The 137,812-nt window shown below is 36.3% G+C and overlaps 21 protein-coding genes and 6 pseudogenes across 31 annotated transcripts; 13 read left to right on the top strand and 14 right to left on the bottom strand.

The window, feature by feature from the left end:
* The first annotated feature begins 1,230 nt into the window (after window positions 1-1,230).
* Window positions 1,231-2,177, top strand: LOC147935160 (uncharacterized). Its single transcript, XM_087472886.1, has 3 exons — window positions 1,231-1,708; window positions 1,774-1,928; window positions 2,061-2,177. Exons 1-3 carry the CDS (start codon window positions 1,231-1,233, stop codon window positions 2,175-2,177), a joined length of 750 nt encoding a protein of 249 aa, XP_087329012.1.
* A 2,702-nt stretch (window positions 2,178-4,879) lies between these two features.
* Window positions 4,880-5,003, top strand: LOC147935159 (U1 spliceosomal RNA; annotated as a pseudogene).
* A 199-nt stretch (window positions 5,004-5,202) lies between these two features.
* On the top strand, window positions 5,203-5,344 carry LOC147935158 (U4 spliceosomal RNA; annotated as a pseudogene).
* Window positions 5,345-6,166: 822 nt separating this feature from the next.
* Window positions 6,167-11,165, top strand: LOC104725396 (protein GAMETE EXPRESSED 2-like; annotated as a pseudogene). Its single transcript, XR_015572406.1, has 16 exons — window positions 6,167-6,315; window positions 6,406-6,744; window positions 6,827-7,281; window positions 7,353-7,564; window positions 7,657-7,712; window positions 7,793-7,934; window positions 8,037-8,345; window positions 8,414-8,538; window positions 8,651-8,868; window positions 8,962-9,189; window positions 9,283-9,512; window positions 9,600-9,838; window positions 9,917-10,073; window positions 10,406-10,551; window positions 10,638-10,732; window positions 10,816-11,165. The product of XR_015572406.1 is annotated as a protein GAMETE EXPRESSED 2-like (transcript).
* Window positions 11,166-11,226: 61 nt separating this feature from the next.
* On the bottom strand, window positions 11,227-12,189 carry LOC104728721 (agamous-like MADS-box protein AGL97). Its single transcript, XM_010447666.2, has one exon. It carries the CDS (start codon window positions 12,091-12,093, stop codon window positions 11,248-11,250), a length of 846 nt encoding a protein of 281 aa, XP_010445968.1. The 5' UTR covers window positions 12,094-12,189; the 3' UTR covers window positions 11,227-11,247.
* A 329-nt stretch (window positions 12,190-12,518) lies between these two features.
* LOC104725395 (DNA replication complex GINS protein SLD5-like) lies at window positions 12,519-13,856 on the top strand (the record flags this gene model as incomplete). Its single annotated transcript, XM_087472885.1, has 5 exons — window positions 12,519-12,673; window positions 12,718-12,730; window positions 12,766-12,852; window positions 13,170-13,326; window positions 13,474-13,856. Coding segments are annotated over 5 exons (480 nt in total), but the record flags the coding sequence as incomplete, so codon positions are not given.
* Window positions 13,857-24,326: 10,470 nt separating this feature from the next.
* LOC147935157 (uncharacterized) lies at window positions 24,327-25,214 on the top strand. Its single transcript, XM_087472884.1, has one exon. The coding sequence runs from the start codon at window positions 24,327-24,329 to the stop codon at window positions 25,212-25,214; it is 888 nt and encodes a 295-aa protein (XP_087329010.1).
* An 875-nt stretch (window positions 25,215-26,089) lies between these two features.
* Window positions 26,090-27,624, top strand: LOC147935156 (uncharacterized). The gene is made up of 3 exons (XM_087472883.1): window positions 26,090-26,427; window positions 26,902-27,083; window positions 27,236-27,624. The coding sequence occupies exons 1-3, from the start codon at window positions 26,090-26,092 to the stop codon at window positions 27,622-27,624; spliced, it is 909 nt and encodes a 302-aa protein (XP_087329009.1).
* A 4,337-nt stretch (window positions 27,625-31,961) lies between these two features.
* Window positions 31,962-33,418, top strand: LOC104725394 (dirigent protein 3-like; annotated as a pseudogene).
* A 263-nt stretch (window positions 33,419-33,681) lies between these two features.
* On the top strand, window positions 33,682-41,789 carry LOC104725392 (isoleucine--tRNA ligase, chloroplastic/mitochondrial). The gene is made up of 22 exons (XM_087476675.1): window positions 33,682-34,242; window positions 34,745-34,943; window positions 35,029-35,183; window positions 35,261-35,362; window positions 35,479-35,548; window positions 35,669-35,781; window positions 35,920-35,988; window positions 36,106-36,213; window positions 36,540-36,684; window positions 36,882-37,113; window positions 37,211-37,497; window positions 37,588-37,724; window positions 37,954-38,101; window positions 38,193-38,324; window positions 38,419-38,547; window positions 38,668-38,795; window positions 38,892-39,056; window positions 39,190-39,315; window positions 39,725-39,798; window positions 39,909-40,158; window positions 40,529-40,708; window positions 41,329-41,789. The coding sequence occupies exons 1-22, from the start codon at window positions 34,162-34,164 to the stop codon at window positions 41,569-41,571; spliced, it is 3,273 nt and encodes a 1,090-aa protein (XP_087332801.1). The 5' UTR covers window positions 33,682-34,161; the 3' UTR covers window positions 41,572-41,789.
* Window positions 41,790-41,812: 23 nt separating this feature from the next.
* On the bottom strand, window positions 41,813-45,753 carry LOC104725393 (putative histone-arginine methyltransferase 1.4). Its single transcript, XM_010444060.3, has 15 exons — window positions 45,141-45,753; window positions 44,932-44,997; window positions 44,678-44,780; window positions 44,376-44,519; window positions 44,160-44,263; window positions 43,950-44,048; window positions 43,797-43,866; window positions 43,527-43,623; window positions 43,396-43,450; window positions 43,192-43,275; window positions 43,039-43,116; window positions 42,774-42,877; window positions 42,482-42,654; window positions 42,259-42,395; window positions 41,813-42,125 (listed from the first exon to the last, which is right to left on the bottom strand). Exons 1-15 carry the CDS (start codon window positions 45,336-45,338, stop codon window positions 42,051-42,053), a joined length of 1,587 nt encoding a protein of 528 aa, XP_010442362.1. The 5' UTR covers window positions 45,339-45,753; the 3' UTR covers window positions 41,813-42,050.
* A 157-nt stretch (window positions 45,754-45,910) lies between these two features.
* LOC104725389 (uncharacterized) lies at window positions 45,911-47,410 on the bottom strand. 3 transcript variants are annotated; one of them, XM_087475997.1, is made up of 3 exons: window positions 47,276-47,410; window positions 46,493-46,817; window positions 45,911-46,210 (listed from the first exon to the last, which is right to left on the bottom strand). In XM_087475997.1, the coding sequence occupies exons 2-3, from the start codon at window positions 46,722-46,724 to the stop codon at window positions 46,185-46,187; spliced, it is 258 nt and encodes an 85-aa protein (XP_087332123.1). In that variant the 5' UTR covers window positions 46,725-46,817; window positions 47,276-47,410; the 3' UTR covers window positions 45,911-46,184. The 3 variants fall into 3 exon arrangements, with proteins under 3 accessions (XP_087332123.1, XP_010442354.2, XP_019087187.2); XM_010444052.3 differs by having other exon boundaries at window positions 47,225-47,349; XM_019231642.2 differs by lacking the exon at window positions 47,276-47,410 and adding an exon at window positions 47,057-47,195.
* Window positions 47,411-47,626: 216 nt separating this feature from the next.
* On the bottom strand, window positions 47,627-49,392 carry LOC104725388 (DNA replication complex GINS protein SLD5). Of its 2 annotated transcripts, none has more exons than XM_010444051.3 (6): window positions 49,072-49,392; window positions 48,834-48,956; window positions 48,648-48,730; window positions 48,184-48,293; window positions 47,990-48,062; window positions 47,627-47,904 (listed from the first exon to the last, which is right to left on the bottom strand). In XM_010444051.3, exons 1-6 carry the CDS (start codon window positions 49,240-49,242, stop codon window positions 47,799-47,801), a joined length of 666 nt encoding a protein of 221 aa, XP_010442353.2. In that variant the 5' UTR covers window positions 49,243-49,392; the 3' UTR covers window positions 47,627-47,798. The 2 variants fall into 2 exon arrangements, with proteins under 2 accessions (XP_010442353.2, XP_087332122.1); XM_087475996.1 differs by having other exon boundaries at window positions 48,593-48,730; window positions 49,072-49,263.
* Window positions 49,393-50,609: 1,217 nt separating this feature from the next.
* LOC104728719 (F-box/kelch-repeat protein At5g49000-like) lies at window positions 50,610-53,983 on the bottom strand. 2 transcript variants are annotated; one of them, XM_087476164.1, is made up of 2 exons: window positions 53,946-53,983; window positions 50,610-51,716 (listed from the first exon to the last, which is right to left on the bottom strand). In XM_087476164.1, exons 1-2 carry the CDS (start codon window positions 53,981-53,983, stop codon window positions 50,615-50,617), a joined length of 1,140 nt encoding a protein of 379 aa, XP_087332290.1. In that variant the 3' UTR covers window positions 50,610-50,614. The 2 variants fall into 2 exon arrangements, with proteins under 2 accessions (XP_087332290.1, XP_087332291.1); XM_087476165.1 differs by lacking the exon at window positions 53,946-53,983 and having other exon boundaries at window positions 50,610-51,729.
* Window positions 53,984-54,625: 642 nt separating this feature from the next.
* LOC104725386 (F-box/kelch-repeat protein At5g49000-like) lies at window positions 54,626-56,555 on the bottom strand. 2 transcript variants are annotated; one of them, XM_010444049.3, is made up of 2 exons: window positions 55,311-56,555; window positions 54,626-55,138 (listed from the first exon to the last, which is right to left on the bottom strand). In XM_010444049.3, exon 1 carries the CDS (start codon window positions 56,451-56,453, stop codon window positions 55,338-55,340), a length of 1,116 nt encoding a protein of 371 aa, XP_010442351.2. In that variant the 5' UTR covers window positions 56,454-56,555; the 3' UTR covers window positions 54,626-55,138; window positions 55,311-55,337. The 2 variants fall into 2 exon arrangements, with proteins under 2 accessions (XP_010442351.2, XP_010442352.2); XM_010444050.3 differs by having other exon boundaries at window positions 54,626-55,057; window positions 55,311-56,545.
* A 1,956-nt stretch (window positions 56,556-58,511) lies between these two features.
* LOC109127412 (F-box/kelch-repeat protein At5g49000 pseudogene) lies at window positions 58,512-59,650 on the bottom strand (annotated as a pseudogene).
* A 19,200-nt stretch (window positions 59,651-78,850) lies between these two features.
* On the top strand, window positions 78,851-81,971 carry LOC104725384 (mitochondrial thiamine diphosphate carrier 2). 2 transcript variants are annotated; one of them, XM_087474560.1, is made up of 8 exons: window positions 78,851-79,239; window positions 79,388-79,558; window positions 79,765-79,881; window positions 80,030-80,141; window positions 80,391-80,518; window positions 80,646-80,798; window positions 80,905-81,054; window positions 81,576-81,971. In XM_087474560.1, the coding sequence occupies exons 2-8, from the start codon at window positions 79,421-79,423 to the stop codon at window positions 81,792-81,794; spliced, it is 1,017 nt and encodes a 338-aa protein (XP_087330686.1). In that variant the 5' UTR covers window positions 78,851-79,239; window positions 79,388-79,420; the 3' UTR covers window positions 81,795-81,971. The 2 variants fall into 2 exon arrangements, with proteins under 2 accessions (XP_087330686.1, XP_087330687.1); XM_087474561.1 differs by having other exon boundaries at window positions 78,899-79,239; window positions 79,395-79,558.
* Window positions 81,972-82,000: 29 nt separating this feature from the next.
* Window positions 82,001-85,073, bottom strand: LOC104751389 (uncharacterized). 2 transcript variants are annotated; one of them, XM_087474558.1, is made up of 3 exons: window positions 84,881-85,073; window positions 84,298-84,654; window positions 82,001-84,213 (listed from the first exon to the last, which is right to left on the bottom strand). In XM_087474558.1, the coding sequence occupies exons 2-3, from the start codon at window positions 84,642-84,644 to the stop codon at window positions 82,287-82,289; spliced, it is 2,274 nt and encodes a 757-aa protein (XP_087330684.1). In that variant the 5' UTR covers window positions 84,645-84,654; window positions 84,881-85,073; the 3' UTR covers window positions 82,001-82,286. The 2 variants fall into 2 exon arrangements, with proteins under 2 accessions (XP_087330684.1, XP_087330685.1); XM_087474559.1 differs by having other exon boundaries at window positions 84,298-84,679; window positions 84,881-85,021.
* A 414-nt stretch (window positions 85,074-85,487) lies between these two features.
* LOC104728717 (mitogen-activated protein kinase kinase kinase 20-like) lies at window positions 85,488-86,551 on the bottom strand. The gene has a single exon (XM_010447662.2). It carries the CDS (start codon window positions 86,519-86,521, stop codon window positions 85,595-85,597), a length of 927 nt encoding a protein of 308 aa, XP_010445964.1. The 5' UTR covers window positions 86,522-86,551; the 3' UTR covers window positions 85,488-85,594.
* Window positions 86,552-90,418: 3,867 nt separating this feature from the next.
* On the top strand, window positions 90,419-91,877 carry LOC104725383 (uncharacterized). Its single transcript, XM_010444046.3, has 3 exons — window positions 90,419-90,790; window positions 90,885-91,317; window positions 91,392-91,877. Exons 1-3 carry the CDS (start codon window positions 90,699-90,701, stop codon window positions 91,668-91,670), a joined length of 804 nt encoding a protein of 267 aa, XP_010442348.1. The 5' UTR covers window positions 90,419-90,698; the 3' UTR covers window positions 91,671-91,877.
* Window positions 91,878-92,354: 477 nt separating this feature from the next.
* LOC104725382 (putative WRKY transcription factor 45) lies at window positions 92,355-93,235 on the top strand. Its single transcript, XM_010444045.2, has 2 exons — window positions 92,355-92,721; window positions 92,815-93,235. The coding sequence occupies exons 1-2, from the start codon at window positions 92,489-92,491 to the stop codon at window positions 92,990-92,992; spliced, it is 411 nt and encodes a 136-aa protein (XP_010442347.2). The 5' UTR covers window positions 92,355-92,488; the 3' UTR covers window positions 92,993-93,235.
* A 4,848-nt stretch (window positions 93,236-98,083) lies between these two features.
* Window positions 98,084-102,264, bottom strand: LOC104725381 (uncharacterized). 2 transcript variants are annotated; one of them, XM_010444044.3, is made up of 17 exons: window positions 101,688-102,264; window positions 101,390-101,484; window positions 101,143-101,262; window positions 100,964-101,053; window positions 100,758-100,873; window positions 100,527-100,626; window positions 100,275-100,346; window positions 100,148-100,195; window positions 99,989-100,066; window positions 99,794-99,913; window positions 99,578-99,683; window positions 99,314-99,477; window positions 99,063-99,197; window positions 98,797-98,927; window positions 98,640-98,702; window positions 98,463-98,541; window positions 98,084-98,368 (listed from the first exon to the last, which is right to left on the bottom strand). In XM_010444044.3, the coding sequence occupies exons 1-17, from the start codon at window positions 102,061-102,063 to the stop codon at window positions 98,321-98,323; spliced, it is 1,941 nt and encodes a 646-aa protein (XP_010442346.2). In that variant the 5' UTR covers window positions 102,064-102,264; the 3' UTR covers window positions 98,084-98,320. The 2 variants fall into 2 exon arrangements, with proteins under 2 accessions (XP_010442346.2, XP_087329563.1); XM_087473437.1 differs by lacking the exons at window positions 100,758-100,873; window positions 100,964-101,053; window positions 101,143-101,262; window positions 101,390-101,484; window positions 101,688-102,264 and having other exon boundaries at window positions 100,275-100,382; window positions 100,527-100,628.
* Window positions 102,265-109,221: 6,957 nt separating this feature from the next.
* On the bottom strand, window positions 109,222-110,260 carry LOC147935155 (uncharacterized). The gene is made up of 4 exons (XM_087472882.1): window positions 109,940-110,260; window positions 109,670-109,819; window positions 109,415-109,476; window positions 109,222-109,357 (listed from the first exon to the last, which is right to left on the bottom strand). The coding sequence occupies exons 1-4, from the start codon at window positions 110,258-110,260 to the stop codon at window positions 109,222-109,224; spliced, it is 669 nt and encodes a 222-aa protein (XP_087329008.1).
* Window positions 110,261-117,403: 7,143 nt separating this feature from the next.
* LOC147935154 (uncharacterized) lies at window positions 117,404-117,971 on the bottom strand. The gene is made up of 3 exons (XM_087472881.1): window positions 117,951-117,971; window positions 117,817-117,897; window positions 117,404-117,733 (listed from the first exon to the last, which is right to left on the bottom strand). Exons 1-3 carry the CDS (start codon window positions 117,969-117,971, stop codon window positions 117,404-117,406), a joined length of 432 nt encoding a protein of 143 aa, XP_087329007.1.
* A 5,670-nt stretch (window positions 117,972-123,641) lies between these two features.
* LOC109127612 (defensin-like protein 76) lies at window positions 123,642-125,676 on the top strand. Its single transcript, XM_087470836.1, has 2 exons — window positions 123,642-123,769; window positions 125,408-125,676. The coding sequence occupies exons 1-2, from the start codon at window positions 123,703-123,705 to the stop codon at window positions 125,596-125,598; spliced, it is 258 nt and encodes an 85-aa protein (XP_087326962.1). The 5' UTR covers window positions 123,642-123,702; the 3' UTR covers window positions 125,599-125,676.
* Window positions 125,677-126,763: 1,087 nt separating this feature from the next.
* LOC104725380 (metacaspase-1 pseudogene) lies at window positions 126,764-127,394 on the bottom strand (annotated as a pseudogene). Its single transcript, XR_002034162.2, has 2 exons — window positions 127,054-127,394; window positions 126,764-126,965 (listed from the first exon to the last, which is right to left on the bottom strand). The product of XR_002034162.2 is annotated as a metacaspase-1 pseudogene (transcript).
* Window positions 127,395-136,382: 8,988 nt separating this feature from the next.
* LOC104725379 (1,4-dihydroxy-2-naphthoyl-CoA thioesterase 2) lies at window positions 136,383-137,669 on the bottom strand. The gene is made up of 2 exons (XM_010444042.2): window positions 137,286-137,669; window positions 136,383-136,691 (listed from the first exon to the last, which is right to left on the bottom strand). Exons 1-2 carry the CDS (start codon window positions 137,598-137,600, stop codon window positions 136,533-136,535), a joined length of 474 nt encoding a protein of 157 aa, XP_010442344.1. The 5' UTR covers window positions 137,601-137,669; the 3' UTR covers window positions 136,383-136,532.
* Between the last annotated feature and the right edge of the window lie 143 nt (window positions 137,670-137,812).

Genomic DNA, 137,812 nt, shown 5'->3' with positions numbered 1-137,812 from the left:
ACATGGACAAGCCATTTCTGCTAGGACATTGCTGGAGGGAATTGAAGCATGATCAGAAATGGATCACGGAGGAGTGTAGCCATAGGCGGACTAAACTCACTTCAGAAGGAGCATACTCACCCGGAGAGTGCAATGATGGAGCTAAGATGAGGCCTCCGCGGGTTAAAGCTTCTAAGAGAAAAGGGAAGAAACCGAAAGTGATTGTTGATGTGAAGGATGGTTTTGTGGCTAAGTTAGATAGGATCATAGCAATAAAGGAGCAAGAACAAGCCGCTAAGGAGATACATGCCAAAATGAGATTGCTAGACAGCCTTATTAACAAGGGTGAACTAACACCCGCTAAAGTTACACTTAGGGACAAACTCATAGACCAGATGGTGACAAACATCTAGGTGTTGTTCTTTTGTTTATTCTGTTAGATTGTATGTCTCTTGTTGTGTTGTCTTTTGTTGGAGCCTAGACTAATTATACCGTGGTGTTTTATTCGTTTGTTTCAGGTTTTTGAGGACAAATATTAAGCTGTCTCGTTGTCACGGGGAAGGAAACAAGTAGCGAGTGCAATCACGAAGGGGACAGTGTTCAACCCGTGTGTTGTTCTCTTGTTTTTTATGGTCACATGTTGCTTATCTTTTGGTATGTAGTGTCCACTGTAGTGTTGATTATCTTTTGTAAGGTTTGTATGACTTTTTTATGAGAACACTTTTGGTTTTTGTCCAACCCGTGAATAGGTTTTGCTATCATGTACTTCAAGCCGTGAATGGGTTTTGTTTTCTTGAGCCGTGTATGTTGTCTTTGGTCTATATAACACATCAGTTTAAAACTACTTCACTTCTATACTCATCCTCATTCGATTCTTCTTCTACATTTCTCTTCTCTTCATTTCTTGTTGTTTAATATTCAACAACAAACCCAAAGTGTCATAAGCCAAAACACATTTACATAAACCCTTACATCAAAAACCAAAATCCATTTCAAAATAAACCAAACTTCTCATAAAAAATGTTTAATTGGAGTTCTGATCATGAAATTGAAGAAATGGTAGAGGAGGAGGTTGATAGTTTAGTGGATGAGATTCAATACCACTACACTCACCCGACAGTACCACCAGCTCCAATAATCCGAAGAATGCACATTAATAGAGACCACGAAGAAGGCCACACTCGGTTATAGAATGATTATTTTAGTGATAATCCAACTTATACTCAAGCTATGTTCCGCCGTCGCTTTAGAATGAATAAACCATTGTTCATTCGTATTGTTAATCCTATTGAGAATGGAGTCTCATACTTTAGACAAACGCGAGATGCTTCTGGAAGGCTCGGTCTTTCTGCACTTCAAAAATGTACGTCAGCTATCTGTATGATGGCATACGGATGTGCGGCAGATGCGGTGGATGAATATTTACGACTCGCTGAAACAACCGCCCACAAATGCCTTCTACATTTTGTTGAGGGAGTTATAAATCTGTTTGGAGACGAGTATCTCAGAAGACCTACAACGGAAGACCTCCAACGATTGATGAATATTGGAGAACATTGCGGTTTCCCCGGAATGGTAGGGAGCACAGATTGTATGCAGTGGGAGTGGAAGAATTGTCTCACTGCGTGGAAAGGACAATATTCACGTGGATCTGGAAAACCGACAATCGTACTAGAGGCTGTGGCATCACAAGATTTATGGATTTGGCACGCATTTTTTGGACCACCAGGTACGTTAAATGATATCAATGTTTTGGACCGCTCACCGGTGTTTGATCATATCCTAGGGGCCGAGGTCTGAGAGTTACATACGTTGTCAATGGACGACAATACAATAAGGCGTACTACCTCACTGACGGTATCTATCCGAAATGGCAACTTTCATCCAATCCATTACACTTCCACGTGGCCGAAAAGCAAAACTCTTTGCTCAAAATCAAGAAGCATGTCGTAAAGATGTAGAGCGTGCATTTGGAGTCTTGCAAGCACGATTTGCAATCGTGAAAAATCCCGCACTTTTTTGGGATAAAGGAAAAATAGGAAAAATAATGATAGCATGTATCATCCTGCATAACATGATAGTGGAAGACGAACGACATGAATACAAATTCTACTATCCCTCGGAGTTCTATCACGGAGAAGGAAGCGGAACTTCTCATGTCGATTTATCGTATTCTACAGATATGCCAACAACTATAAATAATATGATGGGCATTCGAAATGACGTTCATAATACACAAATGACAAAAATTTGAGCATATCTGGCAAAAATTTGGGACAACCGCACAATAAATCTTATTTTGAATTTTATTTAATATGTTTAATATTTCAAATTTTGTAAAATATGTGAACTATTTTGAATTTTGTAAAATATGTTCAATATTTCAAAGTTTGTTAAATATGTTTAAGATTCCAAAGTTTTACGTAATATAAAATGTTTAATAATTGTTTTGTTATTTTATATTATTAAAATTGATAATTACTAAAAAATTAAAAATTATTATTTAAACAATTGAGCAATCCTGTTTGGGTTCTCTAATAAATGAATGATTTTGAAAAAATACTCTTAGAGTTGCTTTACTTAAATTAGTATTAATAATATTTCGAAGTACAAAATTACTTCGGGTCAATTAAAAAAACAAACCCGAAATCAAGGTAATCGGATTGGGGTGAGCAATATCCGAAAATTATAAATGGGTTATTGGGTCTTATTAAATCGTACATAATAAATATTAAATGAAACTTAAATAGATTTCCAAAACAAAACAATTGTAGTTGCGAGAATATTTTTGGTGCCTGTAAATTAGGAAACTAACGAAATTAGTGTTATATTAATCAGTTAGTAAATATGAAAATACCAAAATAAATTATTTCGGGAATTTTAATTATAGAAATATCATTTATGGGCAGAAACTGTAATTTAAGTAGTTGCCATAAATAATAAACGTTTCAACCAAAAGTTCCTAATCAATATCATATCTTCATAAAGGAAATTAATAAAAAAAAATATATTGAAGCAATATACGCTCATAGATACTGTTGTATTTTCAAATTTAATTTGGAAAAAAATCAAATTTAATCCAACGTAATGAATTTCGGAAATTTCAAACCATAGATATCAAAGTATTACGTAATCATAGGGATCTTGAATATTTAATATTTTATGAATTAATCAATAGTAAACAAAATTTATGGGAATGTTAGTTATCTATATATTATTCTATTTAAATTTGGAATGTTGTAGTTCAAATCATTTTAATTTGGGTAATACCTATGTACACAAAATAGATACTAACTGAATGTGATCTTAACAAACCTGTGTAATCTTCAAAGAATATTTTCAAAACCCTAAACCTATAGTCAGTTCTCTAAACTATAAATATTAGCATGACGTTGTGCTATTCTCATATCATTCTCATTTTCCCCACTAAACTCTATTTGCAAAATTGTGACAAAAATATGGCTGGTAATGATGGTTTCACAAGCCTCAATGCTATCAAACCTTTCAAACAAACCTAGAAAATTCAGGTAAAAGTGCTTCATTGTAAGAAGAATACTCAACTTACAAAAGAGAGACAAATTACAAAGTTGATGATGATTTTGACCGAATCATATGTAAGCTCTAATTCTCACTTTCTAATATGTTAGTAATATAGAAATGACTTTTTCTCATTCATTTTGTTTAATCTAATATTAGTCCTTTTCTTTGAAATTGTAGGTTTAATTGGAAAATATAATATTTTGAAGGTAAAAACAAAACCTAACCCGTTAAGTCATTTTTATATGCTTAAATGACTTTCATTTATACATGACTTAACCAAATTCTAGAAAATCAAAAGCATTGGTAAGTCTACTACATTTTCTCATTTGTATTTGTATTTTCTTGGACATTATTTAGTTTGTACCTTTTGTTCCCATATTATTGCAGATGTGAATTGGTTGCAAAATGGATTGTGGAAGCTCACGAAAATGTAACTGAATCGGTTGGTTAGAATTTTTGAATATAATATTATCCATTATGTTTAGTCCTTTCTAATATATTCGATTATTGTATTATATGTATGCATCATTTGATGAATGATTAGACTTTTATTTTTTTTGTAGATGACTTAACCAAATTTTGTAGCTGGTACACATGAATTTTTATTCACAAAATATACTATCCAAATATTTACGAAAACAAATTTTATTGAAAAACTATATGACGTATTTTGCTATTTAAATTATGGACTAACTTTTTAATTAATGTGTAATTAATAAAAAAATTAAGCACAATGTTAAAGTTATTGTACCAATACTATACATGCAAAAAAGTAGTATTCATCTGCGACGGATCGTATTTTTCTTTATTTGTCTTTATTATATTTTCATACTTAACTAATAGAAACAATATTAAAATATATGGTACACACTATATGTCAATAAATAGTATCACTGATTTTTTCAAGAGTTATGTGGTTTGTAAATTTCATAATCATATGTTAGAGAAAGTTAGATTTGATATTTGTTATGTTTATATTAAATTATATTTATAAATATTTTTTCGTGCTGTAGCGCGGATTTGATCCTAATGATTAATAAATTTGAGAGTATGCTAGGAGAGGTATTAACTAATGATGCTCTAAGTGACCGTGCCATGTGTTAATTAGTAATGTATGACACTTTATTATTATCGATCCACAGATTCATGATATTTTGATATTTTCAATTAGTAAAGAACGTTTGATAAGTATTCCCATCCACTAGAATGGGCTTAGAGAACGTATGGCCCATCCATGTGTATAACATTAAACTCATGTCGTTTTTTTAAGAGAATGAACATATCAATCCCACATCGCTTAGAACTGAAAGTATAATTGAAGAAGCAGAGTATAAAACAAGATGTAGGCCGGCAGAGAAAAGTACTTACCTGGACGGGTCAACTCGTGACCAAGAAGACGAGTGGCCTAAGCTAGTGACCTCCATTGCACATAAAGGAGGGGTGCTTAGCTTAAGGTCTCCCCAAGTGGAAGAGCCTGCGTTCACGCGATCTTTACCATTTTTAGTCTTAATCATATTTAGCTATTCTTACTTTATTTAACAAAGTACATTTTCCATTTATTAGGAATGTTAACTTTTGAAAACGTATATATCTCTTACTTTGGATGGAGTCTTGGAAAAATACATCAACTTGGTCGGTTTTGTTTTGGTATTTAAAGAAAGAGGCATTTGTCGAATGAAACTTATCTTTGCGCTTGGGGCAATGACGCAGCTAGTGAGGTTCTAACCGAGACGCGTCTAGTGCTGGTTGAAAACTATTCCCAAACCCCCTCATAGGTGTAAAAGCCTTTAAGAATTTCTGGAAGGGCTCCTTTCGGGGTAAAACCCTACAATCCTCGGTTTAAATTTTGTTTTCTCAACTCATGGCATTGTTTGTTTGTCTGAAAGCTAAAGGGTCAACTAAAAATTTATGGAAGAGCTCTCCTTGTTTCAATGGTCGTAGCTATAGCACCTCTAAGTCAGCAACGAACCTTGTTATGCAAACAGACTAACAAAAGTGGTAGAGGCTGAAGTCATTACTTGGCTCTTCAAACCAATACGATAGGTTTCTGGATTGGTTTGGGTTTTACTGTTTTAGTTTCTTGGCCTGGATCTGTTTTGAAACCGAACGTAAATGCTAATAGGAAAACAAAAGTCTTGTGTGGTGGTTAACATTGATTCGATTAGATCAGATCAGATTATGTATGTATATGATGATTACATCATATTCTCAAAACAAATGTTCATCATACAAGATATATGTATATGAAAACCAAACTTTAATTTGCATATTAAACACTGTAAACTGAGTCTAAAGTTGCAGTGTAGTTAACTGAATCTTGTTAACGTTTTTGTCACTTTAACGATGAAGATAAGTTAAGACGTCTACATGCAGCATCTATATAATTAATGTCATACTTGACAACCATCGTATAAACAACATTCATGAACATAATAAAGACGCTCGATCTAAACATTATAGACTTCCGAATGTTGTGATCAGAACAAACTGATAAATCAATAAACCCTTTTTTCAAAAGAAAGAAAAAACTGATAAATCAAACGGTTAATAATTGCACTAATGACACGTGTTGCTTTTCCATCCATCGATCAAAACCCAAAATTATTTCATAAAAAGAAAAAAGAAAAAAATGTCCCAATTCAAAAAACCCAAAAAAAAAAAAAAATCAGAGCAGTTGATCCCCAAAGAAAACATCAAATCGATGATACAGTTTCTCCTTCTTTTAATCAATGGCTATCAAACTGTTAACTCTCTTCTTCTTCTTCTACAATGCGATCTCAATTTCCCAATCCACAGGTTCGTTTGTGTTTTTCTCTTCACTAGCATTATTAATTGTACTCGACGGGGTTTTTGATTTTTTTTTGGAGTGTTTTCTCTTTACCGTAGATGAAGAATCTGGGCTCCCGAAATTTACATTCAGTTGGTCGGATGATAAGAGAAAGTTCAAATCTGGCGAAATCGCTGCGATTTCGATCAAAGTTGTCGGGAATTTCGAAAACCATGGCAACGCTTCGTTAGGTCAGAGAGCGTTTAAGCCCACAGTTACTGTAAACGGCAAAATCGGCAACAGTTGGTACATTTCTGGGGTTTGGCTACATCTCGGCGAAGATATTGGAAATTGGAAGATTTATTTTACTCCAATCATGGTTGGGATCTTCAACATCGTTATAGACGAAGACAATTTCAAAGTGTTGGATTCGTCGCTACACTTCGAAGTCGAAACAGGTTTCTTTGAGTTTTTTGATGTTCCTCGAAATTTTTGGATTAAAAGTAATCAGAGAGATTATACTAATAAATTTTTGTGAAGGGATGATGTACCCATCGGTATGTGTTGTGTCTTGGATGGGACTAAGGAATGTGTTTGAAGCCGGGAAGGTGATTGAGTTTCAGGGGTTTTCTTTGTCTCTTCTTTATGAGCCATGTTTGAGCAGGACCTTTGGATGTTTCCAATTGTGTGAGCATATGGAAGTCAGAGCTAAACACATGGCAGATGTTTTCTAAAATGGACATCTTCTTACACCAGAGAGATCGATTTGGAAACCTCGTTTCTGGTTTTTACGAATTCGATGCTGATGTGGTGGAAAAAGAGACTGGTTTGTCCATACCGGTATCAGATTTCCAGTTTGAGTATGTAGAGCCGGGGATTCAGTTTATGTCTTTTAGCCTCTTTTGAACCAGGAAATTTCTTGCTTACTCTTTCTGATATCAAGCAGCACAATGTGAGCATCTCTGGTATGCCACATGCGTATACAGTATATATAGGTCAGTGTTTGCCTAAACTGCTTTATGGTATGATGTTTTTCTTTTAGTCCTCTTATTTGTTTTCTTGACAGGTTATTGTGATGGATCAACAAGTATAGTAAATGGTTCAGGGATCAATGCTTCTATTGCTGGGGAGTCTCTTGGCTTCTCTATTTACTTGAATCGACTGATGCTTATGGTTACCCCTCGTCAGTCCAAGCGGATAGACTTCAGGTCAGAATCCTACTAGACGCTGATTCCTCATTTATTCTGCCAACCATACAGCCAAGAGACACCCTCAATGGTACAATTTCCTACTTTCCTTCTTCTGCCAACCATACAACCACAAGCCACAATTTCTTCACTTGTGGCTTATTTTGGCAAATGATTTAACAGGGAGTGGATCAAGTTACCTAACTGCTACCCCCTTGTATGAGCAACATGGCAGAAGAGTAAGAAGACTCTCTCTCTGCATTTGTGCGTATGCATACCTGATTAGGCCTAGAGACTTAAGGGGAGTTCTTTCTTGCAGGCTTCAGGTAACCTAGCGACTCAAGCGAGTATTTTCGACGTAACTTATACTGCAAAAAGGAGTGGAATCTATAAAATTCTTATATCATCTGGAAACATAGTCCTCAATGGAGGCCAGCCTTTCATCACGGAAGTATATGCAGGTATCCTGCTCCTTACCCGAATCTAGACAACTAGATATTTCCAATGTTTAGAGAGTGTCTAGTAAATTGGAAAAGGCCCATTCTCACTCTTGCTTTTCTCAGGTGAAGTTAATGTGGCGGCGTGTAGTGTGACCCAATTCAGTGGAAAAGTGCCAAAGCAAATCAAGAATGAAATTGTGGTGTTGCTCTTGGACGGCTTCTACAATCCTGTACCGTCACAACCGTCCCGTTTGAAGTTGGAGATCACCTCAGCTAATACTTCAAGTTTCACTACATGGGAATTTGTAGATAATAATGATGGGACCTATACTGGTAGTTATCTGGCCATGGAGGTGGGTACTTACCACATTTGCGTTTCCGTTGACAATAAACATATCCAACCTTGCCCCTTTGAAGTAAATGTGTACAGCTGTAAGTCCATTACTTTTCTTCTTTCACACCATGATTTGCATGTTTTTGAGATTCTGCCATGATTTCAGATGGATACTTTCCAAGAGCCTATAATGATCCAGTCAGTGTATGGGAAGATGAGTCAATATCTTTTAAACCACTGGAAAACGACTATTTTGCTGGCGGCAATGCGAGCATGCTCGGTTTCTCACAAGTGAGGATCGAAAGTTGCATTTCTTCTATGTTTTTGCAGATAGTTAAATCATCTGACGGCAGCAAAATCTTTGTCTGTAAACTGTTGTTTTCTATTTGTTTTTGGATGTTAGCCAGGTCATGGTTCTCTTCTGAGAGATGGAAACGTGCTTAGATACACGCCAATCAAGGACTTTTCAGGAAACGACTCCTTTCCTTATATAATAGCTGATATAAATGGAAACTTAGCCGCAGCTACAGTCTACATCTCTGTTCTTACTGCTCCTCCTCAGTTTGTCTCATTTTCCGGCGGATTACAAGCAACTGAAGATCTTATTAGTCCGAGATATGGGCAAGCATTCTTCGTCTTTTCTTGTTTACGTTAGTTTATCTTACTAATACTCCACTGCAGCTATAGTAATCCTGTTCTTGAATGTTATTACAGTGGCTTCTCTGGGTTGCAGATAAGCTACTCAGACCTGTCAGAGAACATTTCAGTTACAGTACAAGCACTTTCGGGATCGGTCATTTTATCTCCAATGCTGATGTAGTTTAGACTGCCTTCAAGTGGAAGACTCTCAGTTAGCAATGGAGGTGAAAATGGAAGGCTCTTAATCTTAGAAGGACAAGTAGGAGTTATCAATCCTGCACTTCAGTCCATTCAATATCTCGGGTATACATATATGGAATCACAGATAGTTATTATAGTATTACAAGAGTTTCAGATGCCACTCTCATTTTTATTCTTTGGTCTTGTCTGCCTCAGAAATGAGAATTTTGCTGGTGTTGATTCTCTTCGGCTGTCCACAAAGAACAAGAACGGGATCAATCATCTGGATGTTCCGGTTTTTGTTGAACCTGTAAATGATCCGCCGTACATTAACGTTCCTCAATATATAATGCTGGAGAGTAACGGGAGTGAATCACTCATCTTTCACCCGGAAAGAGACAAGTTCAACTTTTCAGCTGGAGATCCAGATCTTGTTCATTTCCCCGGTAATGCTAACAATTTACAATTCACTCTTGATCACTTTCAAGCTAGCAACACATTTCTCTTTTTGAGTGATGAAAGCAAAATTTCAGGTGGTGATTCTCAATTTTTAGTAACGTTTTCTGTGGAAGTCACTGACGGGTTTCTGCTGACAAACTTACCGTCGGAGCTTATAAACTCAACAGAGCTGAAGTTCAAAAACATGTTCCAATGGCAGCCAATTCAGACATACGCCGCCATCTCTAAACATGTGAATGTCAAAGCCAGTGGGATCAGGTTTCGCGGAACTATAAAGCAATGCAACGAACTCATGCAACAGCTGCTCCATCATGTAAAATCAAATCCTCAATCTTTCAATTAGATGTGTTTGGTTTCTCATGTGTACATGACCACCATGAATCTTGTGTAGGGAGGGGAGAATGGTGCGGTTTTGACCCTAAAACTGAGTGACATGGGGAACTACGGGTGCTACCTTGACTGTACCGAGAGAATTTCACTGCCTTTACACGCAGAGGCTCACGTAAACCTCATCAGAAAGAGACCATTGAGTTCCCTTACAGCTCACGGTACGTGAATGATATACTTTGTGTGGTTTCAATTCGGTTTGGTTGACTCGGTTATTGTGAAATTATAACCAACAGAACTTTGGTTAGTTCCACTTCGATTTGGTCTTGTTTTGGTTTGGTTTGGATTTGGTTTTTTGTTACTCGATCTCAAATGATTCGGCTCTGACTTGGTTGGTGTTGTTTAGTCTAAAAAAATCGGTTTAGTTTTATTCATTGTAGTAAAATGATGAGTAGTAAAAATGATTTTTTTTCACAGTTTGGTTTAGTTTTCGTTGCCCACCTCTAATAATTCCTTGGGTTCAACTTTTAATATCTATGTCACTTGGTAGCAGTTCTAGGATCTATGATTGTGATGGAGTCGCTCGTGGTATTCACTCTCGCTACTGTGCTTCTGTTCTTCACCTGCAAATGCGCGTTTCTTCTGGTACACGAGAGAAGAAGTGAACATTGTGCCCACAAGAGTTTACAGCAACCAACAGTAAACAAAAACAACTCAATCTCTCTTGTGTTTTCTTACAACCATTTGTGTCCATATTTAAACCGTGATCTATCTTCTCTGAACAGGACAAAGCCGAATTTCTAAACGACAATGTTGTTTCAACAACAACATTCGCTGGTTGTCTCCCGGAAAGTACGTGGAAACGCCATCATCCTCAGAGGTATAAATAATTGGGTAAATCGTATACTTTTAATTGATTTCCCTTCCTTTTTACATAGTAGTGTTTTGTTTGTTGGTATATAGAGACGTCGCTGAAACTTCCGGCAAGCAGAATAAGCAGTTGTCACCAGATATTAACAGTTTTATGCCGTTTGAGGTAGAGAATGCTAGAAGTTGATGAAACTGAGCTATCACAATTACAAACAATCAAGAAATCTCATGGAATGGGCAAAAGAAATGCATTAACAAGAAAACCACAGACGAAGACAGTCATGCTTCTGGTTGTAAATGCTCTCATGAATTGATTCTATAGAATTACCTTTGTGGTTAGCTACCAATGCAAATTCAATAATATCAGATAATATATACAAATTGATATGTAATTCCTATTTTGATCTGAGAAGATTAATGAAAAGAATTGATTTTGAAATAAACCAACAAATACAACACAAAACATAGAAACAAAAACACAAACGTTATACAGTATTACTTAAACCTGAACTGAAGCTGATCAATTTAGCTGATATATGGAAAACACTGATCGAGGTTCTCCTGATGAGTGTACCAATTATCAAGGGAGTTTTCAAAATCAGTATGGAAATCAATTAGTTGATCAATATCCAGCTCTTGATCGAAATCTAAGTTTACTTCAGTAAAAGAGTTGTTGTTGTTGTTGTCCGTGACGCAGAAGCTTTCACAAAGCGGGAGGATCTGATCATCAGTGAAGACCGTGTCCGGTATGAGAGAATAATCATCTGGACAAGTGGACTGATCATCGAGAGGAGGAGGGATGCAACGAATTATTGGAGAAGTAGACTGAAGATGATGATTTAGGGTTTGATCCGGCTCTTGAGTTGCGCCGTCGCTCTTCTCGTTGTTCTTCAGGTCGTCGTGATCATTAACGAAAGAAGCTTCATCCGCACGCAATTCCTTGAGATTACCCAACAACGTCCACATGGAATCAATTGCGTCACTAATCTCTCGCGGATCCTCCGATCTGATAAGCCTCTCGTTGTTCCACCAAAACCCTAACCCTAGGTTCTGACGAGTCAAGCAGATACCAACGTCCTCCCTCATGGCTTTGTCATCGTCGGGATCAGGAACGGGAACAGGACGTCGTCCCGAGAGAAAAGCAGAGACAACGCCATCGAGGGAGGAGTGGCCGAAGGAGTAGAAGGAGACGTTGGATTCGGAAGAAGAAGGAGTCGCTAAGACGGCGACTTGTGCACCGGAGAGGAGACAAAGCTGAGCGGCTTTGCTAAAGAGACCTTCACGGCGTTTGTTGCAAGTAGGCGCGAGGGAAGTCTTCTTCTTGATCGGCTTTATCTCGATCTTCCTCTTCATTCCCCCTTTCTTCACCATTCTCTTTTTTTTTCTGTTTCTTACGATCAGAGAGAGAGATGAGAGTGTTTTTTAGCGAGAGAGAGAGAGAGTTTTCTTTTGTTTGTAATAATGATTTCCTAAACTGCTACAAAAAGAGAGATTAGATTAGAGAGTGTTATGAAAGAAAATATCACGGGCCTCTATCTAATATATATAGGAGATTCGTCTACGAGTAAAGGAATTGGTGATGCCAGAGAGAAAAAGGAAACAATTTAGACATGCTGATTCAAATCAAATTGACTGGGCCCAAAATAATAATCACGGGCCTCTATATATGAAACCATTGCCAAATCAAATTGACTGGGCCCAAAAGCCCACACATATGAACCCTAAAACCCTTCGTCGTCGATATTGATTTTGCGCCAAAATCCACAGTCTTGTCTTGTGGCATCTATTTGGTCTGAGAGAGGACATCGGACGTTGAATTCGGAAGCGGGGGGATCATTGGCGGAGTACGAAGCAATTCGGAAGCGGCGTGGCGTAACGAGAAGGCGGCGCCGGAGATTCTTCAGTACGAAGGAGCTCTTGTTGAAAGAGCCAAAGAACAGATCGAATTTTAGTGGTAAATATCTCTAAATCCCTAACTGTTTTGTTTGTTTTGAGTTTTGAAATGTTTGTAATATTTATCAAACTACAGGAAGAAACAATTGAGGATTGATGTGGAAAATGGTAAAGACCCTTTGGACAGAACCCAGTTTCTACTCAGATCTTATCTCAGGGTTAGGCTTCTCCCAAGGTGTGTGTGTTGTGTTGCCACCCTATCTTCTCAGATTTAAGTGTCAATTGTAGTACAGGAATGTTGCGTTATAGACTTTTGATTTTGACTGTAAGAGATCTATATTTGCAACGGATTTATTGCTTTTGATCATTTCCTCCTAGGAAGAGGTTGGTTACTGATATTTGGAATGGAATGTATTTGCTTGACAGTTAGTTAATACACTTGTCTTTTGCTTGATAGTACCAGGTGTTGTTAGCTGTTGTACAAATATGTTTGCTGTAAAGACAATTTTCTTGCCTTATATGTATCTCCAATGGTTTTCATTTGACTGTTGCAGATAGACAAGTTTTTGTTCCACAACCTCATGTCAGAATACATCGACAGGTGTGCTGATGATTTAGCAAAGCTTTTGGAAGAGACTGTACTGCTTAAGTTGCCTGACAATTATCACTCGGTTCTCAACCAATCCCTTATAAGTGAAGTGGACGATATGGGTACCTTACCTTCCTTAGCCAGTTAACCTTATCACTTTCAACCATATTCTGAGTTGGTTTGTCATTATTTAGCTGGGCATTCCTTTCACACAGTAGCTAGAGTTCTCTGTCTGTTACTGAACACTACTATTATTTGTGAACTTACAGTGCCCCTGCCGCATTTGGACACCTTTGTTGTTTGTCGAAGCAACAACTTTGTCTCCCTCAGTCTATGAAGAGTGAGAGAATTCTCTTTCCATACACATTTATACACACAACCTTTCTGTAATCTATGTGTGGGTTTTTGCCTTTACTTACTTTGTGATACGTGATCATGGTTAGGTAGATTAGAGTATGGTTAGGACATTTTGGTTTTCATATTTTCCTATATTTTAAAGTGATTTCTTTTATGCATTAGGGTTATGATTAAGTTGTATGAAAACCTATATAAGGTCTATTATGATTAATAAGATTGGAAGCCCCAAGAATTAACCTTAATCTCAAGAGAGAATTAGGGTTAAGAGGGAGCTAAGCTTTCAATCGTTTCTTAATTCTCAAGCAAATAGTTGGTTCATAACACTTTGGGAGAGGAGAGTGCCCCGAGACTGTGGAGATGGAGTGCGGTGATCTCTACTTCATACGTTACAAGATTGTAAAAGGAGCAATCGAATATGGCCAAATTGACTTTATCTGAACTCAAAACATAGCATAAGTTTTGGGTGGTGCTAGTACCTTCTGTAGTTCTTCTGTTCAATGTTTATGATTTTGAGTTATATAGTGAAATTTTATATTGTATGAGTTTCCTTATGTCCTGATAGAAACTTGTCATTCTGTGGCTCGTCCGTAGTTATCGTCATTGATCTTCTTAGAATGTCTTAATAAGTGTCCCAATACAATCTTCTTAAATTAACGAACCATCTTTTGCGTCATCCGTCTTCTCTACATTCTACCAACCATTCTGCGAGTGCGACCTTACAAATATCCGATTCTACGCCAACTTTTCCTTCACTAAAATAATAAAAATGAGAACAAAAGGATAAATGATGGTGATTGTAAAGATTGAAATCCCTACATAAAGTAGTACTAAAACTTAACCATATGTTAACCATGGCCGTAAATTTTTTTAAAATAAGATTAAGATGTGGCCTAGGGGATATTGCTCATTTTCTAAACAAGTAAAGCGCAACACTGCCTAATCAACAATACTACACCGACGATCTATATTATATTTATCATTCACAATGTATACACTTTCTAAAATACAGTAATCTCAGAGTTAAAATGCAACAAGTTTCTAAAATGTAAATTGATTAAATGCATGATTCACTCATTGAACCACCATTAGAAAATTGCATTGTGATAACATGTCAGTTTTAGAAACAAAACAAATATTGTTACAAAATGTCTTATAATTTTTCTAAACATTAGATTGGTAACAACTTTATAAAGCTTTACAAATATATAGCTTAAAATCTTACCAATCACAAAAATGTTACAAAAAAACTTTAGTCATGTTTTTTTTATAGTTTTTATGTACCGCTATTTTATACAGTTTTGCACTATTATATAGTAGCTTACCGTTCCGGCTTACAGATTCTCTTTACAACTTACCAATTGAACTCTAAGCCTTATGACTAATTAAAAAGTGTTCTACCCCATTTGAGTTTTTTTTCTCTATGAAAATATCCATTAGATAGTTACATTTTTATTTGGAAAGAAAAATAAGTTTTTAAAAGCAGAAAGTCATATAGTTTAAAAGGTTTCTAAACTGTAAACCTTATGATTAATTAAATGACGGTGTTCTATCCATTTGAGTTTTTTTGTTCCATGTATATATTTTATGATTAACTGATAAATTACCCATTAGATTGGAACAAAATTATATTATTATTAATCGTTAACCTTGTAGTTTTCGTACACTAACTTTATGGTTAGTAAAATAATGGTATTTTACCAATTTAAGATTATACTATTTATATATATATATATATATATAATTAATTGAAAAAATTAACCTTAAGATAAATTTATCGTGAGAAAATATTAGTTTTGAAAAAAAAACATGGAATTTGTTATACAACAAAGCATAAAAGTATTTTTATGTGATATAGGAAAGTGTATTTTTAAAAAGTGACATAGGAAAAATGATATTTTTGAAAATTTCCCAATAATATTATTGGAGGATATTCCGATATTGTCTCATAATTAAACTCTCAATATTTTTCTTCACTTAACATTAAATTTTTCTTTTTTTTTTGACATCCCTTCACTTATCATCTGAAATCTTCATTTTTAGGAGAAAAAAAATCTCTACTTTGTAGTCAAATAAAAAATCTTAACCAAAATATCAAATTCCTATCATCTCAATTTCAATACTTTGACTTTGTCTGACGGAAAAATAGAAATGCCGTCTAATTTCATATTGAGATAGAAACAAATCTGTAAAATAAGAATTTAATATGGAATATTCGCCAAAAGCTAATCAATCATTTTTATATGAACCCTAAAATGTGAATAATATATATTCAGGCGCCTTTTTCTGATTTTGTTTCATTTAAAAATAATTAGTTTTAGCTTCGATAAATTTTAAATTTTTAAATTTTTATGCAATAGCTTCGATACAGAAGAAAGCAAGGAAAATAGGACAAAGAAAAACCAATTAATATACATATAGTCATGGATACAATTAATTGATATACATTTAAGAGTTTAAGAGTTGGGGAATGAAGAGTATACAAAGTTTTGATGGATATATATACATATAGGGTCTTACTTACTTAAGAAAACAGAATGGTAGTACATATTTCACAAAAGAATGACGTTTTATTCCTCTCATTAGTGTTGTTCAGTAGAAGTAGGTTTAGCCTTAGGCTTCTTGACGATCATCACGGAGCAATGTGCGTGATGAGCTAAATAGTCACTTACGCTCCCCAAAAACACCCTCTTGACAGCTCCATAACCATGGCTACCAAGGACAAGAACACATGCATGATGTCTCTCCACGGCTTCCAACATTATATTCCTCGGATCTCCTTCAATCACCTCCGAAGACGCGATCTCAACGGATTTAGCCGAGCATACTTCGGCGCACTTCTTCTTAACCAGTTCAGCAGTCTTGTTCAAATCTTGTTCCACCATTGGTATTATATCTACCGTTTCGGGACCAGCAACCTCGAGGAAGGAGGTCGCTGTTGGTCGGGCGTGAACAACGACAAGTTTAAATTGTGGGTTGGCCTTGAAAGGTATGAAGAAGAGATCGAGAGCCGTCTCGAGTGCATGGTAGCTATGTGCTGAATCATCTACTCCTACGACCACCATACGCTGATCACTTCCACTAGCCATTTTGATCTCTTTAGCCTTCTTGATTTGCTTAGTGATTGTAGAGTTGAGGAAACATACGTACTGATATCTATTTAATGAGAAGTGAGCGGGTATGAGTTGAGTGGTCGAGCGCTGTTGCTGGGACCGATACCCACGGGAAGCCTCTTGTTCCAACTAAAAACGCGTCTGTTTAAATTCTTAACTTCAAGTTAGATTTCGTTGCTTTCCCTACTAATTATATCGGTCTTTCAAGTTGATAACGAGTTTGACCAAATGACCAAGGTGTTTTTGTTTTTGTTTGGGGTTTCGTTTGTTTTTTTATATTAATAAAAGCTTAACACAACATGAATAAATTAATCAATATTTCATCCGTTCCATTTAAAATCTTAATTTTAACATAATATAATAGAAAAAAAGTTTCTGAAATATTGAGTAAAACAGAATTTTAAGAAAGAAGAGAAATCACTTCGACAAGCCGTTTTCCATGTCGCCGTCTCCTTTCTCTACTGATCCAATATCTTGCAAATAAGTATTATATACTTTTGTACTAATTAGACGGCATCGGTGGTTATAGAATTCGTTGGTTTGATTGTTTAGTAGTTCCTTGTTTTTATATTACGTGGTTAGCTTGGTATTGGATCATATTTTAAAATATTAATATATTCATGCAAACGTTTGTTTTGGTTTGATAAGTTACTAGATTCTTTGTGGCCCAATGAAAAGTTAGTAGATTCTTTTTATTTTTTTAACTGCCACATACTTTTGCAATAATGTGAGAGGAATCATTCATGAATATGAAAGTTCGCTTAATTTCATTATAACAATTCCCTAAAACCTCTTAAGCTTTTCATCACTCATGCATCTTTATTGTCGTGAGTCAATCTTGCAAACATCACATGCATTTTTTTTTTTCGTGAGTAAATCTTCGATTTCTTATATATGTATATATATCACTGGGTTAGTTCTTTCGAAAGTTTTATTCATCTTGTACCTATGTTGTTCATTTTTCATATAATGGTCCAAGAATTATAATATATAGCGAAAGACGACATTCATATATATATATATATACTAGAATTGGACCGTACTAGACCACGAGTTAACATTTATTTTATTTATTTTGTAATTTTTATTTAAAGTGTTATATATATGATTGTTTTATGTGTTTTTTTTTCTCAAACACTATGCCATGGAATCATATATTGAATATAACTTATGAAAATAACATCTATTTTGTAAGATCTATTCTAGTATATCTAGATTTTGACATGCGATACACTCCAGTTTAAGTTATTTGATTTGATTAGTTTTTAAAATTATATATTGTATTTTGATTATTAATTATATGACTTAACCTACACTATATCGCATATTAATTATTTTGTTACAGTATTAATTAATCGATTTAATTAGATACGTCTATTAATCTAATATTCATATTGTTAACAAAATAATAAGATGATATTTTATCCATGTAGTACTGAATTAATGACATTATAAGTTTCTATTAATATCTACTCAAACATGTCTAGCCATATAATCCGTCGTGTGATATTTTAATTCGTTGTACACCGCAAAAAAAACTTCATAAAAATCTAAATATATTTTTAAAATTTAAAATGTTTTAATAAAGTTTCTTTTTTTATAGAAATTGAACTACTTATAATATTTGAACTTCTTTTAAAGTTTAAATATTATTAATATCTTAAACAGTTATAAAAATTAAATGTTTTAATAATTAAAATATTAATAATCTTTAAAGTTTCTAAAAAGTTCACAAAATAATGAGATGATATTTTACCTGTGTAGCACCGAATTAATGACATTTTAATTTTCTATTAATATCAACTCAAACATGTCCTGCCGTATAACCCGTCATGTGATATTTTAATTCGTATATATTATTAAAATTTAAAATGTTTGAATAAATTTTATTATTTTAGAAATTGAAATACTTATAATATTTGAACTTCTTATAAAATTTAAATATTATTCATATCTTAAACATTTTATAAAAAGATAATGTTTTAATAATTGAAATATTAATAATCTTTAAAATTTTTAAAAAGGTATACATTTGAATTTTTAAAGTTATTAAAAGTTGAAATTCTTTAAAATAAAGAACTATAATAAAATGCATAAATTTTTTAATCAATGCCTGATAAATCAAGATTTCTGCTCATTCGTATTCAAAATCATTTTGGTCTCTTTTTAATTAATATGACTTTGAATCTTTGCCTAGTTTTCTTAGGTGATGTAGGGCATTTTGTAAATTTTTTTATTCATCAGTTGAGCAATATATGTCTGTTTAAAAAAAAATAAATTACATCATATGCAGAAAAAATCATAAATTTTATTAACTAAATATATTAGATAAAAAATTAAAATAATTAAAATATAAAATAAAATAAATGTGAAAGAAGAGTCACATATTTTTGTTTTAATTAAGTTGAGAGATTTCCTTATCTTTTAAATGTTACCTATAATTGATTTATATATTAACATAATTAACTAAATCCATACTATCCTTACTTATCAAAAATTAGACTAACACGTATATTATGATACACCTTTGTCACAAGTTTATAACCAAAAAATCATAAATATATTTATTATATTTTCTACCAAAAATGTCGTGCACTTCCGTTTTATTATATAGGAGATATGGAAAAGTCTTATCTCTCTCTTAAAATAACGATAAAGTAAACGCAAGTTTTATCTCCGTCGGCGTTTCTCACAACGTCGGTCTTCTCTTCCGACCACATTCCCAAACCTTCCTTGTTACGCCTCCGAACCGTCCTTACCGGTCGGACAAACCGCGGATCGGCCCGGAGGTCGCGACAGAGGACAACTGCCTGCGGTCCGACCGAGGTTCCACCAACAAATTAGGTTCCCCAGCCAGTCCACTGGCAGCCGCCTGCCCGCTGCGTACAACCCTTAGGCTTTTCAACCCTCGGAACGCACGCGGCGTTGTGCTCGTCCGGACTAGACCGTACCATTTCCTTTTGTCCGATTATATATAAAAAAATATCTCGATTTATTGCTTAAGTAAAATGTTTACAAAACAACAATACTCAAGCAAAACAGTTGGATCCATTCGAATAAAACAGCATGTAAGAGAAACATCGGATTTGCAACACATCACGAAAACATCCTATCTGGTTTCTTAAGTTCAACTCTACCCACTTAATTCCCCTGCAAGAAAAACAATTGTTGGGAAGGGTGAGATTACTCAGTGAGTTGGGCAATCCCTCTAACATGCTATCTCCCCTCTAACATGCTACCTTATCCCATCTAACTACCCCAAACAACCAATCAATCAAAGCACGCAATGCGGAAGCATAAACAAGCAGGCAATCAAACAAACAATCACAATCAAGTCTAGGAACAAACAAGACACGACTCGTCTAGACCTTGACACTAACTTGACATCCACGCCACCTGACCCTCAACATATCCAGGGTAGTTAATGCTAGTGGTGCATCAAGTTAAACTTGACCACCCTAGACTTCTCACAGTCAGGCATCCACGCCATGACTTATTCAACCAAACCACGTCCTAGGGATGTACCATCAACCCAGGGAACTACCAAGACAACCTTGGGAAACAACACTCATAGGAAATCTCCACAACTCACCTAGGGAAAAAAACTTCCTAGGGAAGCACCGCAACAACCTAGGGCCCTTCGATCCTTTGTTCCGTTCCAATCACCCACTCCACATTGATACCACAAAGGCAATCAACCGGACTCACCCAATTCCTCTGTGTTGTTACCCCATGTAAACTACCGGGTATTAAAGCCGCATCGTCATGAAGCGGTTCAGGCTAGTAGCTAGCTAGACACCAAATTTTCCTACCATGAGATCCCTCTGGATTAGCTCACCGAACTTCCACACACTTGTTGGGGACAGAGATCGACATCTAGCTAAGAACCGAGATGTTTAACTCGCGGACTAGCTAGGAGCCTAGGACAAGTACTTAACTCTAAGGCTAACACACAAAGAATTAAGCACAAAACTCAACACACAATCAAGCAAGAAAACAAGCAATGCAAACAAGAAATCAAGAAAGAATGTCACAACACCACACACAACAACTTAAGCAGCAAGAAACATCATGCAACTTAAGAAAATATAAACATGCATGCAACCCTAATCATGCACCCATCCCCAAATACTTATCTCCCATGGATACAATATAGTATTCTTACCAAATAATTTTTGGTTTAAAAACCTTAACATAATTTATGCATGCAATTATTTTCTCCACATTTATACCCATGCATGCGGCTCTTTTTTCTTTGAGATTCTCGCATGTCTTATAAAAATATTTCTCCAATGAACCGATCTCCCATCAAGTTCATGAGAATAAGTTTTCTCAATTTTTGGGCACACACGCGGCTCTTTCCACCCTTGGGGATTCTCGCATGGTTTCACCAAAAATAACCCAACATGTAGACTAATTTTTATATCAAGTGCATGAGGTAATTCTCAATATTTTGGGACACACATGTGGCTCTTTCCACCCTTGAAGATTCTCGCATGGCCTCTCCAAAAATCATCCCTCTCATGAACTGATCTTTCCATCAAATCTACATGGTTCTAACCTCTCCAAAAATTCATGCAAAATTAAATAAATAATTTTTCTAATATGCATGACTCCCCATGACCCAAAACTAAGTAAGAACAATTATTACTAATTTTTTCATCGATCCCCATGATCGAGAAAACTCCAAATCGAACATGCAAGGCATTTCACACTTGTAGTTGATTTTTTTTAAAAAAAAATTTCCAACCATCAAATAATCCCAAAACCCCCAAAATCAAGCATGCAAGGCATTTCACACTTGCAGCTAATTTAAAAAAAATGCACATCTTCCCCAAGAAAGCATTAAACCCCTTTAATCCCCTCTTAAATACATGCAATCCTCTAGATCTACATGCAACAAGGAACAAATGCAGCACACAAGGACCGATGCAAGAGCTACAGAGCTAATGCACATCCCATAAGGAAGATCCACAACTCACCATAGCTTTGAAGATCTTGGCCGATTGGGCTTCACCACACCACGCCGATCTGACAGCACTTCCCCTTGATCTAGCTTCTACCTCCGGCGAGAACTCCTCTGCTCCCTCTTCCTTGCTCGAAATCTCTTGATCTTCTTCTTCAAGAGTTTGAGAGAAAAATTTGGCAGAGCTTTGGTGTTTGAGAGAGGTTTGGTCGAAAATCAAGAGCCAAGGGTTATATTTATAGCCCTCTCAATCGACACTTGGCTTAGGCATGTGGCGAAAATGGCTTGACAAATGTCTTATTTCTTGCATGCAGGCGACACGTGTAGGCGAAGGAAGAGCTCCCAAGCGCGTTTGCATCTCAATTCGCTGGCGAGACTCCACCAGATTGCGACACATGGCCTCCTGAGTGAAGATAGACTCTTCCCCTTCCTCCTTGTCCCGACCATGTCCTTCTTGCGTCCCAAGTACCCCGCACATGTCCGCAGCACATGGTTCCTTGTCTCTATCCGGCCCACTCGTACCTCACGTACGGTGCCCTTGTTCTTGTCCGGTCCACTTCTCTCTTTTCAACTTGTACGTCCCACACGTACTTGACATGTACTGTGTCCGTCCCATCCACGGTCCCGCGGTACATTAGCCGACTAGATGGTACATAGCCATTATATTTTTATGGACCACATTACGTCTTTTTCACCATTTTCTCCACGACCATTACTTTCTTTACCCTTCCTTTGATCTTTTCACCAACGTTCTCGATCATCCCTCGTCCAGTTTTTCGGATGTCCTGACGGTTCTTGTCTGTATTCGGTCTTGGCCGTTCCGCGACTTGGTAACTTCTTTCACAAGTTTCTTGAGTCATTCCTTGAGATTTGCTTTCCTCCATCTTTTTGAGGTATCTCCACGTCCTTTGGACACGTTTCCATCGTCTGGTCCGTACTTCTAGTTACGGGTCACTACACTCCTCTCCTCATGGGAAAGAAAAAGAAACGTAAAAAAGTTTCGACACCTAAGTGTTATTCAGCCTCTCCGCTGCAACAGAAGTCAAATCCCAAATCTTCAGTCTCTGCGAGTTTGCTGGAGGTCCCATTTCCTACTTAGACTGTAGCCTCTCTCGTTGAAGTTCAAGAATATTTCCAATTGACTGTCGCAATGACAGAATTGGCCATGGCACCTTCGATTGCCTGAGATCTGGTCTCGCAAGCCACTCTGGAGCCTACAAATGGATCTGCGACTATGCCTGATTTATCCTCTTCAGACCAAAGTCAATAGGCGCTGGACTGGAATCTCCAGTATCAACCCTTCATGTAGGAGCATCAGTGGAAAATCCTCCAATTGATGGTAACAGGAAACCCTAAATCAATCAGCCACTACTAGCGAAGATTCATGGGTTAAGCATGTCAAAGGCACTCACAAAGAGCTCAAAAAGAAAGGACCTCCTTTCATTCTCCCTTTCGGGGGAACTCTGTGTCAAGATCCCCAATTCTATTATCGAGAATAACCGTAAGTCATGGGATTTAGTTGTGATGGGTCAATTCTATTTAGATCCCCCTTCACAGGGCACCCTCCACAACATTGTCAATGGAATTTGGAGCAAGTACTACCAGGATCTCAGTCTCAAAGTTGGACAGTAATGCTTTCCTTTTTCGCATTCCAAATGCTTCTACACGGCTTCATGTTGTGAACCAACGTCTTTGGTAAATAGAAGGACAAACTATGTTCATCTCAAAGTGGGAACACGGTGTAATTCCACAAAAACCCGAGCTAACCTCCGCCCCGATTTGGTTGGAGCTTAGGAATGTCCCCCTTCAATTCTTTCACGAGGAAGGATTGGAACGAGAGGCGAGCTTAGTGGGTACCCCAAAATTTCTCCACCCATTGACAACAAACAAAACAAATCTGTAGGTTGCAAAGGTCTTCACCATCATTGATCCGAGGAAACCTTTGCGAGAGGCTGTAAATGTTCAGTTTGATTCAGGGGAGATTGTTAGGATCTTGGTCTCTAGCCCATGGATTCCTCCTATATATTCTCACTGCAATGGTATAGGCCACACCTTGAAGCATTGTTCAAAAGCACCAGTGACTTGTTCAACCTGCAGATCAACTGTTCACCCTACAGATGCTTGTCCAAGGCTTAAATCCGCGGCTCCAAAGCATCATTAACAAAAGAAACGCCCGCCAAGTCACGTAGTACCCCCAGTGAAAGAACCAGTGAAACAACCAAAGATGGTTTATGTTCGAGTTCCTCATAAACCATCGGTGGCTACCGCAAAGGAATACCAAACTCAGGTTAGAGCCCCACCTCCGCCTACTCCCCATCTTTATAAGGGTGAATCTATCGGCCTGTCTATCCAGAGTAAGAATACACTGTCTCAGAGCAGTGGTAGTAAGGATTCTGCCTGTTCTTCGAAAGTGGTGGCTGATTCATCGGCTACATTTTCCTCTCACCCTGATGGTGATGACAGTGGGGAAGAGTTTTTGGAGAAATTTCAAGAAGTGTTGTCTAAGATACAGCAAAAGGTTTAGAGAGGCAAGAGCCTCAAATCCACACAATAAGTATGTATACGAACCTCTTTTGTTGGAACGCCCGCGACTTTAATATTTATAGCCATAGAAGCGGTTTTAGAATGGATAAAAGGTAAACAATCCTTTTTTGGTGAGCTCATCGAGACTCACATCAACCAGGTTAAAATGAAGAAGTTTATAGATAACCTTCTACCTGGTTGGCATTTTGAAGAAAATTACAACTTTTCAGATTTTCGAAAAATCTGGGTTCTTTGGCATCCTTCTGTAAGGGTGGTGGTCCTTTGTAATTCGCTGCAGATAATTGTCTGCGAAGTGTTGTTACCGGACGCAAAAGAATGGGTAGTGGTATCCATCGTGTATGCTTCAAATGAGGTAAACCAACGATTGAAGTTGTGGGCAGAGTTGGTGGAAGTCTCTACTTTCCAAGTAGTGGCAAATAGAGCCTGGCTGGTCATGGGAGATTTTAATAAAGTTCTGGATCCTAGTGAGCATTATCGGCCAGCCACCCTAAATGTTGATCGAAGAATTAGAGACTTCAGGGATTGTCTAATCAGTGCGGACCTGGTTGACCTTACCTTTCGAGGTAACTCTTTCACCTGGTGGAACAAGTCAAATCTCAGACCTGTCACAAAAAAGATGGATAGGATTATGGTAAACTCACATTGGAATTCTCTTTATCCGAGTTCCTTTGCAATTTTTGGAGAACCGAACTTTTCCGATCACGCATCATGCGGTGTTTCTTTGAGTTCTGATCATGTTAAAGAAAAACGTCCATTCAAGTTCTACAACATGTTGCTACAAAATAATGAATTTTTCCCAGTTGTAGCAGATCAATGGTTCTCCTTCAATGTGACTGGATCAGTTATGCTAAGAGTATCCTTAAAGTTGAAGTTCCTTAAAAACTGCATTTGTGGTTTCAGTAGGAACAACTACTTAGGCATTGAGAAGCGTGTTGCAGAAGCTCATGAGGTCCTTATAGCTATGCAGAATATAACTTTAGCAGATCCTTCAAATGCAAATGCAACTCAAGAGCTCGAAGCCGAGAGAAAGTAGCAGGTGTTGCAGAAAGCGGAGGAAGCTTTCTTCAGGCATAGATCCAATATATCTTGGCTTGCAGATGGGGACAGTAATACTGCCTATTTCCACAGAATGGTAGCCTCAAGATTCGCTCAAAACCATATCCACTATCTGTTGGACCAGGACAATCAGAAAATCGAAAACCAAAAGGAGATCAGGGATCACTATGTTTACTACTTCTCTGAGTTGTTAGGGGGGTGAAGCCTAAATAACGGGGCTGATTCAGAGTGATATGGACCTTCTCCTCCCTTTTAGGGGCTCTATCGAACAACAACATAGCCTGGTAAGCAATTTCTTAATTAAGGAGATTAAAGAAGTCATTTTCTCGCTCCCCAGGAATAAAACCAGTGGTCCGGATGGTTATTCCGCAGAATTCTTCCAGGGTTGCTGGAGTGTCATAGGCCCATAGTATCTGAGTTCTTTAGATCAGGCAAGTTGCTTAAGCAGTGAAATGCTACAACCTTAGTCCTGATCCCAAAATCCACAAATGCTGAGAGAGCTTCAGATTTTAGGCCTACCTCGTGTTTCAACACTATGTATAAGGTTATAGCAAGGCTTCTACCTTTAAGGCTGAAAGCATTTCTCACGAATGTTATATCCTCTTCTCAGTCAGCTTTTATGCCTGGACGTCTTTTGGGTGAAAATGTGTTACTAGCTACTGAAGTTGTCCAAGGATATAACAGGAAAAACATATCACCAAAGAGTGATGATGAAGATGGATATTAAGAAAGCGTTTGATTCTATAAATTGGTCATTTATCCTTAACGCGCTGAGAGCCATTGGTGCTCCGGAGAAGTTTGTCACATGGATTTCTGAGTGTATCACAACCCCAACTTTCTCTGTTTACCTTAATGGCCATTCGCGTGGTTATTTTAAAAGCTCAAAAGGGCTGCGTCAGGGTGACGCGATGTCCCCATATCTCTTTGTACTGGCTATGGAGGTTTTCTCAAATCTACCTACAGTCAAGATTCGCCAATAGCTACATAAGATTTCACCCAAACACATCAGGTATTGCTCTGACTCACTTGATGTTTGTGGATGATGTCATGATTTTCTTTGATGGTTTAGAAGCCTCCTTACAAGGCATAAATGAAACCCTAGAAGACTTTGCCTCTTGGTCAGGGCTTCACATCAATAAAGAGAATACTCAGCTGCATAGCCGTGCCAAGAGATATAGAGGCCAGAGACGGTAATAAAAATATGTCTTAAAAAACTAATTACATTATCTTACAAATAAATACAAAAATATTACAAAATTATAATTTTAAACGGATTCTAATCAATAATAACTATCGGTGCATCATTTGTAAATTTTAAATTATGTTTTGTTTATTATGAAAGAATAATAATACTAGATGAAACCATTTATAGTGAATTGTATACTTACCAATTGATTATTCATTTGTTTTTATTAGTTTTTATATAATAATAATAGAAGGAAGCAAAATGTAAAACTTAAATTACGTATATTCCAACTAAGAAGAGATGAAGAGATTAGTGTGTAGTCATCCTAACTTATTTTCCATATTTCTAGTTTAACTACCATTTTGCAAATCCTCATTAACTCTCTACTCTTATAAAATAAAAATATGCATTTGACTGCCTTTAGGTTTCTTACAAAAATATCAGGCCGTAGGCGAATGTTTCATTTTAATACACATAGGCACGGCTCTGCTCAGCTGTTCTATGCGGGTCTAAACCCAATGCAAGAAGTAGCTTTGGCGAGGCATGGTTTTTCGGTTGCTTCTCTACCAATACGCTATCTTGGACTCCCTCTAATGCACATGAAATTGAGATTATCTGAGTATAAGCCTTTGCTAGACCAGCTGGCTTGCAAATTTAGAAGTTGGGCGGTCAAAACACTATCTTTTGCTGGAAGGACTCAGCTCATTGCATCAGTAATCTATGGGACAATAAACTTTTGGATTTCAACATTCATGAACCAAAAGGGTGTATCAAAAGAATTGAATCTCTCTGTTCCAGGTTCCTTTGTTCAGGCAACATCGAAGGCTCAACGGGAGCAAAAGTGGCATGGGCCTCAGTCTGTCTACCAAAGGCTGAAGGTGGTGTAGGTCTCTGCAGTCTCACTTTCTGGAACCAGACACTTTGTCTGAGATTTGTTTGGCTCCTCTTCTCAGGAGGCGACTCGCTCTGGGTTCAATGGCATAAGTTCCACAACATTCAGAATCAGAGCTTCTGGGAGCTCAAGGAAACGCCTAAAAGCTCGTGGATCTGGATATCATTACTTTGGTTGAGACCGGTGGCCGAACAGTTTGTAAAAGCGACTGTTGGTTCAGGGAATACAATCAACTTCTGCTACGATTCATGGATACCTACGGGTCCCCTGCTCAAGAGTATAGGTCCAACTGGTCCTAGAAAGCTTTGAATATCCCTTCAAGTTAAGATCAAAGACGTGTTTCGGGACAACATATGGAATCTCCCTCACCCTAGCTCTGATGTTGAGTTGATCTCCATGCTTATCTGACATCGACTCAAGCTACGCCCAATCCTGCTCATCCTGACGAGTTTAATTGGGTTGTGGATTCAGTCAAGTGTAATGGCTTCTCCACTTCGAGAACTTGGTCTCGTCTTAGACCAAGGAGTGAGGAAACTACCTGGAGTTCTGCAGTCTGGTTCAAAGGGGCCATCCCTAAGCATGCATTTAACATGTGGGTGACTCAACATAATCGGATTCCAACTAAGCAAAGGCTGTTCTCATAGGGGCTCATCCCATCTCCAGCATGTAGTCTCTGTTCTTTAGACTTGGGGTCTCGAGATCACCTCTTCTTTACCTGCTTCTTCGCTTCCGAGATATGGCGACTGGTACTCTCAAGAATCGATCCAAATTCGCCGTCTCTCTTGCGTAAACTCGTCTCACAAGCAACGATATACCACATCTAGAAGCAGCGCAACAACCTGATCCACAACCAAGTCTCAATACCTCCGACCACAACTTTCAAGATTATTCATAAGGAGGTAAGAAACATCATCACCGCACAACAACACCGAAAGCGTTTCCGCAATTTGATGCAGCGATGGATTTAAAGAACTCACTTAGAGTTTTCCCAATCTTGTAATCTTGTTTTTATTCTTTTTGCCAAAGTTCAAGGTCTAAGGACTTTCCTCTGTAAAAGCCAAACTTTTTCATTTCTCAATGATATTAACATTCATAGTAAAATATATATATATATATATATGACATGATTTGCAGTTTGGAAACAAAATACATGTAAAAAATTGATGAACGCTTTAACTCCAATATATGTCAAATGTCGCAACCTCGTATATATTGCTTTACCATAGATATAAACCCAGAAATCTTGATTCCTAAGAGACATTCAAACTTTTAACAAATTAAAACTAACCTCAAACCTAATTTAAGTATTAAAGACATTTTGTCACTTCATACCAAATGACTGTTAATCTGTTGATATATATTGCCAACCTTGAACAGACTATGCTACTCTTCGGCTAAATTTTTTTGACCTTATAAGTGCTTTTGGCTTCTTCAATAAGAAGATGTTATTATTATTTTTACAAATTATAATATACAAAATGTTAAACTGGAAAAATGTTTAGTTGGTTCTAAGAATTATATCACATTCGAATTTACCATATTTTGATCAGAGTAATTAATGCTTTTTGTGGTGGAGTGTTTAGACAATTCAGTTTTATCGTTTTTAATTCAATCATAAACAATAATAATAATAATAATAATAATAAAGAATAATAATAATAATAATAATAAAATAATAAAGAATACTTAATATTATGTGTATAAGAAAAATTTTAGAAATGAAATAAGCAGCTCTATTACTTCATTTATGAGATTAATATTAATGTAATATTTTAAATAATAAATATGTATCAATTATATAAAAATGAAGTAATTGTTTTTTAAAATATTGTCTTTTTGTATGAACTAGGTTAAATATCGCTAATTAGCTTAGAAGAATTATTGCAATGTCTATAGTTAGTTTAGACGAGCTTTGTCTCATGGATTGGTTCTAGAGAAGATCCTCCAGGCTATAATAGCCAAAGTAATTCGACGATGATTGGATCCATATATAACAGTTCGAAGACAACTATAAAACAATTTCTTCCGACCTTTTTCTTCCATCGTGCCATGCTAGTTGTTGGTAAAGTGAGCCCAAATTGTATGATCTGATATACAAACTTAACTGATAAGAGTAAAGGTAAATTCCCTTGATAATAAAACGGAAGTAGACAATAGATTATACTAGATAAAGGCATGCACAATGTGGGTGTTTTAAAATTGTTGAAAAAAATAAATCTTAAACGATAAACAATTTTTTAAAATATAAAATTATTTTTTATTTCATGAAGTAAATATTTTAATAATTTTAGTTAGAGAAAAAAATCATATTTGTATTTACCTTCATACACTTATTTATATTTTTATATTTTAGATATATTATAACAATTATTACAATAATCTAAAGCTAAATTATACCACACCAAAACTTTTGCCAAATACTCATCATTACAAATATTATTATTTTCAAATTTCAAAAATATTTCACAACTTATTACAAAATATTTTACATGCAAAGAATTCATCAAAATAACATATAAATAATAACTAAGTACAATTTTACTGTATGTTTTACCATTAAAAAATATGCTCTTACACTCAAAATTATTTTATTGTTAAAGTATGCTCTTTATCACCACCTAAAATGTTTTTTAAACAAATTAAACAAATTTTATGTTGCTTTACTTTGGCATAATTAAAGTTCTTATAATTACTAAAATTGTTTTGTGACATAATTTTTTTACTCATGAATTTTTTTACTCCAAAGATATTTTGGATGAACAACGTGTGAAAATTATCTACTCGAGTACAATGATTTTATGACCAACCCAATAAAAGTTTTTTATTGAGAAATTGAAAGAAATTTAATATAACATAATAGAAATAAAAATTTAAAAATTATAATCATGATGGTAGATATAAGTCTTAGATAATTCAAATATACAAAATAAAAACTTTATAAACAGTCCAAAACATGACATATGTCAAAATCACGTTAAAAGATCAATGACCTATTTACTCCTCAGAAGTATCGCATTGTACCAAAATTACTTAGAACTATGACCTCATCTCAAATATTCTCGAATCGTAAGTTCTCAACTTATTTCTACCTGAATCAAAAGGTCTCATATATTTCTCTATATATCTGGGTTTAAACGGTTTACGAACCAAATCCGATAAAAAAAACACATAAATCCGGTTTGAAACCAATTTTAAAACGGTTTACCGTTCTAACTTCCCAAATTTCAAAATCGCTTCTCAATTACTCGATCATGTAGCTTCCATTGAAGAACCTGCACGAATCAAAGACCCACAATAAATAAGCAAAATTATATCAGAAAAACTCAAATATCAAAAGCTTTCGATATAAACATGTAAATTTATGTAGATATAATGTTATTTTTTTAATTAGCTGTCCTATTACGTTTCAAAAATAATAATTCTTTTGACATAAATTATGTTATTTTTTTTAGATTTGTTATTCTCTATTTATTGATTAATAATAATATACATGTTTAATGAATTATTTTTTTGTTTATACATGTCAAAATCTAATTGAGAAAACACGTATAATAAAATTAGCGTACAATGAAAAATTTGTTAGCTTGTTAATTTTCCTTTTTGATTTAAGAATTCAATTTCTTTTTAGATATAAATTTGTAAATTTTATGTAAATTTAATGCTATTATCTTAATTAGCAGTTTTTAAAAATAATAATTTTTGACACATGTCAACATATCATCAGTATACTTGACACGTGTCATGATTGTGTGTTAATGGCTAACTTTGAAAACCCAACTTTATATAATAAGATATATGTTGTAATTATTAGTTAAATCTAGATTTCAGATCCTCTTACAAAGGATATTCAAAAAAAAAAAAAAATCTCCACAGAATATTTAACTAACCATATATAGACAACACAATCTCAAAAATTAATCACTCTTCCGCAGATTATGAGTGATTTTTGATTATAGTAACAAACTATATATCAAAATAACATAAATAATGTTTATTATGATTGATTTGATAAATTTCAAAAAATTTAAGCTAATCCGCAGAACAATCATAAGAAATCTTAAAAAATTTCAAGTCCTCATATTTAGCATATGATTTTACTGTATAATGTTTTATTCACAACAATTTACAAAAACAAGCACATAAATTATATTTTATATAAAAATTACAATATAAATAAAAGGAATTTCAACCCGTGCTGTAGCACGGGTCTTAATCTAGTATTAATAATAAAAGTTGTAAAATTAAAATTCTATCACACAATTTTTTTTTCCAACAAAGTATATGAAATTCATTTTAGGTATTGTTATTTTTTTTTTGAAATCAATAAAAAAAAACTCCATGGCAAAGCCGTAAAGGAATTAAAAAAACTCTCATTTGTATTCATCTAAATATTCTGCCAATTACAATTTTAGAAACTGATATTGATTGAAAATATTGTAACTTCCGCCATAAAATACAATATATCAAACTTCATTCACCCAACAACATCAAATAATTACAAACTTACTTTAGTTTCTGGAAGATTTCTCAAATAACACGCCTTTTTCTATATATATATACACACTCGTTATCTTATCTTTTATAGTATATAGCATACAGGTTGCAGATATATACATCCACATTTTACCCAAACTATATCAACTACAAATAAAACAAAGTACCACCAAAAAAGTAACATGGCAAAGCTCATTCTCATCCTCGCGGCACAAATCCTCCTCCTCGCCATCACCGTTGCCTCCGCTGGAAAAAACGGTGAAGACTTCGCAAGAAGAGTTAGTCGAAAACACCTCCATCATGGCCTCGGTAAAAAAGAAAAATCACACATCTCCGTGCTATTGGCACGAAATTTTAAGTGGTCGAAACCCAAGCTCCATCATGATCCATCGACCGGTTCCGAACTACTCAACTTCCTCATTCAGTCATTCTTTGGATCAATGACCATGATCGACAATGCTTTAACATCAGATGTGCCTATTAACTCGATTGTGGTGGGCCAAGCGCAAGGGATGTACGCCGGAGCAGACCAAAAGGAGCTAGGGTTCTTGATGGCTATGAACTTTGCTTTTAAGACAGGGAAACATGCACAATGAGAGAAGCATAACTATTCTTGGGCGGAACGTAGTGATGTCAAGGGTTTGTGATATGATAACGGGAAGCAAAGGATGATCTTGTTACTGAGGATGCTATGCTTATATCCATTGGACCAATGACAAGGGCAACGACCAAACAACTTGTTAGAGATGTTCAGTTGATATTTGAAGATATTTGGAGCAAAGAGAACATGTCCAGCCCACTTTGAGCCTAATACAAACCCAAGAAAGCCCAAAATAATAACTTTTTGTGGTCAAAGAGGAGTGACGAAAATTAAATTCAAGTCACCTTGGGAAAAGAACATGCACCAAGAGTTGGGTCTTCATTCAACTTACTATCTTTATTGTCTTTTTAGTTTCAAGAAATACTTTGCTTTGTTACCAAGTTTCTTATCCCTATATAAACACATGTCATCTCATTTGAGAAACATCAATCAATCAAGATATCTTTTATCTTTTATTTGAGAGTGGTAAACTACTTTGTTCCTTTAGAACTTGTTCTTTCTCATTGGTGGGTTACATCAAAGAGTTTTCGGTATACCAAGTGATTCCACCGCACTTGACGTTGTTATTCATTAGCTGAGAGTTGAAGAGTAGTTATAAGAGAGTCTATGGCACAAGGATTTTCGGGATTCGTCTCACGCCTTATCATCTGTCCCTGCGAAGCTTCTATCTAAAGTTCCACCGCCTTGCTTTGTTTGGTTTGTTTTAAGAGAGTTTAGGGCATAAGGAATTTTGGGTTCATCTCACGCCTTATCATTCAGCTTCGCGAGCCTTCGAAGTTCTACGATTATCAGTCTACGTATTTTAGAGCGTCGATTCATTGGAAGAATCATATCAATTACGGAGATGCCAGTGGTTGGAGGCAGTGGAATGTTCCGGTTCGCTAGAGGATATGTCAAGGCTCGGACCAAGTGGCTCGATCACAAGACTGGTGATGCTACTGTTGAGTATAATTGTTACGTCTTGCGTTAATGATGATCCCTAACAATATATACCGGCTTGATTTGATGCACTTCTTTTCTTTTTGATTTCTTCATCCATTTTTTTATTTATTTAAACTTTTAACTTATATATCCGAAATAACCTGTGTTACGTCTTGCACCGGGATGAAAATTTTCGGAGAAAGTTTAATATATAGTAAATACAAATGTTTATGGTTCACTTTTGCAACTTGCAAAGGCAAATGCAATGCATTCGCTTTTGTATACATAACTCTTCCTATGGATGCCCATTAACTCATAGTATAACTATACCTTATCTTTTTACCTCCACAATCCACGTACTAATATACACTATAGTTTTTTCATTGTAAAATCACAATTCAGTTGAAGTATCGAACGAATCAAAGCATACAAAGAGCTTCTCTTACTCTCTTTATCAATTTTATTTTTTTCTCTTCTCATGTTTTCTTCTGTTTTTAGCAAATAATTATATATTTTCACATTTTTTTTTTTTTTTCTGTTTTGTAAATTCTCTTTTAAATAATATTATTAGAGTGAAGAAAAGGGGTTTAATATTTAAAAACAAGAGATTTAGGGATTTTTAACGGATAAACCCCAAAAAAACAAAAGGAGTTCTGAGGTTTTGGTTTTTTTAGTTTCAAAGTTTCAGTTTATCCACACAGATAATACACATAAGCTTCCTGCGTTTGGCGACATTAGTCTTCTTCCTTCCTTCTCCCACTCTTGTTTGGCCGATATCGTCAAAATGAGCTCTGAGAGATAGAACCAACAGAGAGTGAAAGGTATAGAAGATGTCGTCTTTCTTCAAATCCTTTGCGGGAAATCCCAGGGAAGCTGCTGCCATGGCGATGGTTCAGTCTTCATCTTACAGAGTATGTGAAATGTATAAAATGTTTACTACCATATATGTGTTTTTTGAGTACTGAGAAAGTGATGGCCTTTCTTTCAAGTTCGATTTTTTAGGATACATTTATCTTCGAATTGGTCCTTCTTATCGTGGCAATTGCAATTTCGGGTTTGTGGGATTCGTTAATGTAGTTCTCTTTTTTTTAATTTTTGTTGTGGGAAGGATAAATACTTTTGTCTAGATTGGGGTTCTTAACGTTTACTATTGCACACCAGTTGTTCGATAAAATTTCAGAGGCTTCTGGGTTGACTTTTTTATCCATTACAAGTAACTGTGCATCTCATGAAGTGCTCACATGTGTCCTCCGTAATGCTTAGAGCCCTTTTATTAACCAAAGCTCTCTTCTTTCTTTAGCAAAAAATGTGTTTTCTTTCTTGGAAAAAAACTACTTCACCTATATCATATTCGTCTTGTTGACAATTTTGCGTTGAAATAGTTTTTTGAGATGTGGTTTTGTCCCCGTTCAGGTATTGTCAGGTAGAAGTTCTTCTAATTTAAGGAGAAACACGCCCTTGGATTCTTTTCTTGCCAAGGGAAGTTCTTCCGTCAAGGCTTTTTCGTTCCTATATGTTTCACGGTATTCAACTGAACCAAACAATGAGTTTGGTCATTCATCAAAGCGAAGGTCTCGTGGGCCTGTTATGGCAGCAAAGAAAGCATCTGAAGGTTTTGCATCTCACAACTTGTACTTTTCCTAATACTGCTATTCTCGTATGCAATGTGACACTCATTTACCACTGTGTTTGGTTAGGGGAAAAGCAAGAAGATGGAAAGTACAAGCACACAGTTGATTTGCCGAAGACAGGTTTTGGTATGAGAGCGAATTCTTTGACAAGGGAACCTGAACTCCAGAAGTTGTGGGAAGAGCACCAGGTCTTCAAGAGAGTTTCTGATAATAACAATGGAGTAAGATTCTCAAGATTTTTTCCTACATCAACTTTGCTTTGAGAAATTGGTGTCTGATAATTTAGTTGCAATTTCAGGGGAGTTTCATTCTTCATGATGGTCCTCCTTATGCCAATGGTGACCTGCATATGGGTCATGCTCTTAACAAGATACTGAAAGATATCATTAATCGTTATAAGGTATTCTCCTTTCCTGACTTGGACATCGATTTACTCTCCGTATGGCTTCTCTATCTTTGCTTACGTCCAATAGAGGAGTTCTTCTCAATTCTCATCACATTATCTGCTTCATGCAGCTGCTCCAAAACTATAAAGTTCAGTACGTTCCTGGCTGGGATTGCCATGGCCTCCCAATTGAGTTGAAAGGCAAGTACATAATAGTTTATGGACCTTTGCGTTATTAGAAACAGAAAGGAACTCTGCTTTTGTTATGTTCCAGTTAGTTATTTGCCTGAATAATTTGGCTGTAACCATCAAATATTTCAGTTCTGCAGTCCCTAGATCAGGAAGTGAGAAAGGAACTTACACCGTTAAAATTAAGGGCAAAGGCAGCGAAATTTGCAAAAGCAACAGTCAAAACACAAATGGAATCATTTAAGGTGGCTATCAAGCTTCATATCTGAGTTCTTGGTTTGAATGCACTTTTAGATCTCTGAGGACATTATAACTACGAAAGATATTTTGTTCGGTATTCCATTAACATTTAGCTTATCTGACATAATGCTTGATGTTTACAGCGGTTTGGAGTATGGGCAGACTGGAACCATCCTTATCTAACTCTTGATCCGGAATATGAAGCTGCCCAGGTAATGGTCTCACCTCCAACATTATGTACTGGATTAATTATCCATGTAGAAGATGATTATTAGTAGAGTTCTTCAAAGCCTGATAAATTCAACATATCTTTTTATCGTATATTGTAGGTTGAAGTATTTGGCCAGATGGCCTTGAAAGGGTACATCTATAGAGGTAGGAAGCCAGTTCACTGGAGCCCTTCATCTCGGACTGCTCTTGCAGAAGCTGAACTAGAGGTTAACTTGACTCCCCTTTTCTTCTCAACTAATCTAAGAATAATAATAATAATAATAATATGGCCAGCTCAGAGAAACATTTAAAGTCTCCTAAACCCATACCAGTCTTCCCATTCTTTTTCTTACTGCTGTTGACATTTTATCATAATGTGATCTATTGTCCATTAGACCGAGAGTAGTTCTTTTTATCCTTAATAAACGCTGGTTTTGTAGTCATCTGTTCCTGTTCTTAACGCATGCTGCTTTCATGAAATAATGTTTTGACGATTCCACACTTTACCTTGTTATCTGATATCAGTCCCACCTGTATCTGCTGATATGTGTAGTATCCGGAGGGTCATATTTCCAAAAGCATATATGCTATTTTCAAATTGGTTGGCGGAGCAAAAACAAGCCTTTTAGATGAGTTTATCCCTAATATTTGCTTGGCAGTATGGACAACTACACCTTGGACTATGCCAGCCAATGCTGGTGAGGCGATATATTAGTATATGTTTACTTTGTATCCGTTCTTTCTCACATTTGTTCTCCAAATTAGTATATGTTTCTCTCAACTTTCAAATTGATAACTACTTTTTTTTTTGTTTGGTTTTCTATATTTGAATGCTATATAAGCAATTAAGCACATTTAGCGACTCTTCTTCCTTTAATTCTTGTCTAACTTTCAGCTGTCGCGGTGAATGCGAAGCTTCAGTACTCTGTTGTGGAAGTGCAGTCATTCTCAGAAGAGGAATCTGTTGTGACAGGCAACAAAAAGAAAATGTCTGGGAAGGTTCTAAAGAATAAACAAAAGCTTTTCGTGATTGTAGCAACCGACCTTGTGCCAGCATTAGAAGCGAAATGGGGTGTGAAGCTTATCATAAATAAAACATTCCTTGGTTCAGATCTTGAAAACTGCAGGTAAAATTCTAAGTTAGAGAATAAATAGGAATTTCAGTTTTGTATGTGATGCTATAAATTGAATCCCTTAGTTTATGCTCTGTCATCATGGTTGTAGGTACACACATCCAATTGATAACAGGGACTGTCCAGTCGTTATAGGGGGTGATTACATAACTACGGAATCAGGAACAGGGTTGGTCCACACTGCCCCTGGTCATGGTCAGGAGGATTATGCAACCGGCCTGAAGTATGGGCTGCCTCTTGTCTCTCCAGTAGATGATGAAGGAAAGTTCACTGAGGAAGCTGGACAGTTTAGAGGGCTCTCTGTCCTTGGAGAAGGGAATAGTGCTGTTGTCAGTTACCTGGATGAGAATATGTCTTTGGTCATGGAAGAATCGTATGGTGAGTTTGATTCAGATGCTTTCTGAGGAACCATTTGAGGAAACATTTGCTTCAGAGTCTCATGATTTAATTTCCTTCTTTGCCATGCAGCTCATAAATACCCATATGATTGGCGAACTAAGAAACCTACGATATTTAGAGCGACTGAGCAGTGGTTTGCATCGGTCGAGGGTTTTCGCACGGCCACTATGGATGCAATCAACAATGTAAAATGGATACCACATCAGGTACCAATTTGAACACATATAGAGTTTATGAGTTTACATTTCTTGAGTATCATGTGTGGATGTTAACTGTGAAAGGAGACTCACAGAACATGAACCACATGATCTGATACACCTTGCTCTTCTATTTTCTCAATGTTGACATGATATCATACTGCTTGACTAAGCATCTTCCTTGTGTTGTTTGGAGTTTAATTTGGCACCTGTTATATTTTGGCAATTTGTCATTCAGGCAGTAAACAGAATATCTGCCATGACTTCCAGTCGATCTGATTGGTGCATCTCGAGACAAAGGACATGGGGTGTCCCTATCCCTGCCTTTTATCATGTTAAGACGAAAGAACCCCTCATGAATGAAGAGACAATTAACCATGTTAAATGTAAGGGCCTATAAGAGGGTATGGTCTCTTTATTGGTTATTATTTAGTGGCTGTGTTTTCTGTAACCTTATTTGAATACTTTGTCTGGCAGCCATAATTTCCCAAAAGGGTAGTGACGCGTGGTGGTATATGTCAGTGGAAGACCTACTTCCTGAGAGTTATCGTGATAAAGCAGCTGATTATGAAAAGGGGACTGATACAATGGACGTCTGGTTTGACTCAGGTACAATGATAAAAGAAACATAATTAAAATCAGATAGTCGTACAAAGCACTCAACAACTACTTTACATCACTTTCTTTTTCATCTGTATGTCAGGATCTTCTTGGGCTGGTGTATTGGGGAAACGTGAGGGTCTTACTTTCCCTGCAGATGTGTATCTAGAAGGAACAGATCAGCATCGTGGGTGGTTCCAGAGTTCTTTGTTAACAAGCATTGCAACACAAGGTGATAATTGCACACCATGATGATTGCCTTCTTAATTGAGATTATTCGACATGTTTTAGCTTTCTTGGTGTAAAGTGGCTTTTCATTTTATTTTCTTTCACATTTTGCATGATTGTATAGGAAAAGCCCCTTATTCAGCTGTTATAACACATGGATTTGTATTGGATGAGAAGGGTATGAAAATGAGCAAGTCTCTAGGTAACGTAGTGGACCCACGTTTGGTCATTGAAGGAGGGAAAAATTCAAAGGTTCGTCGCTGGTATAGAAACCAATACTATTGTTTAAAAACATCTTCATTATCTAACAAATCTGTTTCCTGACAAGGGTTTGTCTTATTATGCCAGGATGCACCTGCTTATGGAGCTGATGTTATGCGTCTTTGGGTTTCTAGTGTAGATTACACAGGGGATGTACTGATAGGTCCACAGATTCTTCGTCAAATGTCTGATATATATAGGAAGTTGAGGGGAACATTACGATATCTCTTGGGCAATCTTCATGATTGGAGAGTAGGTTTTGAACTCTTAGCTTTACATAGAGTAGTGTTTCCTTTTCTTTCCCTACTTTTCAAGATTTCTTGATTGTGTTTTATATCCTGACGTCGGTGAGAATCCTTTAATATTAAGTTGTGGCGGTTTGTAGGTTGATAATGCTGTTCCCTACCAGGATTTACCTATCATTGATCAGCATGCTCTCTTTCAGCTTGAGAATGTAGTAAAGAACATACAAGAATGTTACGAGAACTACCAGTTCTTTAAAATATTCCAGGTACCAGACCTCTCCATCTTATTTTGGTAAAGTTGAACTGGTCAGTACCTGCAAAGTAGTCTCTTTAGACGTGTCACGTTTCCTGACTGTGCCAATTTATTTTATTTTCTTAATTTTGATATGGAGAATGGCCACATTAGCTTAAAAACAGGGAGCCACTAAATGATCTACATTATTTTTGTATGTATTTCTTTGCCTGTGACGGAAAACAGACATAGATTACCGTTACAAGAGTTAGTTTATTAATTAGAAGTTTGAACATATCTAAGGAACTTAAGTTCACCAATTACTTACTGTACATTGAGGTGAGAGTGGGGTTGATGTATTTGCAATGGATGGCTGAACCTCAGGAGGCTGAATTTCATGTTTTAGATCATCTGTGTTACTCAATGAGCTTTCTTTATTTCAGTTCATACAACGATTCACAATTGTTGATCTGTCAAATTTCTACTTCGATATTGCTAAAGATAGACTGTATACTGGGTAAGTTTTCCATCTTCTTTTAGGTTGATATTTGCTGCAACCTTTGTAGAACTTTTCTTAATATGTCTGTGGTACACAAGGTAATCTGGACCAAAAATACTTTTTCTCAGGGGAACTTCAAGTTTTACCAGAAGAAGCTGTCAAACAGTTCTTTCAACACATTTGTTATCCATATTGAGAGTGATTGCTCCGATAGTACCTCACCTAGCGGAAGATGTCTGGCAGAATCTTCCATTTGAGTACAGAAATGAAGATGGCTCTGCATCAGAATTTGTCTTCGAACTTAAATGGCCTACACTGAATGAACAATGGCTTTCATTTCCTGCTGAAGATGTTCTCTTCTGGCAAAGGCTTCTCGAGGTACCAAAGCTCCCCTAAATCATAGCTGTTACGCACAGAAATTTTCGCATCTTTATACTCTCTTCTCTACTTATAATTAAAGTAATAGAGTTCCTTAGCAACTGAGTGGTGATGAAGTCAGTGAAATGTTACGCAATATCAGAAATTTTACTCGATGTTATGTCAAATTGATCGTGTAGTCAGTTCTTATGATTGCATTATCGAAAGTTCTCTGGAAGATTTTTTTTTTTTTTTTTTTTTTTTTTGAACGAAGTTCTCTGGAAGAACCTTTTAGTTTTTTTTTACTGGCCGATTCTTCCTCAGACGACATGTACTTGATGCATGTTATGTAGCGAGGATCTTAAAAATGCTTATGGTGTTTGTGTGACAGTTAAGGACCGAGGTGAACAAAGTGCTGGAGCTCGCACGTAATGAGAAAATGATTGGTTCCAGTTTAGAAGCAAAGGTGTATCTGCATACTGCAGATGCAGGCATGGCTACAAAATTACTAGAGATGAGTGAAGCAAAGAACGAAGCTGACACTCTGCAACGCATATTCATAACATCACAAGTAAGCACTAGACCTACTTATGTGCAAAATCCATCTTCCAGTTATAATTCAAGATAAATTAAAACCCTTTACTGCCATCAACAGATACCCCTGGGGTTTTCTATGTAAGGTTCAGGTCGCCAAACTACAATTAGGCTCACTTGATCATTATAGTTACTCAATAGGATTCATTAGATACAAGCAAAGTAAAATGTTTTAGAGTAAACAGGATTAGGCACAAAGCGAAATTTTATTTTGATCCAGCCTGGTTCATTCTACTCAGATTTTGATGTGTAGGGTAGGGTCCTTTTTGCACAAGTATCGTAGATATAGGATTGCGACCAAAAGAGAAATGCTGAATGTTTATAAGATATAAGGAAGAGTACTTTTATAGCAGTAGATACATGTAGGGATTAGATCTATGGAAGATATTCTCGAAAGCCCCAATATGCATAAGGGATAGGTATGAATGAGGAAACATATGGATCAAAAGATTACAGCATTTTGTTATACAGGTTATAATGATTCATCTGGCATTCCTCATTATTATATACACAATTTTTTTATATAAGTTGAGATTCGATCATAGTGAGTGCATTTCTATGAGACTAGCTATGAAACCGTTGTGGATGTGTATACAGGTTGAGGTATTGTCGTCAATGAATGAGATAGTAAGCAGTGTACAACACACAGGAGAGTATGTGGAGGGAGAAAACAAAGTCTGGATTGGTGTGTCACGAGCTGAGGGGTCCAAGTGCGAGAGGTGCTGGAACTACTCGGGCCAGGTCGGGTCGTTCTCCGACCATCCTACTCTCTGTGGACGCTGCTTCAATGTCATTGTTGCTAATCCACCTGAGCCTGCAGTTGCAGCCGTAATCAGCTGAGCTTGAAATTTGCTCTATACTGTACAAGTTTCTTTTGCCCATTGCACTATTTGCACATACTCCAATTCATTTTTGTTGCAGAAGTCAATAGATTCTAGTTGATCTCTATTAAACCAGAAACATTGCGGATTTGTAAAACAACTCCAAATTACTCATTTATTTTAATAATTGCAATGTAAGAACATGCACATAAATTCTAAAATGAAACCTTTTGGGAATCTGTTGGCATGACACACGAAGATAGTTGTAAATAACCAGGAAACTCTATTTAACCTGGTTATACAACCAAAAGAACAGAATCATTTGCGTGTGCTTCTTAAGAGAGGATCGAAGCTACATAGTTCAAATAGAGTCGAACCAGACATGGACTACCCAAGATTTAATGTCTGAAAATTATGGGTCGGAGCTAACGTAGGAACCAAACACACAGAGTATAAAAACATGGATGGAACTACAAGGATTTTGTTCTAGTTCTATTTCTAGAGCTGAGCGTTTGCGTTATGTTGTAGTAACTCTACTTCGTCCAAGTCATCGCTCTGTATATGAAAGTCGTCCTACACCAAGAAAATGTAAACACATGTTGTAAATTTGTAAAGCTGAGATGCAAAATTCAAAGAATCTATTTGAAGTTGTGCTATACAGTGATCATATCTTAATTGTTTAGTCAAGACAATAACAAATACTTACTTGCTGCTGAGCTGGTGGTTCCTGTGTAGGGTATACTTGTGGCTGAGACATTCTATAATAGGGTTCCTTCAGATCGAGTTTACACGATGATGTCTGGAGTATTCCACCTTGATTGGCACGGGGTCCCCACATTTTAGCTGTTTAAAAAGCCAATCAGAATCAGAAACAAAATCGAAAGTAGATGATATGAATCAAAGGAGAGATGTAAGAAAGCAAGATTAACCTGAGAGTGTTAGATTAATAGTGTAACTCTGAGCACTGTGGGCAACCAAATGAAGTCTACCAGTGATCTCTTGCCCTGCCATGACATGAATAGGCTGCGAGAGAACACATCTTATTTGATACCAATGGGTTGTTGGTGCTCCAGGAGCCGTTGTGAACCATCTTTGTACTGTGCTGTTATACAGACAGAGCAAATTAGGTTTGTATTGTATGCCTTTGATGATTGAAAAAAAAGGAATATTAATCTGAAGTAAAGGATGAAAACATATATGTAAACTGTTATGGCTTCATACCTTCCGTCAAAGAGGACGTCAAACCAGCACGCAAGTCCATGCACTCTAGTACACACTGACGCTGTGAACTTTAATGGGATATCAATCTCGTAAAATTGTTCTTCCTGTCAAAAAGAATTGAAAGCTAAATAAGTTTGGATTATGTCATTCACCAAATTAACAAGGAAGGCTGCACATAGATATTCCATAGATGTGAAAAGAATGACAGAAAAATGTCCAATGTAAAGGAAACACTGTGGAACTGACACACAAAAAATAGTTATACCGTCATCTTAGTGAAATCTATCACATGTGACATTGAGGGAGCCACCAATAATCTTGGATCAAATGCATCAACAACAGGCTACAAAATCAGTGAATATGAAGGGTGAGAGGAGAAAAAGTTAATCAGCAATTCACCGGTGTAAGCAGGATATACCTGGGAAAAATAACCCTGGTGGGCTGACACGTATAGAGGTGTCAAATCAACTCCATAATAGTTCTGTTGCTGCCAAAACAAAGCCTGCATAGAGGTAGAAAGCCTAATTACTGAAAGCTTTAACCATCACATACTGAATTCAAATCCTTTCTATGTTGTAAGCAATTTTAGATATATTTTCCTGATAAGATGTGCATTATGTACCTTATTTGCCATTTCAACAAATAAGAATTCATCGGCGAAAGGTGCCATATGGATCCTACAGCGAAAAAGTTATATGAGAAAGAAGAGGATTATGAGATCGAAAAGTAAAACTATCCAACGATCAACTTTACCTTCCAACTGTTGGAAACATTTTTCCATTTGGAGACAGAAATCGGTCCCTAGCAATAACATATGTCTCCAGCATCCTCTCATTGACCAATAGGGTGCCTACAGGCACACATATTTTATATATAAGGCAGGTGCTTTCAAACAAATCACTAAAACTTTGAATCAGTATTGATGTTTCTCCACTTATTTTCTCACAGACCAAAATTTGCCTTCTGAAAGATTCTGATTTTCATGAAGAGCACGTTAAAAGAATCCGTATCTGAAACACATACCCATTGGTTCAGAGATCAAAACATCAGCCTTCTCAGGCAACTCAATATCCTCAATCTTTCCCTTGATGACCTACACTTATCCAACTCAAAGAACATCAGAAAATGGATGTATATGGAAAAATGTACTAGCGAAACTAGACTACGGGTCTTAACTGTGATCCGTTCAGCAAGCAATGGGTTTCCAGCAATCAGCTTACGGGCATATTCAGCCATTTCTGATGCTTCCACAGCATACACATGCTTGGCACCAGCCTAAATTAAGGGGAAGATAATGGACGTCTATAAGAAAAACAAAAAGCAAAAGGCAGATCTATAGTAGTTCTAAAAACTTTTCGGCCCAAAGTTTATAAAAATTTTGCATACCAGTGCAGCAAACAATGACAAAATGCCACTTCCGGCACCCACATCTACAACAACACGACCAGCAAAATCCGAACGGTTCTCCATGACTGCGGCATGATATGTACCTGAAGAAAGCAATATGACATACAAAGATATATTCATCTTCTGATGGATATTCTCCCAAACCAACAAAAAAAATCCAGAAACAAATCTCTGATGTAAAGCCAAAGATCTTACCTGTCCTCACATAATCCTGTAGCATATTTTGCTGATGTAAAAGTTGTCCATAATAATGGAAATACATTTTGGCTGAAGCAGCCTCTATCTTATCGTCAAACTTGCTTTTATTAGCCGAAACTGTTCCATTCGGTAAGGTTGATTCTAGAAGCAAAAGAAGGAGGAGGACATCAAAGAATGAGCACAAACAACAGTCATGAATGTAGTGTATATACCCATCACTACGGTCAAGTGCATCTGAAAATCTGTGTGATTCATTCAAGAAACAACAAGAAAACATAAACAATTTAAGAGAGAGGCACCTTGCTTAACAGCATCCTTTGTCCATTTCTCAAATGAATCACAAAATTCCTTGCTTTCCTTGTCGTCTCTAAATTTTATTACAACTCCTCGAGAGAATGGTCTCTGGTTTAAAAATCAGCAAAAAAAAAAGAAAGTTATATATCAGATACACACTCGATATAGAGACCGAGGATGCACAGTCAATCAAATCATCTCCTGAAAACAATCTCTATAACACTCAGAAGAAACTGAACAAAAGAAATGTATCACACACCTCTTTTGCAGAAGAAGTCGAACTATCAGAAACACAGATGAACTGAAGCGGCCCCAACTTGAACAGCTGAGCAACAACACAATATGAATACAATACAAAATGAGTACACTGGCTCCAATTACGCAAAAACCTACCAACACACTTAATCAACCTTAGAAACGTTTCAAAACGAGATTAAAAAAAAATAGAATCTTGAGAACCACCACCACCTGAGTCGAACTAAGATGAAAAGTGAAACCGTCGGACGATTCAGATTCCTGAAATCGGAGTTCCTTGACTTCATTAACACAAGAAAACGTAGCTACAACAGAAGAGGACGAAAGAGATGATGAGTCAGGGGAAGTGAGATCAGTGACGGAAGCCAAAGTGAACTCCTGCTGCTTATAATTCAGAGAAGGGACCTCCATTGTTTTGTTGTGAATACAACGAATGTATATAATAGATACAGTATTTGTATGTCTGGATGAATCGAAAGGGAACTTTTAGGGTTTTTGATTTCTGAGGAGAGCTTCTTCGCGAGCTCCGACGAGAAGTGGAAGAGAGCAAAAAAAAAAAAAAAAGGAGCGGCCAAAGGAAGTGTGAGGGGTAGGTGTGTCAAACGGGCCAGCCCGCGCCTCTATCTTAGTCCCATCTGCGGACATTTAATTCGATTTATTACAATTACAAGCTGAAACATACATGAACTATTTCAATTTTATAAGCTGAAACCATACATGAACTATTTCAATTTTATAAGCTGAAACATATATGAACGTTGACTTTGAAGCCTTTTAACAATCGTAGACATATTTTTTATACATGAATTTTAATGTCTCAAACCTTGTTGAAACACATATTGAAACATCTTACTATATAGTTTTGTCGTAGTGTTAAAACTAAAATATTGTGTGACACACAAACTAGTCTTACTAGTTGTGTTTACATAACACGTCACGCAAGCAGAAAACTCAAACACCAAAATCAAATCGACCACATGAACTGTATAATGTAGTTTAATAATTATACCAGAAAAACAATAGAATTCAGAAAGTTGTGTAGAATTTTAACATCATGCCCGTCTACTTGAGAAAGCCAATACAATATAGACATATAGTGTATTCTAAATCCAACACTATATATGAATTTGATTGCCAAAAGGTAAAAACTAGAATTCAGGAAAGTTAACACAAACTATATTTTCTAAATTGAGACACTGGTGTTTTCTAAGGCTAATAATATCTTTTCACATCCTCCTCCTCCACCAGGATCTTGCATCAAATCTCTTCATCATCAATGCAAGCTGAGAAAAGAAAAATCAAAGGAATCCGAATCAGAGAAATCGAAAAGGAAGAATCAATTATCCAAATTCAACCATGATTTTTTTTTTTTTTTTTTTTTTTTTTTTTTTATAAGCAGAAATGCTAAACTGATGCCATTTGAGTGATACGAAGCTAAAATCTTTTTTCTAAAACTTAATCAACAATCCAAATTCTATGCCTGAGAGCTGATCAGGTTTCACACAACCTAGTTTCGTCCAGAGATCACTAGTTAAAAGGGAAAAAGTGTAGACAAGGTTTATCACCTCCACAGCAGAAACAGCAGTAGCAGCAAGAAAGAACCATGGCAACATCTCTGCAAACAAGAGCAAACCCACCACCAGATGAAATCTCCGGGTTGCCTGATTCTTTGTTGTCGCCGTCAAGGAGTTTCTGCTGATTGCTTTGGCTTTGGTTGCCACTGTTCATCCTTTGAAATCTCTTCTGGCTAGTGCTCTTGAAGGAGTTTCGAAGTTTCAATGATGGCCACAGATGCATCTCTTCCAAAAAAGTTGATAACACTAAAGCAGTTCTTGGCCGGAAAAGCTCACACACAGAACGATCTTCTAACGTCAACAGCACCTTGGATCTCTGGTTAAAGATTGGCAAAGAAATCAACTTAAGAGAAAGAACAAAGAAACAATTTTGACACTACAAGACAAGGAGAAATACAAAAGCAGGCAAATCTCAAATCCTCACAAGAACTATATGTGCAAGAAAAATTAATTCAACCAAGAAAACTCAGTAAAGAGTTATAGAGATAGTCACTAATTTGCTAACTTCAAAACCAAACTCAAAGGACAATGATTTGCAATTCTATATGCAATTACCAGTAAATATATTCACTGTTTATGCTGGAAATTGTTAAATCCCAATTACCAAATTTGACAAAGATTTCAATTCCTGTATTATTTTTTTTTATAGATAATTTAGATTTTAGACCACACAGAGTGGTCAGAGAAGATATTTAGGGAAAACCCAAAACCAAAAAATCCAACCTTGATCGACTCGAATTTCAAGAAAGCCAACTCAAGATTTGGGGATCTAACCTCTATGCTCTCTACCCAAGACTCAGCAGAAGAATTTTTATTTGGTTTATGGACGGCACACGTAACGTAAGAGATATTTTAATAGCCTTTTTTTGTTTCTGTTAACTAAAAAGATCTGTTTTTTTTTTTTTTTTTTTTTTTTTTGACAACAACTAAAAAGATCTGTTATTCTTACGGTTTTTGGGGTTACTCGATGTATCACTGAATGGAACAATTACAAACATATCTAAGAAACTAAAAAAACAATTATAATCTGATGTGAGGGTTGAACCATTGTAGACCAAATATAGTCTAGTTATGGTTAAAGCCTTAATTTTGGGAAGAAAATGAATAGCTTTGCTAGACTGCAGGGATACTAAGGTTTTTTTTTATCAAGACATTAGGAAACTCAGAACAATATAGAAAAATCCACTATACAAACACAAGTAAATCAGGTTCATAACATAATGAATGAACAATGGTAGCACTATCTTTCGCTTAATGGCTATGGAAAGAGATTTGAGTGAAAAATCCATGATTGAGCTCAGATCAAGTCAATTTGGCCAGATTCGATTGCTCCTTTTACAATCTTGTAGCGTATGAAGTAGAGATCACCACGCTCCATTTCCACAGTCTCAGGGCTCTCTCCTCTGGCAAATAATAGTAAACCCACACTTATATTAAATAAGGTTGTGTATGGGTATGGACAAAAAGGAGGGAAGATAATTCTCTCACTCTTCATATAGATTGAGGGAGACAAAGTTGTTGCTTCTACAAACAACAAAGGTATCCAAATGGGGCTGCGGCACTGTAAAATGTAAATTCACAATTATAGTCATCACACAACTCTAGCTACTGTGAAGGGAGTGTTCAACTATAGTGACAACCTTAACTAACTGATATCACAGTGATTAGGTTCAGGGAGTTACCCATATCATCCACTTCACTTATTTGGGATTGCTTGAGGACCGACTGATAATTCTCGGGTAACTTAAGCAGGACAGTCTCTTCGAAATGCTTTGCCAAATCATCAGCACACCTGCGAATGTGATCATTCAAATATATGATGTCTCACAACAACAGCCATTAACGTAAATTGTAAAAACTAAAGTTTGAAGTCCGAAAAGACCACTGCAAACGGATACTCTTGAAAAGAAGTACCTAGGCTACCTGAGGTTTTCAATTTCCGGGAGAGTTCATGTATGGGTTCATTCTAATCCCGATTCTAACTTGTAAAGTACCAGACATATCTCTAACAGTATCTATACCACACAGATTCTACACCAAAACCTATAACATTTACTACCACACAGAACAAAGGCGGCAAAAAGAGCTTACAAGGACAAAGACAAGCCAATGAACTTAAAGATATCAGACAAATAGGAAAACAAACTTTGTAGCAAAGACTCTCTCCTGCTCAGAAAGCCGCCTTTCAGCTTCTTCTGACTTGAGGTTATGGAACATAAACTTCTCAATCTGTAACAAAAAACACTATCCATTAGAGATGATAACGAAAACTCACAAAGCTAATCTGAAACTCCCTTTAGACAATGGGAGGGATATATAGCACAGCACACACCTTGAGAAGCCTAACCCTGAGATAGGATCTGAGTAGAAACTGGGTTCTGTCCAAATCCATCTGATAAAGTGACACCAATAAAGGGTCTTTACCATTTTCCACATAATCCTCAATTGTTTCTTCCTGTAGTTTGATATTTAGAAGGGTTAATTAAGATCATCCGGGACCATAATATTTCTGATTTATAGGAAAAAACCCAACACAAAATAAAGCAATTAGGGATTTAGAGATATTGTACCACTAATTCGATCTGTTCTTTGGCTCTTTCAACAAGAGCTCCTTCGTACTGAAGAATCTCCGGCGCCGCCTTCTCGTTACGCCACGCCCTCTTCAATAGCTCAACGTCCGATGTCGACATCATTGTTTTGTAGTCCGCCGATGATCCCCCCACTTCCGAACTCGACGCCATTAGATCAGAAATCTCTCTCTCTCTCTCTCTGCTTGAAGATTCCGATAAGATCAATTTGCTCGGGCGGGAACACGACTGCGGATTTGGCGCCAAAATGAAGGTCGAGGAAGAAGGGATTTAGAAAGCCTTTTTAGCAAAATGTGTGGGCTTAGTGATGGTTGCTAAAGCGGTTTAGTTATTACGTAAACCAAATAACTAAACCGTAGAGAAATTAAAATAATTGTTGGTTTGGTTTTGAATATCGGGTTCGAATCGGGTCGGTACAAATTAGGTTTTTTGGTTTGGTTTTGAACTCACGAAACATCTGTCTTTATGTGTCCAGTTTTTATATGTCTCGTCTCTTTTGAGTCTTAAACTTGTTAAGTTAGTTGTGATGTTTGTTGTATCATCCCAAACAAGGAGCGACCATGACGAAGAATACGTGCTCTATTGTTTGCAAACTAGTTTTGAAGTTGTGATGCTCTTTAGTGGTAATCGCACTAGTATGATTGTCTATGGTAGAATTCACTTCCTTATTATTTCTATAAGTTCGTTCTCGAGTCAAAGGCAACGAGTCTGTTGCAAATGGGTTATTTAAGTCGGTTACTTTGTTACATGTTTATAAAGTAGAGTATAAAAGACGAGCTTTTCTTGTAAACAAAAATATAACCCTCTAAAAATTCTAACCAAATCCAACAGGAATGAAGAAAATTTAAGGCTATAGTGATTTCACAATTAAGATGGAGAGAAGACACAATATACTGTAATTAGATTCGAACATTTAACTTGTTAGCCTAAAGATGTACAATAAACAAACAAGCAACACAAACAAAAGTATTTTTTTCATAAGCAACGCATGGTTTCAACGGCGGACTTGAGCACATTAATATGAAACATTCTAATGGGACCCCCACTTTCAAGGAGCCCCACGAAAAATATTTAGTTTATATATATAGAAGTGTACTCTATTTTAAAAGGAAGAATTTTGTTTAAACTGGTTTTGTTTTTATTCTATAGTTTTACACTACTATGAAAATTAAGATGCATTTTCTCACAGTTCGTATTGGGCCCCGGATTCCGGCTTACAAGTTGTGCATTATGTTTAGAAGTGAAAGCGACGTCAGCTATATACATTTTGCAACACCTTTATATTCAGCACAGAAACGACATTACCCGCTAGTCTAATGAGACATTCATCACGCAGTTGAAAAAAAAACAAGAGATTGGGATCAGAGGGTTTTATCAAAGTAACAGTGTCACGAAAATTATAAGCTTAATCATATACAAGCAAGCGAGTGCAAATGCGTTGTAGGCAAAGACATGATAATTGCATTATGCTAAAAACTCCTTCATAAGTGACATAACATAACCAAATTCATTACGTTCTAACCTGTCAAACAGTAGCGGAAATAGCAGACACGAAGTTATAAGACTTAGGGACTGTAAGAACAGCATCGGACCACTCGATTGTCCCCCAAATCTCTTTACTGTTGCGTTTTTCAAGTGAAATCTCTGCACACCAAGTCATCTTGTCCTTGTACCCACTTGCACGCACATACTTGTCCCACAAAACAACAAGCTTACCACCACAATCCGCTAATTTAACAGTACGATAACTAGCAAAATTAGGCAAACCTTCAAGACCCCTCAAATTAATCCAGCATCTTAGCTTAGAGTCATACCATAGGACTCTACCTGGACGATAACAATACAGTACGTTATCAATCACGAAATAAGAATGCTGAAACCATCCTATTTGAAAATTCAGATGCTCTTCTGTAATCGCTATCCATTTATCTTCTTTTGGGTTGTAAGCCACAACATTATCCCCAAACAGGTAGATATCTCCTCCAATCACTAAGCTCTTGTACATACCACTACATCTCTTATCTATAGGTCTCGATATAGGCTCCCAAGTTTGAGTAATTGGATCGAAAACCTCCATCCAATTTGAAGAATTGAAGTCTTTCAAGCCTCCAGCTACATAAATTTTGCCATCAACGACATTAACAGCTGGGTAATTCCGGTCCATCAGCATGCTTGGAGCCTTGTGCCATGTATGAGACTGGCAATCCAGGATTGAGACGCTAGACGAGGGTGCATTCTCAATGGTTCCGCCAATGGCATATATATTAGAACCAACAGCCACCACATCCTTATAGTCCATAGTAGGTGGATTGGGAACTGGGGCCGGAACCAAAACATGTGTAGTTGACTTCTTATTCTTCTTCTTGGGGATATTGGTTAGGGTTCGATTAGGTTTTTGGCAGAGAGTGAACAAACGTGGGTTAGGGTCAAAAGGGAACTTTAAGCACACGTAGAGACAACTCTCCTTGTGGTTTAACAAAGAACGAGTCTTGTAAAGCTCCGGTGAAGCAACGAGGGATCGACAACACTTGGAGACTACTGAGAGAGTCGGGTAGTACAATCTCGATACGCGTGCGAAACAGCTCAATAGCAAATCATCTGGAAGTGATGGATTTGGAGTCGATTCAAGAGACGACATCGCCGTTGTTGAACGAAGCTTCCGATTTCTTCTACTTACTCGATTTCCTCTGTTAGAGAGAGTTCTCTAGGGCGTGCCCGCGTAGAGATGAAACATGAGTGTTTCAAACTAATTCATATTTTCTATACATACATGTTTTGTCATATTGTTCTATTCTCTAATACACCTACTTATTTGATGTCATAGTGATGAGAGAATGTCATCTATCTTGTGGGGTTCCTTCGCCGACCAGGTTTTAAAGCCTGTCAAGAATCTGATGGAAGCATCATGGCATGTGTTCTCAGATTTGTGACGATAAAAGCCTACAAGGATAAAAATCTTTATATCACAACTCATTTATGATTAATTAAGATGAATGATTCCAATGCTTACAAAGATCTTTCACGTAACGAGGTGTTAAGATTTTTATCTAATTCTTTTGATGTTACTCAAGTCTATGTCAACCATTGTTCCCTCAAGTTGATGTTCTCAAACAAGCGTACCATTCTCTATAATTACCACCTCACTGGATTAAGTTAACATGATTCTTTTTTTTTTTTTCTTTTTTTTTCTTTTTTTGAGTACATTGTTCACGTTTTACGAGTTTCTGAGGAAAACAATTAAAGAGCTGAAGAATTCTGTTGAGGTATATATGTATTTTAATAAATATTACTGTATATATATATATATACATATATTTAGATAATTTGTATTATTAATAGGACCATATATTTATAAAGGATTTTCAAAATAATATTATCTTATTATATTATCAAATAGTGTCTAAAATTACACTAGTCCCAACTTGGGACCAGAGAAAATTATTAATTTATAGAGATTATTGATTTACCGAGTATTAGTTTATAGAGGTTTTACTGTATACCCAATTCTGATTTTGTCAATTCCTATATATATTTTAGAACTTAAAATTATTTTTCAGTTATTACTAAATTGAAAGATTAAAGATAAAAAAAAAACAATTAATAATGATAAATAAGCACTTCAAAAATATTTTTACTAAATGACCTAGCAAAACGTAAAACAACCAAAATGTTGTTTGAAACGTATTGTAGAAGAATAAGCCAACCTTTTGAATTTGCAACACGAAACATTCATATAATGTATATCTCGATAAATAAGTAATCAAACTGACAAAATTCCCTATTTTATTTTCTCCTATTCATTTTATCTTATTTAGACCAACCAGAACATTCAAAAGTAATTTACAAAGTAGTATTTTAGCATTTACTTCCACACGCTGACACGCAAAAAGGTAATAAAAAGATTAAAAGAAAAAGAAAAAAAAACACACAAGTGAAGTCTTGCAAATAGTTTGTCAAATTCTTATCACCGGGATCTGATCCAGCCATTTTGGCTTATTTTAGATGTTTAGATGCAAAACAATGTTTGTTTAAAACAAACAAGAACAAAAACTACTTTACCCTGTTGTCTCAAGAGGCATACATACATCAAACAGTAGCAGAATGAGTTCGGGAACAATAAGTTTAACAAAGAGACAAGCTACAAAGTAAGCAAGTGACTGCAAAGATATAAAGCTCATAAGCCAGCAATTTGAGGAGATCAAATTTGAGTTTGTCAATCGTGAAGGAAACCAAGAGGCGGATGGAATTGCAAAGGAATCTTTTTGTTTTTTGAATTATGATCCTAAATTGTTTTCTATTGTGCAAAATTGGATGAAAAACCTAATGGATTTAGAATTGTAATAGAAATTTTGGTTAATGAAAAGTGGAAGTTGAGAAGAATAAAACAGATAACTGGATTCGAACGTTTTACTAGTTAGCTCAAGGATGTACAATAGACAAAAAAGAAAAACAATCAAATGTAGTTTTCATAGAGATTTTGCAACACCTATATATTCAGCCCAAAAAAAGACATTACCGAACTAGTCTAATAAAACATTCATTAAGCAGTAGGAAAAAAAGTTAGGGATCAGAGGGTTTATATATGTCAAAGTAACAGTCAGAAAATAAGCTTATATATCAGTAACAGTCGATTAGGTTTTTGGCAGAGAGTGAACAAACGTGGGTTAGGGTCAGAAGGGAACTTTAAGCACACGTAGAGACAACTCTCCCTCTGGTTTAACAATGAACGAGTCTTGTAAAGCTCCGGTGAAGCAAGGAGGGTTCGACAGCTCTTGGAGACTATGGGGAGAGTCGGGTAGTACAATATAGAGACGCGTGCGAAGCAAGTCAAGAGCAAATCATATGGAAGTGATTCCGGAGACTGTTTCTTCGTCTTCTTCTTTACGGACGTCATCGAGATAAAATCGTTGTTGATCTAACCTTTCGTTTTTTCGATGTCGTCGTCTCCGACTTGTAGGGAATATATATAGGAAGGAATTTAACTCGATTTTTTTTTTTTTTTTTTTTTTTTTTTTTTTTTTGTTATTAGAGTTCGTAAAGAAGTAGTGGAACAGAATCCTTTTGTTGAATCGTAATGGGCCTCAAAATAATACTAAATAATTTTGAGACATGGTTTTTGAAAAAATTGAAAAATTGGACAAATAAGAACAAATTTGGTGGTTAGTTTATTTGTTAATGAAGGCTAATTTGTAAGTCTATTTCTTTTTGCTAGTTTGTGTTTAGCTTGTAGCTTTACCACTGACTGATTCAGTTTTGATTTGTGGAAAAGGTCTGATGATACATAACACGCCAAATATTATATGTTTCGGTGAGGAAAGAGATTGGCGCCCGGTAGAAGTCCTGTGAGAACGAGTGGTATAACTCTGGAATTGTTGCTGGTTGAAACGTGAGGAATAGGAGAAAAAGAATATGAGAGATGAAGGATAAACGGTAAGAAGAATAAACGATCTAAACCGGTGGAGAATGATGAACACGAGAATTTTAAAAGAATGAATGTGAAGAGTAAAGTATGAGAGTTGCGAGTTTGGAGAGAGTATGCGAGAAAGAGATGATCATTTCTTACTTGATTTGTAACCTAGATACAAACTATATAAAGACATACAACAGGAATATGCTATACAAGATCATATGCACATTTGACCATGTTGAAAGTGACATGTCATAACTCATAAGAGGGTTTAAACCCTTAAGGCCACATGCGCGATCTTTCTTTGTCTTGAGCTCTCCCACTTGCATTTGTGCCCAATTGTCTCGGGCTTAGAAATAAGGATGTTCTTTAGTCCCACTCACTTTGATGTCCCGCCAAGTTGTTGTTTCAACCGGTCAAGGTGCATTATATAATGCCATCTACACCTTCCATCTTCCTCTCTCTATATATAGCTTTCCAGGGCATTTTGTTTTGTGACTTAATCTAGTTGTTCGGATATCAAGAAAAAAAGCAGTATAGAGCGTCTCAACCTCTCTCTACCTATTCATGTGTGTGCATTGGTGCTTGTTAGTTTTGATAAAATCTTTAACTGCAAAATCATTCATCATCACGCCTTTGAACCTATTCAACCAAAACAATGTTTCACAGACCTTAAAGCAGCACGAAATAAACTAACCATCAAAAATTTAAAAGCAAAATGATGTCGATATCATTCAGCTAAAGAAACGCAAGACACAATCATCCAACAAAATCATATACTATAATACCCACAAATCACTAAAGATTCACCCACTTTTATATCTTTCTTGTATGGCATTCATCAGAGAGTAGCAGCAAGAACACCCACGAAATTGTAAGAGCCAGGGACTGTAAGCATATCATCAAACCACTCGACCTTTCCACGAATATCCTGATTCCTGCATCTTCCAAGGGAAACCACCGCACAAGAAATCGTATGACTCTTATAGCCAGCAGAAGGTAAATACTTGTCCCACAAAATCGCCATCTTTCCACCATAATCCACCAACTTAACACAACAACTAGCATCCGTAGACAATCCTTTCAAACCCTTCAAACGCCGCCACGATCTTTTCTCTGAGTCATACCACTTGATTCCACCAGGACGATAACAATAAAGTATGTTATCTATCACGCAATAACAACGATAAAACACTCCTAAATCCATATTCTGATGCTCTCCTATATCTCCCCATTTATCTCCTTCAGGCTTGTAAGCCACAACCTTATCCCCAATCAAGTAGATTTCTCCTTCAATCACTGCACTCGTGTATATACTACTACATCTCTTATCAAGAGGGCTCAACACAGGCTCCCAAGATTGAGTCTTTATATCGAAAACCTCCATCCAATTGGAGGAATTGGAGTCTTCCAAGCTTCCTGATACATAAATCTTCCCATCAACAACATTAGCAGTTGGGTTATACCGCTCCATACGCATGCTTGGAGCCTCGTGCCAAGTATGAGACATGCAGTCTAACATTGAGACGCTAGAGGAAGGTGCATTTTCAACCGATCCGCCAATGGCATAGATATTAGAACCAACCGTCACGAGAACCTTGTAGTCCACAGGAGGTGAATTGGTAATAGGGATTGGAACCAAAACATATCCACTTGAGTACTCTGTCTTCTGGGTTTGATTAGGTCTTCGGTAGAGAGTGAACCAACGTGGGTTAGGGTCAGGAGGGAAATCTAAGCACACGTAGAGACAACTCTCCGTGCGGTTTAGGAAAGTTCGAGTCTTGTAAAGCTCCGCCGACGCAACGAGGGATCGACAGTTCTTGGAGACTACAGAGAGAGTCGGGTAGTATAATCTCGAGACGCGTGCGAAGCAGCTCAATAGTAGATCATAGGGAAGTGATGGATATGGAGCCGATTCCGACGGCGGCGACTTCTTCTTCTCCTTCCACGATGACATTTTGGGGAAGAAATCGCCGGATTCTTCTACCTCTCCGCCGGCTTTGAGTGAATACAGATTTAGGGTTTTTTTTAATAATTCCCGACCGCACTTTCTTGGATTGAGCGCAAATGAATGATTAGTTTGACAATGGGCTTGGTATAGAAATGTTGATGGGCCTCAAATTGGTAATTAATTTTGGTAATTCTGCTGTGTCTAACTGTTACTTTTATGTCCATAACAAAAAGGTAATAAATGAAGTGATATAGATTTCCTCCTAGATCGGATCACATGAGAAAGGCGGATCTTTGATTAATGTTTCTCTTGGTTTACAATGTTTAGTATACAGTAAAACCTCTATAAATTAATAAGGTCGGGACCATGAAATTTTATTAATTTATAGAAGTTTTAATTTATCGATAAATGAATAATTATTAATTTATAAATAAATTAATAAAATATTAATTTATGAAGAGATTTTTAATTTTTATAATTTTGAAAACTTTATATTACAAAATAAGATATTTTGTTATCATTCATATTTTTAAAGATTTTCTTAATTTATAATCTTGGTTATCGTAATTGCTAAGTTTAGAGTTTAGGTAAAAATGATAAATGTTAGAAATTTAGAGTTTAGAAGAAATTGCTACTAATATCATTCATGGTAATAATGAAGTCGAAGAAGATATTGCGGTAATTTTATAAGCAATTACATGTAAAAAAAAATTGTCGCATTTAGAACTCTCCACAATTTTTGGATGCGGTTTGAGAATAAAACAATGAAAAAAAATAGAGATGAGCTCCAATAAGAATGCAAGCAACAATATAGTCATATTTTACTAGATTTTATTAGATATATATATATATATTGATATTATTTGATTATTAATTTATAATATTGATGAGACCATATTTTTACATAGGATTTCCAAAAAAATTATTATCTTATTAATTTATTGAAATATGTCATTTTTTACACCAACCCAATTCAGGACCGAAATAATTTATTAATTTATAGCGAGTATTAATTTAAAGAGTATTAATTTATAGAGGTTCTACCGTATTTCCGAAAGTATGAATAAAGTTATGAACATTTTTGCTTTGATGTTTCTTGAGAATTAGATATTTTGACTGAGCCTAGTTTTGCTAATTACATAAGCTCAATCAATCATCTCAATGTAATTCAAAAAGTGTTTATTTCCGTTCATACAACGTTTTTAATTATGTACTCCATGGTAATCAAGCAATCAAACTTACAAAGTGTCCTAAGCATGCATATTTATTATTGTATATCTGTTATTGAGCTGGGATCAGATGCAAATCCTTCTAGGAGAACAGAAGATGGAAAATGTAATCTGTTGATGCATTTTGTAACGGAATCCAGAATGCCATTGTTGCTGCTATGTTCCAAATCACCTGTGGAGCACAAACTACTCAATTGCAAAAGTCAATAGATAGCAAACTTTGGTTCTTATTGCTCCAAAACAGAGTGTTTTACTGTTTTAGCATCAAAAGGGTTTACAATTATCAAGAGAATATAATCGAAACAGGGATTAATGAAATCTGGGGAGATTTTAGATACTTGTTGCCATTTCTGCATGCTCTTTAGGCCTCCATATAAACTTAACTTATCCTCTAGACTTCCATCATCTTTGGTTATAGAGACTACGTTCATATATACATGAGAAATCCTTGAGAAATAGTGCATGCTCTTTCGAAACACCTTGAACAAGTTCAAAACTTTCTATACAACAAAAAGACTCACTGAAAATAAGAAAAAAAAAAAAAAGCCAATTTTGACGACAAAGAAAAAGCCAATTTTTTCTTTACAAAGACTTCAAAGCCTATAACTTTTTTTTCCCTATATATGAAAGTTGTGAACAATTTCTATTCGACCAAAACAGGGTCTCATATATATAGGCCTTAAAGCAACACAAATAAGCTAACCATTAAAAGATATAACAAGCGAAATGTCGATAGCATTCAGTTAAAACGCAACACACAATCATCCAATAGTTAAAATGATATAGCCACAAATCACTAGAGATTTAATACCACATTTAAGTCTCTCTTATGGCATCAAAGAGTAACAGCAAGAGCACCCACATATTCATAAGACATAGGAACTGTAAGCATAGCATCAAACCACTCGACCTTTCCCCAAATCTCCTGAGTGTTGTGCCTTTCAAGGGAAATCACTGTACACCAAAACGTCGTATTGTTACACCCACTAGAAGCCGTATACTTGTCCCAAAAAACCGCCATCTTTCCACCATAATCCACCAACTTAATATAACTATAACTAGAAAACTTAGGCAATCCTTCCAAGCCCTTCAAGTTCATCCACCTATCTACCTCAGAGTTGTACCATTTTATTCCACCTTCATAATAACTATAGAGTACGTCATCTATCACACAATAAGATAGCCAAAACCTTTTAGTTGACTCCAAATTCCACTTTCTTACATCTTCCCATCTATCTTGTTTTGGATTGTAAGACACACCTGTATGCAACATGTAGATTTATCCTTCAATCACTGCGCACTTGTATATACGTCCATATATTCTCTTTGATGAAGGGCTCTTGACAGGCTCCCAAGATTGAGTTTTTGGATCGAAAACCTCCATCAACTTTGAATCGAATTCTTCATCAAAGCCTCCTGCTACATATATTTTTCCATCAACAACATTAATAGCTGGATAATTCCGCTTCATCAGCATGCTTGGGCCTCATGCCACGTATGAAACTGGCAATCCAGGATCGAGACGCTAGACGATGACGCATTGAAAATGTAGATATTAGAACCAAGCGCTACAAGACCGTTGCAGAGAAGTTGGTTCGATGGAGGTGAATTATGAATTGAGATTGGGACTAAAACATATCCACTTGACTTGGTCGTCTTCCTCTTGGTTAGGGTTTTATTAGGTTCCCGGGAGAGAGTGAACCAACGTGGGTTGTAGTCAGGAGGGAACTTTAAGCACAAGTAGAGACAACTCTCTCTGTGGTTTAACAAAGACCGAGTCTTGTATAGCTCCGGTGAAGCGACGAGGGTTTGAAAGCTTTTGGAGATTAAAGAGAGAGTCGGGTGGTACAATCTTGATAGGCGTGCGAAGCAAGTCAATAGCAAATCATTGGGAAGTGATGGATTTGGGGTCTTCCTTTTCTTATGTTTTGACGACGTTAGAGAGATCATCAAGAAATCGATATCGTTGTTCATCATCTACTTCTTCTCCTTCTTGCAACGAACAAATTTAGGGTTTTGATTTGACTTAACTAAACAACTCATTTGATTTCCATTGAGTTTTAAAATGGGCCTCAAATAGTCTTTTTTTTTTGTCGCCTAATTCTTTTTAAAAAGAAGTTAAACAAAAAAAATTAAACTGAGCTTGACACACCAGCATATGATTATTTTAAGAAATTAAACCATACATTAATTTCCTATTATTTATACGAAATTGATATATGACTTGTTAATTGCATATTTAAATTAACAAATTAATTTAACTACATTAAATTCTATAAAGTATGCATAAAGATTAATATCAATAAAATTTTAATATAATTTAATTTATATAAGTATAGCCATAAATAATATGTTATTATTTTATCGTTTTGTATACAATATCTTATTATATATAAAGTTTGGTTTTCAAAGTTAGGATCTCACAAGATTGTAACATGTGTCAATTTTAACGATTAGAGATTTTGTTATGTAGAAAACAAAAACTTAGATAATTACGAGAACATAATTATTTTCTACAAGTTTTAAAAAAATAACTCTAATACGTATAAAAACAACAAAATTCATTTTAATAAAATTTTAAAAGTAAAAGGGTTGTTACAAAAAAGTCATAAAATTAAAAACTCTTAAAACATTAAAATTTAAATCTAATATGTATATAAGAAAATTAATGTTTTATATTTTAAAAATATAATTATAAAAATTATAAAAATTTAAATATTTTTAAAATATAAAAACATAATTCTAATATGTATATAAGAAGTTTGTTTTTGAATAATGTAATTTTAACATGTAAAAATTTGATTTTGATTCTTTTCCTATATTACTTTTCAAACATACCCTTTCATGTTGTTCATTTACAAAAATACTCTTTTCTATGTATAAAATGATTAAATTCTAAGCCCTAACATCAAACACTAAACCCTACTCACTCAAAACTATACCCTAAATGTAAAAGAGAGAATCCAAAACTAAAAAAAATTCTAAAAATTAATTTAACATATTGTAATTGTGTAAAAGTGAGCAAAAATAATAATGTTCAAGAAAATGGTATTTTTGAAAAGAGGTATCTCAAAAGGGGCATTTCTAACAAATTCTCATTTTAATACGTATAAACAAAAATTATGTGTTTAAAAAAATTAAAATTGTAACTTTTTAAAACAAATATATACTTTCAAAAAAAATTATAAAATTAGGTAGTAATTTTAATTAAGTTACTAATTCTACAAGGAAAAGGATTACCTTTATTCTTAAAAGGAGAAAATGGATTAAGGATATACAATTAATTCATATATTAAATTTAATAGTAAATTATTATTCCTAGAAGAAAAAGGATTATAAAGACTCATCTCTATCCAACAACAAAACTATCTAATATTTTCTCACCTAACAATGTAATTTCTTCAACTTTGTTATATTGGTAAAGCTATTGTTTTTTTTCTTATGAGGTTGTATTATTCTTATGATGGTGTTTCATATTATAAAGTAAAACTACACAAAAATTGTATAAACAATCCCATATTTTCAACATTTTTATTATGAGACCAAGCTAATCTATATATATGTTTGTTTACGTAACTCAAAGCATATGTTAACAGTTAATGTATTATGCATATATAGATTTTTAACTTTTTTTTACATGAGGTAAATTATTACTTAGCACAACGGTATATATAAAAATATTTTAGCCAATGTTGGTTTTCTAAAAAATTTAGTGGTTTTCAATTTAGTGGTTTTCCTTTTTTTTTAACAATTATTTTTTTATTAATTTTTAAATATTATAATTCTTATTATGATATAGACTAAGATGCATAGATTGTGTTTAATATAAGTTTGTAACTATTTAAGATAAAGTATGTAAAAATTAAAATATGGTTTATTATGATGGTACAAATAGTTAAATTGTATTAGAAATCTCAAATAGATATAGTGAATTTCAAATTCGTTTTTAAAAAATCATTAAAATGTATAGATAATCACTCATATTTGAATAATTATCGATTAATTAATTGTGTTTACCCACGTATTAACGCGGGCCTTATCTATTATTTATATAAATGACAACTAAACTAGTCTTATTATATAAAGTATGTTTCAAAAGTTAGTAACTCATAACATTGTGACATGTGTCAATTTTTCAAAAGTTTGTAACTTATAAAATCGTGACATGTGTCAATGTAACACAAACTTCTAATTCTAAAAGAAAAATAAATCGTAAAATTTAAAAAAATTCAACAAAATAAAAAATCATTAATCATAAAATAAATGATAAATATAATTTTACAATAAAGATAAATGTAGTTCTAGGCCTATCTCTAAGAGAAAAAGGATATGTAATCTCTCTTATCTTTGTCATATATATATATATATATATATATATAGAGAGAGAGAGAGATAGGAAGATGTCATTCCAATGTATCAAACTCAATTAGAATTTTAAATCATGAGCACTACAAATGGAAACCGAAACTTTGAAAAGAATGAAAAATCAGCCAATAAAAGGAACAAAACTGTTATGAATAATGTTCAGATTGTTATGATGGAGAAGACACTTAGATGAACCTCATATGCGGCTAAAACTAGCTACACTTGAGGCATGTGTCAACAAAGTAAATCAATGGGTAAATATAAAACTCATATTCAGCTTCACTTACATATTTTCCAATCATTGACTAATTGAAACGACCTGACCCGTTTAACAAAATAAAAATAAATAATAAATAATAATAATAATAATAAACTACAACTAGTGGTCTCATAGCCACTAGCCACCTAACCACAAGCATAACCAACAGCGGAAATAACAGATACTAATATCCAAACAATAATCCTATAACTAATAACCAATAATCGAATATAACAATACTCCAATATCAAACAACAGGAAACAAGTAACCAACAACCTAGCAAGTTATAAAGACCTAACTCTAGCAACCTAGCAATGCCAAACAACATCCAATCGAGCCCCTAGAACATCCTCCTCTTCATTGCCTTGATTCCACGATCACACTTTGCCTTTACCTGCACCACAAACACAAATTGCAATGCATGAGTATTTTATAAACACTCAGTAAGGCAATCCTCCCATCTACTGGGCTATACACACAAGCAATAGAGATACTCTAACCATCAAACAACAATCAACAAACAAACCAGGCTCTACATCGACCGACACAAAGATTGCATCGACCGACACCATCATGGACCAGCATCGACTGACACATGGTATGCATCGGTCGACACCAGCTTCACTTGCATCGACTGATGCTTCCACTTGCATCGATCCACATATGCTCGACATCACGTAGAAACCCTAATTGCATCGACCGACACCTCCGCTTGGCATCGACCGATCCTCCTAGGTCAATCCGTGCCGTCCTCGCACTTGCATCGACCGAGGCACATAGTGCATCGACCGATGCACATGCCGAGCATCGTTTTCCCCGAAGCTTCTCGCCGGATCTCCGTTCCTGCAACCACAAGAATCAATCCCAAGCCACAAGAAAGCTTCCTAACGCCTCAAATAACATACTAGCAAGCCTAACATCACATAAACAAACAGATCAGAGTAATCTCCAGCTTAGATAAGCCATGATCATGCACTTACCTTTGCCACAGAAGAAAACGACCCTAGGACGCTCCTACAACGATCGCAGCTACAGATTTCTACAGGAACAACTTCCAACTCCAAGAAATCACCAAGAACACTCAAGAACACCAAGAACTCTTCTTTTCCTCTTTCATTTCTCTCAAAGCGGCTAAACACGCCTAATGAGACAAAACTCGAGTTTAAGGGTTTTCCTAACCCAAAATGCAGCGTTTCACTTAAGTTGAAACGCGCAGAACCGGACATGCATCGACCGATGCACCACATGGTGAACTTGGAATCCCTGTCAGACACAATGCTCGCTGTTACCCCATGCAACCTGACTATCTCCTTCACATACTTCTTAGCCAAGACCGCTGCTCCATCAGTCTTCGTAATGGCCAGAAAATGTGCCGACTTAGTCAACCGGTCCACAATGACCCAAATAGCATCAAACGTCCTGGACACTGGCAAACCTACCACAAATAATCTCCTGTCTCAACTCCTCATCCTTGGGCATAGAGATCCGCCCATGCACCATAATAATACCGCTAGCCGAAACCTGATACTCAGAATCAACATCTTTTGAGGCATTCACCAGCCCCAAATCTTTCTCCTGTGCCAACCGCACTCTGCTCAACAAATCTGCTCTATCAGCTGCAACCAAACCCAAAGGCTCTTGAGAAACCGCATACAAGCTCAACGCACTGATTTCCCCTACCGGAGACTCCATATCCTAATCCTGAGCCGATGCCGCCCGCTTCCGGCTCAAAGTATCTGCAACCAAGTTAGCCTTACCAGGATGATAGGCTATCTCTAGATCATAATCCGCCACCAGCTCCATCAGTCGCCTTTGCCTCAAGTTCAGCTCGGGCTGAGTGAATATGCAGACTCCTGATCTCCGTGGCATTTTGCGGTCTAGGCCAATTCCTGATAGCCTGAATCTTCTCCGGATCTACAGAAACCCCATCTGCAGACACAATGTGACCCAGAAAGCTGATCTCACGCTGCCAGAAACTACACTTGCTCAACTTAGCAAACAACTTCTACTCCCGCAGCTTCTCCAGAACTGCCCTCAAATGCACTGCATGCTCCTGATGACTCTTAGAATAAACCAGGATGTCGTCGATGAAAATGATGACAGACACGTCCAGAAACTCTTGAAACACGCTGTTCATCAATCACATAAACGCAGCTGGTACGTTAGTCAACCCAAAAGGCATCACCACAAACTCATAATGCCCATATCTCGTCCTGAAAGCAGTCTTCCTCACATCTGCCTCATCTATCAGGATCTGATGATAACCCGAAGCCAGATCTACCTTGGAGAACCAAGTAGCACCTCTCAACTGATCCAGCAGCTCATCGATCCTCGGAAGAGAGTACTTGTTCTTCACAGTGACCCGGTTGAGACACCTGTAATCAATACACAACCAGAAATTCCCATCCTTTTTCTTAACGAATAACACCGGCGCTCCCCACGGTGATACACTAGGACGGATGAATCCATTGCTCAACAAATCCTCTAGCTGCTTCTTCAGCTCTGCCATCTCTGCTGGAGCCATCCTGTAAGAAGCCTTGGATAAAGGTGTCGTCCCTTGTTCCAGTTCAATCGTAAAAGGATTAGACCGAGATGGTGGTAATCCCTGCAATGACTGGAACACATCCTCAAACTCCTCCACAACCGGAATACCGCTAACCGTAGACTTCCCCACTGACTCTAGCATAGATATAGTAACCAAATGAGCCTCACGGCCCTTCTCGATCATCTTTCCAGCCTGAATGGCCGAGATCACGAGACTCCCCGAAGTCGGTCTAATCCCCTGATAAACCAACTTCCCTCCTGAGCGCTCAAACTCCACTCTACCCCGATGACAATCCAAATGAACCATATGCTGATGCAACCAATCCATTCCCAAGATAACGTCATACAGCTCCACTGGGCTGATAAGCAAATCCGCAGGCCAAGACTCTCCCGCAATCTGAATATCGATACCCCTCGCTCTACCAATGACCCTCAGAAACCTTCCTCTAGTAACTCTGACAATTCCTGTACGCTCTCCGGGATCTCCCACGATACCCGCACTCTCTGCACACTCTGGGGTAATGAAGCTATGAGAAGCTCCAGAATCAAACATAACATGGGACTTAAACCCGCCCACAAACAAGGTCCGTACACAAACCTCATGTGTTGAAAACCTAACACTTTATCATAGGACAACATAAAATCTAAACTTACTAAGAATTCACAAAGATTAAGTACCAGAAATTATACCTGTGATCGCCCTGGCACTGGTTTCACCAGTCCCTACAGTCTTGTGAACCCGTGGCGTCTGCTCAATCTGTGCCACCTGCTGCCCTCCCGGCTGCACCTGCTGCAACGCTGCCACTGCTACCGGCTGCAACTTGGGACAATAGGGCCTGATGTGCCCTGGCTCCCTGCAATGATAGCACACACGATCTGCTGCCATCGGAGCACTCCTCTTAGGACAGCTAGCAACCTTGTGATCCTTGCCTCCGCACCCGAAGCAACTCGGACCACCCAGCCTCTACGTAGCCTCCCATCTCCTCTTGGTTCCATGCGCAGGCTTGTCGCCCCTGCTAGAACCTCCCTTATGCTGAGCCTTGCTAGGCTGGACTGCTGGGCTAGCCGCCACTGATTGTGCCCGAATATCCTCCTCAATCCCTGCTGCAGTCTCAACCAGCTCTGCACGCATAGCATAACTTCGCCCTCTACAGTGAACCCTCAAATAGTCACGTAGGGCCCTCAAAAACCTCCTGATCTGAGCCTCCTCAGACTCCATATCCCGACCCCATACCTCAGAAGTCGACTGAACTCCAAGTCAAGCTCCCGCACTGACCGAGTTTCCTGAGCTAGCTGAAGGAACTGCACCTCCAACCTATCCAGTGCCTCTCTAGGGAAATACTTGCAGTTGAACTCCAAGACGAAGTCAGCCCAAGACATCTCCCTCTGCACTCTCTTGGCTGCGACATAACTCCATCACAATTTAGCATTACCAGTCAAATGGTGGACCCCAATGTCCACCCAAAACTCCTCAGGACATCTCAGAGTATGGAAGTTACGTTCCACACTCGTCCTCCACGCCTCCGCAGCGGTAGGATCAGTACCTCCCGAAAACCGCTCGGTACGAATACGGCCCATCTCTGTCAGCATACTGACATAACGAGAATGGAACCCCACATCCGCAGCCACTGGCTGCCGCTCCTCCGCCACAACTGGTGGCACTACCTGAGCCTGAGCCGGTGCCAATGGCGGCAACCACTCTAACAACTGTGCCAGCAAACCCCCAAGGTCGACACCCGAGACTCCATCCACTGGGACACCCGCACTTGGGGCCCTAACATCACCGGCTACTGGAGCATCAACATCGCCCCCTCCAGCCACACTCACGGAATCCCCCGGGACACCCTGCGACTCGCCAACACCCTCTGCTGTCACACTCTGGTCCTCGGTCTCACTAACCACTGGGGCTCTCCCCCTACCACGACCATGTCCGCGTCCACGACCACGTCTGCGTCCACGACCATGACCAGCAACAACATCCTCTCTAACCATCTGCACTACCATGAACAGAAAGCTAAGCACACAATTAACATAACCCAAAATCATAAACTCACCGTGGAATCACATTGTAGGCTCGAAGAGGATGTTCTATGACTCCATGCCACATACAATTGACTAACTCACATAATCAGTCAAGACATGCAAAACCCAAACATCACAACAGAAACATAGTGAACCCAAACCTAGAACCGTAAGGGCTCTGATACCAAACTGAAACGACCTGACCCGTTTTTTTTTAAATAATAAATAATAAATAATAATAATAATAATAATAAACTACAACTAGTGGTCCATATCCCCTAGCCACCTAACCACAAACACAACAAATAGCGGAAATAACAGATACCAATATCCAAACAATAATCCAATAACCAATAACCAATAATCGAATACTCCAATATCAAACAACAGGAAACAAGGAACCAACAACCTAGCAAGTTCTAAAGACCCAACTCTAGCAACCTAGCAATACCAGGCAACATCCAATCGAGCCCCTAGAACATCCTCCTCTTCATTGCCTTGATTCTACAATTACACTTTGCCATTACCTGCACCACAAACACAAATTGCAATGCATGAGTATTTTATAAACACTGCAATCCTCCCATATACTGGGCTATACACACAAGCAATAGAGATACTCAAACCATCAAACAACAATCAACAAACAAACCAGGCTCTGCATCGACCGACACAAAGATTGCATCGACCGACACCATCAGGGACCAACATCGACCGACACATGGTATGCATCGGTCGATACCAGGTTCACTTGCATCGACCGATGCTTCCAGTTGCATCGATCGACACATGCTCGACATCACGCAGAAACCCTAATTGCATCGACCGACGCCTCCACTTGGCATCGACTGATGCTCTTAGGTCAATCCGTGCCATCATCGCACTTGCATCGACCGATGCACATGCCGAGCATCGTTTTCTCCGAAGCTTCTCGCCGGATCTCCGTTCCTGCAACCACAAGAATCGATCCCAAGCCACAAGAAATCTTCCTAACACCTCGAATAACATACTAGCAAGCCTAACATCACAGAAACAAACAGATCAGAGTAATCTCCAGCTTAGATAAGCCATGATCATGCACTTACCTTTGCCACAGAAGAAAACGACCCAAACACAGGAAGAAAACGATCCTAGGACGCTCCTACAACGATCCCAGCTACATATCTCTACAGGAACAGCTTCCAACTCCAAGAAATCACCAAGAACACTCAAGAACACCAAGAACTCTTCTTTCCTCTTTCGTTTCTCTGAAAAGCGGCTAAACACGCCTAATGAGACAAAACTCGAGTTTAAGGGTTTTCCTAACCCAAAACGCAGCGTTTCACTTAAGTTGAAACGCGCAGAACCGGACATGCAACGACCGATGCACCACATGCATCGACCGATGCAACCCCTAAAATAGGATTTTGGTTCGTGGATGTTACACTAATATTATTTTTACAAAATATAGGGACCCCAGCTTACCACTATGCAACTAAGAATTGGTAACAAATTCAATTTTTTTTTTTTTTTTTTTTTTTTTTTTTTTTTTTTTAATTTTTCCAAAATAATTTCATCTAACAAAAACATATATTACAAGATTTATAACAAAAGGTCAAAAGAAGTTAGAACTAGCAAACATTCAAACCCATCAAATTTAACCACAAATATCTTGAAGAGAATGTTACAGGGAAAAAAGGAAAACTGAAAATATTTTTGATGGCAATCCATCTACTAGAGGATGTATTGATAACATTCAAGATAATCATGCTCTAAACTAAAAACAAAGATGTCTCCAGAATAAAACGGCAAACAAGCGAGGTAATAATTCTATTTGATATTATGTCATTCAATATCCTTTACTATAATAATTATACCACGAGAAAATTTCAATTTCGAAATTACGAGAGATTTGTTAAGTTACAAGCTCAAACAATTGATTTATTGTATATGGTACGTACATAATTTTTAAATTTAAAATTATATGAGTCATAGAAGTATGTTTAACATTATTTAAATGCAGATGTAATCAGATATATTAAACATATGGACAAAACTGATGTTCGTACTACTACGACACCCACTTTAAGAAAGGCCACTCTGACTCCATTACTAGAAGAGTAAGTTCGATGCATATATCATTATTTTATATAACTATATATTTTATAAATTTTAATTAAGTTCAAAAGTTAATATTAATTTTTCCTACATGATTAAGTGGAAACAAAATACCTGCAACATTATGTGCAGAACAAGCAGAACTCTTGGAAGACAAATATCGTGGAGTGGAAAATAATAATATCGTACTCATTATGACGAGCATCTTTGAAACAACCCGACCCGTTTTTTTATAATAATAAAAATATATAATTAAGCATCTCATACTACTTAATTAAACCAACCAAACCACAATTCATCCTTAAACTAGCAACAACCAATATGCACAACGGAAACATACCAACAATACAAAACCAACATATCATCAACACAATAACATTCCTAACCATTCTATCCAACAACCTAGCATAGCTCTATCCAAGGTTCCAACATCAATAACATAACCATAACATAATAACCGAGACCCTAGATCATCCTCCTCCTCATCACCATGATTCCACGTCTCATATTTACACACCACAAACAACAATTGAGATGCGTAAGTATTATCACAAATACTTAGTGAGACAATCCTCTGATCTACTGGGCTATACACACAAGCAACTGAGATTCCAATGTTAAGCAACACAAAGAACACAACAAACCAGGAAACCAAGCGTCAGACAAGCCAACACGTTCGGACCCATTTACCATAGAATTGGAACCTGGAGTTCGATAGACTAAGAGGATCCGAATGAGAATGGGGTTGGTTTCGACCGACACTGGTACCTACTTGGTGTCGATCGACACCCACCTGGTGTCGATCGACACCAACTCCGCAGACACGTTCTGCTCGAAGCCGATCATCGAATGTCTGATTCTAACCACCTCCAATCGGTCCCAAAACTCGCCCAAAGGACACATGAAACTAAAGGAATCCTAAACAAGAAAAACTCCACAACAACACAAAACAAGCAAAACAAAAGAGATCTCAGACTTAGATCAGCCATGGCCATGCACTCACCTCTTTTGCAGAAAGTTTTGTCCCAACAACGACGAATCCAACACCTTAGAAGGCTTCTCCTTCGTTCCTAGCACCAGATCTCCACTCCATAGGAACATATGTCACCAAAACAGCTTAGAATCTCCAACATCTCCCAAGAACACTCTCTCTTCTCTCTTTTCTCTCTAGTATCGGTAAAACAACTTCTTTTCACGACCTAGGTCGAGTTCTGCCTTTACATACCTTGGTTTGGCGATTTCACTTAAATCAAACCGCTCCAATTCGACAATTAAATCAATCCGGACGAACCCAAAATTGCTGGTGTTGATTGACACTACCCTTGGTGTCGATCGACACCCATCCCCAAAATCCACAATTTGGTTCACGGATGTTACAATCTTGGTCAAGATATATCAAGGTGAAGCGTTTCGAAAGAAGTATTCTCTCAAATCTCAAATTATATTATATTTATTAAATATATTTAATTTATGTTATAAACTAACTTTCCAATGTAACTTTAATAGTTTGTGGTATGGTGGTGACTGTTTGGTTAATTTGGGTGGAATAACTAAACAAAATATACGTCTAGAAGACCAATCAATTAATGATATTTGGGATTTTGTCACATGAGATGACTATAAGGTAAAAATATTCTTCTATTTTACTTTATAACAAACATATACTATTGAACAATAAATAAAATTATTAATGACATATATTTACAATATTATTATAATTGCAGGAAAAGAAATTTGTCATCAAAGCAACTATAACTGAAATAGTGTTACGAAAAAGTTGGTATTACATATCATGTTCGAGTTGTTCTAAAAAGGTGACAAAATAAGCAACCTCTCTTATATGCACAAACAAAAAGTGTAGTAAATCACCAGCTGTTTGAATACTAAGGTATATTATTAGTATATTATTATTAATTTTTCTCTAATTTTAATTATTTTAAAATTTTAAATAAGAAATAATTTATTGTATTTCCAAATTTAGAATTGAAGTAATAGTGGATGATGAAGATGCTTCAACAACTTTTGTTATATTTGATAAAGATGAAGAAAAAATCACTGGAACAATTGTAGAAATCGTAAGAGCTATAAATTATATAAAATATTTAATTGTATGGATAAAATTATTATGATTTGAAATTAAATTAACTGTTATTCTATTATTCACAGAGATAAAAATTATTTTGGGCGAACAAGAGTTAGAAGATGTTCCCACATGTGTACATTCAATTGTTGGAAATACTTATTTATTCGAGATTCAAATTAAAAAGTATGATTTTGATGCATCATGTCAAACTTTTGCTGTCTTGGAGATTATTGACGAAAAAGGTAAATATATATATATATATATTATATATTATGATGTGTTATGTTTGCTAAATAAAATATATTATTTCACTTAATATTTTAATGGTTTATCTTTATGTGTTTAGACAAATTCGAATGATGTCAATTGTGGAACCAAATGCGAAAAATGTTACGAACGATCAAGAACCAACTGATGATTAACAGAAGAAACCAAGAATTGAGGACTGAATTTAATTTTTAATTTTAAAGTGTATGCATAAAATAGGTTTTGCTTCTCTTATTTTAATTTGGTTTTAACTCATCTTTAGAATAAGTTTTATTTTTATTATACCAAATAAACATAAGTGATACAAACTTTTGGATTTCATGATTGTTTGGTAAATAATTTATTAAATAACAAATTATTCAATATTGATCTTAAAAGTTGGCTGATAATATATTATTCTAATTTAAAGCAATAATAATGATATGTAAGTGTAAAACAAACATACATAAACTAAGTACATGAACGATAGCAACAGATCGGATATGTTTAAAACAAGCATACATAAACAACGAATACAACATTAAAAATATAATAATGGATGACCCCTAATAAACATATATACATATATTTATCTTCTATAATTATATACAATATACTAATTAAAAACATGCACGGGTCCATTGTTGTCTTTGCGAATCAAAACCTCTACTAAGAACAAGAATGAGCGGAAAAAAGTTCAATTATTGAATGAAAGAAACTGGTCTTTTATAGACCTTGAACTTACAACAGCTTGATAGCGAAATTAACGCTACCAGTAAAAGAAACAAACTCCAAACATGTATCTAGTTGATTCCTAACAATAAGGAAGACTTAGACTTATTCAAACTGATAGCAAGAGAAGAAAACTTAAATTTAAAACAAAATCAAAACAGAACCAAACCCGCGTTATTCTTCATTTCCTCCCCTAAACTGGAAAGGCTCCTTCCAGCTTATCCTTCCTTTACGCACACACCCATTCTGCTTCTGAGTTTCTCAAACACTTCAAGCTTAACTGCTTTAGTCATCACGTCTGAAATCTGATCTTGAGTACTGCAGTAATCAAGCTGAATGTCTCTTTCATTCACCAACTCTCTCAAGTAGTGAAACCTGATATGAATATGCTTGTTTCTTCCGTGTAACACCGGATTCTTCGACAGCTTAATTGCAGAGCTATTATCACAGAACATGACAGTACCTCCAACTTGCTCAAAACCAATCTATGACAGTATGTTCCTAAGCCACACCGCTTGACAAGCTCCATATGCTGCTGACACAAACTCTGCTTCGGTTGTAGACAAAGTTACGATTGGCTGCTTCTTAGAAGCCCAGGATATTGCACCTCCTCCTAACATAAAAACATGTCCTGAGGTACTCTTGAAGTCATCTTGATCCCCTGCATAATCACTGTCTACATACCCGACCAACTTTTGCTCTTCTCCACGCTTGTACTGAATACCAAACTCATGTGTTCCCTGAACATACCTTAGAATCCTCTTAGCTGCCACCATGTGTTGCTCGGTTGGTCTCTCCATGTATTTGCTGACCAAGTTTACTGAATAAATTAGATCAGGTCTTGTAGCAGTTAGGTACCTTAAGCTCCCAACAAGTTGCTTGAACATGGTCGGATTCACTTCTTCCCCAGCTCCTGCTTTTGTCAACTTGTTTCCTGGTACTATCGGATTCTTGACTACATTGCACTCTAAATGCTTCTGATTTTTCTGACAAAAAAAACTCCAACACTTCCTACTATAATCATCTATGAAGTTGATAATGTACCTTTTACCACTCTCTGATGTTTGTGTAATTGGTCCCAAATGTCAGTGTGAACCAGTTGTAGTGGCCGAGTTGATCTCCACACGCTCACTCTTGGTATGCTTTCTCGATTCTGTTTTCACCTCATGCAGATATCACAGACTGCTTCCTCTACTTCTTGACTTAGCTTAGGGATTCCTGTTACCATCTCTTTTTCTGCTAGCATTTTCAGGCTCCCATTGTTGATGTGACCATATCTCCGGTGCCATAGGTCATTGGTCTTTATCATCATCTGCAGGCAGTGATCTTCTTCCACTTCTCTAGCTTCTCTAACGATTGTAAGTATAATGAACATTCGGCTCTTCGACATTATTGAATGCATTATCATTCTCCTCTCTTCTTTGTGCCACACTTCACAAGTACCGTCTTCAATGATTACTCTCAACCCTTTCTCTTGCAGCTGTCCCACACTCAGGAGGTTATTCTTCAGACCAGGTACAAAGTAAACATCAGAGATCACTTGAGTTCTCCCACTGACCTCAAGTCTTAGTTTTCCTCTTCCTTCTACTGACATCTTTCTGTCATCCCCCAGCTTCACATTCCTTTTGGAAGTCTCATCGAGTTCGATAAACCACTCCTTTGAGCCGCACATATGATTTCTGCAACCGGAGTCTAAGAACCAGACCTGCTCCTTTTCGACTTTGATCTCCTCAATCCTCGCCATGAGAAGCAGATCCTCCTCCATCTCAACATAGTTTGCTTCTTTCTCCTACACAGGACATTCCGACTTGTAGTGTCCCATCTTGTGACATTTGAAGCACTCCACATTTTCCTTGTTAACATTACTGCGACCTCTTCCTTGATAACCACCTCTGCCTCTTCCTCTGGCTGGGTATCCTCCTCGACCTCTGAAATTGCTTAATCTCCATTGACCTTCGACCTTCAGAGCTCTCTCTTCTCCATCATGTCGAATCATGTTCTGCTCATGAACCCTCAGAGAACTCTGCAAACCATCCACTGTCATGCTCCTGATGTCCTTTGATTCTTCAATAGCACATACGATGTATGTGAATTTCTCAAAGAGTGTTCTGAGAATCTTCTCAACGATCTTCGGATCAGGCATGTCTTCTCCAAGGTTGAGCATGTCGTTTGCCACCTCCATCACCCGAGAGAAATACTCTTCAATTGTTTCTCCGGATCTCATCTCAAGAATCTCAAATCCACGTCTCAGCCTCTATCGTTGTGCACTCTGCACCCTATCGTTGCCTTGGTACTTCTTTTTCATCGATTCCCATAGCTCCTTTGATGTGTCCTTTTTGAGAATCGACTTCAGGATTGTCTTGTCAATTGAGACAAAGAGATAGTTCTTCACTTTGTGATCAGTGACTGTCTTCTCTGCAATCTTCTCTTGCAGTTATGTTCTTTGTGCTCCTGATAAAACGGTTCCTCGTTCTTGGCTTGGAATTCCGGTGTCAATCAGATCCCACCACTCCTTTGAACGAAGCAAGTTCTCCATGAGCATCGCCAAGTGCTCGTAGTCCCCATCAAACTTCGGTATGACCATCATGTCTTTGTCACTCATTCTCTTAGATTAGTAAGAGGCTCTGATACCCCTTGTTGTCTTTGCGAATCAAAACCTCTACTAAGAACAAGAATGAGATAAAAAAAGTTCAATTATTGAATGAAAGAAACTGGTCTTTTATAGACCTTGAACTTACAACAGCTTGAAAGCGAAATTAACGCTACCAGTAAACGAAACAAACTCCAAACGTGTATCTAGTTGATTCCTAACAATAAGGAATACTTAGACTTATTCAAACTGAAAGTAAAAGAAGAAAACTTAAATTTAAAACAAAATCAAAACAGAACCAAACCCGCGTTATTCTTCGTCCATCTCTAGTATGTATAATAGTATTAGTTGAAAAAAATATGATTGTAAATCAAACTTAAACTATGTAACATAAAATAAACAAATAAAAGAAAAAGAAACTATGAAGTTTTTTATATGGATTATCGAAAATTGGATAAATTCATCAAAATGATAAATTAAAAAAAAAAAAAAACACTGAAAACATTATTTTAACCAAATTAATTTTTTCAATGTAAATTTTTTTAAAAAATATATATACAAAAATCCACAGGTATGTACGGGTTGTAAAGTTTTTTTTTTTTTTTTTTTTTTTTTTTTTTTTTTTTTTTTTTTGTGAATGAAAAGCTAATGTTTCTTCATAAAAATAAGTTTCTCTGGAAAAAGACAACTTAATTCACGGAAACCCCTCTTTTCTGATTACATAGTTCATAATTCCGACTTGTCTGTTTTATAGAGAACAAACACTCCAGTATATGTATTGTTCATACGTATACGGTATACGTATACCCTCTGGTTTAGAAATCGTTAGGCGCTAGTTGGGCGGTCGGAGTGGGTCTAGCGCCTAGCGAAAAAATCGGAGATTAAATGGAGATTAATCGGGGACTAGTTTTAGAGTGATTTTATTAAATTAATAATAAAATAAAAAATATATAGTATTAAATATATGTATAATTCTGATTATGTTAAATTAAAAATATTAAATAAAATATAAAACTATAATGTTGTCTTTAAAATTACGGTAAACACATAAAACATAATTTTAAAAGAAAATTTATGATTTTCATTAAAACTTTGTAAATTAGTTATTCTAAAACATCATAAACTCTTAATTTAAATGTGTCAATAACAAAAAAATACATATTTGATTTATATTTAGCTCTAAAAATAATTGTTATATACAAAATTAAGCGAAAAGTAATCGGATTATACGGGTTATAAGAACAGGTAAATTTAGATAATCAATGCTAGGCGGAGATTAGTCATTAATTGAGGTGGAGAGAGTGAGCCTAGCGATTTTGCGGAGCGTAATCGGTGCTAGGCGGGGATTTTTAAAACACGGTACCCAACTAAAAGATCGTTGCAATTTGGCAGTAATTGCCACTAAATAAACGAACTTTAACACAATTCAAATTCAAGTGTTCTGTGCATATAACATATATATAGATAAATTCTAGGATCATTCAAACCTACAGAATGCCCTAAGTATTTTTTTCCTTCGACCAACCAGAACACTTAAAGCAAACAAGCATCATGATCATCATCTTGCATAAAGAACTAACGGTAATATAAACAAAACAAATAAAAACGAAAGAAACAAGTGAAGTCTTGCATATATATTTTTTTGTCTAAACACTTCCCACGGGGATGAGACGAAATGTATTATTGTATGATTGACCAAAGATCCTCTGTCAAAGACTCAGTCATCTTCACGGAGATTTTTTTTTTTTTTTTGTGTCAAGAAAAATAAAGGCCACACGGTACACAGAGTATATTGCAAAAGGTTATTGAAGTCGGTGACTCAGTTACAATAAGAGGGAAAACATATATAATAGAGATTTTACTCTAAAATATAATAGAGTTGGAAATGTCCTAAGGCCTGAAAAACAAACCAGAAATGTTGTAAAACGAAAGAACAAATTACGGCGAACAGAAACAGATTACAAAGTTGAAGCCGAGCGGTTAAGCGGAGACAGAGAGTCAGAATTACTAGCTCCAGCGAATATAAGGCCCACAACTTTGTGACTACGCTGCCGGATGGATTCTTTGACCGAAGTATTCAGATCCCACACTACAAAAAAATGATTGATTTACATCATTTATTTTATAAATTTGTGTCATGTTTAAACGATGCAAAAATAATTTACATCACTTTAATGAATGATTTACATTCTGTTGATGCAAATAATTTGTATCGATTGAGATAAATATTTGTTTCAATTAATAAATTTGATGTTCATTTACATCAGTTACAAAAAATGATATAAGACTTACATCATTTTACTAAATTGATATAAAATATTTGAATCATTTCTCAAAACTAATGTAAAATATTTATATCATTTAAAAATTGATGTTAAATTCAATATTATAATAAATAATATGAAAAATAATTTTGTCTGAGTAATATTTAATTATTTATAACTTTCAATCGTTTTTTAATTTTTAATATATTTATTTATTTACAATTAATATTTATAGATAAGTTTAGCTAAACGTAATTAGGCAAACTAATCTGGTATTTATGGAAGATATTGTCTCATCACACCTTAAGAAGTATCGGATGTGGGATACTAGAACATTTTTTTGTTTCTTGTTTACAAACGAAAAAAGGATATTAAATATAAACAATTATCAGCAACATATAAAAATAAGTAACTACTCTTTAGTTTATTACGTCTCTCTTTGATTACTAAATGGATTATTCCAGTAAAAATAAATCATATAACTTACTTGATGATGATGAATAAGGATCCTTAATAATCCAAAAATGAAGATACAACTTTTTTTTTTTTTTTTTTGGTGAAACAAAATAAAGATACAGCTAGGTTTGCTTTGTAGCTGATGATCTGCTATAATTTTTGATCGATCAACTTTTTCAATATTTATCTTCTAATTACTTTTATTCTTTTTAATATATATATATATGTAATTTTAAAATGATATTAATAGAATTTATTTAAACATCAGTTTTAAATGATGTAAATTTTGCATCGTTTTAAAAAATGATTTTATACCAAACATAAATAAATACATCAATTATCTAAATAATGTACATTTTTATTTTAAATCGATTTTTCAAAAGTAATACAATATAATAGAAACTGAATCAATTTTAACTAATTGATGTCAAATTAGATAATTATAGTATTGTTTAAATTATATATTTACTTCACTTATCAATAAGTAATTTAAAATTACATAACTTAGTTTTGTGATACACTTTAAATGATACAACAGACTCCTTTTTTTTTTGTAGTGCCATCTCCGAATCTTCACCATCGACAAGTCTCACCCACCACAAGCTTTCCGGAATAGAACAACTCTCCGACACTCCGCCACCCAATGAATGTCGAACATCTTTCCTAGCAAAACGACATACTCAGATCCAAGCCCTTGCTCTCCGAATTCGTGAACCAGAAAGCTTTTCTGAGGTAAAGCAAACTTCAGATCTGGTCCGGTGGAAACAAAACACGGTGGATAGAGAGAGGAAGAAGCTCAACAACCTCTCAATCGCCAGAAATCCCTGTTAGCCATCTAAGACCCTATAAAGGATCTACCGTTAACCACCAAACAATCACCGGAAAACCCACCAATCCGCAAGCATCTTCCGCCGCTGCCGCAGCCTCCAACCAGACAGTTGAACCGTGAAAGACTTTTCTGTATCTCCAGCGGCGTCTTCAAACCAAGAGGAACCAGAATGAAGCCTTTCGTCGGTAGGGAAGGGGTCACAACCGCAACGCATGCCGAAAAATATCACACCGCTATGATGTCAGAGAAGAGAACTTACCTCACTCTTGTTACGGTTTGTAAGCATACCACGATGAAGATCCGAGCCAAAAAAAAAAACTAGATATGAAAGGCACTTTTGGAGAGAGAATATAGTAGAAAAACTATAGGAACGATTGTCTTTAACTTAATAGTTTCTTATTTTCATTTTCTTAACTAAAAGCTAAATATTCATTTTCTTTAAACAAGATTAATTGATATACAATTTTAATTGTAAAACAACAAAAAGAATTAAAAAATTTAATTAAGAGATAATGATGTGCCATTCATTAGAAAAGTCCCTTAATTTTTATATATAGGATAGATGAATAGTCAAATGGACCAATTAAAATACAATCACTGCAACATTCTTCTATTCGGGATAGTGTGTTTACTACTTCTACCGCCTTTTTCACTAAACATGCTACAATTTGTTTTCTTAACACATTAATGACAAAGTCGTGTTGACCTAAGTGGGGGGGATTTCACATTCATTTGTTGTGAGTGAACTGATATTTCGTTAAACCGAACCGACAAGAGTCCTAAAAAGGGCAAATCTTTTTGGTAAAGAAGACGCTTTTTTTTTAATTTTGTGTATGCGTACGGATACAAATATCGGAGAACACGAACGTTGACGGAGATAGAATCTCTCTCTCTCACACAGCTTTTTTAATTTTTTTTTTTTGCTTCAAGTCAAAATCATTTTGAATCACCACCCAGCTCCAGCTCCAGCTCTCAGCTCTCTCTAATCCGCGGCAAACGTTTTAGGGTCATCTCAAATTTTTTTACTCGGAAAAAATCATAAATGTCGAGCCTTTAGTATCTCTCGCTTAATCTGGTAAGAGAAATTTCTGAAAATTCCCAAATTCGGTTTTGTCTTTAATTGTTATCGTGATTTCATATCTCATTCCTTATTTTGTTGTTTGAAGTTTATTATATTGATGAGAGGAGAGGGTTTTTGGAAACTTTTTTGATTGATTTTTTAGCTTATAGAGACGCTAAAAACCATAGAAAAAAAGATGAGTCCTACGACGGCGACGGTGGACGATCCTGGACAGATTAAACGTGCCCTTATTGATGCTTCTGCCGGAGCTATCTCTGGTGGTGTTTCTCGTACCTTTACTTCTCCGCTTGATGTCATTAAGATTAGATTTCAGGTTTGCCTTTTTCTAATTCTCTTTACTGATTAAAGTTTAGTTTTTTTCTTTCTTTCTGCTTTAGTTGAGGAATGTTTTATTGAGGTTGTAGATGAGAATGATCGTTGTTTAGATTTGTAGGTTTTGAAGTTATTAGCTTAATCTCTAGAGTTATGCTTCATGATGTTTTAAAGTTGGTTGAAGGAGCTTTCTCTGTGTGATGGCAGGTTCAACTAGAACCGACGACTTCATGGGGTATGGTCCGGGGAAACTTGTCTGGAGCATCTAAGTATACTGGAATGGTACAGGCAACTAAAGACATTTTTAGAGAAGAAGGCTTTCGGGTCAGTCTCTTCGACATTTCTATTTCCTGAAACCCACATCTTATTGTTGTTTAGGCTTTATAGTCTATAAGTAGTTTCAGGTCTGTGGCATTAGGTTTTTATGAGGTCTTGTTCTCTGTTCTGATGTTTGATTCTTTGTTTTTTTCAGGGGTTTTGGCGGGGTAATGTGCCAGCTTTGCTCATGGTCATGCCATATACTTCAATTCAGTTTACAGTACTACATAAGTTGAAGTCTTTTGCATCTGGTTCTACTAAAACAAGTAATGAGTCTACTGAGTAACATCGATGTCTCTTTTGATAGGGTACTTGGTAGATTGTTAGTGCTTTTTTCGTTGTAGTCCCCAAAGGCTATCTTAGTGGTTTGGAAAATAGAATTCACTTAGGTTGATTCTGCAGATTGTGTATGTTGAATGGGTGTTTCTTATAAAAGCTATTGTTAATGACCCCTATCATTTAGATGTCAATGTGTTATCTTACTTATTAGCTCGTTGTACTCTTTTGCAATGCAGAGGATCATATACATCTGAGCCCTTATCTATCCTTCGTCAGTGGAGCGTTAGCAGGATGTGCTGCTACACTAGGATCTTATCCCTTTGATCTTCTTAGGACAATATTGGCATCACAAGGGGAGCCTAAGGTTTATTACTTGACTCATGATAAACCCTGTAGAATAATTTAAATCTCTTGCCCTTGGGGGCTTCTTGATTTTCTTCTTTATTCATGCTTAAGTGACATATAGATGACTGATTGATGACTGTATACAGGTGTATCCAACAATGAGATCTGCATTTGTCGATATTATTCAGTCTCGAGGCATAAGAGGATTGTATAATGGATTAACACCAACTCTTGTTGAGATTGTGCCATACGCTGGCCTGCAATTTGGCACATATGATATGTTTAAGCGTTGGATGATGGTAAGAGAAGAGCAATATATCTCTTATGTGTGATGTTTTGATAAAAACTCTGTCGTTTTTTTTTTGTTTCTGGCGACAATCAGGTCATTTGATTTTTTTTTAACAGGACTGGAATCGATATATTTTATCCTCCAAAAACCCGATCAACATGGACACCAACCTTTCCAGCTTCCAGCTGTTTGTTTGTGGGCTTGGGGCTGGCACTAGCGCCAAGCTTGTCTGCCATCCTCTTGATGTGGTCAAAAAACGATTCCAGGTCAGTTAATCTTACCCAATAGACTCTCTGGAAAGATAATCTGAAAGGATCCAAATCTAGTAAACTCTTTATTTTCACATCATTAAGCACTACACATCATAGACTTGATAAAGAGAATCTCTACTCCACCTAAACCCTAGACAAATCGTGAAAACCTCAGTTCATTCTCCCAAACCAGCTAATTACAATGCTTCTACACTGAACTAGCCCAAGTACTTATCATGTACACGTGGTTCCATGTTTTTGGTCTATCCTTATGGACTTTATCTCAGACTAGGATATCATATTTGCTGCACTATGGTATTTGCTTGGAGAGGCTACTTATTGTTTGCTGGTTAAATCCCACTTGATCTGTCACTGTAGCTTTAGAAAGAAAGCTCAAATTTGTGTGAAACATTTCGTAGATAATAAAAGCTTCTAGCACTTCCCAGTAGATCTCCATGGCAATGATAATGGAGTTGCCTTCAGACATGAGATGATAGAAATGTTAAAAAGATTTTGAAAGACTCTTTTTGTTGCAGATTGAAGGTCTACAGAGACATCCAAGATATGGTGCCCGAGTGGAGCGACGTGCATACAGAAACATGTTAGATGGTCTTAGACAGATAATGATATCAGAGGGCTGGCATGGTCTGTACAAAGGCATTGTGCCATCGACTGTGAAAGCTGCTCCTGCTGGTGCTGTTACCTTCGTGGCCTACGAGTTTACCTCCGACTGGTTGGAATCAATTTCTTGGTAGAGAGTTTACTATGACACTTATATCTTACTGTCTCTAGCATTCATTATAGGCGCAAAGGCCCCAATCACGGGTGCATTAAGTATATCATATGACCATTGATCATTTTTGGAATTATACAAATAAACTTCAAGTGTTGGCAACTATGGAATTTTCTAACAAGTATGGTGGATTTATACAGATTTGCAATTCAAATGTGACTTTAAATATGCATAGAAAAAAATGTTATAAGATTGGGAAGACCATCGAATCAAATACAAGATAATGATTGCACAATTGCTGTAAAATCTCCCATCAAGTTTCATGCCATTTAGGAATTGGTCTCAACCTGACGGAGATCTTTACCCTTAAAAGATCACACTCCAAAAACTCAACGAACAAGAATTAAATCCAAAAGGTTGGGCAAAATCAGCTATATAAGTTATAATATATAACTATTACTACAATTTGTCCTAACCCCGTCTCCTCTCTCTACAAAAACTCTTATCTCTACACTTAAGATACAGCTTTGCAGGTCTTCTTGTTGTGTCCTAAACCCTTGCAGTTGCTACACTGGAGCTGACGCTTGATCATGTCTAGTGGTTCCACCTGCTTACTCTTTGGCCTCCCTGGTGGTGTTCGTCTTGTGGGCGGTGGAGTAACTGAAACAACCCCCTCAACGGGCGGTTCCTCCACCATCATCATCATCATTGTGGTGTTAGGGACAGGGTTAATGGACTCAGCATACGTTGAACGGTAACTGTCTGAGGTAAAGTATCTGGAGCAGTAATCATAAGGGCTTTTCCCGATACATTCAATCACTGCAACTGCGTGGCTACATGGTAAACCAGTAATTCTCCATACCTTACAGTCGCAATCACACTGATTGATATCAACTAAGTTGAGGGATTCACCATGAACCTCGAATAAGCTATTGTGAGGCGCTGAAACCTGAAGTGACCTTGCAAGTTCTATTTCTTTTTGTAGCTTCTCCTCGTTGGTTGGTGTTAGGGTTGTAACCCATTCCCTGGATTGTACCTGATGGGTATATATCGATTGCATCAACTTTGCTCTAAGTTGGTCTATCATTTGCGTTATGGGCAACTCATGTGCTTCGGAAACCCAGCTGTAGAAATCTAGCCCAAAAGTGGAGTTCATGTGGTTATATCTCTCTCCTTCAAACAAAGCATTTGCCCAATGGAATGGTTCACTTTCTATAACCCAAGTGTAAGCATCAGGGGAAATATTTTTTATATTCTCCAAAGAACGGTAATATGCCTCGGGTTGTGTCGCATAAGCTGCAGCATAGAAGTCGTTGAGCATAAACCTTCTTGCTTCATGAGAAAACTGAGCCTGCAAGTCCGTATTTAACTTCTCGGCGAGGTGACGCAGACAATAGGCATGATGCTGTCCTTTTTCAAATACCAGCGGCAATGCATTCTTCTGACCGTTTTGGAAATCTGCGACAAATGTGATTGTCCGGGGCTCGGCCAATGCCAACTTGAGATTCTCCAAAAACCAAACCCAGTTTTCTTCTGTCTCAGAATCCACAACTGCAAAAGCCACTGGAAATATTCCATCTTCGGCGTCAGGAGCTGTAGCAACAAGCATAACCCCTTGGTACTTAGAGTTCAAGACAGCGCTGTCAAGGAAAAGGAGAGGGCGACAACCTTGTCTAAACCCAGATATTGATGCGTAGAACGATATGAAAAGACGATGGAAGCTCGAATCTTCTTTTGTCATGAAAGTTGCGATACTTCCAGGATTTGTCTCCGTGATCTTCTCGCAGAAAGAAGGAAGTTGACTATATGCCTCTTTATAAGAACCTTGAAGCTGCTCTCTAGCAATCTCTTTAGCTCTCCATGCCTGTGAGTAATTCAGTTGAATCCCATACTCTCTTTTAATATCCTCTGCAATATCCTTTGGTTTGTAATCCGGAAAGGCTTTCAACTTCTCCTTGATAATACTTCCAATCCAACCTCTTGTTGCACGGTACCCAGCTTTCACAACCGCTCTCTCACACGTGTGCCTTGAATTCATTTTCTTGATGCAAATCAGCTGCGTAGTCGAAAGCCTCGATGCAGTGATACGCCATGGACAACCTTGAGCCTTGCATTCGACTGAAACACGATGACTATCGTTCTTCTTGTACTTGTAAGTAAACCCATGAGCGATCGAGTACTTGTGCAACACATCTCGGAACTCTGTAAAGCTGTTGAACCTTTGATCAACACCAGTGATTGCGTTTTCCCACTGCTGCGCGGCTTTTACATGCTGTTTCTCGTCAGTCAAAACAAAATTTCCCGGCAAAGGACTGCTTTCTTCAGGCATCATTCCTATTTCAATCTGAAAATCATCTGTTATCATATCATCATCCCCCACGACAATATCTCCTGCGGAAGCTACAGGTACCACTGCTTCCGATGCAGTCGTCCTACTTGATCTGTCAAAAACAAGATGGTGTTCACACATAACTTAAAACAATGTTAGAGAAACAAGATATGGAAAACACACACGAAGCACACACCGACTAGCTGGCATGTTGGTGTCATTCCTGGCATCAGCTTCTTCGGGTAAAACGAATATCTCGACATTTGCTGCATCTGAGGAAAAGCTAACCATGCGTTTGAAATCTTTATCTTTAGAGATGGTGATTAAAGTTTTCTTGTTTCCAGGGAGGAAGTACTTAAGTGTCATAGTCTCCCAACTAAACCCGAAATTTTCAGCTAATTCGGATTTGAAATCACTCATGGAAGTGTCTTGATCGATGTCTATGGCATAAGCATCGCCACCGGAATAAGCTAATGATCCATCTTTATTAGTCACAAACTCTCCCCCTGACTGACATATAGCTATCACTTTCTTCGTCGCCATAACCAAAAACCTTAAAATTTACAGCAAAAAGCAATCTGATTTGAGCAGAAGAAACAAAATTAAAACAATTGAGTAATTATGAAATTGTCAAATTGGGATTTAATAATCATCAGCTAACGCAAGGCTACAAGATGTATTGAGAAAGAATCTCAAATTACGGAACCCTAAGATCCAAAATTGAATATTATTTATTACTAAGAACCCTAAAAACTAAGCAGGGTTGTAGAAAAGGGTACCTTTTGATAAGGCCAAGGTGAAAGAGATAGACCACCACAGCACTGAGTTCTCGTTTCAGGCAAATTTGAAAGTCGGAGGTTTTTTTTTTTTTTTTGTTTTGCTTCGAGAAACAAATCCAGAAGCGAAGAAGAGAGAAGAATAAAGGTCAAAACTCAAAACGGTGCGTTTTGAACATCAAAGATTTAATAAATTACATTAGGGTTTTCAAAACGGTGGTTATGATAATTTTTTTTACTGAGCAGATTTTAGTGGTATTTCAGAGGATTTTCCTTTAAATTTTTTATATTTTTTTTTAATTTTCAGAAGACAAAAAAGCATTAATCAGCCAAAATTGTGTTTTCTTTTATTAATTTTTTTTTGCTAAGGTTTTGTGTGTTTTTTTTTGTTTTTTTTTCATTAATAATGACATATAAATATGGACCGGTCATGTAATGTAACTATATAAAATTTAACTAAAAACTATATAACCTTTTATATTCAAACGATGAACGATATTACAATGACTCCAACCTATTGCCCAAACTTTAGGAGTAGCAACATTAACACACCAAACGAAAAGGAAAACTCACAAGTAGAAAAACTAACACCATGGGGCAACCAGTTAAAAGTCCAAAATTAAACTATCGAACCCTAATTAAACAGCCGCCGTCACATGAATCTCCTTTCTGTTCCGGCCTCATCATCTGTCCACCGTTAATCAAAGCATGAGGTCTTCAAACCACCACTCCAAGTCTAGCATATTCTTCCATCACGTTGTCCATTATGGAGGGAGGAAACCTTAAGAAAGGATACGGAGGCATCTCTGTCAATATTGGAACAGTACTGTTTTTTTGCGCAACAAATGGATGAGTCAACAGCTCTGCCGCGGTAGCCCTACGTGACGGCTGCAAAGCCAAGCACCGCATCAAGAAGTCGTCTGCCACCGGAGATACAAGTACTGGAAGCCTCCACATGTAACGGTCTCCCATATTCAATGGACAACCTCCAAACATCTCAATAACCATACACCCTAGAGACCATATATCAACGGTCGAGGATCCCATCTCTCCGTCCGGTCCAAGAGATTCTGGCGGCATGTACTGCTCCGTACCATGAAACAACGACCTAGAATCCGTACAAGGCTCTTTAGAGAAACCGAAATCAGCAAGCTTAAGATCCCATGGCTCTCCAACAGTGGTGGAAGGGAAGACGAGGACGTTGGCTGGCTTGAGGTCGCAGTGAACGTAGCCGTTTGAGTGAAGAGCGTCGAGTCCTTGTAGGATCATAAAAGCGGCGCGTCGGATCATATTCTCAGGCATCGGCTTCCCACGAAACCGAAAGATCATATTGAAGAGCGTGCCTTTAGAGGCATACTCCATATAGATGTGACATCTTTGTTCTGGTGGGGTGGATAAGTGAACAAAAGAGCTTAAGGCTTGGACGATGCGAGGATGATTGCGGAAACGAAGCATGATCCTAACCTCTTTATGGTAATCCTTCAATTGACTGAACGAAGAAGATGACTTCTTTGCGTAGAGTCGGAAGTTAGAATCGCGTTGGAGAGAGACACAGCCAAAGCTTCCTCTGCCAAGAACAGAGACATGCTTCATTGAAGACTCGTCTACACGCAGAGGTTCTCTCATCATCCTATTTCTATTCATGGTAATTAACAGTACTTGCTTTAAATCTAGGTTATGTTTCGATCTCTGATTTTTCTTCTACTAATTGGACAGATAAGAAAGCGAAACAATTGTAGCTAGTAATGGTTCAATAATAGAGTGCGATACCAATCTATTTATAAGACCTACTTAATTAAGTCGGTTGTTTCACTCCTGACTCCTGTTTCGACTTGTGAAAGGAAACGCGTCTGACGATACATGTTAGATTAATTATTTGATATATTATCATAAGAAAAAAAAACAAGGTATATTCATATCTGATATGATTAAAAACCTAAAATCTAATCCGATTATAAGATTTAATGTTAGTGTAAAATATCCCACATCAGAAAGATGTGAAAAGATTAACTAATATATAAAAGGTTAGGGCCTCTCTACTCATTGCCAATTGGTTTTGAGTTGGAAGCCCATAGTAAAACCCGAATTTAATATTTAACTATTCAAGATACGTATAAGATTAATATCTGATATATTATCACAAGAAAAAAAAAGATTTAAGTCGTTAGTTTTCGATACGGAGTCTTCCGCGATGTTGGTCTTTACCAAGCCACCGAGGATCAACACGATTTTCTATCAGGATTCCTTGGAACGGAAAGCAGGATGTAATTATTCATAGGTATTGATTTAGCTCTAGGGTTTATCGAAACCGGGGGGCTTATATGTTGAATGTTTGCTTCAATACAAGCCATGTGTCGAACTCAAAGTTCTCTGTTTTGTTCTGTCCTGTGTCATAATTCATCAAGACTAAGCTTAGAACCAGGAGATTTTTCAAATTTCCACTCTTTAGTTTAAGCATTAAATATCTGATTTTGTTAATGTTTAACACTGCGGAAGTAGCCAAAACAATTTGATTCTAGGTTCCAGCCTTAAGCTTCAGTTTGTTTGTTTGATTGGGGTTCTTTTGAATTTATGTTGATGTTATGTACTCGTTCTAGCTGCAGTGGAGTATGTTGATGATATGTTTGAATTTATGTTGCTGATATTGATGAAGCTGACAAGGATAACCATCGAGAAGGAGAGCCAGCGTAAGATATACATGCACATCCAAACTGAGATGAACGATAAGATGAGTCCATCCTGATTGATTGGTTACTTGAAGTTCACATCAAACTTGAATGCGTACAGTTTGTCACGGACAATGCTTACAATAGCAAACAGATCCTAGTGATAGAGAAGACTAATCTTGGAAATGATGAGATCATAACCAGAGTAAACCGAGATCCACATGGTCAAGATTGAATGAGATATGGCATCGTGTGTTCTCCTATGTTAGTGGAATTGTCTCCCACTCTTTCACGTTCTGAACATGTTTCTTGTGTATTTAAGAAACGATTGTCTTATAGAATGAATGAAGAGAAAATTGTCTTAAGTTACTTGTGTTCTATCATTTGAAAACAGTTTTGTTACACATCATCCTAGATATTATTTTCTTCTCTTATTTGTAGAATTCTATGTTACCTTATTTTTCTTTTATAATTAAATAAGATATGACTAGTGCAATCGGATTTTAGTTTTAGAATTAAAACTGACCCGACGTTTAGGATTACACAAATAACCTTAATGATCTTTGATTAATTGTCTAAACCAATAAGGGTATTTTGTGGAAATTGGATAAAAGATAGAGGATGACACAAAACTGTACTCCAAATGTGTTAAGATATATGTGTTAGATTGTGATAATTATATATGGGCATATCAAACTGAATAAACAAAATAAAATAAATAGTTTATTTTAAATCACTTATATTGGCAGGAAAAATAAAACTATTTAAAATAAGGGTAAGTTTGTGTTTTAGTACATTTTTGTAACTTAATTGGAAATTTAGTACTAACACTATTCAAAATTGTCAAAAGAGGGGAGCGTGAAATAGAAACGGCGTGAAATAGAAACGTGTGTGGGGTAGAGGTTATTGGAGAAGATTACAAAAAGGGGCTGAGAAATATCTCTCCAACTCTCGTCTCTCTCCATCAGCAAGAAATCTTTTTTTTTTAAAGATTTTGTTTATTCTTTGTTATATATGCCCTTTCAATCTAAAAACTAAAATACTAGTCAATAAAAATTTGTTTTTAAATTTTTTTCAGATAGATAAAAATCTATATCTTTTTCTTTATAATTTGATATGCATTTTATTTGATGATTTTATTGGATAATGTTAAATATTTTTAACATATTTTTGTTTCCGTACACATTATTAAGTGTACTGTACACATAATTAACTGTACATATGTAACTTATTTAATTCTTAGGCTTTCAATATGCTGGATGGTTTAAACCGTACACAAATATTGTTGGATGGTTTGAATCTATACAATATGTTGGATGGTTTAAACTGTACACAAAATATTGCTGGACGGTTTGAATCTATCCAACATGCTGAATGATTTAACAAGTACACAAATTTGCTGGACGGTTTAAATCTATCCAACATGCAGAATGATTTAAACCGTATACAAATATTGCTGGACGAAAGATAAGATATCTATGAAAAATATTTGAAATTATTAAACCAAATGCATATCAAATTATAAAGAAAAAACCATAGATTTTTGTATGTGAAAAAAATTTGGAAACAAAAAATATATTAATAAATATTTGAATAATTAGGTTATATAATTTTTGGTGTAAATAGGTTATATAATATTAAAATTGCTAACAATTGTTGAAAGTTATAGTAGCACAATAGTTAAAGCTGTTTGACTTACTACATTAATCTGGGTTCAAACCTTGCTTATTAAAAATTTTGCTTAAATTAAAAGGATAAAATTGTAATTACACTTATGAATTTTTCTTCCAAAACCCTAATGCCGCCGCCGATTCCTGTAATTTTTTTTTAAACATTTTTCTCTTTAAACTTAAAATTTATAGATCTATCATTAACTTAGAAATTTATGACCAAAATTCGATATTTAACGTGGTTTTTCTCTAGGTGTCATTCATTTTTAAGGAGGAATGAAAGAAAAGTGATTGAAAGAAAAAAGATTGAATTATTGAAAAAAAAATTAGGAGATGAAGATTAGTTTGTTGGGGAAGGTGATGGACCAAGAGATAGAAAAAGAACAAAGTTTGCTAATCATTTGAGATTTAAATGAGCAGTCTTTAATCTTTCTCATTTAAACTTTTGTGATCTGCCATTTTGGGTAATTGTGTAATCATGAATGAATCAGAGAAATCATCATCCTTGGCTTGTGTCTCAGAGAAGATGATGGAAACAAAAAAAAAATAAGGGAAAGAACTTTTTTATTTTATGGAAATTATTAATAAAATGTTCAATGACATTAAACTGTAAATAAGCTATTTTGGTGAGGGTTTGTAAGTCAAAGAAACAGTAGAGCACATTGGCTTATGTGAGTTTTCCTAATTATGAATAGTGAACGTACTACTTTTCAAATTATGTTTGAAAAACGTACTAAAATTTCCAATTATTTCTTAAAATAACTTATGTGTACACATTAGGCAAAGATTGGTCCTTATGTTTATTTCAAATTCCTTTTGTTTATTTCAAATTCCTTTTGTTTTTTTTCAATCTATGTTAATTTCCTAATCACTGATTAATATTTACTTTTTCCATTTTAGGTATTTATTTCTTTAATAAAAAATCATCATCATAAAAATGTTATTTTCCCCATTTTGTTTTATATTTTTAATATTCTCCTTTTTCTATTCTACTAAATAATTGTAACTGTTAAAAATGAGGGATTTTTTGTTCAAAAAAAAAAGAGTTAAAAATGAGGAATTATTGGTTGTAAGATTTTAAAGGATTTGGAAATCCACAAAAAACTTCTTTTTTTATTCTACTAACTTGACCAAATATACATATACATATATATAATAAATAAATGTGGAACCTACATATAAAGATGAAAATATATGATAAGGATACTGATATATGGAGAAACATTAATGTCATTTAATAAGTGAAAAAAACGTGTGGAGTGGAATCGTGTGATTAGGCATATCCGGAGCTGGGCAGGACTGGGCATTGGTCTAGTCGTTTTTAGTAACACAGTTCCGGTAAGTGAAAACGTGGATCATGTGATTAGGCATTTCGTAATCATCATCATTATGCTTTTTTTAGAAGAATTGGTTGGAATAAAATTGAATTGAGAGAATCTGCCATCTTCTTACCCATCTCCTGCTGCCTTTTTCTGAGTATTAAAAATGGAAACTCCGGCGAAGAGAGTGTTGATGACATCCAACGGCGACGATGTTTCCACAAACATCGCTTTCCATCTAGCCAAACACGGTTGCAAGTGAGTAGAGTTCTCCAATTTTGTTTTTTTTTTCTTCTTAAGTTGGTTGTACTGGTGTGTTTAGTTTATAACTCATTCTTTGTGATGGGTTTAGGTTGGTTATGTTGGGAAATGTGGCTTCTCTAAGGAGCATTGTAGACAAGATTAAAGATTCCATTGAGGGATCATTCCCTGTTGAGCTGATTGGACTCGACATGGAATCTGATTCTGAACAAGTTTTCGATGCCGCTGTCCAAAAGGCATGGGCTTGCTGCTCTGGCAATTTCGATGCTTTTCTCAACTCTTATACCTACCAAGGGAAGATACAGGACATTCTTCAAGTGTCTCAAGATGAGTTCAAGAAAACCACAAGGATCAATCTCACGGCGTCGTGGTTTCTACTGAAGGCTGTAGCCTCAAGAATGAAAGAGAATGGTTCTGGAGGCTCTATTGTTTTCATGGCCACTATCGCTAGCGGACAGAGAGGTCTTTACCCTGGAGCTGATGCCTACACTACTACCTCTGCTGCTCTTCATCAACTCGTTCGGGTATATACTACATCCTTCTTAAGTACATCTCCTAATATTTCATTGTTAAGTTGTTGATGAATTGGGGTTTACAGGCGTCAGCCATTAGTCTAGGGAAGCACAAGATAAGGGTCAACATGATCTCTAGAGGGCTGCATCTGGGCGATGAATATCCAGCTTCTGTTGGTAGAGATCGAGCGATCAAGATGATCAAGGATGCTGCGCCGCTCGGCCAGTGGCTTAACCCCAATACGGACCTCTACTCCACTGTTATCTACTTGATCAGTGACGGCTCACGCTTCATGACAGGCACCACTATTTTGGTCGATGGAGCACAGTCTCTTACGCGACCCCGTCTCAAATCCTATATGTGATCTTAATGAGCACAGTCTCGTACGCGACCCCGTCTCAAATCTTGCGATGACAGGCACCACTGTTTTGCCTATATCTACTATTGTAATTCCATGTTAATTGTGTGTGTTTCCTGGAAAAGTGACTTTGGGATCAAGTTTGAATAACTTTGGAGGGATGAATAATTCCTCTAGGCAATGATTTTTATTTTAAGACTTTTTTTGTCAAAATCGTTGCCTAGAAGAAAGCAAATAGCCAAATTAGTCAATAACCTCAACATCATTCGAGCCCATTGTTTCGTTGAATACTTGAATCCAATCAACTTTTTGGTTGGCGAACTTGTGATACACGTATTTGGAAATAAGAAATTAAAAAACATCCAACCTTGCTAAACCCATGCAAGCCTCAATTTAAATTGTTTAGCAAATAATAAAATAACGTTACTCTCTGAGATCTAGAAGCTATTTTATTTTTGACCAATAATAGTTTGAAAGTTTGATCCGTTGCACCAAAAGTTTGAAAGTCTAAAGGAGTTGCATATATATACATTTAAAAATAATAACAGAGTGAATTAGAAGTCCTAATCAGAATGATGAGGCCGCCATACCTTTTTAAAAGTAATTCCCACCAAACTCTTTTTTCTGATGGATCCGCTAATGTAGCCATATTCCATTGATCTCACTTTCTCTGGCATCTTCGTTGCCGTCTACGTCTCTCTCTCTCTCTCTTTCTTTACCTCTCTTGCCTTTCACACAGACGCATATATACCCACACAGGTCATGTGTGTGTATTTTTTGGAGGTTTTTCAAGTTCCCACCATAAACGCATAGGGAAGTAGGAAATGGAGGATATGTATCAAATGTTCTTTCCATGTTCATCATCGGTGACCAAGGTTGACAACTCTGCACACCACAAGATCAACACTAATGAAGAAGACAAACCCAAGAGTAAGATGAAAAAAGAGAGAGAACCTAAGTTTTCCTTTCAGACAAGAAGCCAGGTTGATATTCTCGATGATGGATACAGGTGGAGGAAGTACGGCCAAAAAGCTGTCAAGAACAATATATTTCCCAGGTACGTACCGTACGTACCTAATAATAGGCTTTTATGCATCTTGGTCATAGCTAATTAATAGACTGATAGATGTATATGAATACATATGTACAGGAGTTACTATAAGTGCACACACGAAGGATGCAGAGTGAAGAAGCAAGTGCAGAGGTTATTAGGAGACGAAGGAGTGGTGGTTACCACTTACCAAGGTGTTCATACCCATCCTGTTGATAAACCCTCTGATAATTTCAACCACATCTTGACCCAAATGCACATCTCCCCTTCCTTTTAGTTACTTTTGCTCTTTTGCATTTCTTATATAATACTACCGCATAAATCTTCGGTCCATATAGGTTTAGTAGGGGTTGATGAATGATGAATTAGTAGAGGAACGGCATGTAATAATCAAAAATGTTGGGAAAGAATGCTAATCTCAAGTCTTGAGACCATTACTTTAAAACTTGAATTAACATATATATGTCAAAAACAGCTAAATTTTTTTTTTTGAATAAAATGTAAAATTTATTCGAAAAAACTGTTTTACATCAAGTGCAGACTATAGTTAAAGTTTGAGAGTGCTACTGAATTTTACATTTTGAAAATCTAAGAGAATGTCGAAGGATCCAAAGTCTCAACGGGTAGATAGCCATAGTTCCATGCACCCAACAACTCTGCTTTCACCTTGAAGGGAGACGAGGCGGTTTCAAATTTGCCTATCAAGTCTTTTAATGAGGAGAGCTGGTGGTACAGCCGCTTCTCCATGTCGACGGTTGTTGCGTTCTTGCCAAAGAGAATGCAGTGTAGCTTGAAAAGTGTAGCACAACAGGAACAGAACAGAGTTTCCCAGAGATTTGTCGGTGAGAAGCTTCTGAGTAGTGTCCCAATCTGTAGTGAACTTAGTAGTGAGAAGCTTTGAGGTGAGACCCGTCCACACTTCAGCTGAAACCGAGCAAGTGAAGAATAGATGATTACGCGTTTCTTGCGGCACACTGCATAAAGGGCAAGATACAAGACTTTGCTGATTCCAGCGAACCATTCGATCACCAGTGGAGAGACGATTGAGTGTAGCTAGCCAAGCTATGAAAGAGAACTTTGGCGCAGCTTGAGAGAACCAGATCCCATCAGCCCACGTCTTTCTCTGTCTTGTCCTCCTAAGATGCTCCCATGTTCCTTTTGTGCTGAATTTTTGCTTGAAACAATCCCCTTTTCCTTTCCAGAGAACCACATCCTCTGCCTCCACCAGTCCTTTTGTTCGAATATGCTCTAGGCTGGTCTCTAATTGGTTTAAATGATCCACTCTATGCCGTCGTCTCCGGTGAGAGAGAGCTTCGGCTACAGTGGCATTTAAACTAATCCCCATGTCAATGAACCCTCGCAAGCCTGATATATCCTTCAAACAACCAAACTGTGACCAATTATCATGCCAGAAGAACACACTCTGCCCATTTTGTATCTCATACCGAACAAAAGCTGAAGCAGTTGATCGATATTTAAGTAATTTCCGCCACATCCAGAAGCCTGAATCTGTTGAAATCTTTGAGGGACCAAAAGGATCCTTTGCGGATCAAATATGTTCGGAGCCATGTAACCCATAGCGAGTTTGAGGTTAGGATTCACCAGATGAGTTTCAAACAGGAGACCTTGTTCACATCATGTAGTGAACGTAACCCTAAACGTCCTTCAGCTTTAGGGGTACACACATCATGCCATGAAACTTTCGCCTTTTTGGTATGCAAAGAAGGACCTGCCCACATAAATGCAGAGCATAAGCTGTCTATCTCTTTGATACAAGCGTTTGGCAAGCGGAAAGCAGACATCCAGAAGCTAGTTAAGCTATGAATAACTGAGCTTATCAGTTGGAGGCAGCCTGCAAAAGACAAGTATCTGCCAGTCCAGCTCCCAATCCGTTCTCTAATTTGTTCTAGTAGTTGAGTGTAGTCAGCCGTTGTCATACGCTTGGTTAGTAGGGGTAGTCCCAGGTAGCATACAGGGAGAGTGCTTGATGCAAACGGAAATAGGTGTAAGATCAATTCCTGATCCACGTCTTTAATCCCCGCCATATAAAGCGTAGATTTTTCCAAGCTGATGTTCAAACCCGAATATCCAGCAAAGTCTCTGAAAACCTGAAGAATACCCTCAAGTGAAGATTTCATACCATCCATGAAAACCAACAAATCGTCTGCAAAACATAGATGTGTAAGCTGTATGTTCTTGCATTTAGGGTGATAGCCGATCCGCCTCTCTTGTGCTGCTTTATCTAGTACTGCAGACAATACTTGCATACATATAACGAAGAGATAGGGTGATACGGAGTAACCCTGTCTAAGCCCTCTTTCACTCTTGAAAAGACCAGACAATTCACCATTTACCTGAACCGAAAAGGAGGCAGTAGTGATGCAGAGCTCTATCCACTTAATAAACTGAGGTGGAAAGTTCAGAGTTGTAAGGATACTCAGCAGGAAAGGCCACTGAACAGAATCGAATGCCTTTGAAATATCGATCTTAATTGCACTCCTTGGAGAGACCGTATCCTTATGATAATCTGGTACAATCTCCGATGCTAAGAGAACATTTTTCATAAGAAGCCTATCCTTTACAAATGCGGATTGATTGGGAGCAACAAACTGTGGAAGAAGTATTTTAAGTCGATTGGCGATTATTTTTGAGATTACTTTGTATGTTACATTACAACATGAGATCGGTCTGTAATCCTTCATCTCTATAACTCCTTTTTTCTTTGGTATAAGCGCAAGAATAGTAGCATTGATCCCTTTTGGTAAGAATCCAAACCTGAAAAAGGATTGTATAGAAGTAACAAGATCCTTTTTAATGATAGACCATGTCTCTCGGAGGAATTCCACAGTATAGCCATCGGGGCCTGGACTCTTATCTCTTGGCATTGAGAAAAGAACATCACATATCTCCACCTCTGTTACCTACATTTACAGTGTTGCTCTATCATGATAAGAACAACGGTAGCGTAACAACTCTGATAACTCCTCCTCTGCAATTCCGTGATAATTTGGGACTTTAAGCCCCATAAACTCCCGAAAAAACCTCTCTGCCTCATGCTTAATCTTCTCTTGCATGTCAGCTATTGTCCCATCTGGACATTTTATTTCTTTGATCGTATTGCGAACTTCCCTTGCCTTTGCAGCCCTATGAAAAACTTTATTGTTGCCATCTCCTACTTTCAACCAATGCAACTTGGACTTTTGTTTCAAGTATCGCTCATCCAACCCAGCGACAAACAACCATCTGTTATAAGCAATAGACTCACTCTGCATTGCCTCATCCGTAGGATTCATCAAAGTCACCAGCTGACAGGCGCATAAATGCTCAAAAGCTTCTCGTGTTTTCTTTGCGAAATTACCAAACTTCTCTCTACTCAGTTGCTTTATTTTTGGGTTTAGGCCTTTTAACTTCTTTGAAAACTGGAATATTGCAGAAGTGGAGTGGTACAATGGTTCAGTGTTTTCTAAGTAGTCTGTGACCATTGGCATAAAACCTGCATCTTCAACTAAAGCATTAGTGAATTTGAAAGGCTTATGCAGTCTAGGTTTATCTCCACCGATCTTGATACGACAACGTAGGTGATCAGAGCACCCTCCAGCCTCAAAAACCCCATACGACTGCTGATGCTCAGAGATCCAAGAGTCATTAATTAGTACCTGTCTAGTTTTTTGCATATCAGACCAAAATCGCGCTTGTTACACCATGTGTATATCGGTCCATGAGTCAGCATATCAGTAAGAGAACAGTACTGTACTGCCTCTTGAAAATCACGCATTCCAGGAAGCACTGCAGAGGTTGTATCATAGAGTGAATGCTTCCCCTATCAATATTTCGTTAAAATCACCACAGATCATCCACGGTTTATTACGAAATATTGGTGAGTCTTGGTGATTTCGCAAGTCCTCCCACAGTTCCTTCCTATCCTCTGCACCATTTGCTGCATAAACAAATGATACGAAGAATTCATTGATAGTTCCTTCCATCAGTACCGAACAAGTAACTATCTGTCCACTCGTATAACAAGGTGTGAGCCTGACACTTGGACTCCACACCACCCACAATCTTCCTCTCCGATTAAAAGTGTAGTTTGTTAAATATGACCAGTCTGAAAACACCGATCCTATTATACTTGATGCCTTTGTTTCATTAACCCTCGTTTCTAATAAACAACCAAACTGAAAATTCCCTTGCCTTTGTGCCACCCCAACATAAATCTATCTAACCAGACTAAAAAACCAAAACACTCCTTTTTCTCTACCCACTAACCCTTATCTTTGGGGTTCAGAAGCGCCCTTTCTCGGACCTTTAATATCCATCTCCTTTGGTCTCCGAAACACATCTAATATGTCTGCCAAAGAGAGTGTGGCAGCTGCTTTAGCCGCAAATTAATGCTCATAGCAAAACAGACATACATATGCTATTGTTCTTTATATCATTATATGTTTGTTCTTTAAAAATATGTTGTGAAACCAAAGTTGGACGAACAAATTTTTCTTCATAACTTAGGGGCTATTATTAGAGAGGTGATTCCTAAATCCATATGAAATTGTAAATTCCAAAAATCAAAACACATGGATTTTGAAATAACATGTTTTTTCCTTGGATTTGAATCATTCTATTTTACACTTTCAAATCCATTCAAATCTATTTAAAACATAATGTGGATTTAGAAATCCAAAAACAAATCATTAAAACCATGATTTTGGAGAATTTGATGGGATTTAGGAAATTTAGAATTTTGATAGATTTTAGGGAAGTTGATATGATTTTATGTAAAATTCTTTCAAATCCCACCTAAAACTATGAGATTTGGATTTCTGTATTTTTAACTAAACAAATCCTCTTAAATCTTCCAGAATCCTAAAAATCATTACAATCCAAATTCACAAAATTGTTTTGAATAACAGTGGATTTTAAAGTAGATTTTTAAATCATCAGTTCAATAACAGTAGATTTTAAAGTAGATTTTAAAGTAGATTTTTAAATCATCAGTTCAATAACAGTGAATTTTAATAGACTTTTTAAAATCCATGATTGAATAATATAGGATTTGTAAATTTCACACAAATCACTTAAAATGTCAAGTTGAATACACCCCCTAAATAAATATTATGAGATTTTAACAAGTATTTATAAACCATAGAACCAATAAAACATAATTTTGTTAAATATTTCAAAATCAATGATTAGTGTGGCGTTCGCTCAATTTAACCAGCGAATGTAACAAAACCCTGAAAGCTCCTAATAGGCGATGACGATGAGTCGGCCATTGCCACTCACTGATGACTCGTGGTGGATATAACGGTCATCATAATCATGATCAGAACTCACAAAACTATAACTAAAATGTTTATATAAAAAATAGTCATTTGCACAAACTGCTTCTAATATCAGACTGAAAAGCACGTACAAGATAAGACCTTAAAAAAAAAAACAGCAACGTACCAACCAAGACCAGCTTCAACTTCGATTCAGAGATTAGGAATACATATATTATACATCACTTTGAGCTTAAGAATTGCCTATTGCTACATTTCTATCCACAGTTTTTAATCCGGAAATATTACAACACACAACTGAGTTGCCTCTAATTTGGGCACAATCGCTAGTTTTCCATACCCGCATCTGGAAGCGGAGAATCGTGAGCCAGTGACTGCAGAGGAGAGAAACAAAATGAGTGAGTTTAATTAGCATCTGCCTCAAATTTCGTCTATACCTACTATGATAAATCTGATTTAAGCTCTTACCTGCTCTTGTGAGCGGAAATACATGAAAGGTGTGTAGTTGAGGAAGTTGGAGACTCTTGATGTGTATATATCAGCATACCTGAAACCATTTTTGAGGGAAATGTAACTGAGGGTAAAATGCGAGCTTGGTTTTGAGTTTACAAGTTGCTCAGAAATGCAGAGAAGAGGAATATATACTTTTCGATTTGTCTCATCAAGTGGCTTTTATCCCACAAACCGGCCCGTGAGAGGAAGCCCCACCTGGAAAACAGCCCAAGAATTATAGGTCAGACAGATCCTTTTCTACGTTTCCCGAGTCACGTAACTACGATTTGTTTTGCCATTGTTTTTCTACCTTTCGTTGAAGAGCTCGCCGTCTGATTCCAGCATTAGACCAATCTTGTCATCAAGTCTTTGCATTACAATAAGAAGCTTCTGCATGGTCTCTGTCAGTTCTTGATCATCCAAGTTGGTAGCAGCGAGTGTCTAGAATGAAAAGATAAAGGGTGAAAACCTTCCATCACGAAACTCTAATCTTATAGCTGAACATACTACCCACTGTATCTAACACAGGATATACAACATGAACTCTGAATCTTGTAAGGATATAAACAAACAAACCTGAGCAGGACGGCCTTTGCTTCGTCTTTGAAGAGCAAGCCGGAGCTGGTTAAATAGATCTCCAACAACCTCTTTTTGATTTATAAGCTCTATTAGCTCTTCTCGGTGACCACGACTGCCAATTAGAGCCTTATACTGTAAAGAAACAAGACCAAATCATTTATTTACTTTTCTATTACTTTAACGAATGAAAGGCAAAGCCCTCCAAGCTCTGTCATCTACTGATTGTAGTTCATAACAATTATCCAAACCTCTTCTTCCAGTTCACGGCAAATCAGTGCAGTTCGCCACCTGAGATGGACTTTAGATACACTGACATCAGTGTAGATGTGGTCACCAACATACAAAATCTCATCTCCATGAACGTTTAGTGAACTCTCTATCATTTGAGCACTTCCTCCCGAGTATAAACCTCCTAGGAGAGACAAGCAGTGAGAGAGAGAGAATAAAAAGTTCCAGAATTTCTACACAGCAAAATTATCTACTTGCATTTAGAAGAAACAATTAGAAATAACCTGTTTCAGCCTTGAAGCATGGACGCATCAAACCCTCTCCAGTCACAACCTCGTACAGAGGGTGTGACATCTGGAAGAACTCTGGCTTCCTAGCAGAAACTATAACCTACGTAGAAACATGAATTTAAAAGCAGTAAGGTCTAATAATGCAAACTAGTCTCTGGAAAAGCAACTGCTTTACAACTTAAATGCAGAAACAAATTTGTGTTTGCTCACCATGTCAAAAAGATCTCGCCAGTCCATGTCATTGGGAAGGAATTTGTTAAATGAGTGCTTCATCATTTTGTCTGTGTAGTGATAATCCGAGTTTGTGATAAGCAAGAGCTTTTTACCAGCCTATGAGCGAACAGGACGATATTAACAACTGAAACCATCATGATTATATATCTTGTGTGAAAACTGAAACATTACCTCCTTTTGATCTAAAAGAGCTAAAGGTAATTCTGGGTCTGGCTCTACAAATAGTTCTGGCTTGGACATGATCTCACTCTGCAAAGAAACTGTCAGTCACGATGGGCTTGAGAAAACTGATTTTTAAGAAAATGAGTACAGGATGGACAAACTATCAACCTTGAGTTGTCCTTCAACATGTGCTCTGAATAGAGCTTTTGCAACAGCCTGAAAACATCAATTAGAAGAGATAAAGAATACGCAAACCTTTCAGTTTAATGAAATTAGGTGCTATGAAACACAAAACCTTGTAAAGTCCTTTATAATCAAGCGTGCCAAGATCTGCCGAAATACATCCATCATCCAATCTATCCACCATCTGAAATAGTTTGAATTATAATTACTCAGCAGAAACCTGTGAGGAAAGTTTTGCAAAAAGACATTCTTGGCGGTGAAGAAGCATTGAGAAACGAATCTGAATATATATGCGATTTAAAAATTATGTCCACAATTAAGTGCGAGTTATTCAGCAACCATTTCTTGTAAGAAAAGAACGTACCTGTGCATAAGCCAGAGCCTCTGAAACAGAAAAAAATGTATTGAGAAACTCCCATCGATTCTGGTTCCGCAGGTCAACTAACTCCCTTCCATAGATCTCACTTTCATACAAACAAAGACAATAAGAGAATGAGACTTCCTTCAAATAAAGAACAAGGACTCTGAAACTGTCGTTTTTTTTTTTTTTTTTTTTTTTTTCATGTTACCAACGGTGTTAAAAAGCCAAATATACCTGACAGCTTTATTTGATAACATCTTTGTACCGTGCATGGCTCTCTTTACATACCCAAATCTATCGGCCTTGACTAAATTACCTTTCTCTTTGTCAATCATGAGACCCCTAATAACCTATAATAAGAGAAGACATATTTTGGTCTCAGTACAGAGAGAATACTACAATGTAGAACCTTTCAACTATCACCAGAATAAACACATCACCAGTTCCGGATCAAAAGCAAGTCCATCAACAGGGAAACCCATGCTCTTTAGATTTTCCATGCAATAGTCATAAGCCTTTCCTTCCCAAGCCTAAACAAGACCATAAACTGGCGTCAGTTGCGAGTTTCTTTTCTAAATTACATCTTTCCTACTTATGAATAATTAAAAAAAGAACTCACCATGACATTGTAGTGCATCAAAGTATAATCCATATCATATCCAATTGCACTAATGGACCGTAGATTCAAGGTACGACTACAAAATATACCACGAGGAGAGTGTTGCGCAGAGAAAGGACCCTACAATATCAAGCATAAAAGTTTTGAGACGCCAGAAAGCAGACACAAAGAACTCGGTACATTTATGTCTTTAGAAACAACAGTGCTCCTCAAACTCCAAATACATTATAAGGATTAGATAACGAACTTGGATACCCAACTCTCTAATCAGGTTTTCAGCGGCTTGAGCCTCTGCTCTCGCTACCTCCTCAATTGGACCTTCCAATGTAGCTTGCCCATCTCCTACATGGATACATCATGAGACTGCTTAACAGAAAAATGTAAGCTTTTTTACTCGTACAACGTGACAGCCACAACAAAGGTTAGACCTTTTTTAGCTCTTATTCATCTCAATAAACAAACATCAACCAGAATCAAGTTCCCTAACTAAAGACCAAATCTTTAATCAAACATTTCACAAAAAACCCAAACTGAATTTTGTATACCAAAGGACTGAAGTGGGTCAAGTTTGAGGTTCAAATCTCCCTTAGTGCTCTGACCCAGATAGTCAACTTCATACTTGGACGAAGTAGTAACCGAGAACACGTCGTCACCAACAGCCACGCGTCCACCGTCAGCTCCGGCGGCTCTGCAACTAACCATCCTTCTAGTAGATCTCCTCTTGTTACTTCTCCTGAAATCAGACAATTCCGCAGCAGGACAAGAAGGAAACTTCATCTTCGTTGTCATATCTCTCCACAGAAGCATTTTGTCGAACACTTGATCGGCACATAGATTCATTCTCGTCGTGCCTCCTCGTTTCACTTTTGGTGTACTGTGAAGGGATGAGAGTTGGGGAACGTTAACTGAGAAATTAGGCATCTCCTACACTCAAGAAAAACGACAGAACATCGACGTTTGAATTCGTAAAATGGCGTGATGTTTTTAACTTCTAGAAGAAGAGATAGGAGATGTTGATCCTCTCGGATAAAAAGGACACGACACAATCCAAATTTGGTATCACAATCTATTCGCATTAATAGCGCAGATAATTTTTTTTTTTTGTAAAAGAAAAAAAGTTATATGAGCCAACTAGAAGAAAATTTGTTTACAAACAAAACATTGCAGAGATGTACGCGTTTAGGCCTGACTGGTTTAACCTCAACGTTTGCGATTACGTTTACGGGAGATTGTGGAAGCAGTGGTTGCAGTTTCAAGCATTACTAAGCGTTTTGAATGACTGGTTTAGCGTTTTAAAATGGGTACGTTTGCAAGAGTTTACGACTGGTTGACCAGTGGGTGCATTAGACGTTAAAACATAATAAATGTGATATATAATTATATAAATGTTTAAAAATACTAAAAATTTTATTAAACTTGATTTATAATTAAAATTCATTAAGAAAATACTATAATAATTATTTAAAAAACAAATAAATTTCATATTGAAATATTTATTACCTTATGCATTTGGCTTTTTACCAAAACTTTAATCAAGTAATTTGATAAATGACAAAACATATGTTTTAGATCGTAGATTTTCTTTTTAAATCTCACACACTCAATAAGTTATGTGGGTCAGTAGTTGCATCGGTAGTAATGATCAAACGAGAGTTGAAAAGAATCGTGATTTGTTTTTATATTTTTCAAAAAATAATCTTATTTTTTAAAATTCCTGATGAAATGTTATATTTATTTATATTTTTTTGAACATATGTGCGATGTGCCACTAAATTTACATCAAGTTTTCTGGGTTATTGTTAATTGAAATCTTATTTTCTTCAAATTGTTTATTTTTTAATATTCTCAATCGTACTCGTACTTCATTTTCTGCAATCCTTAATGAATATAATAGTTATATAAAAAAAATTTCATTATCATTGATTTGTTTCAAGTTTAAAAAAAAAAAAACCAACTGCAATCGTCCGCAACCGCAAACACTTCCGGGAAGCAGCTTTTGGAATTCAGTGGTTTGGAGCGATTGGGAGCGATTTGGAGCAATTGGGAGCGGTTTGAGTGATTGGTACCGATCGCTAGCAACCGCTACCACCCGCAAACGCAGCATTTGCGGGTGGTAGCGGGAGAACCAGTCAGGCCCTTAGCATGCCTACAAATCCGCATTTAGATTTGCATTTCGTGAAATTAGAGATAGCGTCTGTCAATCCAATTTAATGCCTTGTGTATTTCAATAATAGAACCAAAGTATTTATACATGTGGTTGTTCCTAAAAAGATAAAAATGAATCATAGTAAAGATATTCATAGCTGTGACCTCGTCGTATCACAACCTTAATATCAAGAGTAAAAACAAAATTTGAACAAGAGAACAAGACTTCATTTTGGGCAATTGATATTGCCTCTTTTTGGCTTTTATATTTCGTAGATAAGGAAACGAATACAAAGAAATGGAGAGTTCACTACTCCTACAAAACAAGGAATCACGAAAAATTGGGAAATGGATCCTAACAAATAGGAAGACCAATTCCAATTATTTGCAGAACAGATAAAGCAGATTTGGTGTACTTGGAAAACCATATTCTTTAAGAGATTTGGAGAGCTTGGAAAACCAATATCGAGGCATCTGTTTGAGCCCGTAAAGAGACTTGTGATTTATCATCAGTACGAAAACTCGGATGAAACTGAATGAAAACTTCCGCTTCTAATTCACCATGTAAGAAAGCATTATGAACGTCCATTTGGTGTACTTCCCAATCCCGAGCCACCGCAACCTCCAAGAAAGAACGCACAATAGTCATCTTACAAACAGGGGCAAACGTTTTCGTGTAGTCAAGCCCCTCGGTTTGGTTGTTACCGAGAACCACTAACCGTGCCTTGTAACGCTCAAGAGTACCGTCAGACCGATATTTTAAAGTAAATACCCATTTACAGCCAAGAGCTTTCTTACCCGGAGGTAACTTTTCAGTCGTCCATGTGCCTTGCTGTTCAAGAGTCGTGATCTCACCACACACAACTTCTCTCCAATTCGCATCTTCCATAGCTTCAGCACACCCGACGTGATCGCAGCGAGAAAAGGTCGATGATGATCTGAAAAATTGGAGCAGTCAACATACGAATCAATAGGGTACCAACAAGTGTCCACAAAATCACTATCAGACTCCATATGAGTCGTATTTGTCACATATCCATGAAGTCGCATAGACTTAAATTTTTGGCGACATCTTTTCCCCATAGGTTCATGTGTATCATCAGGAGAAGAGACTAAGACATCAGAAGACTTAGCCATACCATCAACAGGTAATGGCTCCAAACAAGGAGGAAGTAGGAGACAACAGACTCTCCAGTGACAATATCCGAGGTTCCACCGGAGGAGGCACTGTAGAAGGAGTAACTTATGCCATAGGGGAAAGAAGAGGTTCTGTAGCAAGAGGAGTCGCAGCAGACAAGTCCAAAATATGAGACGGAACCAAATCCAAATCGAGAAACTCATCATCATCAATAATAGGAGTCAGCATAGTTTTATCTGGTTCAGAAGGAGGATCCAAGCGAGCATAAGCAAATGGAAACTCATTCTCGAGGAAGACGACATCCCGAGAAATTGAAACAACACCGGTTTCAAGGTTGTACACCTTCCAACCCTTCTTCCTGAAAGAGTGACCAAGGAACACTGGTCGGTTACTTCGAGAAGCAAATTTATCACCGCCAAGCTTCTGATTATGAACATAACATAGACAACCAAAAATACGAACATGGTTCATAGGTGGTGATCGCGAATAAAGCACCTCAAATGGAGTCTTCCCATGAAGCACCGTCGTTGGCGTTCGGTTGATTAAATATCCTGCTATAAGAAAACAAAACTACAAAACTCAACAAGAATATGAGCTTGAAAACGCAAAGCTCGGGCTACATTAAGGATGTGACGATGTTTACGCTCCACCCGTCCATTTTGTTGGGGAGTTCCAATGCAAGAAGTTTCATAGAATCCCCTTCCCTCTAAAAAAACCCACTAAGGCTTATAAATTCAGACCCATTATCACTTCAAACCGTCTTTCCACCAAAGAGATGAAATCACATAGTAGAAGCAGTTTGGGACTTAGTTGGCATCAAATATATCTAGACTGCACGAGAGAAGTCGTCAATAATTGTTAAGAAAAACCGGGATCCACAAATTGTCGTTGTCCGATAAGGACCCCATAAATCACAATAAACCAACTCAAAAACTTTAGAAGTTTTATTAATGCTCAAAGGAAAAGAGTCATGTTGCACGAATACAAACTTCGCATGTTTTTTAATCAAAACTACTACTACTAGAATTTGATAAAGACAACATCTCCATAGTCGTAGAAGAAGGATGTCCTAAGCTACAGTGCCACAGCTCCTTAGGTTGTTTCTCCAAAACTTGTGTCGATGCTGCATCAGCCATCCCTCTAAAGAAATATAACCCATTTTGCTGTTCACCGGCGCCAATCACCGTTTGTGTGATGCGGTCCTGAATAATACAAAGCCGATTAGATATCTGGAAATTACATCTCCATTCTCGAGTCAACTGAGAAACCGAGATAAGGTGACAGTGTAAGCAATCTACAAAAAACACATTCAGCAAACTGAGATGAGAGCCCAGAGAGACTGTCCCTCGTTTAGTCGAGACCGTAAACCGGCCTTCAGGCAATTTTATAAACATAGGAGCCATATCACAAACATCCATTAGAAAATCAATGCTTCCCGTCATGTGATTAGAAGCTCGAGTGTCAATAATCCAACACTCAATAGAAAACTTACCAGAGAGAGGATCATGAGTACCAACATTCCTTGCATTAAGCATATCTTTCAATTTGATCCAATCTTGATCACTTAGACCGCTGAAACCAACACGATCAGCGTCGGTAATATTTGTATGTCCGAGAGATGTTGGCGTCGACGTCACAACATGATGAACATGTGTTGGTTCGGCAGTCTTGGGAGGAACAACAGAGACACGATGATCACTGCTTGATGCACCCAAACCGCCTTGTGAACCCGTAGGAGGTTTGGTACATGGTATGTCGCCCCACCACCAAGGATAACTGATTTTTCGAAAGCAATTATCATCCAAATGACCTTTTCTTCCACAACTTGTACACATGGCTGAAGGATCTCTTAGTGGAGGACATGAGTAAGAAAGGGGAGCCACACAAATCGCAAAACTTGCTCCCTCATTTTGTTCTTCCATAATCTACCAGCCCTCTTAGATTCTTCATCTTGAGAAACAACTTGGTATGCCTCATCTAGAGTTAGAAGTGGATCACGCAATAAAAGAGAAGATTTTACCACACCAAATACACTTTCATCAAGACCCATTAGAAATTGATGTAAATTATCTTCTTCATGTTCCCTTGCAATTTCCTCAGCGGTTTCGCACGTTGAAAATCAGCAAGGCTTGTTCATAATTTTGTAAGTCTCCCATAGTAAGCTTCCACCGTAGAACCTTTTTGTTGACAATTGGCAAACTCAGTCTTCAATCGTTGTACCCTTTGGACATTCTTCACCGAGAATCGCTTTTAAAATGAGTCCATAAGTCAGAAGCAATTTCATGATACGATAGTGAGCTACTTAAATCTGAAGCTACGGTTTGTCACATCCAAGACACCACCATAGCATTATTAGCCCACCAATCCTCAAGGTCATCAGACTCATCATCGGGTTTGGGAATGGATCCATCCGCAAAACCAAACTTTTTCCTTGCCCTCAAAGCAAGCCGCAGATTCATAGCCCACTCATCATAGTTACGTCCACGAAGTTGTGGTGTAAAATCACAGATCTGGAGTTATCACCAGCCGAGAGATCATATGGATCGATTCTACGTCTTGTAGACTCAAGACGAGCCAACCTTAGTAACCGAAATCATCGTCGAACCAACCTTAGTAGCAGATTGATCGTCCGTCATAGTTTCAAGAGAGATATACCGATAGAATAATCGAGTATACCAAAGTCAAACGAAAAGATAGGAAAAAAATGGAAGATTGAAGATACCATGTCAAAAACCCTAAAATGTATAAAAGGTTTTGTTATTCATAATGTTGCACAAAGCCTTATATACGAGTTACAATATTGATCTAGGTACGTTAACATAAATAACCAAACTATACAACCACTATATATTATTTACATAGTAGAGCCCTAGCTCATAATAGATAAAGAACTATTAGATACCCACAAATCTAAAGTGATCTAAAAAATAAAGATCCTTAAAAGAACGAGAAAGACAAACAAGAATTTGCTAAGCATGACGACTGAACCTTTTCTTGCTATGTAAAAAGCCAAAAGTAATTTACGTGAAGTCGAATTCAGCAATTTACAAGAAAGTGGAGATGAAAGAAAAAAGTATGTTTGCTAAGTCAAAGTCGTCGAATTGGGAAAGACATACTGTTTTGACCTACAAAATAAGATTTTGATATGGACTCATCTAACAACATGTATAATAAACGAGTATAAAAAGGCTGGTCCATTTAAGTTTTTTTTTTTTTTGACTCAACAACAACTTTCATTCACCAAACTTCAAGATACACATGGTTTGTCTACCAATACAAGTTGTTTTACCCAATTTGGCATTATCGAATACAACTTAGGGTTATGATTCTCCAAAGAAAAAGACTCCTTTGCTACCCGATCCGCCACTCTGTTGCCTTCTCTCCAAGTGTGAACCACTTTGATCTCATGAAATAAAGGGAGCAGTTCTCTTATATCCTGAAGTGTCGGTGCAAAGGCTGGCCAACATTCTTCGTTGTTCAATAAATTTGTCACTGCCAACGAATCAGTCTCAAAAATGATTTTCTTATAGTTTAGCCGAGACATTGTAGCCATTGCCCACCGCATTGTTCTACCTCCAAAGGTGATCTTACTTTTCTTAGTGCTTGTGCTCCCATCCATTTAACCTCTTCAGATTCATTTCGAAGCACCAATCCCATTCCACATCGTGAATCCTCATCATTCCAGGCACCATCAGAGTTGCACTTGTACCATTCCGATGGTGGTGGTTTCCATTTTCCCATGGGATTTACTGGCTCGGAGGGTGAATTTCTTCTCGTTTCCTCTTGTTCCTTCCTCTGTTTCCATTCTACCGCATCCGTCATGGCCTTTCTAACTGTTTCCAAAGCATTGAAATCCTGACCTTTGAAAACAAAGTCATTTCGGAATTTTCAGATTCTCCAAAGCAGCCATGGGATAAGCATTTGATGCTCCTCACTATGAGGACTAGTAGAGCTGATATTCAGAACATGATACATATTTGAGTAGATAGAGTCACCCCAGTTTCCAGTGGGAGGAGCCGGTATTGGAGAGAGAGCCCACACCTGTCTGACGTAAGTACATTGAAATAACAGATGATTAACGGTCTCTTCCTGGTTCGAACATCTTGAGCAGTGCTTTTCCTTGGATAGATGCCTATAGGATAAATTATGCGCTACTGATAGACAATTGGTGAGGTATCTCCATAGAAACTGTTGAACTTTGGGACTAGCATCAGATTGCCACACTTGACTTATGAGAGGGTTTAGGCTAGGCTGGGTTACCTCTTGAGGCAATTTCTGAGCTTTGATAACTTGCGTGAGAACCCAATACCCAGATTTCACTGTGTAATTCCCTATTCTCGCATAGCCCCAAGTGTAACAATCCTTCCTGTTTCTTCCAATCGATCTTATATCCTCAATTAAGTTTCTATCCTTCTCCAATAGAGCTGTGTCCAGGATATCACGTCTCCAATATTTCCCATTCTCCTGAATTAGATTTCACCTTAATAAGAGACGCAATGGAAGGATATAGCCCTGGTGGTACTGGAAGTACAACTTGTAAGCTTCTAACCGGTTTTGATTGAAGCCATGGATCTTGCGAGATATCAATAAAATGACCATTACCCACTACAGCTCGGACACCTTGCCTTAGTAATTCTTGCGCTTGATGAATACTTCTCCAAGCAAACGAAGGCCTAAATCCTAGCTTGGCCAGTAAAGGAGTAGTGTTATTAAAGTACCGGCTCTTAAAGACTCTTGCCATCAAACTCTCAGGACGAGTGAGCATTCGTCATAACTGTTTCCCCAAAAGGGCTATATTAAAGTCCACCCTCCCTCTTTGGCTTGCTTAATTGGTCCCATGCCTTCCGATGCATCCCTTTTGCATCCTTCTTATTTTTCCACCAAAATCCGCCAGTACCGAAGTCAATTGCTGACAAGTTTTGCCTTAGGCAGCTGGAAACATGACATGGTATGAGTAGGGAGAGCCATTGCCACAGCCTTTAGATGAACCTCTTTCCCTCAAGGCGAAAGAAAATTGTTCTGCCACCTGACACTTTCTGGTGAAGACGCTCCTTCAAATAATTTAAAGATGTAATTTTAGAGCTTCGATGCGCTTCAGGGAGGCCTAAATAGAACCCCTCCCCTCCTTCTTCACTGATTCCTGTTAGCTGTTTAATTTGCTCTCGTCTATCAGAAGAAATCCGCCTCCCAAAATAAATGCTTGACTTCTGGAAGTTGATTCTCTGACCAGAAGCCACACTATACTCCTCCACTGTACTCATAAGGTAGGTATTGTAGCTCCTCATTCTTCTCCTGACAGTAGAAGATGCTGTCATCGGCAAACAGAAGATGGGATACATGAGGTGCACCTCGTGCAACTTTTAGGCCAGTGATCTTCCCCTTCTTTTCACCTTGCTGTAGCATTCAGACAAGCATCTCAGAGCGCTACACAAACAAATATGGAGATAATAGGTCGCGTTGCCTCAAACCACGAGTGGGGATAATTTCTCCATAAGGGGTTCCATTAACTAGGACCTGATAGTTGACTGTTCCTACACAACTCATAATCAGGCTGATCCACGCATCTGAGAAGCCTAGGAACCTCAAGGAATCTTCAAGAAAGGACCATTCCACTATGTCGAAAGCCTTGGACATGTCCGTCTTTACCGCAATGAACTCCTCCGAACATTTATTTTTTGACTCGAGAGCATGAATCAGTTCATGTGCTACAAGAATGTTATCGGTTATGAGCCTTCCTTGGATGAAAGCTGCCTGAGTTTCAGAAACCACCCGTGGGAGCACTTTCTTCAACTGACCTCCCCAGATCGTTATCTGCAAACCATTCTGAGCCCTCATCATCCACCAAACTGTGAATCCTATTCTGAGCCCGTTTATTCTTTGTTGTTGCATGGAAGTATTTTGTATTTTTATCCTCATTATTGAGCCACGTCAGCCTATTTTTGTCCTTCCAATACAACTCTTCATTGTTGTACTCCATATTCAACTCCCGCTTCAAACGGTGGATCAAATCCTTGCTAAACGGGGTCTATCGGGTTGCAAGATCAATTTGATGATGTAGATATTGTATACGCCTTGTAGAATTGGGTTTGGTGTCTCTCTTCCAACGTGAGATTCGTTTTCGACATTCTGCAATCTATTCCATCATTGATCCTTGAGGGCTCTCTTCTTGCCAAAATTGAGACATGAGATAATTGAATCCTTCTCGCATTCGCCATCTTTGATCAAACTTGAAACCAGCCCATGTCCTTCTTTGGTCTCCAAACATACAAGTAATCAAAGGACTATGGTCAGAGCTAACCTTTTTGAGATACACCGCTTGAGCTTGAGGAAATAAATCCAGCCAAAGTTGGTTAGCTATTGTCCTGTCCAACCTGCATTGGACCAATTCATCATTCCTAGTACCATACCAGGAGAACTGATAGCCCGTATAATTGATTTCACACATTCCACATGCATTAAGCATCTGTCTAAACTCAACGCATGTAGCATCCTTTCGTTTCGGACCTCCTCTCTTTTCTAACGGATCAATTAGTTCATTGAAATCCCCCGTCATAATCCAAGGCTCCCTTCTATCTGTTCCAATTCTGGATAATCTTTCCCATAAAGCTCCCCTTTCACTCTGGACCGGCTCCCCATATACATAAGTCAGAAAAAAATCCTTGCCTTGCCATGTAACATGAGTATCAATCATTCGCTTATCTGAATGAATGATTTGCACTTTAACCGAATCCTTCCAAAGTAATGCTAAACCCCCACTCTTGCCAATTGGCTCCACCGTATGTAAGTCATAGTACCCCAAATGATTTAAGACATTTTCCATATAATCTCTCCTGTTTTTGGTCTCACAGAGGAATGTGACATCTGGGAAATACTGACCACGTATGTCCCTCAGGTGACGAACTGTCGGGGTATTCCCCACCCCCTAACAGTTCCAACTCAATAGTCTCATATTGACTTTGAACGGTTGGAATTAATCATCAACTCTTCTTTCAAATTTGCTCTACGTCCACCTAATACTTCACAGTTTGTGGGTACAAGAGTCTTTGCTACCATATAAGCAGAATGATTCACTAAGTGAGCTGCTACTTGAGCAGAATGTGCAGAAGCCGAGTGAGAGCTTCCCGGCTTGGAGTCAGAACTTGAAACTTGTGAACTTAACCTTTCAAAAACAGATGGAAAGCTCTTTTTTGTCACTAGAAGATCCCTTATTACCCAAATCCTTCGGAGAGTCTCCATTAATTCCAAGTCTTTCAAAGACAAAGGGAGAATCACCAGCTTTGCCTTTTTTACTTGCCTTTCTCCACTATTACTTAACCTTCTCTTCTTTGAGGGTGAAAGAATGGACTCCCTGAGCTTTTTGAGCCTTCTCCCTGTGAACTACCCAGGGCTTCCTTTTCAATAATAATCTCCTTTGGCCTCCAAACCTGTCCAGTCTTTGAACCTCCACCCTTTGTAGGCCATTGTAGCCTATCCTTAACTTTCTGAGACCTTAGTTGTGAATCCGAATGAGAAGGCACAACATCCACTTCTGCAATCACTACACCCTTGCCTTTCCCTTTTGATTTCGGAGCCCCTAATTGTTGGTCTTTTTTCTTTCCTCTTCTTTGGCCAAAACTCTGTCAACATTGTAATGGGCAGTTTACCTGGTCATGCGTGAGTCTAAAGCAGAGAAAGCAGACCTTCAACAGTTTCTCATACTCCAGTTCAACCTTAACAACTTCACCAGACGAGAACTTTGCATGCTTTACAAATTCCAAAGGTTCATCGGCCGTGTACCAAGCTCGAGCCCTAACATACTCCAGCGAATTTGAGTTTTTCGCGTGGAGTTCAACCGCTTCAACCTTTCCTTTGGCTCAATGATACTTTCCACTGCCTGTTTTTTGAGGAGATGGATAGGAATGTTCCTTATTCTAACCGAGAAGAGAATATTGTTGAGGAAGTCTGGTCCTGGATTTGGCTTCCATTGATCCAGAGAGACAATCCAGCCATTTACAAACCAAGGACCTCTAAATAAGACATGATACAAGTCTCCTTCATTATCAAAGATGAACTGAACTCGACTGTCCCCAACCCCTCTCCCACGCACTCTATCCTCCATTCCCCAGATCGACGGCAGAGCCTTAACTAATCCACCCACTTTATGAACAGTGGGGTTCAAGCAGCGAACGATAACACTCATTGAGTTTTCCTCAATCAAGTCGTTGTTTTTCAGATCTTGGATTTCCACCAGCTCTCCTTCATTTAACAGATTAAGACCTCTCAGCTCATCCATCAGAGAGAGTTCCTTCTTCTTTCTAGGACGATTCATACCAGTGCTTTTAGATCTAAAACCCAAACAAGAACCGAGGCCACACAGACCTAATGAAACAGCAATAGGAGAAAGCTGAAATGCTGAGTGATTTAACTGATAACCAAACGGTTTAGTCTAAAGTATAAACAAACATAAATGGGTAGCCTTTTTGGTCTTTATAATAATTATATCTAAAGCTAAAATGACACTTTTTTAGGCTTAGAGTATTGTTTTCATCTATCGCCGTTGTTCTGTGCATTAATCGTATTTTTAAATTTTATTAGTCTTTAGTAATATTTTATTAATATTTTCTCTATCACATTTAAAAACAAAAATTTAAATAAAAATATTTTAGTTACATGTTATATTTGACACAAACGGATATTGGTTTCATAACTATAACTTTACTCATAATAATTTTATTTAGATTAATTTATTCTGCACATAGTATGGGTTGTTACATAGTTACTTTTATTATTTAGTGAGCTAAAAATTAGTATATTTCGTAATACTCTCTTCGTTTTAAAATATAGGATGTTTTAAGTAAAAGTACGTAGATTAAGAAATATATACTTTTAAAAAGTTCAACCAATCATAAATAAAACTGCATAATATAAAATATTAAACTAATCTAAAAGTTGCATAGAAAGTTGAAAACATCCTTTATTATGAAACAAAATAACTGCTCTAAAACATCTTATATTATGAAACGGAGGGAGTAATAATTATTTGAGTAATTTTCTTTAGATAATATATTATTTATAAGTTGCTTTTCCTTTTGTAAGAATAATTATTTGAGTAATTTTCTTTAGATAATATATTATATATTGATAAAAGCTCATAAATACCATCAAACCCAATTTATTTTCTAATCTACCACACACTTTTTAATTTTCCACTAATACCAGTATTTAGTACACAAATAGACCATTTTGTCCATGTGTTGTATATGTTGATGATCCAAATATTAGTTTCTAATCTACCACACACTCTTTAATTTTCTACTAATATCTGTATTTATTAAATAATTGGACCTTAAGTTTGTGAAATGACCTTAGTGCAGTGGCCAATGGTAAGTCCAATGTAGAAGACATAATCACACCAGGGATCGAGTCTTGCTCCGTAGGGATTTGGCTAATGGGTCGGCCTGTTCTGGTCCAATGGTTGAAAAAAAATGTGACTTAAGTTGTTATATGATTTTGATGATATATGCAAATTGATATGATTTATTGTAAAATCCTTGAAAACTCCACATAAAACTATGTGAATTGGATTTCTGTATTTTTAATTAAGGAAACTATTTCAAATTCTTCAAAATCATTAGATTACAAATCCACATACTGCTTTCAGTACCAGTAGATTTTAAGATAGATTTTAAAATCATTAGTTCAGTAACACAAGATTACAAAATCCTTAATTGAATAACATAGGATTTGGGAGGTGGGATGTAATGAACTTATTATCTGAAATGATTTGAGTTTTATTGAGTTTTTATATGATTTATTATAAAATTCTTTCAAATCTCACTAAAAACCATGAGATTTTGATTTATGTATTTTTATTTTAAAAAATCTTCTAAAATTTCCAGAATCCTTAATATAATTAAAATTGGATCTTGAACTAGATTTTCAAATCACTAGTTCAATAACATTGAATTTCACAAGACTTTTTAAAATCTATGATTGAATATTATGATTTCTTAGTTTTATACAAATCACTTAAAATGTTAGATTGAATACATCCCCTTGTAGATTTTTTACAAATCACTTAAAATACTAGTTTGAATACCCCTATAGTGTTATTAGTTTGTGTTTGTAAGAAATCATTTAAAATATTAATAAATATGGGATTATTAGACACATAATTTTATAAAGTCAGAAACAGTTTTTTGTAATTCAACTAAAACAAAATAATCTAGGATTGTTAATAAATTTAATTATTATGTTACTTTTTTTTTTATGTCAACAGCTTTAATAGATTAGCTCAAAAGAACCATTTGGAGGGAACATTGTTTACAAACAGAATGCGGTATGGCACGAACCCGTCGTGCAAATAAATCCACTTTTATATTTGCACTACGTGGGATAAGAGAAAGTGAGAAGGCTGAAAACTCCTCCCTGTCGATTGCAATATCCTCAAGGTAGACGGAAAAGGCTGGCCACTTTGAAGGTGAAGACACCATCTCCACCAAATTCGAACAGTCGGTAAGGAAAGCTACATCACGATTGTTGACGCCAATCATACACCGCATAGCCCAGACGAAAGCTTTGACTTCAGAGTGTAGAGGGGAGAGACTCTAGCGTAAATTTGCAGCTCCCATGGTTGGTGTGTCCCCGGTCGAGTGTAAGCAGTACCATCCCATACCTGAAAACATATCATTATCCTTCCACGACCCATCAATGAAACACCAAACCCCTTTGAGGTGATGTTTATATATTTTACCCTGTTTTCCCTTAATATATTCACATCTTTTGCATCTTTTGCTATCCTTTTTGACCATTATTGCATAGTTTTAGGATTGTTCATGCATTAGAGTATAGTTGCATTGCATTTGCATCTTTGCTTGCATAAACAGGTGATTTGGAGCCTAAGGAGCATGGAAGCAATGTTGAAGAGGTGAAAGCAAGGGAGTTAGAGCTGAAGAACCAATGTCCGGAGTTCCACTCGACCGCCCACTCGACCAGACACTCGACCGTGTGCGGAGAAGGACTCGACCGAGTGGAGGGAACAGAAGAAAAGCCAACTCAATCGGTCACTCGACCGAGCACCTGGTCGAGCTGATCGAGCCGCCTAACTATTTTGTCTTCTAGCATTTTTAGGGCTTCCACTCCTTTTTCTATATAAGTCCTTGTACCCTGCAGCTACCAAGGAATCCAGTTTTTTTTAGATATCCTAAAACCTAGTATTTACCGTTTTGGGAATTTATGCTCTTTGCACTTTTAGTTTCTTAGATCTCTCATTTACTTTTGAAGGAAAACAAGAGATTCCTTGATATTTGTTGGTTTCATAACTTTCAAAATATTAAGAATTCGAGTTTGATTCCTTCTTCAATATTGTAGATATCTCTTTCATCTATCTAATCATGCAAGTTTCGTTATTTTCTGGGTTTATGAATTTGCTCATCATGTTTAGCATTTGTGAGTAGTTGCTTAGGATCTTTAGGATGGGTTAGACTGGATTGTGGTTGAGGTTTGTTTAGCTAGGTCAAGCTTGATTGTTATAGACCTCTTCTAGGCTAGATGTACTCTATGCTGATCCTATAACCGAGAGGTTAGAGTTTGATTTTAAGTTTCTTAGCATCACACCAATGTCTAGGTTGCAAGATAAGGCTAGATCTAGAGATTATCATTAGGCATGCTAAGAGATTAGATGTCTTGTTTGATTTTTGACATAAATGATCTGTTGCTTAATGCTTGCTTGTATAAATTCTTTGTTTTGTGAGAACAAGTCTAGAAATATATGAGCTTGATTGTTTTTGCCATGAGAGTGGATTAACATGTTCTAGGAGATCATTGTCTAGAGATTATCTCAAGTTGATTGAGATTTGTTGACCAAGTTAGATGACCTTTATCATTAGTCCAACCCATGAATCCCTCCTCAAGACCTTCCTTGTCTATTGATTTCTTAGTCTAAATCTTGTTGCTTGGTCGTTGTTTGATTTACTTTTGTCTTGCTCTGTTTTGTTTGCATTGCTCTGTTTCTCGCATTTGTCCGACTCGACCCTGTACTCGATCGCACACTCGATCGAGTGCTTGCTCGAGCTCATCCCCATAATTCTTGTTTATGCTTTGTGTTTGTCCTGTTTCAATTCATGTTTCATTTTAGTTGCTTTTCTGTTACATTCATTTAGTTTCTTGTTCATTACTTGCCTTGCATTAGTTTATTACTTGCATTACTATAATTTCTATTTCTGTTTCATTGCATTGTTGTTTAGATCATCCTGTTCTCTTTACTTTTAGCATCTAGTTTTATAAGCTTTTACATTCTGCATTTTACATTCATCATTAGGTTGTTAGTGACAAACATCCTTTATAATTGGCTCAACTTAGATAAATGTGCATGTCCTGATTGCTTGCATCTCACTCAGATTTGGATTGACACCCTTTATACTGCAACATCATAAAGGGAATTGAAACCCCTTGCTTTCTACCCATTCATTCATATCTCATATCATTCACCAATCATCACCACCACAAGAAAGCAGAGTTCCATGAGGAGAGGCCCAGTTGTATAAAAGCTTACCCTTTGCAGAAGATCAACTTCCACATATCCAGTAGGATTCAATGAAACTTCTAACTGGGCCAATTGCCAAGCTTTCTCCTCAGCCTCCACCATGCGGAGCACCTCGAGAGCATTACTATCCGTATTGTCAAAAAGATTTTCGTTTCGGGTTTTCCAAATATACCATATAATCCAAGGGAAAGCTAAGCCATAAAATCCAGTTGGTAATTTCCAAAATAAGTGATCCATATTAGCATATAAAGAAGACACCGGAAAAAAACCAGGGAGTGAAGGGATCTGGGAAAGATCTCAAATCTGACGAGCATGTGGACATTCAAACAAAACATGATTAATTTTTTCCTCAAGAGCGCCACAAACAACACATCCCGGGTCGTAACTCAAACCCTGTTTCCTCAAATTAGCTGTGACGGAAACACAGCCCGTCACAACCTGCCACATGAAATGCTTCAACTTGGACGGACATTTAAGTTTCCAAACAAAAGCTTGCAAAGGAAGAATATCTGGACCGGAGAAAGAACCATGGGAGATGCCAGATTTTGAAGACACCCTACATAATAGCCCGACTTAACCGTGTATTTACCCGACTTCGTAAAATGCCAGCCCAAAGCGTCTGGTATGGAAGGATCTCCCAAAGGTAAGGCAGAAATAAAAACAACATCTTCGGGGTCAAAGGTAGCATTAAGCAGAGTAACGTTCCATGAATTTGTCTGCACATCTACCAAACTATTAACTTGTAACGAAGGATCTTGAGAAGATCCATGATTTAAGGCGGTTCTCTGGAATTGAGCTGGTATCTAGGGGTTATTCCATTCTGTAATGGAATTCCCGGAGACAACTCGTTTAATAAGCCTTTCTTTACCAGAGAGCTAGCCGAAGGATCTTGAGAAGATCCATGATTTAAGGCTGTTCTCGGGAATTGAGCTGGTATCCAGGGGTTATTCTATACTGAAATGGAATTCCCAAAGATAACTCGTTTAATAAGCCTTTCTTTACCAGAGAGCTAGCCGACTTCATAATTCTCCATCCATAAGACGAACTGTGTAAAATCCGCGAACAAAATCGGATGGTTAAAGGATGTGTGCCGATCGACACAAGCATCTGCGGTTTGGCCAATTTTGGTTTTAAATCATCGGTTTGATGTGGTTTACTTAGGAAAACCTTAAGGTCGGGTTTAAAAAGGGAACACACGATGAATTTGAGAGTTTTAGCCTCTATTGTCGTTCCTAGAGAGTTTAGAAAAGGAGAAAAGTTGTTCTTGAGAGTTTTGGAGATTTGGGTGTATGTTCTTGAGAGATTCTTCCTGTGGAGTGAAGATCTGAGGCTAGGATCGTGATAGAAGCTAGCTAGGAGTGTGTTCTCGTCGTTTGTTGGTCAGAATTTTCTTGTTGCAAAGGTGAGTGAATGACCATGGTTTATCTAAGTTTGAAATTCTCTGATTTTTGTATTTATGTGTTGTGTGGTTGATTACTTCGTATGTTTGACGATTTTCGTAGTTATTGAGGCTTTGTGAGACTTTTGTATGGTCCTGGTTTGGACTTGGTGCGTTTGGAAAAGGAGATATGGCTTGAAGTTTCGAGGAACACGATGCTCAACATCTGTGTCGATCAACGCAAGGAGTGTGTAGGTTGACACAAATGCAAGGAAGACACGGGAAACCTAACGAGCATCGATCTACGCATGTGGAGGTGTCGGTCGACGCGAATTAGGGTTTTTGGGAAATTTGGAGCATGTGTCAGGCGACAACAAGTGGCCGCGTTGATCGACACAAGGGGTGTGTCGGTCGACGCAACCTTTGCCAGGTGTTAGTGTTGATCGACACCAGGAGGGTGTCAGTCGACACCAACATTCGGTAGTGCCTGAACCTTGTTTGTTATCTGGTCTGATTGTGTTATTTGTTGTTTGTTGATTGGAGATTCTCAATTGCTTGTGTGTATAGTCTAGTAGATGAGAGAATTGCCTCACTGAGTATTTGTGATATATACTCATGCGGCTCAATTGTTGTTTGTGATGCAGGTAAAAACAAAGTATGATCGTGGAATCAAAGCAATGAATGGAAGGATGTTCTAGTGGCTCGATTTGTTGTTGTCTGGCTTCTGTTGGGTTGCTAGAGTTGAGTCGTTAGAATGTTTGTAGGTTGATGCTTTAATGTTTAATGACTTGTTGGTTGATGTATTACTAGTTTATGTTGGAACTATTATTGGTTTAGTTGTTATTGGTTTGATTGAAGTATTTCTGGTTTGATGTTGTTATTGATTATTTCCGTTGTTGTATTGATTGGGGTTAGGATGTTAGTGAGTATGGATCACTTGCTTAATATTATATTAGAAAAATGGGTCGGGTCGTCTCAGACTATAAGATTTGATGATGTCTAAGAGGATTAGAGTTCCGATAATATCGTCCCTTGAAAGCCTTAGCAAAAACTCAATCAGGAACCATAATTAAACGCCAAAGTTGTTTTGCAAGTAGGGCGGTGTTGAAGTTATCAACATTCCAAAAACCAAGACCACCAACTAACTTACTGGGGAAAAGTTTATCCCATTTCATCGAGTGCAACCCCGTGACTGCCCATCGGCACTCCACCAATAATTAGCCACCACACTTCTAAGTTTTGAAGTAATCATCTTAGGTAAGCGAAAAAAAGATATAACATGAGTAGGTAACGCAGCCGTTACGGACTTTATCATGACCCCCTTCCCTCCCTTCGACAATAATTTTGCGGACCAACCATTAACTCTTGAATTTAAGTGTTCCCAAATGAGGGAGAAAACCTTCGTTTTAGCCTCGTCGATGTTATCTGATAAACCAAGATAAGACCCCATACTCCCAAGATTCAAGATACCCAAAACATCATGAAGCTCTTTGCGTAAGTCAGCATCAACCTTATGCTGAGAATATCTAGAAATTGATTTGTTGACCTTACACCAATTTATACTGTTTTAAAATGCGGAGGACAACCTCGCACTGGTATTTATTAGCCTTACAAAAAAAACTCTATCATCGGCAAACAGAAGATGCGAGATCGGGAGATACTTATTTGCAAACTTGATACTCGTAATGAGGTTATCCCGTTCTGCCTTCCTAATATTTAGAATTAAAGCCTCCACATACAAAATGAAAAGATAAAGAGATGTTGTAACCCCGTCCCGACAAGATAAAGTTATGTTATTGGTTTATAATTTTATACATTTTTCTATATAAGATAAAGTTATGGAAAAGGGAATTTTGTCAATTCTACCACATTTGCTTAAAAACTTTCAAGTTCTACCACAAAAGAAAAACACCTTTTCTGATCTACCACATGGGGTAGATAAACTGACTATACTGCCCTACATATAATTGGTTGGAAATAACACGTGAATAAGCAAAATGAATTATGTTCCTTAATATATATTTGATTTTCTGGCAACATGGATGGGCATTAATTCTTGGGACTAGACAGACAAGTGGAACCCGTAGTAGACACTTTATAATCTGAAAGTTACGTAGAGTTTGCAAATTATATATATATTTTAGAGAGATGGAAGGTGGAATAACATAAGTCTGTGAACAATAATAGTTATGTGGACAAGGTTTGTCTGATAGATAAGTTGAGGAATACAAACTTGTCCACTAGTTTAAAGTACTTGTTGAAACGACCTGACACGTTTTTTTTTATAAAAAAAAATAATAAATAATAATAAAAATACACTACAGCTAGTGGTCCCATAACCACTAGCCATCTAACCACAAACACAACCAACAGCGGAAAACAGATACCAATAACCAATAAATAATCCAATAACCAATATTAATTCCAAATCATAAACTAATGATCCAAACAACATAAACCAGAGAACCAACAATCCTAAACAACATTCTAGGACTCAACTCTAGCAATCTAACAGAAGTCAGACAACCAAGCGAACCACTAGAACATCCTCCTCTTCATTGCCTTGATTCCACGATCACACTTTGCCTTTACTTGCATCACAAACATAAATTGCAATGCATGAGTATTTTATAAACACTCAGTAAGGCAATCCTCCCATCTACTGGGCTATACACACAAGCAATAGAGACATCTCTAACCATCAATAAACAATCAACAATCAACAATAACAAACCAGGACTCAGCATCGACCGACACCAACATGCATCGACCGACACCAGTTGGAGGTTGCGTTGACCGACGCATGCTCGACATAGCACGAAAACCCTAGAGTTTGCGCACCGTCCTCGCATTTGCATCAACCGACACACAAAGTGCATCGACCGATGCAATGCCGAGCATAGTTTTCCCCCCAAATCTTATCACCGGATCTTCGTTCCTCCAACCACAAAACTCGATCCCAAGCCACAAGAAAGCTTCCCAACGTCCCAAATACCAATCTAACAAGTCTAACAAAATATAACACGCAAATTAGAGAGATCTCTAGCTTAGATAAGCCATGGTCCTGCACTTACCTTTGCCAAGAAGTTTCTGAACCTCACTCAAGCTAGAAAACACTTCTAGAAGCCTCCTACAACGTCCTAAGCCTCAGATCTCACCAGAAAAGCCACCAATTCACAGAAATCTCCAAGAACACCAAGAACACTTTTTTCTCATTTGTTTCTCTCACAAGCGGCCAAAAACGACTAATGAGACAAAAGAAACGATATAAGGGTTTTCTTCTTCCCTTTGCCCAAAACGCAGCGTTTCACTTAAGTTGAAACGCGCAGAACCGGACATGCATCGACCGATGCACCCCATGCATCGACCTGACCCGTTTTTTTTTAAATAAATAAGAAATAAATAATAATAAATATATTACAGCTAGTGGTTCTATACAATTTAGCCATCTAACCACAAACACAACCAACAGCGGAAAACAGATACCAATAACTAATAAATAATCCAATAACCAATATTAATTCCAAATCATAAACTAATGATCCAAACAGCATAAACCAGAGAACCAGCAATCCTAAACAACATTCTAGGACTCAACTCTAGGAATCTAACAGAAGCCAGACAACCAAGCTAACCACTAGAACATCCTCTTCATTGCCTTGATTCCACGACCACACTTTGCCTTTACCTGCATCACAAACACAAATTGCAATGCATGAGTATTTTATAAACACTCAGTAAGGCAATCCTCCCATCTACTGGGCTATACACACAAGCAATAGAGACATCTCTAACCATCAATAAACAATCAACAATCAACAATATCAAACCAGGACTCAGCATCGACCGACACCAACATGCATCGACCGACACTAGTTGGAGGTTGCGTCGACCGACGCATGCTCGACATAGCACGAAAACCCTAGAGTTTATGCGCCGTCCTCGCATTTGCATTGACCGACGCACAGTGTGCATCGACCGATGCAATGCCGAGCATCGTTTTCCCCGCGAAGCTTCTCGCCGGATCTTCATTCCTACAACCACAAAACTCGATCCCAAGCCACAAGAAAGCTTCCCAACGTCCCAAATACCAATCTAACAAGTCTACCAACACATAACACACAAATTAGAGAGATCTCTAACTTAGATAAGCCATGGTCCTGCACTTACCTTTGCCAAGAAGTTTCTGAACCTCACTCAAGCAAGAAAACACTTCTAGAAGCCTCCTACAACGTCCTAAACCTCAGATCTCACCAGAAAGAGCCACCAATTCACAGAAATCTCCAAGAATGCCAAGAACACTCTTTTCTCTTTTGTTTCTCTCAGAAGCAGCCAAAAACGACTAATGAGACAAAAGAAACAATATAAGGGTTTTCTTCTTCCCTTTGCCCAAAACGCAGCGTTTCACTTAAGTTGAAACGCGCAGAACCGGACATGCATCGACCGATGCAATCCCTAAACCGGGATTTCGGTTCGTGGGTGTTACACTTGTCCATTTGTCAAGTAAGTTGTTTACGGGGGTTTTTGTGAATCATGTAGTACATGACATGATTAATAGTGGACAAGTGGAGATTTTAGACAAGTGTAAAATTAGTTTATCGAGTAAATAAATTATTATTTTTTGTGAAATAATTTGTCCATCACAAGATTAATAGTGGACACTCTGGTGTGTTTAATTGGTCCACCAATCAATAGAAGAGGAAAGAGATGAGAAAAAAAAAGATCAAAAAAAAAGAGGAAGGTTGAAAAGGAAAGAGATGAAAAAAAATAATAATGAGATAAGTGTCAGTAGAAATGTGTGGAGAGAAAGATAGAGATGAGAAAGTTGAAAAGAAAGTTGAAAAGACAGGATAGTAAAACAAATTGAAAAAACCTTTATTTTTTGTTTTGAGAAAACAAATGAGGAAAATTATTTTAATATTTATCTGCTATGTTTATAGTATTTCTTAAAAAGAGTTAGCAAATGTGGTAGAGATGATGAGTTTAGTTTTAGAATCTGGTAGAATTATTAGAAAACTTTACAAGATGGCTTAGAATACTTTACAAGTGATAAAATAGAGTGATGGCTTAGAATACTTTACAAGATTACATAAAAACTAATCAACAAGATTATACAAAATTCTTGTTTACTTTCTATGATTTTTCTGCATTCATTAATTTTTTTTGAATTAGAATTCAATAACACTCCCTAAATGGGATATAAAGCTAAAGATTAACATTACCAAAGAATAGAATAAAATCTAGCTCTTATTTATTCATTTGATTTGTAAAAAAAAATCATACCCTATATATAAGAGCAATTTTATCTTCATGGATACATCTAAACAAAGAGAAACAAAAAATACATCGAGCAATATCTAGTGACACCTCAAAACAATGGAGGACAAGAAACATTTACATATATTCATTGCCATAGCAATTGTTCTCTTGATTGCTATGGCAGGTAAGTTACTTACAATCCCAATAAACTGTTTAGAGTTCTATTATATATATATATATATATATATATATATATATATATATATATATATAATTTTTAATTTATTGGGATATTATATATTTTTGGGATCTAATTAAAAATAAAATAATATCTTCTAATTAAATAAATATATATGATTGTACATCAATCAGAAAAGTACACCATCTTGCTGGTTTTCGTGATTTTTTTGCGTTTAATCATGCTTGACGTAAAGCTATCTAAATATAAACATGAATGAGCTATTAGAAAGTGAAACGTAGACAGTTAATCTAGATAATTCCATGATTATAACTTTAATTAGGGTTTACAAATTTATATTAAGTAATCAAAAAGAATGGACATACTACGAGAGTGGTCTGTGTAACATATTATGATCACTAGATTAAAAGCACGAGTTGAAATTCATTTTATTTATATTGTAATTTTATATAAAATATAATTTACGTAATTGTTTTTTAAATTTTTTTTTGGATAAAACATTATGCAATAAAATCATATGCTAAATATGATGGATTGAAAAAAGAAACCTATTTTATAAGTTTTATATTGTTAATGATTCTTGATAAGTAACCGTGATATAACACTAACTAAATTTTATTTTATACAAAATTTTGTATATTTTATATTTTACAATAAAATTTTAATATGTTGTATTAGTTCATGTATGTAAAGTTATTTTAATAATGTATATTCAAGTCATTATAATACATAATTTTGTAAATTTGGTTTTTAAAAAGCAAGTTATTATGAGTAATTTAATATATTGTTATACTTTTTGTTTTAATATATTTGGTTTCTTGAAATTCTTTCATATTGTAGTGACATATTATTGACATTGCTATAATAAATCATTTTATAGTGTTATAGTTTCTAAATTTTATATCAAGTTTCAATATATTAAAAATATTTCAAAATAAATTATTTAAAGTTTATTATATTATATAAAATTATAAAATTCAACAAAAAATATAAAATTGAATTTAAATATTCAAATTTTGTCCCGTTACTCAATAATTTTTTTATTTCAATAGATATTATGTTTAAAGAATAATGTTACTAAAGCTTGAATATTTTATAGATTAAACAATTTATATTTGTTTTTAAAAATTCAACTTATGGTATATCCGGAAATAAAACTATTTTTAATTATAATAAATAATATGATAATTTATTTGTTTTACAAAATAGACTCATATATAAAAATGAGAGGTGAAGTATAATGATAATTAACAAATTAATATGTTAAGTTAGATATTAAAAGATTTTATTTGATGAATAATTTAATAAAGGAAATTAATATGATAAGTTAGATGATATGATTCTTTAGGATATATTCTCTTTAAGATTTTTGGAAACAACATGATTTAGTAATAAAATCTTCCGAAAATAAATTAAGGTTGCACCCACTATTTAATTTGCAATCAATTAATCTATCAATTAATGTATAACATATTTGTAACCAATTTATTAAAATTATATAGTCTACAAAACCAATGTTGTATACTTCCGTTTTATTATAAAGGGATACATGAATTAAAAATACTTTCTTGTAAAACTTCCATTTTGATCAACCATACTAGATTTTAATGATATCTTTTACAGGTAATATAAACGCTATTGACGTTCATGATGCTGTTTGTTTTCGGTCAAAGTGTACAAGCGTATGTGATGAGATTTGCTTAAGCAAAGGGTTTATAAATGGATGGTATTGTGGAACATTTAGACTCCACACTGGATGTTGTTGTCTAAAAAATAAGGAACTCTACAAAAAAATATCTCCATCAGAAAACTAAATATCTATCTTGACTTTCTTCTTTGTATGAATTTTTTAATGTTATGGTATTAATAAAATTTTACACTATGTGAAGAAACATCTTATATTTTACCTTTCGGTTTTATAAATGCGCTAGATGCGTGTAGACTGTGGTAATTGTATATGGAAACGACATCGCATTTTTGCTAATGCATAGTCCCAATTCCACCTTTTTAGTTACTTTTTTTCTTTGCATTTTAGGGTTTTATTTCTAATAATCTAGGTTATAACTTTTAAAATTTTCAATATAGCACATGGCCCAATAATTTTTGAGTCTAATCCGATTGTATTATTTCTAAAACAATCAGATTAGGCTCAAAATTATCATCGTCAGCTTTAAGCTGCAACTTTCAAATCTCAAGTTGGAGTTTTAGAATCGGCGATACATAATAATATTGGTCGATTTTCGAACAGAAGAAAAGAAAATAATAAGATTGGTCAATTGACAAAGATGGTGTTAGTCGGCTTAGAAAATCATTAGCAAGGAAGTATGTTTCAGTGATTGATAGATTTTAATTTCCAATTTGTCGGATCGTTAAAGTTAAAGGAAGAGAAAGCTATATGTATATATAATCAATTTTGTTAAAATAATAATATTAATTTCGAACTAAAGAAGACGACAAAATAGTCTTTCTATGTTTTTGAAAGTGTCATAAATCCGTAAGCATATTAGACAATGCCTCCACCTAAATAGTGGGGTTTTTCCAAATTTTCTTTAAAATATATCATATAATACTGCAACAAATTCATTTAATATTTTTTATATATAGAATACTTATGTTATGATCAGGCTCAAAAATTATTGTCACTATCTCTAAAACAAACAGTGACGATGATAGTGAGCTTTGTCGACAATAATAATCAAATTTGCTTTTGAATTATAGCAACGCCAATGGGAGATTCTAATTTTTAGGCTCATGTACTGTTTGATTTTTTAATGAATTAATTATATATTGCTTTAAAAATAAGATTTCTTGATCTCTTAATTAAAATTATCTCATCCAATGGTAGGATTTAATTTTGGATCTCTTATTTTTGAAAATATAGTTTTTTGAAATTTAAATTTTTTAAATAGAATAGAGTATAGAATATCAAAGATTACATCTATATGAAGAAAAAATCAATGTAATTCAGTATTCTACTACATAACATTTACAAAAAATTTACAACATATTGTAAGAAGCAACTACAATTGGAAGGCGTATGACTAGATTCGTTCGACTTACTGATGTGTCTGCCGAAGTCTGATCATCATCACATCCACTGATCGATATGGCTTCCCCACCAGTTGTTCCTTTCCACAAACCTGACCTAGGCCGATGATCCTCCCACACATACTGCCCAGCTCTGTTTCAATAAAATAATATAACAAGCAGTAGGAAAGGTAAGCAACTTCACTTTTAGCAGCAGCAGCAGCAACTGAGGGAGGACTAACCTGTTCATTCTACATAGGAAGGGTAAATCCAGGACGGTGCCACTATGGCAAGCATCAATAATTGAATGGAGCTTGACACCATGGGGAAGAGGACGAACAATGGTAGCGTTGATCTAATCATCTACAATCATCCCCTGAGTTTCAAAATCAAGGGGACAGAGTGTTTCATCATAGCCATCAACTTCATCACCGTTGTAGTTTCTTTGACGCGAACCATGACCCGAGTAGTGAAAGACAAGTGAGTCTCCTGCTGTGCATCCCTGTACGAGCCAATACAATGCCATCCTCATGTTTTGCTTAGTCGGGATACGATATGGATCAATTTCTTCCTCTGCAACAATTTATGTATCCATGATAATGATGGAACCATGATGAACAATTATCTATTATGGAATTCAACTTGCAAGAATCAATCAATACTCAGTACGAAGAACAATTCACAACACTGGTTCAGGGCATTCTGATAAGTGAAATGTTATCAGATTCAAAAATTCAAGTTAACAATATAGGCATAGAAATTGAGTAACAGAGGCACTGAAGCAGCTTATCATAAGAGTCTTCATTTGGTTTAATCCCTTGCTTCTGACACCTCATACAAAACAAGTAAAGATTGTGTAGCATAATATAAGTCCAGAACAAGAAAAAAAGGCAGATTCTTGTTGTTTCATATTAAGAGCAGAGATACAAGTTTCAGATTAGAATTCCACAACATTCATTCAACACATCATCTAGTCTGTTCTTGGTACACTATTCCGGATTCACAACTTTATCATATTCATAGCAAAGGTGAAACCTTTAGATCACCAAATAAGTAACTTTATCGACTAAAATCAAAAGTTCAGATTCAAATAAGCAAAGGAAGCAATAAAGATGGGTTACCAAAATGTCCATGTGAAGCCAATTGGCGCCCAAATCCACCATTCCCTTAGCCTACGCCGCAAGATTAGCAAAATCTGATGACAACATCGACGGAGCGATCTTCGGCGACACCATCTTCCCCTTGATTTCAACGACGACTATGATAGAGAAGAAGAATCTGCGTTAGGCGACACCATCTTCCCCTTGATCTCCTACGACCTCAATCTCCTCTTCCTCCAGACATTTCGATTCCAAATTCAAACCTTTGTCGTTTCGAGACTTCGATCGCAAGAGAAAGAGAGAGACGAAACAAATGAAATTCTCTCGCAAATAATTTTTTTTCCCTTTTCTATTTTTTCTTCATCCAAAAGAACCGTGACACGTAGCGTCTCTTAAATCAAGTTTGGGTATAATATATAAGAGGCTCTTTTACATTTTTTTTTTCGTTCTGATTTATTTTTTTGCAACAAAGCACTAAAATCCCTTCTATGAAACTCCCGTTGGAAATACCGACCCAAAGATCTGGCATGTGTCCATGAGTGCCTACTTAAGCGATCTGCACAGCTTCCTTAAACTCGACAAATTAGATTCGTTGGGTTCACCGAAGGAGGTTGGGGGAAGGAACGTTTCACGAATATAAAGACAATGTTGATCGAGTTGAAAATGATGGTGTTGATGGAGACGTCGTTAAGCAAGTGCGGCAGTGACAAGCGAGGATTGTTACTGCTGGAAAATAAGTGTGTTTATGAGGGAAAACAAGTTATTTCCCTCTAAGAACAATCATATCTAGTTAAAAACGATTGTTAACAAAAGTACTAAGGACAAGATTGTCATTTCACGAGTCAAAAAGTGCCCAGCCAAATTGAAATATGTATATCTTTTTTTCTAGTTTTTGGGTCAACATGTGCTCATATAAGTAAAAGCTTATATATTTTCAAAAACAACATATGAATTCGAATTAAGGGAAAAATGACTTATTATTGATAACAAAACTTATATAAAACACTTAACTGTATGAGTTTAAAGGAATTCAGAGAATAAATAAAATACTAATGAGAAATAAAAGCTTTACAAATTCGACAAATATAAGCCTCCATTGAATTGTTGCAAATTTCTTTTAACTCTAACATGATATTGCAATAAGGTTTGCCATGCACAACATACTATTTGGCGAAAGTTTTATAGTGTCCCTAAAAGAGTGGAAGAAATGGTTCATTTCAAAAACTTATAACTATCTCCAATATTTGCAAGGAGATAGAATATTTATCTTATTTTAATAGACTTGATGGTTTAATTGATGAAACATATGAACAAGCGATGGTGACATTCGCTAAAATATTCTCCGGTTCATTAACAAATGAGATTACAAGCCTCAATATTTTTTCACACATGATTGTTAACAAGTTTTCAAAATATTTGTTTTTGTTAGGATAGTATGATTTAATTACCCATGATGCATAAATATTTTCGACTAAGTTGAGTGATTATCAAATATTTCATGTACCTCCCTAGAGTAATTATTGTAGATTATGTATATGCTAATAACGCCATTTCCCAAGATTTGTGATATGATCATGAAACCATCCAAAATGACTCTTGAGTCTTGTTCAACACAAAAGAAGTTGAAGATCAATTCTTCCAGCCAAACGACTATATTGTATACATTCTTACCTCAGTTAGAGCATATCTCGAGGTGGAATCAGTTAAATCAGATTTCGGATGAAGGATTTATTTATTTTACAAATCAGGTGAACTCATGGCTACATGATTTGGACCTACGAGCATTCAACGGAGGATTACGACCAATTCAGAAGGATTCAAGCTACAAACCAAACTGTTCTGGAATTTTGATTTATTCCGGAACCACGGAGAATTGGAATCACATTGAGATCAGTTTATATGTGAAAGATATGGATATTTCAAGTCAGTGGATCTATCCTAGTCCCAGTTTCGCATCTGAGTAAAAGATCGTATTACACAGACCATTCAGCAACAATTAAGACACAAAACTACTTGGAGGATAATGGATCTCTTATGTTTCCAGGAAGCTCAGAAACAGAAGATTTGGCCCAAGGAATACAAGGATACACTTCATTTGCCAAAGGAGGTCAATCTAATTCTTCACATGAAAAGTTTTAGGTCCAATTGGTTTAAGTGCTTGCAGAATTATGTATGACAACCAGGAGTTGTTTTTACTAAGACCATGGTGAAGAAATCATACAACCCATGTTGTTTCTCATCAGCAAGTTGGATCAAAGAGTCAAAGTCAAAGAAGGTCAAGGAAACACTTAATGGGTTAATTGAAGAGCTTATGGCCAAAGAGAGCATAGGAAATTCTATTTGGGATGTTGTCTATCAAATCCAGTCTACTTTGAGCCAAATAAGAGCTCAAGAAAGCCCAAAACAATCACTTTATTTTGTGGTCAAAGAAGAGTGACGAAAATAGAGTTCAACTCACCTTGGGAAGGACACCTTGGGAAGGACACCTTGGGAAGGGAAACATGCACCAAGAGTTGAATCTTCATTCAACTATCTATCTTTATTGTGTTTTAATTTCAAGAATAATTAATACTTGGCTTTGTGATATGTATATATTTTACCATGTTTCACCACTGTTTATTCACATCTTTTGCATGGTTTGCTAGATAGTTTTGTCACTTTCATGTAGTTTAAGGTTTGTTTGTGCATTAGTGTAGGATATGCATTGCATTTGCATTGTTTCTTGTTTAAACAGGTGATTTGGACTCAATGAGCATGGAAATGGAGCTTAAGAAGAGTGGAGTGCAACCAGTGAAGCAGATAGAAGCTGAAACAAGCTGGAAACCAAGGTTTGGAGACCACTCGACCATCACACCCGGAGACACTAGAGCGTGTGCTGCTCAGAGACTCAACCAGTGGGAAGCAGAGGAATGGAGCACTCGACCATAGCCACTCGACCGCTTGTGGTCGAGCACATCGAGCCGCCTCTCTATTTTGTCAGCTAGCTATTTTAGGGCTTCCCCCTTGTCCTACATATATCTAATGCATCGCATGACCCCCCATAAGCCACTTTAGGTAATAAAACACATCAGCAGCCACCAAAAAACTTAGTTTTTACCCTTTTGGGTTTTTAGCACTTTTATAACATTTGTCTCTTTTATTATTGCTACTGTTCTTGCTTTTTCTCTAGATTTTTATACTTTGTAAGTCTCATAACTTTCTGGGTATTGAGAATATGAGTTTGTTTCTTTATATAAAGTTGTAGTTCATCATTTCATATATCTTATCATGCTAGTTTTATCATTTTCTGGGTTTATGTTCATCATCACCATGTTCTGCTCATCTGAGTAGTGAGTTAGGATTCTGGAGATGGATTAGGCTGGTTTAGGGCTGTGGTTGTTTAGATTGGCTAAGCTTGTTTGTTAATATATCTCTTCTAGGTTAGATGTGTTCTAAGCTGTTCTTATATCTGAGAGGGTAAGAACAGATCTTAAGCTTCCTTGCATCATACCAATGTTTAGGTTGTTAGATAAATCTAATAATGGAGATTATCATGCTTATCCCAAGAGATTGGTAGTATAAGGTGATTTTTGACAAGTAATGGTCTGGTCCTTAATGCCTATTTAGTATGGTTTCACCAATGAGAGTTGGGTTAGGATAATACTTAAACTTGATCACTTCTGTCATTAGAGTGGATTAGTGAGTCATTAAGATCATTGTCTAGAGATAGCTCATGTTTGATTGAAGTTTGTTAACCAGTTTAGATAGCCACAACTTGAACACCAGCCCATGAATCCATCTCTGGAAGCCTACTTTGTTATTTGATTGTTTATTACCGCATATTATCCTGTTTCATTGCATTTGTTTCAATTTTAAGTTGTCAAGATTGCATCTTTTATTTGTATTGCTCAACTCGACCTGACCACTCGACCACACACACGGTCGAGTGCTTGATCGAGCACCTTCAGGTTGTTCACTTTACTTTTTGTTTCATTTCAGTTTACATTCTGCATCTTTACTGTTTTGTTTTACTGCATTTGTTTAGTTACTGCTCTTGTTGGTTTAATTTCAGTATTGCTTACTTTGTTTCACTTGCATTTAGTTTCTGTTCAAACATTTTACTTTCTGCATTTACATTTCTTTCATCAAACTGTTACATCAAAACCACTTTCATATTTGGCTTAACTTGAGTCATTGTTTACATCTTGATTGCATAAACATCACACACTTTATGGATTGACATCTCTTATACTATAACTGCATAAGATTATTGAAACCTCTTGCACATGATCATCATAGTTTATGTTTGTTTGACCTTTCATCATTCATTCATATACTCACACATCACACAAAAGTGCTAGTTTCACTTTGTGACTAAGTTTTCTATCTCTTTATAAACACATGTATTCTTATTTGAGAAATCAGCAAGCAATCAAGAAATTTTTTATCTTTTATTTGAGAGTGGTAAACTCCTTTGTTCCTTTGGAACTTGTTCTTTCTCCTTGGTGGGTTACATCAAAGAGTTTTCGGTATATCAAGTGATTCCGCCGCACTTGACGTTGCCATTCATTAGCTGAGAGTTGAAGAGTCGTTATAAGAGAGTCTAGGGCACAAGGATTTTCGAGATTCGTCTCACGTCTTGTCATCTGTCTCCGCGAAGCTTCTATCTAAAGTTCCACCGCCTTGCTTTGTTTTAAGAGAGTTTGGGGCATAAGGATTTTCGAGTTTATCTCACGCCTTATCATCCAGCTTCGCGAGCCATCAGAGTTCTAGGATTATCAGTCTACATACCTTAGAGCGTCGATTCCTTAGGAGAATCACATCAATTTGGTCCCATGAATTTTGACAATCCAGTATGGTCGTCTATTGTGATGCCTATATGCTACAATGAGGACGTTCTGGATTGTGTTAAGAGGTACATCTTGCTTATGGTCATGATGATAAATCTGCTAGAAAACATGCATCAAATTATATAAATTGAAAATTAAAATAAAATTATAAAAAACAATTAAAAATTTAAACTTATATTGTTCAGTTGATGATCATTATATGGCATGAAGTACCATTTGCATTATTTATGTTATGACATGAGTTTCACCTATCCATTTAGGTCAGAGAATGATACTTTTCTATTTTTGACTTGCCAAAATAAGTTGTAGAGTTATTATTAATTTTCTGAAGTCTTCATGATATTAGCGATGTATTTATGATGTTCTCTTCTTAATCTCACAAGCAAGAGATTAAGATGATATCAAAAAATCGATGCTTCGTAGCATATACATAATCTATAATAGTGTAACATCCGTGAACCAAATTGGCTGGTTAAGGGGTGTGTGTCGATTGACACAAAAGTTGCATCGATCAACACAATCTTGTGCGGTCCAGCCAATTTTGATTTTAATTGTTGGTTCGATGCGGGTTCGTTTAAGTGGAACCTAAACCAAAGTATTTAAGGCTGGGGACGACCTAGGTCGTGGGAAGCAGCCTCATTGTCGTTTTCTAGAGAAAGAAAAGAGAGAAAAACCCTTTTGTGTGTTCTTGAGTGTTCTAAGCTGTTCTTGGTGGGATTTGTCGTTGTGAGTGGAGATCTGAAGTTGAGTTCATGTTAGGATTTATGTGTTGTTTGATGGACTTCTTGCTTCTTATTGGTTGATTTGTGGTTCGTATAGCTTCCAATGGCTTCTGCAGAAGCCTCAGCCACCTTGGAGATGTTCAGAGTAAGAGTTCTGCGATAGAGCTCGCAGGAAAATGATGTTCGGTATCAACATCGATCGATACAAGCAGTTTGTCAGTCGACACAGTGCAAGGACGACTCCATAAAACCTACAAGCATCGATATATGCCATGTGGAGGTGTCAGTCGATGCAATTAGGGATTTCTAGAAATGTCAATCATGCGTCGATCGACAAAAGGAGTGTGTCGGTAGACGCAAGGGATCTGCATCGCTCGACACAAGGTGTGTGTCGGTCGACGTAACCTTGGTCAGGTGTCAGTGTCAATCGACACCATGAGGGTGTCGGTCGACACAAACCCTTCAGCAGGTGGCTGATACTTACTTTTCCTGGTTTGATTGTTTATTTGTTGTTTGTTGATTGGAGATTCTCAACTACTTGTGTGTATAGCCCAGTAAATGGGAGGATTGCCTCACTGAGTATTTGTGATAATAATCATGCGTCTCAATTGTTATTTTTGATGCAGGTAAATGCAAAGTGTTGTCGTGGAATCAAGGCAATGAAGAGGAGGATGTTCTAGAGGCTCGGTTGTTTTGTTCTATGTTGTTGATAGGTTGCTAGAATGGAATGTAATGGTCTAGAACGAATGTTGAGGTTGATGATTCATTGTTCTATGACTTGGTTTATGTTATTGGTATTGTTGGATATATGTAATTGATTTATTCGTTATTAGTTATTTAATTCATTGGTTTAATGTTTGGTTATTTCCGCTGTTTGATTTGAACTTTGTTAGGTTGTTATTGGGTATTAAACCACTAGGCAACTAAATATGATATTAAAAAAGAAAAAAATGGATCAGCCGTTTAATAGTGAACAATACTTATGCATTGGTGTTTATTTATTTAAACACAAACATGTATAGGAATAACACAAGATATCATCACTACTATATAAATAAATTAAGAAAGTAGCATAGTATTTGTTTTTTGTACATCAGTACTAGGCCATAACCCACACTATGTGCGGAATAAATCGATTTTAAAAAACTATTATAAGTAAAATTATTATCCTAGAACCAATATCTGTTTGTGTCAAACATAATATGTAACTAAAGTTTTTTATTTATTTATTCAAAGCTGTATTTTTTCGTGTAAAAAATATGTGTCACCCAAGAAATCTTTGAATGTGTAAGAGGTTTTATGGCAGAGAAAATATTGATAAAATGTTACTATTTATTGCAACATGTCTTTTCTTTTTTGTGTGGTTTAAAAATCAAATTCATATCTTCTTATTTTTTTATTTTGTAATCATAACAATTTTTCATGTTTCTTACGTAACCAAACATAAACTAAATTACTCGGTACTTTAATTATTTAATTTTATTATATGTTAGTAACAATCGGATTCTAAACTAAGTTTTCTAAAGATAATCTAATTTATTGATTTAATTTTTTTTGATTAGGCTATTTAAATCTTTTGAGTTAGTCGGTTTGTTAATATTTTCTATAAATGACCGATTATTACCAAAAAAAACCATGAAAAAATTAATGAAATTCCAAAATCAACGTATTCGTGTACGAATACATTTCACCCGTGAAATATGTGAATGTGGTAAAGAAAATATTTATAAAATGTTATAATTTATGGCAATATATATTTTTGTGTGTTTTAAAAAATCAAATTTATATTTATGGTTTATCGAGTAACTATAACAATTTTGCATAATCTAATAGTCACTCATTTTAAATATAATATGATTTTTTTGGGGTACTAAATTTTTTTTATAATAATAAGGGTTATTGTCTCATTCCTTTTTAATAGCACATAGATGAATATCGATTAGAACGTATATTCCTATATGGTTATCAATATTTCCATTTTTGATGAATAATGACACTAAATATTGAGATTAATTAGTTTACATACTTAGATATATATATATATATATATATATATAAATAATCACACATCATGATATCCCCTAATTTATTGTCATTTTTATATTTATTTATGAATATATATAAATCTATATTTATTGGGAATTAAGTTTCTTTTAATGAGTTAGAGATAATTCAGGGAGAATATACTTCTTTCTATAATCAATTGTAATAAATATTGAAAGCTTGTTATTTAAATTATTATGGTAATAATACTAACATAAAAATAACATTTTGGTTTTATATGATTATGTTAATAAGTTATATGTTTAAGAAGTTATATGTTCTTTATTTTTATTAACTTTATATTAATTGATATGTTTTTATAGTCTTTTTAGAATATTTTACTTATATTGATTTTAAGAAATCAATATAACTTTGACTTGTATATTTGTAAGTAAATTTTAGTGAAATTTTGCCTTAAAATAGTATGTAATTATTTAATTAGTTTAAATATTTGATATTTAAATTTGTTTGAGAAGTGATGACATCTAATTCTTATTCAGTTAATTGTTTTTGTTTAAAATATAATGACATGTTATTGCAATTAAGTAGAAATTTAAGGGTATTTTGCTAAAATGTGCACATAGTTCTCTGACGGCGACACATCAGCGTTTTCAAGAGTGTGTTTCTCTATTAACATATAGAGGATAATATTTATTTTCATAGATTAAGAAGACAGTGTTTAAGTTTAATTACCTCTCTAATTAAGTCCAAAATGTTAAATTTAGTCAAAATGCATATTTTAAAAGTGCCATACCATTCAGCCCCATTATCTTCTTGAATAGCCTTCGATAGAAAAAGAGAATCTCATGTTTTGATATTTAGAAAGTTGTTCCCATAGTAACAGAAATATTAGTTATATGACCCCATACCTAAACGATTTGAACCTTTCAACAAGATAGTTTATAAGTACTAAAAGTACGTTATCAAAATCATATACAAAATCAAACCCATAATAACGTTCAGTTTTTAAAAATAATCTTATAGTCATGTCTGATACATCAATTATTTAATAAAACCAATAATTGAATTACAACTTGGATACAAATTTCTTCAACTGGTCTGGAGCATCTTTAACATGGTCTGGTATAGGTACACCGCAAAAGAGAGTAACCCGGGATGTTGATACCATTATTTTCTCTTCCGATTTCTTGGTCTTCTTGGTTTTCCATAACCGGACCTCCCATACCTACAGTTACATACATATTATTTCATTCTATATTATAAGCTTCTCGTTAATTTGAATACTTGTTTGATTATATTCGTATAGTAATTAATTATACACACCAACCTCGTGTTATAATAGGTTGTATATTCAATATATGAAATAAAAAGCAAATATTTGCGTTTGTTGAGTCAAGTGCATGTTAAAAAAAATAAAAGTAACCCGACAACTTGGTACACCTGCTTTTCAGTTTTCTGGCCGGAATCTTTTACAACTCAAACTCTTTAGTTATTTCACTTCACTAATATTAATAGAGCTTTTTTTTTTCATTTTTGGTGAAAAAACTAAGATCTTACCGAATTTAGGCTCATAATATTAATCTATAATTTTCTTAATCTTTCTACCATTTCATCAAAAACAGATTTCAAAATTTATAATTAAATTGTTTAATGAAAATATATATTGACTTTATCTTTCTTTAGGTAGTTAATAAAGAAAATTCTCTTATTGTGAAATTGCAAAATTACATTTTCATAAGTGCCAATTTTTTTTTAATATAAATAAATATATGCAATGTACTGTATGTATATACGTGTGATCAGTAGATGTATAGGTTACCTGAATATTTTTGCCAACGTTGACCGGAAAAGATTCGGCGAAGACGAAATCACCGAGAACAGCAGGTCGGAGGTGGTGAATGGAGAGATGGATACCGGCAACACGTTTATAACCAGATGCGATTCCGGCACCGAGACTGGCGAGTCCCTCAGCGATCAGAGCTGATACGCCGCCGTGCAAGACTTTGAACGGCTGGCAACATTTGTCAGTTACGGTGAGGTGGCCGGAGACTCTGGTGGCTGAAAGCTCTTCAAATACAAATCCTAAGATTTTAAGCGGCTGATCAATGATATATTCCGGCGAATTTGGATCCATTTCTTAGGTTTTAACTTTTAACGATCGATCAAAGCTTTTTTTTTTCTTTTTTCTTTTTGGTGTCGTCTGATTTTTTGTTGTTGTTTATTTGCTTTTTAAGAACTTGTTATTGGGCTTACTACTGGGCTTATTGACAAAAGCCTTACTATTTTGTTAATTTGAATTTAAGCATAATTTGATATTTGTCAATCAATTCAGAACTTTGAAACTTT

This window comes from Camelina sativa, chromosome 11 (assembly GCF_030686135.1).
Source record: "Camelina sativa cultivar CO46 ecotype springtype chromosome 11, ASM3068613v1".
NCBI classification, from domain to species: Eukaryota; Viridiplantae; Streptophyta; class Magnoliopsida; order Brassicales; family Brassicaceae; genus Camelina; species Camelina sativa.
Note: the sequence above shows the minus strand (reverse complement) of the source record. Positions and strands in the feature narration are given on the sequence as shown.

Bases quoted from the DNA above. Each gene is read 5' to 3' on its own strand.
- LOC147935160 (XM_087472886.1), top strand. From the start codon at position 1,231: ATGAATAAACCATTGTTCATTCGTATTGTTAATCCTATTGAGAATGGA. The intron at 1,709-1,773 runs GTACGTTAAATG...CTAGGGGCCGAG, and splicing joins CGCATTTTTTGGACCACCAG to GTCTGAGAGTTACATACGTT. The intron at 1,929-2,060 runs GTAAAGATGTAG...ATAACATGATAG, and splicing joins TCAAAATCAAGAAGCATGTC to TGGAAGACGAACGACATGAA.
- LOC104728721 (XM_010447666.2), bottom strand. From the start codon at position 12,093: ATGGTGAAGAAAGGGGGAATGAAGAGGAAGATCGAGATAAAGCCGATC.
- LOC147935157 (XM_087472884.1), top strand. From the start codon at position 24,327: ATGAAGAAGTTTATAGATAACCTTCTACCTGGTTGGCATTTTGAAGAA.
- LOC147935156 (XM_087472883.1), top strand. From the start codon at position 26,090: ATGGCCATTCGCGTGGTTATTTTAAAAGCTCAAAAGGGCTGCGTCAGG. The intron at 26,428-26,901 runs GTAATAAAAATA...TAATACACATAG, and splicing joins AGATATAGAGGCCAGAGACG to GCACGGCTCTGCTCAGCTGT. The intron at 27,084-27,235 runs GTTGGGCGGTCA...TCCTTTGTTCAG, and splicing joins GCTGGCTTGCAAATTTAGAA to GCAACATCGAAGGCTCAACG.
- LOC104725392 (XM_087476675.1), top strand. From the start codon at position 34,162: ATGTCGTCTTTCTTCAAATCCTTTGCGGGAAATCCCAGGGAAGCTGCT. The intron at 35,549-35,668 runs GCAAGTACATAA...CAAATATTTCAG, and splicing joins CCTCCCAATTGAGTTGAAAG to TTCTGCAGTCCCTAGATCAG. The intron at 38,102-38,192 runs GTAAGGGCCTAT...TTTGTCTGGCAG, and splicing joins GACAATTAACCATGTTAAAT to CCATAATTTCCCAAAAGGGT.
- LOC104725393 (XM_010444060.3), bottom strand. From the start codon at position 45,338: ATGGAGGTCCCTTCTCTGAATTATAAGCAGCAGGAGTTCACTTTGGCT. The intron at 44,520-44,677 runs GTGCCTCTCTCT...TTTTGCTTCTAG, and splicing joins AAAGGATGCTGTTAAGCAAG to AATCAACCTTACCGAATGGA. The intron at 44,049-44,159 runs GTATGCAAAATT...CCCTTAATTTAG, and splicing joins TGTCATTGTTTGCTGCACTG to GCTGGTGCCAAGCATGTGTA.
- LOC104725389 (XM_087475997.1), bottom strand. From the start codon at position 46,724: ATGCATCTGTGGCCATCATTGAAACTTCGAAACTCCTTCAAGAGCACT. The intron at 46,211-46,492 runs GTGATAAACCTT...TTCTTTTCTCAG, and splicing joins CTGCTGTTTCTGCTGTGGAG to CTTGCATTGATGATGAAGAG.
- LOC104725388 (XM_010444051.3), bottom strand. From the start codon at position 49,242: ATGGCGTCGAGTTCGGAAGTGGGGGGATCATCGGCGGACTACAAAACA. The intron at 48,731-48,833 runs GTGTGTGCTGTG...TTTTTGTTACAG, and splicing joins TCAGGGTTAGGCTTCTCAAG to ATTGAGAAGTTTATGTTCCA. The intron at 48,063-48,183 runs GTAACTCCCTGA...TACATTTTACAG, and splicing joins AAGTGAAGTGGATGATATGG to TGCCGCAGCCCCATTTGGAT.
- LOC104728719 (XM_087476164.1), bottom strand. From the start codon at position 53,983: ATGACGTCCGTAAAGAAGAAGACGAAGAAACAGTCTCC. The intron at 51,717-53,945 runs GGAATCACTTCC...GATGTCGTCTCT, and splicing joins AAGACGAAGAAACAGTCTCC to TGAATCGACTCCAAATCCAT.
- LOC104725386 (XM_010444049.3), bottom strand. From the start codon at position 56,453: ATGTCATCGTGGAAGGAGAAGAAGAAGTCGCCGCCGTCGGAATCGGCT.
- LOC104725384 (XM_087474560.1), top strand. From the start codon at position 79,421: ATGAGTCCTACGACGGCGACGGTGGACGATCCTGGACAGATTAAACGT. The intron at 80,519-80,645 runs GTTTATTACTTG...GACTGTATACAG, and splicing joins CATCACAAGGGGAGCCTAAG to GTGTATCCAACAATGAGATC. The intron at 80,799-80,904 runs GTAAGAGAAGAG...TTTTTTTAACAG, and splicing joins TGTTTAAGCGTTGGATGATG to GACTGGAATCGATATATTTT.
- LOC104751389 (XM_087474558.1), bottom strand. From the start codon at position 84,644: ATGGCGACGAAGAAAGTGATAGCTATATGTCAGTCAGGGGGAGAGTTT. The intron at 84,214-84,297 runs GTGTGTGCTTCG...TGTTTTTGACAG, and splicing joins ACCAACATGCCAGCTAGTCG to ATCAAGTAGGACGACTGCAT.
- LOC104728717 (XM_010447662.2), bottom strand. From the start codon at position 86,521: ATGAATAGAAATAGGATGATGAGAGAACCTCTGCGTGTAGACGAGTCT.
- LOC104725383 (XM_010444046.3), top strand. From the start codon at position 90,699: ATGGAAACTCCGGCGAAGAGAGTGTTGATGACATCCAACGGCGACGAT. The intron at 90,791-90,884 runs GTGAGTAGAGTT...TGATGGGTTTAG, and splicing joins CTAGCCAAACACGGTTGCAA to GTTGGTTATGTTGGGAAATG. The intron at 91,318-91,391 runs GTATATACTACA...TGGGGTTTACAG, and splicing joins CTCTTCATCAACTCGTTCGG to GCGTCAGCCATTAGTCTAGG.
- LOC104725382 (XM_010444045.2), top strand. From the start codon at position 92,489: ATGGAGGATATGTATCAAATGTTCTTTCCATGTTCATCATCGGTGACC. The intron at 92,722-92,814 runs GTACGTACCGTA...ACATATGTACAG, and splicing joins AAGAACAATATATTTCCCAG to GAGTTACTATAAGTGCACAC.
- LOC104725381 (XM_010444044.3), bottom strand. From the start codon at position 102,063: ATGCCTAATTTCTCAGTTAACGTTCCCCAACTCTCATCCCTTCACAGT. The intron at 101,263-101,389 runs GTTCGTTATCTA...TTGATATTGTAG, and splicing joins TTAGAGAGTTGGGTATCCAA to GGTCCTTTCTCTGCGCAACA. The intron at 98,369-98,462 runs GTAAGAGCTTAA...TCTCCTCTGCAG, and splicing joins ATTTCCGCTCACAAGAGCAG to TCACTGGCTCACGATTCTCC.
- LOC147935155 (XM_087472882.1), bottom strand. From the start codon at position 110,260: ATGAGGGCTCAGAATGGTTTGCAGATAACGATCTGGGGAGGTCAGTTG. The intron at 109,820-109,939 runs GTCCTAGTTAAT...TGAATGCTACAG, and splicing joins TAGGAACAGTCAACTATCAG to CAAGGTGAAAAGAAGGGGAA. The intron at 109,477-109,669 runs GTATAGTGTGGC...AATTATTTGAAG, and splicing joins CTTATGAGTACAGTGGAGGA to GAGCGTCTTCACCAGAAAGT.
- LOC147935154 (XM_087472881.1), bottom strand. From the start codon at position 117,971: ATGAAGTCGGCTAGCTCTCTG. The intron at 117,898-117,950 runs GTAAAGAAAGGC...ATTTCAGTATAG, and splicing joins TGAAGTCGGCTAGCTCTCTG to AATAACCCCTGGATACCAGC. The intron at 117,734-117,816 runs GTAAAGAAAGGC...GCTCAATTCCAG, and splicing joins ATCCTTCGGCTAGCTCTCTG to AGAACCGCCTTAAATCATGG.
- LOC109127612 (XM_087470836.1), top strand. From the start codon at position 123,703: ATGGAGGACAAGAAACATTTACATATATTCATTGCCATAGCAATTGTT. The intron at 123,770-125,407 runs GTAAGTTACTTA...TATCTTTTACAG, and splicing joins TCTCTTGATTGCTATGGCAG to GTAATATAAACGCTATTGAC.
- LOC104725379 (XM_010444042.2), bottom strand. From the start codon at position 137,600: ATGGATCCAAATTCGCCGGAATATATCATTGATCAGCCGCTTAAAATC. The intron at 136,692-137,285 runs GTAACCTATACA...ATGTAACTGTAG, and splicing joins ACGTTGGCAAAAATATTCAG to GTATGGGAGGTCCGGTTATG.